Source organism: Panicum virgatum, chromosome 8K (assembly GCF_016808335.1).
Source record: "Panicum virgatum strain AP13 chromosome 8K, P.virgatum_v5, whole genome shotgun sequence".
Taxonomy (NCBI): Eukaryota; Viridiplantae; Streptophyta; class Magnoliopsida; order Poales; family Poaceae; genus Panicum; species Panicum virgatum.
In genome coordinates, this window is record NC_053143.1 from 800,239 (window position 1) to 937,622 (window position 137,384).

At 46.9% G+C, this 137,384-nt stretch overlaps 15 protein-coding genes, 1 long non-coding RNA gene, 1 other non-coding gene and 4 pseudogenes across 23 annotated transcripts; 9 read left to right on the forward strand and 12 right to left on the reverse strand.

Moving 5' to 3' along the window:
- The first annotated feature begins 9,911 nt into the window (after positions 1-9,911).
- Positions 9,912-13,214, forward strand: LOC120643393. Its single transcript, XM_039919750.1, has 3 exons — positions 9,912-10,792; positions 11,974-12,049; positions 12,869-13,214. The coding sequence occupies exons 1-2, from the start codon at positions 9,965-9,967 to the stop codon at positions 12,019-12,021; spliced, it is 876 nt and encodes a 291-aa protein (XP_039775684.1). The 5' UTR covers positions 9,912-9,964; the 3' UTR covers positions 12,022-12,049; positions 12,869-13,214.
- Positions 13,215-17,324: 4,110 nt separating this feature from the next.
- LOC120646448 lies at positions 17,325-18,312 on the forward strand. The gene is made up of 2 exons (XM_039923013.1): positions 17,325-17,940; positions 18,014-18,312. The coding sequence occupies exons 1-2, from the start codon at positions 17,697-17,699 to the stop codon at positions 18,310-18,312; spliced, it is 543 nt and encodes a 180-aa protein (XP_039778947.1). The 5' UTR covers positions 17,325-17,696.
- Positions 18,313-18,433: 121 nt separating this feature from the next.
- On the forward strand, positions 18,434-19,511 carry LOC120643394. Its single transcript, XM_039919751.1, has 2 exons — positions 18,434-18,937; positions 19,011-19,511. Exons 1-2 carry the CDS (start codon positions 18,511-18,513, stop codon positions 19,379-19,381), a joined length of 798 nt encoding a protein of 265 aa, XP_039775685.1. The 5' UTR covers positions 18,434-18,510; the 3' UTR covers positions 19,382-19,511.
- A 1,092-nt stretch (positions 19,512-20,603) lies between these two features.
- LOC120643395 (F-box/LRR-repeat protein 3-like) lies at positions 20,604-33,286 on the forward strand. Of its 2 annotated transcripts, none has more exons than XR_005662996.1 (8): positions 20,604-21,284; positions 21,774-21,902; positions 30,471-30,575; positions 30,664-31,057; positions 31,137-31,266; positions 31,345-31,639; positions 31,781-31,979; positions 32,900-33,286. XR_005662996.1 is itself a non-coding variant. In XM_039919752.1 (8 exons), the coding sequence occupies exons 1-8, from the start codon at positions 20,619-20,621 to the stop codon at positions 32,957-32,959; spliced, it is 2,031 nt and encodes a 676-aa protein (XP_039775686.1). In that variant the 5' UTR covers positions 20,604-20,618; the 3' UTR covers positions 32,960-33,286. The 2 variants fall into 2 exon arrangements, 1 of the variants encoding a protein (XP_039775686.1); XM_039919752.1 differs by having other exon boundaries at positions 31,728-31,979.
- An 858-nt stretch (positions 33,287-34,144) lies between these two features.
- LOC120643398 (probable protein phosphatase 2C 73) lies at positions 34,145-38,715 on the forward strand. The gene is made up of 5 exons (XM_039919754.1): positions 34,145-34,342; positions 36,485-36,868; positions 37,156-37,273; positions 37,372-37,595; positions 38,144-38,715. The coding sequence occupies exons 1-5, from the start codon at positions 34,163-34,165 to the stop codon at positions 38,537-38,539; spliced, it is 1,302 nt and encodes a 433-aa protein (XP_039775688.1). The 5' UTR covers positions 34,145-34,162; the 3' UTR covers positions 38,540-38,715.
- Positions 38,716-38,745: 30 nt separating this feature from the next.
- Positions 38,746-40,922, reverse strand: LOC120643396 (putative pentatricopeptide repeat-containing protein At3g08820). The gene has a single exon (XM_039919753.1). It carries the CDS (start codon positions 40,908-40,910, stop codon positions 38,979-38,981), a length of 1,932 nt encoding a protein of 643 aa, XP_039775687.1. The 5' UTR covers positions 40,911-40,922; the 3' UTR covers positions 38,746-38,978.
- A 1,313-nt stretch (positions 40,923-42,235) lies between these two features.
- LOC120646449 lies at positions 42,236-43,999 on the reverse strand (annotated as a pseudogene).
- A 767-nt stretch (positions 44,000-44,766) lies between these two features.
- Positions 44,767-48,094, reverse strand: LOC120646450 (double-stranded RNA-binding protein 8-like). The gene is made up of 6 exons (XM_039923014.1): positions 48,066-48,094; positions 47,840-47,897; positions 47,437-47,611; positions 46,859-47,124; positions 46,017-46,230; positions 44,767-45,911 (listed from the first exon to the last, which is right to left on the reverse strand). Exons 1-6 carry the CDS (start codon positions 48,092-48,094, stop codon positions 45,244-45,246), a joined length of 1,410 nt encoding a protein of 469 aa, XP_039778948.1. The 3' UTR covers positions 44,767-45,243.
- LOC120643400 lies at positions 48,017-49,182 on the reverse strand (annotated as a pseudogene).
- Positions 49,183-49,345: 163 nt separating this feature from the next.
- On the reverse strand, positions 49,346-59,437 carry LOC120643399 (regulatory-associated protein of TOR 1-like). 4 transcript variants are annotated; one of them, XM_039919757.1, is made up of 23 exons: positions 58,839-59,436; positions 57,387-57,489; positions 56,770-56,852; positions 56,525-56,683; positions 56,318-56,434; positions 56,035-56,192; positions 55,797-55,951; positions 55,534-55,678; positions 55,383-55,461; positions 55,160-55,261; positions 54,818-54,901; positions 54,615-54,725; positions 54,174-54,527; positions 53,915-54,095; positions 53,192-53,803; positions 52,751-53,077; positions 52,534-52,657; positions 52,329-52,453; positions 52,112-52,251; positions 51,913-52,014; positions 50,779-50,864; positions 50,546-50,630; positions 49,346-50,430 (listed from the first exon to the last, which is right to left on the reverse strand). In XM_039919757.1, the coding sequence occupies exons 1-23, from the start codon at positions 59,241-59,243 to the stop codon at positions 50,095-50,097; spliced, it is 4,173 nt and encodes a 1,390-aa protein (XP_039775691.1). In that variant the 5' UTR covers positions 59,244-59,436; the 3' UTR covers positions 49,346-50,094. The 4 variants fall into 4 exon arrangements, with proteins under 4 accessions (XP_039775691.1, XP_039775690.1, XP_039775689.1 ...); XM_039919759.1 differs by having other exon boundaries at positions 49,423-50,430; positions 52,534-52,654; positions 58,839-59,435; XM_039919756.1 differs by having other exon boundaries at positions 49,418-50,430; positions 52,534-52,654; positions 53,915-54,527; positions 58,839-59,437.
- A 9,855-nt stretch (positions 59,438-69,292) lies between these two features.
- LOC120643401 lies at positions 69,293-72,929 on the reverse strand. Its single transcript, XM_039919760.1, has 9 exons — positions 72,754-72,929; positions 72,075-72,152; positions 71,512-71,650; positions 71,185-71,389; positions 70,791-70,919; positions 70,631-70,680; positions 70,467-70,564; positions 70,100-70,387; positions 69,293-70,011 (listed from the first exon to the last, which is right to left on the reverse strand). The coding sequence occupies exons 2-9, from the start codon at positions 72,120-72,122 to the stop codon at positions 69,610-69,612; spliced, it is 1,359 nt and encodes a 452-aa protein (XP_039775694.1). The 5' UTR covers positions 72,123-72,152; positions 72,754-72,929; the 3' UTR covers positions 69,293-69,609.
- Positions 72,930-73,099: 170 nt separating this feature from the next.
- On the reverse strand, positions 73,100-77,536 carry LOC120643402 (RNA-directed DNA methylation 4-like). Of its 2 annotated transcripts, XM_039919761.1 has the most exons (11): positions 77,423-77,536; positions 76,433-76,639; positions 76,227-76,322; positions 75,950-76,047; positions 75,443-75,514; positions 75,188-75,229; positions 74,203-74,351; positions 74,001-74,128; positions 73,748-73,829; positions 73,603-73,673; positions 73,100-73,503 (listed from the first exon to the last, which is right to left on the reverse strand). In XM_039919761.1, exons 2-11 carry the CDS (start codon positions 76,551-76,553, stop codon positions 73,352-73,354), a joined length of 1,011 nt encoding a protein of 336 aa, XP_039775695.1. In that variant the 5' UTR covers positions 76,554-76,639; positions 77,423-77,536; the 3' UTR covers positions 73,100-73,351. The 2 variants fall into 2 exon arrangements, with proteins under 2 accessions (XP_039775695.1, XP_039775696.1); XM_039919762.1 differs by lacking the exon at positions 77,423-77,536 and having other exon boundaries at positions 74,001-74,119.
- Positions 77,537-80,559: 3,023 nt separating this feature from the next.
- Positions 80,560-84,403, forward strand: LOC120646451 (annotated as a pseudogene).
- Positions 84,404-84,506: 103 nt separating this feature from the next.
- On the reverse strand, positions 84,507-84,581 carry TRNAP-CGG. Its single transcript has one exon. It is a non-coding gene; the product is annotated as a tRNA-Pro (tRNA).
- A 1,567-nt stretch (positions 84,582-86,148) lies between these two features.
- Positions 86,149-87,671, forward strand: LOC120643404 (transcription factor SCREAM2-like). The gene is made up of 3 exons (XM_039919764.1): positions 86,149-86,270; positions 86,394-86,525; positions 87,226-87,671. Exons 1-3 carry the CDS (start codon positions 86,214-86,216, stop codon positions 87,535-87,537), a joined length of 501 nt encoding a protein of 166 aa, XP_039775698.1. The 5' UTR covers positions 86,149-86,213; the 3' UTR covers positions 87,538-87,671.
- A 51-nt stretch (positions 87,672-87,722) lies between these two features.
- Positions 87,723-89,542, reverse strand: LOC120643403 (BTB/POZ domain-containing protein At1g01640-like). Its single transcript, XM_039919763.1, has 3 exons — positions 89,182-89,542; positions 88,476-88,652; positions 87,723-88,323 (listed from the first exon to the last, which is right to left on the reverse strand). Exons 1-3 carry the CDS (start codon positions 89,365-89,367, stop codon positions 87,844-87,846), a joined length of 843 nt encoding a protein of 280 aa, XP_039775697.1. The 5' UTR covers positions 89,368-89,542; the 3' UTR covers positions 87,723-87,843.
- Positions 89,543-93,288: 3,746 nt separating this feature from the next.
- On the reverse strand, positions 93,289-94,380 carry LOC120643405. 2 transcript variants are annotated; one of them, XM_039919766.1, is made up of 2 exons: positions 94,113-94,380; positions 93,289-93,996 (listed from the first exon to the last, which is right to left on the reverse strand). In XM_039919766.1, exons 1-2 carry the CDS (start codon positions 94,183-94,185, stop codon positions 93,731-93,733), a joined length of 339 nt encoding a protein of 112 aa, XP_039775700.1. In that variant the 5' UTR covers positions 94,186-94,380; the 3' UTR covers positions 93,289-93,730. The 2 variants fall into 2 exon arrangements, with proteins under 2 accessions (XP_039775700.1, XP_039775699.1); XM_039919765.1 differs by having other exon boundaries at positions 93,289-93,993; positions 94,113-94,331.
- A 16,265-nt stretch (positions 94,381-110,645) lies between these two features.
- On the reverse strand, positions 110,646-111,671 carry LOC120643408. The gene is made up of 2 exons (XR_005662997.1): positions 111,556-111,671; positions 110,646-111,460 (listed from the first exon to the last, which is right to left on the reverse strand). It is a non-coding gene; the product is annotated as an uncharacterized LOC120643408 (long non-coding RNA).
- Positions 110,815-112,768, forward strand: LOC120643407 (peroxidase 4-like). Its single transcript, XM_039919767.1, has 4 exons — positions 110,815-111,113; positions 111,254-111,445; positions 111,542-111,707; positions 112,205-112,768. The coding sequence occupies exons 1-4, from the start codon at positions 110,895-110,897 to the stop codon at positions 112,594-112,596; spliced, it is 969 nt and encodes a 322-aa protein (XP_039775701.1). The 5' UTR covers positions 110,815-110,894; the 3' UTR covers positions 112,597-112,768.
- Positions 112,769-115,337: 2,569 nt separating this feature from the next.
- Positions 115,338-116,923, forward strand: LOC120643409 (annotated as a pseudogene).
- A 2,565-nt stretch (positions 116,924-119,488) lies between these two features.
- LOC120646452 (GDSL esterase/lipase At5g03610-like) lies at positions 119,489-120,894 on the reverse strand. The gene is made up of 3 exons (XM_039923015.1): positions 120,609-120,894; positions 119,775-120,317; positions 119,489-119,691 (listed from the first exon to the last, which is right to left on the reverse strand). The coding sequence occupies exons 1-3, from the start codon at positions 120,892-120,894 to the stop codon at positions 119,489-119,491; spliced, it is 1,032 nt and encodes a 343-aa protein (XP_039778949.1).
- Positions 120,895-137,384: the final 16,490 nt, after the last annotated feature.

A 137,384-nucleotide genomic window follows, 5' to 3' on the forward strand; every position in this document is an offset into this window, starting at 1 on the left:
GCACAAGTCGTCGTCGCCCAGCGTCTCTAACTGTTCATCTGTAACAGAAGGCAAAGAGGCAAGAGAAAAGCCAAGAGCAGAGTTAGCGTTAGAGCTCGATCCACCTGGGCCAGTCATAAGAGCGATGATCTTGGAAGGAGGGGCACCATTGAGCTTGGCTCGTGTCTGGTTATCCACCTCCGTGGCCTTGAGCTTCCTGAAAAGCTCATTCACGGTCAAAGTCTCATAGCCTGCAGACTCGATGATCGTGTTCACCTTGAGATCCCACACAGAGCGGTCAAGTACATAGAGCAACTTGAGGGCCTTCTCATGCTCTGTGTAGTCAAGGGCATCAGCAGATCTGTTCGCATTGACTTTGTTCACAATCGATTGAAATCGACTGAACATATCGCCAATGCTCTCACCCGGCCCCTGTGTTAAGTTCTCATATTCACGCCGGTGAGTCTCGAACAGTCTAGCCTTCACCTGAGGTGTGCCCTCGTGGTAGTTCTCAAGGCACGTCTAGACTTTGTGGGCTTCCTGAAAACCCTGGACGCGTGAGAACTCCGCACGAGAAACACCAGCGAACAAGGCATTTACAGCCTTGGCGTTCACCTCGTGCTCGGACACCTGAAGAGGAGTGGTCCGAACGGCAAGCACCTCGTACGCCTGGTTATTGGTGATATCCCAGACCTCGGTTCCCATGCTTTGCAAGAAGGCACGCATGCGAACCTTCCAATAAGCATGGTCCTCGTCAGAAAATACTGGGATCTTACCAAGACTCGCCATGGTCGCCAAGTGGTTTTCGAACCGGTTAAGGTACTGAAAACCTCAACCAAACTCTGATATCAATTGAGGGACCGAAACTGGCGACCAGAGGGGGGTGAATGGGAGCCGATCAAAATTTCTTTTGAAATCGATCCGTCGGCCTATATCCCGAAAATCACCACAAACCCTCAAATCCTAGATGAGGTGTGGAGTAGCTATAGAAGAGCTAAACCAACACAAATCACCCCTAGGAACGAGCGAGAGAAAGCATAGAAGCGATCGAGAAAAACTGCAGATCTAGCAGTCAGGGACCAGTCAGACCGCTTGCTCTGGGCGGTCAGACCGGTCGGGCTGGATTTGAAATTCTAGACCGGTCAGACCGGTTGCTCCGACCGGTCAGACCGCTTCTGCCCAGAACAGAATTCGAGCCCGCGAACTCAAGGTGATTTCAAGATTACTCGTTCAAATCATCACCAAATGGTCTCAAAATTTGCAAGGAGGTTCCTGGGATAGAGACGAACCTCTCCACAAAAGGCAACCCAAAACGCAAAAGATCACAAGAATTTCGTGGGGGAAAGAGGTAAAAGAGGGTTTTCCAAAAACTCTAAAAACCTCAATTCGAGGGACTCGTGATTCTCGAGGGTTTAGTTCTAGGCTAGATGGCCGAGAAGCAAATCACGGAGTCTCTAAACCCACCAAGAGAAAGCTTTAATCTCAAAAACCACCAAAAGAGAGGAAATCAATCCAAGAACAAAAGATGAACGGGAACACAAGAGAGCTGCTCAAAAGGGTCCTCTATTTCATTCAAATTCATCGTGATTTACAGAGGAATTCACCTATACAAGAGCTAGACCTCCACCCATTCATCCACCCTCTCAAATTTGTGGACCTAGCTATAATCTAGACCACTTTGCCATGGATACCTCGGCCTAACCCTAGAACAGAGAGAGGAGCAAGGAAAAACAGAAAAAGACTCGTGGCTTGGAGGCTCACCTATCCAAGGGGGCAGGTGAGAGGTATTTATACCATCTCGGGGCCGATCGGTCAGACCGGTCTCACAGACCGGTCAGACCGGTCCCTTCCCAGAAATGACCTCCACCCTGACTCGTACACTAAAACACCCGTAGGGGCAAAACCGGAAAGGGTACAAGATCTCATCCAACGGCGGAGTTTCTTTCTTCGACTCAAAGCCTTCTCCGCGATGCCGCCACGTCGATGCAGATCTGATCCGCGGTTTTGAGGGGTCCGCGAAATCCGGTGAGGTGGCCGGTTTTGAGAAAACCGCAAAAACTCCACGCGCGGGAAGATTCCCGCCTCCACGTCGTGGCCCTGGACGCCGTTCCCACCTCGGCCTTCTGATGGCCCTAGACGCCGCCCGACGCCCGTCACCTCCTCGCCCGCAGTGAGGCCCTAGACGCCGTCGACGCCCGTTCCTCCGCCAGTCCCGAGACCGACGCCCGTGCCTCCACGACTTGGCGTCTTCAACCGCCGTCCGCCAGCTTGGTTTTGTGGCGCAAACCAAGAAACCCGCCATCCACAGGTGCTTGCGCCCTCGATTTAGGAGTGGACGCCACAGCTGCCGCCCGGCCCGAGCTCCGGTCCCGGCTGCCCTTCACCGCCGTCCACCGCACGGTCCATTGGCCACAGCACCTCCACGGCAGCTCACCGTCGACACTCGACACCCATGTACCTGCAACCAAAGACCAAGCACATGATCACACCGCACGGTTGACAATTCACTCATCCATGCTAGGAGTGAGTACTGCTCATTCCTCACTTTGTTAGGCCATTCTCAGTGAGGGATTTCATATTGATGTTTTCAAAATGCCACATAAATAAGAGACCATTTAATTCATAGTTGAAATAGTTGAAAGGAAGGGATCACAGTAAATAGAATTTGGGTAGTGATGAGTGCAGTGGTGTATTTGTAGGTAAAATAAAGGAAACTACACGGATAAATTTGGGTAGTGATAGGTCGAAGCCAACGGTATCAATAAACTATCAAAATATACACACAGCTCTAGGTAAAATAAAGGAAACTACACGGATTAATTTCACATAGAGTTAAGGTCAATGTGACTCATCATTTGGCTGAGGTGACAAGAATAAAAGGTGAGAACCACCAAATTTTTTAAAAAAAAATTAAAAAGAGAGAAATTATTACAATGTCCGGCAACTAAAGCACATGTGTTTCTTAACAAAGAACTATCAAACCAAATAGAGATGACACATTTAGAAAACAACAACAACTAGTTAACTTGTACTATCTATTGCTAGAAGAAAGCTAACTAGTTACCTATGCTACCATATAATTATTTTGACAACACTACTTGAAGATGGACTAGAGTACGAGATGATGTCTTCAATTCTTGAGATAACTAATGTTTGCACAGAAGGCAAACACACACGGACTGGAATATGTTTCCTTCACATCTGTATCCCTTTACATAGGAACCATCATTGTATTTGCCCTGAATAAAACAATTTGCCTTGCAATATGCCTTAAAGCAGAATGGATGCACTTTAACAAATTGCCTGCAAGTTTCTGAAAGAAATATATCTACACATTAGTCGATAATCACACTTCACTTTGATGAAAACAATGTAGCAATTGAATAGATAGCAGCATTCAACACCAAGTTTTTTTTTAAAAAAAGAGAGAATAAATGACTAAGCACAAGTTAGATTAAAGAACCCAATCGATGGAAGTCTATCATGCATCAATGTATTATCAAATATACATGAATATGATGAAAAAGTAAATACAAAGATCCAAGGAACACAAACCTGCCAAAGTAGGATTTCCATGTAAGACAAGGACTAAGAAGAAGCACAGAGAAACATATCTTGCATCCATAATTGAACTTAGATAGCGTAGAATATACTTTGTAGCAAGTAAGTGACAAATGACTAGGAGTATTTGCATTTATAGAGGATGGAAGTGCTAATAATAGAATATAGAATGACTCAGCCGCACAAGTGCTTGGACTATTTCAACTTGAACTAACAGTTAGTTACTTGTAGATTGAAACTAGCAAAAAAATGATCTTGAATTAGCCACATGCACCTATGTATTCGGTGAAGGATCTAAGTCTTCCAAGATCTGAAGGTACATCTAGATCTAAAACGATTGGCATCCCTAACACCACCAGAACTAACATGCAAACTCCCACATATAGGGGAGACCATGGAATCTTTTGTGAACTTTTGCATTTGCAATATATCTTCTGAAAAAAAAAATCATGTTTGCATGCATGCGTGGTACACAGAAAAGGACTATATATATATTTTTTCTCTTATTTTCTTTGCATGCATGTGCAGTTCTAGACATAAGAATATTTTATCAGACTTTTTTTCGGGTTAAAAACAGGAATGCCCTTATCAATAGCAGGTATTAGCATGCTGTTATGGCGTTTGAGATATTTTTCCTTTGCTTCTTATCATCCTAGCTACACATGCACATACATACGTATTTCTAGGATATATACTTGAAGTCTTGAACCAACCCGTCCCTTCAAATTATGATTTCACTGCTATCATGTAGCCAAATTCATGAAAATATATAATATAAAATAAATAGTTATAATAATAGTAATAACTGATATTTAAATTGACGATCTAATATAATGCTTAAGAAATCCTTACGATTGTATCCATCAAGTTTACCAGTAGAAACTTTTCTTATCCAGCATGAGAATGGTTAAATAATAAACTAAAAACTAGTAGGTGTGTGTTTAAATCATCAAAAGTATCATTAAATTAACTTATGCAATTTTTCTTATCAATTACAATACAAGGCCATACATGCTAAAGGACAAAGTTAGGATATAAGCATAATGTGTGGTTCCAAAAGGATAAGACATACTGGTATTTTGGTTTGTTCTAAGTCAAATGGTTCAAACTTTGACCAACTTCATAGAAAAGTAATAATAGTTTGAATATCAAATGAGAACGGTTAGATTTATTACAAAATATATTTTTAAAATTTACTTGTTTGATGTGTGAGATGTTAGTATCCTTCTCTATAAATGTGGTCAAACATAGACTACTTTGACTTACGACAAATCAAAATATCTTATATTTCAGAACGGAGAGAGTAGATGAGCAGTTTAGAAAGAAATTTTCCAAGAGGTAATAATATCCTCTAATAGAAAAACACATTGCCGCACTCATGGTCGAACACTCGCCAAAAGATGACTAGGGCCTAGGGGGAGGGGGAGTCTCCGTCTGGAATTTCGGAGCCACTATTGAGGGACTCTGGAGCTATCCTTATCTCGAATATTTTTATTGAAAAACGACAAGTTATGCATCGACCGCACCATGTGAGGGGCATGGTAATGGTCTAGTCAGGACTCATTGTGTATGTACCAAGCTATCCATGTGTATGTCCCACTTATGTACTCCACCACGAAGCTAATGAAATGAACTTTAGTTTGACGGTTAGCTAATTTTTAGTTCATGTACAGCCCTCTTGTTTGGATCAACTATATCTAAATTTTAGCTAGCTGAAAAGATTAGCCCTGGATAAATATGTTACTATCACAGATCATATTGGCAGAACCAATGCATGTTTAGTGCCAGCAAAAGTACCATTGTGGGATTTATCTCTTGAAAAGGGAAAGCCAGAAAAATACCATGATGGTACCAAAATTATTTTTTTATTGTACGGGGAAAAATCATGTGCACTAATGAGGATATATCTAGCATAGGAGGGCTAGATTCCCATCAACCCCTTTCCCCTCTGTCACCCCTTGTTGCTCGAGCTAGTAGGGTAGGGATCATACCATCTTATTAAAGAAAGACCATCAAGAAGATCATCTCTCAAGCAGGGACAATGATGTGTAAGTTCTAGAGCATGAAGCGTCCTCCACACTGCTATGTTGAATTCGAAGACCGCACACACCGAAAACACACCCTCTGGGGATGCCGCTATCAACAAAGATGAGTGTGAACCCTAGTTGTTTTCTCTTTGCGAAACACAGTAGAAACGCAGACGCTTACAAAGATCCTCAAAATTGACAAAGTCACCACTGGTGGCTCGCTATCGACAGATATGTCACCTACCACTGAAAGAATAGCATTGATTAATCACAGAATGAATCAAAAATAAAAATGCAAGCACCAGCACTGAGTTGAGGACTTGAACCCTGGTGGGTAGGTTTCACCACATGGAACCTTACCAGCTAAGCTACACTCAGTTCTCCATAGTTGTCTTTTTTTTTTCATCCACTGATCATGCATCTTTCTTGATGGAATAATTACGGTACCAAGCTTGATATTCCATAGGCTAGAGAACAGCTCCATAACTGATCAAATTCATCGCTTGAGTTTATTGAAGAAAGAATCAAATTTCCTTACTTGCGTCAACACTCTTCAAATATCAAAGTAATATCAAGTGACAATATTCTTTATTTCTGTCCGAATGGATCAATGTTTATTTTATTTTTCAAGATCCCAATTTTACTAAGTTATCACCGTACCTTAAGAAATGCAATGGTAGCAATAGGTGGTACAGCTCACATTAATCCTCCTCTAACCATCATATCTTTTCTGTAGAATAATCCATCTGTCACACACATCACAGCAGTTTGTGCATCTGAGATTAGTTTCTCAACATTAAAATTTACCGTTGGTACTGTTTCTACACCTAGAAATCAAAGTAAGCACAAAAACCAGGATTGTTTCATTGAGAATCGAAACAAAAAATAATATATTTCCACTCAATCTGTGTGCACCTAAAACAATATATAGCCCTCACACCAAGCTGCCTACTTAAAACATCGAACAAAAACAAAAATGGTGATACAAACCAACAGTTTTCCAAATATAAATTAAAAATATAATGATCCAGAATAGAACTGGACCTACTCTTCTCTGTTTGAACTCCACAATAAATTTTCATAAACAGACTTGACCTGTGTCATGCAAAGCAAGAGTTGGTGCTGCCAACTCAACACAAGAGCTACGAGAAAATTGGAATTTTGCCCTTATGGGAAGCGGGTTTCACTGGAATGCCTTTATGAAGGTTGTCCTCCATGCTATAATGTCATTTCAGCTCATTTGACCATTTCACAAAATCTGCATCTCAATTTATTGATCTACATGGACGCTATTTGCCTCTGCCTCTATCTCTCTTATCCTCTCCTCTCGTTAACTCATGTTACTCCATTACCCCCATGGCCGACGGCGACGCAGCAAGACAGGGCAACAGGGACGGCGGCTCCTGGGGTGGCAGCCGCGGGTAGCAGGGGCAACACAATAGGGATGGCGGCGCAGCAGGGACGGAGGTCGCTGGCAGCAGGGGTGGCGGGTGGGGGGCACTGGCCAACTGCTCCATGAGGCGGCACGCGTCGAGGAAACAAGAAGAATAGCAGCTCCCGACGGATAAGTAGAGGATAAGAGAGATGAGGTAGGGGCAAAAGTGTACAGCTCAAAAAATGGTTAAATGAGCTGAAATGACATTATAGCATGAAGAACACAACGTTCGTAAAGATATTCCAGCTAAGTCCACAATTTTTATGGCACTATAGAAAAATCCGTTTCCCATATGGACAAAATTCCAATTTTCTTCTCTTTTTTTCGTTGCCCACCTCTCTCTCTCTCTGCTGCGGCAGTTGGCTGTACACTGCCATGGTTGACAGCCTTGGCCCACATCTGCATATCCATGTCTTCTAGCTAGCGGTACATGCTCAGCAAGCATTTGCATTACTAGTCTATCAACCCGTGCTCCCACACGGGCTAGTTAGATATATTTAATAATTATCTATCTCACGTTCTCTTTAATCAATTAAATATTCTAATCCAATACTACAAAAGATACAGATTTATCATTATATAATTGTAATAAATGTTATAGGTTTAGTTACTAACAATTTTTCTCACTTTGCATCACACCTCCATATATGTTTGAAGTTTGATATGTGTTTAATTGAACACTTTGTTTGAGCTATGTGAACAACATAAAAATTGGTATTCTTATCTCTTCTCTTGTACATGAATATATGGCGGCAAACACCTCATGATTAGTATATATGTTTATACAAATAATAACATAAATAATGTATTAATAATGATATGAATAGTAATTTAGAATTTTATATTGATGCGCTTTAAGATTTTATTATAATAACATAATTTTGTTTCAGATTTGGGGTTGATTTTAACTTTTATTATCTTATCATTGGATAATATATATGAAAATTTAGGGGTTATTTGATATTATTTTATAATGGCATAAGTGCGTAATTTATATAAACATTAGGGGGTTACTTTAGATTATTTTTATAATGGCAGAGGTGGGTAATTTAGATACATGTTTAGAGGGTTACTTTAGTCTATTTTCATAATGGCAAAGGTGGGTAATTTATGAAAAAAGATAATAGATCCGATGGCTATTATGATTAGAGTTGCCGAATTGATGGCCAGATGTTTCTGATTTTTGTGAGAATTTGTAGGATTTCTCTATTTTTTAGACTGTCCACCTAGGATCTTAGGTGGCTTCACCTGAAGGCTTCAAAACGAGCCTCCAATTAGTAATAGTAAAATTATTCTTCAAAAAAAATATAGTGAGCATGATAAAGAAAAGGTAAATCTGGTACGAACGATCATATAAGGCACTGTTCCTCTTTGACTAGTACAAGTACTAGCAACAGCAACAGCCAAAATTAGTACCACAATCCCTTCATACAACAAAAGTGTTGATTTAAACTCTTTATTAGTACATGAACAAGCTAGAGTTGAACTGCTCAAGTCCATGCATGGAGATGAAAAGATTGTGCACCATTTTGATCTAATAAATATGGCTGCTTTTGCTTTGAGGAACAAGAATAATCCATGCGTGTACTCCCTGCACCTGTTGAGCTTGAGCAGACCAATAAATATAGAGATGTATGGATGGATGTTCACTGAAGCAGAAGCAGCCTGATGATTTGTGCGGGTTGGCTTCTTTGTTTTGAGGAACTAGAAGAATTCATGCTCTCAAAGGTTGTTTTTCTTTGTTCTTCCCGAATCCAACGAGGAATTTCAATATTTGATATCGAATACGCAGGCTTCACCTCTTTTGACATTAAATTCGCAGGTTTTTCAAAATATGACACCGAGCATGCGAATTTTTTCAAAACCTATGATTTCATCTCATTTGTGTGATTTCACAAATTTCATTTATGTTCTCTCTTTTTTGGGCACATAAAGTTTCTGTTCTACCATCACCCTATCTTTTTGGACCGATTGGATCTGTTCCCCTTCTCTGTTCGGCTCTCTCCCATGTTCTCATCTCTCTCGTGTTCATCCTGCTCTCCCAAGCTCGCCCTACCGGTCTCGGCCCGGCTCCAGCTGACCGGCCGCCACCGGCCGCAGCCAGCCCCTCCCCCCCCCCCCGGCCGGAGCAGGACCCTGAGGGAGGAATCCCAGCGGAGGGCGGCGACATGGTCGTGGAGGGTCTTGAGGATGATGCGGGGGAGGCGGCGGCGGGTCCCTTTGCTGGGCTTGCGCTTGTCGAGGACGGCCTTGGTGGCCTCGCGCCGTAGGATGACGGAGAGCGCCTTTTGAGATGCGATCTACCGGTTCAACTCCTTCCACCGCCTCTCCGCCTCCTCGTCATCCGCCTCCTTCTAGTGTCGCGCCCTCTCCTCTGCGTCGACCGCTCCCCACGTGCGCGGCGGAGGCAGTCGCCGGCGGGAGCGCCCGGTGACAGCGCGCGGCCTGTAGGGGGTGGCGGCGGCGAGCGGCAAGCAGGGGCAGCGCTGAGGAGTGGCCTGCAGGGGGGCGTTGACAAGCGAGCAGCCTGCAGGGGACAGCACCGGCGAGCGGCCTGCAGGGGGTAGTGGCGGGAAGAACTCGCGAGACGGAGAGAGTGGAGAGCACGGGAGGAAAAGGCAGAAAACATTCGATCCAATCGATTGTCAAGGGATAGGATCAGGGGTAAAATGGGTACTTCATATGCTTAGAAAAAAGAAAACATCAACAAAATTCACAAAATTATGAAAATGAGCTGAAATCCCTATTTCGAAAGAATTCGCACGCTCGGTGTCATATTTTGAAAGGACTTCGAATTTAATGTAAAAAAAGTGACGTATTCGATGGCAAATATGGAAATTACTCGTATCCAACGCATGGCATTCCCTTTCCCTTCCCTTTTTGTTTGGTTTTTGGCAGGGCAGTAGTATCCCCTTCCTTCCATACCAGTAAGACTGTAGACCACGACAGATCGATCGTTCCGATGGCGCTCCGCGACGGGGACGCCGCGCTGCCCAACCTCTCCATCTCCGGCGCCGCCCTCGCCGCGCTCCTCCACCGCTGCGCCGCCGCCACTGGCGACTGCGACGGCCTCCTCTTCGGCCGCGCGTCCCACCTCCCGGCGCCGCCGGCCTCCCTCTCCGACTACGACGACCTCGCCGCCGCCGCCCCGCCCGCCCCCGCGCTCACCATCTCCGTCTCCAGCCACTGCTCGCTCTCCCACCCCTCCTCCCTCTCAGATCCCCTCGGCCGATTCCATCCCCCCTCCTCCTCGGATCCCTCCTCCGCGTCAGCGGGCGCCGCCGTCGGCTTCTTCTCCTCCCGCCGTCGCACCGCGCTCCGCCCCTCCATGCGCGAGCTCGCCCTCGCCCACTCCCTCTCCAAGACCCTCATCACCGCCCACCCCCTCCTCTTCATCCTCGTCTCCCCCTCCGCCTCCCCCAATTTCTCCACCCACTCCTACGACTACCGCGCCTTCCTCCTCCTCGCCTCCCGCCTCGTCCCGGCCTCGCTCACCGTCGTCAACGTCGGCCCCGGATTCAGGGACCAGTACCACGCCTTCTCCCCACAGTCTCCCATGCCCTGCCTGCCATCCTCGCCTGCGCCCGCAGGTCACGCTCACACGACCCTCGGAGAGAGCAAGGCGGTCGATGAAATGGTCGACGGGTTCGGGATCGGGAGGCTGCAAGGGATCCTGGGCTCTGCGGCAGGGCAGGCGGCGGAGATGGATGACATGTATGCAGGGATGCTCAGGAAGCTGGAGAAGCTCGCCAGGGAGGTGGAGAAGAGCAATATCCGTGTTCTCGAGCAGGTCTCTAAGTCTGTTTCTCAGATCCTGCAATTCCTATCTACTAGTATGCTGTTACTGCTCATCTCTAAATTGATTCTCCTGCAGAACTGCGGTTGTCGCATTGTGAATGGTTCAACAGAGAGACTGAGAATTTGTAGTAGTTTCTTTCCTGGTTCTCGCATTGTGGATTTTTGGTCGACGCAGGAAACCTATACACACCTTGATTAGTTGCTTGCATCTGCATTCAACAAATGATTTTGCTGGGATTGACCGTAACTATATCCATTACGGTTGCTTAAAGTGTTGTGTAACATCGGATGCTGACATCTAACAGAAGTCGGTTATGGATTCCCCTCAGCATTCTTGGGGGATTGGCTCAACTCTCCCATGCACTCCCTATTTCAAACTAGTTGTGTGTATTTGTATCGAACTATCCCTAGCAGGCTAAGGGGCACTATTTATTAGGCAGGTCTTGCATATTTTTACTTTTTCTTTCCATCCACGAGTGAGAACTCTTACAATCTTATATTTATTATCTCATTGATCGCACATGGAAACAAACATCAACAATCAATAACAAAAATTTGGAGCACAGAGGAGCAGGCTTTTCATTCCAGCATGTGCAATAAGAATGACCCAAAAATCCGATAATACGATAAGGTCATTGCATAGTTCTGTACTATCTTTGTCTTCCAATCTTGGAGCACCATAAACTAATTGTCTAGTGATAGCAGCCGGAGTTTGTAGTAAAACAATTATGTAGGCATGCAGCTTTTATTTTTCATGGCAAGCTAATGTAGTAGATTGTGACTTGGAGTTTCAGACTCTTAGCATGTAAATCTCTGTTTGGTTTGTTACATTGACGGACCCCTGTGTAACATTTGGCGCCTGTTAAATTACCCCATAAGCTAGGCTCCTTAGGACCTATTTAGCAGGAGTCAAATTCAGAGACTACAATAGGTGTTTCTCTCTACAGGTTTCTATTGGAACGACTTCCCATGAAAAGATGTACTCAGTTGCATCAAAAATTTCAGGCCCTTATCCTCTATATCAAACCTTTTTCCCCCACTGCTTCCTCAGTTGTTAATTAGCCGATAAAGGATATATGTTCATCAGTTATTGATAATATGTTTCTTTCGCTCTATCATTGAATTGCTTTCTGAAGTTGATTTTGTTAAATTTTGTTCATATTATTTTTGTAGGAAAATCGGAACCTGCTGCTGAGGTTCAAATGTGCAGGAATGGAATAGGACCATAGTGTTTCTTGGTCTTATTAAGGTATGTATCGCAAGTTGAGGGGTTCTTCTTATTATGTCATGCAGATTTGAAATGGCTTGAATTGTTCATTAATAGTTCCAAGTTTTACTCATATATTGTTTTTTATGTGACCTTACTTTGTGACTGACTGCTTTTGGTACAGTAATCAAATGATTCTGAAGATAACCATAACATTCTTTTTTTTTATATGGGAAATGGGAGGGGCACTGCCCTCATATTAATACTGTGGATAGGAATACATAGAAACATGGGCTAGTAAAGTAGCCTGTTGCTGATTTACATTATTCTAAAGCTAACTAGCTAAGAAACATGAAGCATCAGCTATGCTGTCTGAAAAAGCTTTAGGTCACCACTCTCTTGGTGTGCTAGCCTGTGAATGTTAATCCGTTTCATTGCACACCAAGCTACCTGGAGCTGATCAAGGTTCTCTCCTTGATCTTAACTGCACTGCCTATGAAGCTCCCATAGTTCAGTTGTGTGATGGTGTTTTGCTGTTCTGGAGTTAGTCCTCATGGTTGTAGCTGTTCCTGTATTCATCACTGCTATATGTGTTGTGTTAAGCCGTTAAGCTTAAGCATTGGAAACAGTGCATTGCGTGTTAAGATTCCAACTCATTTTGTTGTGTGGTAGCTGGGCATGGTGGTTAGTTTTTTTTTTTGTTGGATACCATCACTTGTGTATATGCTACATTGCACATGTTGTCATTGGCAGCACAGGTGGTCATTGGCAGCAGCAGTATTGATAGTTTTTGGATCCTGTTGTCATTATGATCATCATCATGCGCTGAATTGCTGATGGCTGTTTCCATCTGGTTTGCAGGGTTTCTAATGTTATGCCCTAAGGTGTATATGATGCCAGAGGATTGTCCCTCCAAGTTGGGAGCTGATAGTGTGCATTGGACCCGGCATGCACCGAGTAGCGAGTAGGGATGGTTGTGTGCCCGCGCGTGCGTGTGTTGGGTGTGTGGCGCCTGAGGATGGAGTCGGACAAAAACGGTTTTGTGTATGGCGGTGGTGGTGTCATTGATGGAGCAGGTTGGTGCCAGTAAGTTTGATGCATGAAGCATCTGTATTATATACTTATGAGTGTAGTGTAATGCAATCATTGTTGGAGCTTCCCTATCAGTCGTTGCTGAAGAAAAGAGGAAAAGAGCTTTGTTTGCTCACTCCATGCTGTGCTTTCATGTTAAGTACAGTATATTTTTTTTCATTTGATTTCTTTTTCTCGAACACGTAGGAGAGCTGCTTTTTCATTTGATTTTGTGCCGTACAGAAGCTTATTACAGTAAAGTAGAGAGTTGAATTATCCAGAATAAGATCCTGGTCGGACGGTGACTTTGTGTGAAGAATGAACTTATAAAGAGAAGGGAAGGGAAGGGAAGGTGGCCACTCTGAAAAGGACTTGTGAATTGTTGATGATTCAGGGAGGGAGGACGCTCCCAAGGACAGGTGGTACCTAGGGTGCTGCCGCTGCGGTGGAGACGATGCCTGCTGGAGTGCTGGTGGTAGGCGCAGGGAGGGAGGGAGCATCTATCATGGGCTGGATGGATGAGCATGACTCAATTGGGCAAATGGAAGGAAGGCCAACCATGTGTTGGATTGCTGTTGCCTACGAGTGAGAGTACCACCAGTGGTCGTCGTTATCTGACAAGTCAACGTACTTGGAGCCTTGCCTGGATTCTGGATTCGAACTCCCTCCGTAGCACCTTCGTACGGCACCATCCATTGACCATTGATTAATAAGTTCAAAGTCAGTGCAATACATGAGTCCAAACCATATTTCGGCTTCCTTACTTTTCTTTGATCACTGATTTTTTTTATCTAGCATTTACAAGTGGGTGAAGTGGACCGGATCATTCATCCATTCATTCCATAACAACTGTACGGCCGCCAAATGGTTGTGGACTGGATAGGATATATCAGAATGCTACACTATCTTCACGATACTTCATCCATCCTAAATTCTAAATTATTAGTCATTCATTTTTCTAGATGTATATATAGAAAAGTCAAAACGACTGACAATTTGGAATGGAGGAAGTAGCTGACATGTAGAAATGCAAGGAGCCTTCTTTGTTCTTTCTTTCTATGAAAAGTGAGGCTTCATTACCAACTTTGGTGTTTTGTACATAAGAAATTATGCAGCTCTTTTTTCTTCTTTTAATAATTAATACCCTCAAAGCACCTTTTTATTTATTTGTCCCCTTGAGTTTCATGGGGTTTTGCTATTCTACTACACTCGATTGAGAAAAAAAAAACTTGGAGAGGGGGACAAAGGCAGGCGGACAGCCGGACAGGCTGTGTGAAATGAGAGGTGAGGCTTGCCTTGGCACTTTGGCAACTAAAGCAGGAGAAGATATCTGGTGTACATGGGTGTTACCGTATTATAAAACACAATAGCATATGAACCGGTACAGGTAAAATTGTAACAAAAATATGAATTGACAGAGGACACAATTATCTGTGTAAATGTAAAATTTGAGTTTGAATAACGATTTGTGCAAGGAGGAAAAAAAATCAGCACTTGAATAGTTTCGGGTTGTGGATCAGACATGAACAGCTCCACCGTAACCATTTAGGTGTTGATTTCTCTTTTTTGTTTCACTTTGCACATATATATGATACTAGGCAAAACGCGCGCTACGCCGCGCCGGACTGGATCACGCCGCCCCCTCCTCTGCTCTCTCTCAGCTCCGGCCTCCCCTGCCTCGCCACATCTCGTGCCGCCTGTGCTCGTGGTCGAGGCGGCCCCAAGCTTTGGCGCAGAGCTCGACCTCCGGGACAAATCCGCTCACCGTGAGGTCCGCCGCCCCCTGCACGCGAGCCCGAGCGCCTTCTCCCTCCCTCCCACGCCGACGGCCCGCCTCTCCTCCAGCTCCTCCTCGACGGCGGAGAGCTGCGCAGCGTGGCAGCGGCGGCCGGATCCGCCCATCACCTGCGCAGATCCGCCCCTCCTCCCTCCTCCCTCCTTGCGTCTGGTGGCGCCTCCTCCTTCGAGCTCCGCGGGGGAGGGCGCTCCACCCGAGGGCAGAGGGTGCAGCGCGCGCCGGAGCAAGGGCCCCTCTTCCCTCTATTCGGGGCGGCGACCACCGCCTCGGCCCCTCCGCCGCCACCTCCTTCCCCAAATCCGGCGAGCGGGGGGCCTCCTTCTCCCTGCTCGCGCATTGAGCTCGCCGGAGGCGAGCGGGCGGGCCTCCTCCTCCCCCCTCGCCCCTCCTCGTGGCCCGCGCTCCGGCGGAGGCCCGATCAATCCAGGCCCCGCGGCGGAGGCCCGACCAATCCGACTCCCCGCTGGGCCCCACTGGAAGGCGAGTGGAGGCAGTGCGGCAAAACCACGGCTCGCGTCGCGCGTCTCTCCGCGGGGGGGGGGGGGGGGGGGCACGTGGCGTACTGTGGACATCCTGTGCCTCTCAGCGCCCCTTCTCCAGGGCCGATAGTATATAGAGTATGTTGTCGGCAAAGCAGATAGAGCCTTCCCAGGGAGATGAAGATGAGTGGTTTTGCTTATCAGGGTAAGGCGACTACTAGGCTGAGAGGATCATATCATGGTGGGGTCAGGCGTTGGTCCTTAATATTTTAGGTACGACGCCGCACACCACCAACGTCAGCCAACCAATGTTTCAAACTGTACATCCTAAAATAAAGGAACACAAAAGAAGGCCGAATAGACAGGGTTTAGGTATGTGCATGAAAAAGATGCATGCCTTTGCTAGATGCCCAACAGAGTGAACGGTGCAGAGCTTTCTCATTCTCATCCAGGGTTTTTTTTACCGACCGGTTGCCTGAAACCGCCGGCCTCCGGTTCCGATAAACCGAACCGGTTTGACCAGTTATCGGAAAAAAACCAGTCAAATTCAAATTCAAAAGCGCCAGTTCAATCGGTTTCCACCGGTTAGCCGACCGGTTTGGCCAGTAAACCGGTCCGGTTTGAGTGGAACCGAGGAGTTGAAAAAAACCCGACAGAAAACCCACTTTAGTTCAAAATTTGAATGTTTGTATAACATGTTTTAGCCTAAATGAACCCTCCAACTCTCTTTTGCACTACTTTTACATTAATACAATGTATAACATATTTTATATTGTATTTGTATACTTTTGTATACACGTTTTTTTTGTTTAAATTCAAATGCCCGCAAAGTATACTAAATGAACGAATATTTGAAAAAATTTGACACCATTAGATTCGTCGCAACTTGAAGTATTTTTAGAATTTTTTTCATTTTTTCAAATTCCAATTTGAATTTTAAATTTGAGACGATTTAAAACCGGCCGGTACCGGAACCGGTCCGGACCGGTTTGACCGGTTACCGCGGTTTCCGGACCGGTTCCGGTGGGTTAAAAAAAACCATGTTCTCATCTCCAAGTTAGGTCTGTTGTTGACAAATACCTAACATTCCTTTCCTCTGTCCAAATCGTCAGCTATTATCCTCCTAGTGGAACCAGGGTTAAAAAAACCGCTGGGAACCGGACCGGTTACCACGGTTACCGGTGTAACCGGTCCGGCCCGGTTCCGGTTCCGGGCGGTTCAAACCGGGGCCAAATTCAAATTTTAAATTTGAATTCCAGGAAATGAAAAAATCCCAAAAAATTCATAAAAATACTTCAAGTTGCGAGGAATGTAATGGTGTCAAATTTTTTGAAATATTCATTCATTTGATATATTTTGGGGGCATTTGAATTTAAAAAAAAAACAGGCGGCCCATTAAGGCCCACCGGCCCGTCACCGACACATAAGGCGCCCCCCCAGAACCTTCAGACCTGCGCCCCCCACCCCATTTCCGCCTCCCTCTCCCTCCAGGCGGCGCCAGGAGGCCCGACCGCCGGTGACCGCCGGCCAACCGCTCGGTTAGCGCGGCTAGCCGGCCGGCAGAACCGGTTAGCCGGCCTCGGCCCGGATCTAACCGGCCGCGCCGGTTAACCGGCCGGGCGCAGCGGTTAGCCGGCCGGAATAGGCGGTAAGCCGGCCTGGGAGGTAGGTAAGCCGTTTTTTTTTTCCTTTGAGTTTTTGCAAGTATTAGATGATTTGTTTTAGGATTTAGATGTATGATCTAGGTGTAGTTAGGATTTAGGTAAGATTTAAGTGTATGACGTAAGGATTTAGGTTCATTTAGGATTTAGGTAGAATTGAATATTAAGGTGCATATATGTTTTTAGGATTTAGGTTGATTTAGGATTTATGTGATTGATATGTCTTTGTTGTCCATTTATGCAGATAGACAATGTCAGGTAGAGATAAAGATATTGTATGGGAACATGGTAAAAAATTTTATCCCGGATGGCGGTGCAAGTATTGTAATACGCAGAAAGCAGGAGGTGGTGCGACTAGATTGAAACAACATTTGGCTCACCGCGGGGCGGAGGTGGTCCATTGCAGGAATGTGCCGCCAGATGTGCGGGAGTATTTTCAGCGTGACATTGAGAAGGCTAGGAAGGCAACTGCTGAACGGGCTCGAGAGAGGTTGAGACGGGAGAAGGCTGCAGCGGAGGGAAACTATCCCGGTGAAGAAGAAGATGAGGAGACTCAGCTGCAGCGTGCCTTGGACCAATCGAGAGCGGAAGCAGTGTACCGACGGGGGGTGGAACAGAGAGGAGGTGTATACGAGCATGGAGGGGATAGTGGTTCGACGAGGGGGAATCCTTTGCAGAGGATGTTGCGTAGGGCAACTTCGCAGAGGGAGAGTCCTGCGGTGGAGGATTATAACGTGGCATCCGGTGGGAGAAGAGGAATGACCCAACAAAGAATTGATACAGGCTCCTGGACGCAGAAGGGTAGAAATGCAAAGGAAGCTATTGGTAAAGCTTGGTCAAAGTTTTTCCATTTTGCGGGAGTACCTGGAAGACAGGCTGACAATCCTTACTTTGTCAGCGCGGTCAGGGAGACACAGAAGTGGGGTATGTTTTCTTTCATTCGTATGACACCTATGAGCTTACATTTCTGTATCTCATGATTTTCATATATTTGCAGGTGAAGGTATCGCATCACCAACTGGACGGGATATTGATGGCAAGTACCTTGATCAGAACGAGCAAGACTTGAAGACGAGGTACGTAAAGTTTCGGAAAGACTGGCCCTTATTTGGCGTCACGTTGATGTGTGATTCATGGACTGGGCCGACGAGGATGAGTGTCATCAACTTTTTGATATACTGCAATGGAGTCATGTGGTTCCACAAGTCTATTGATGCGAGTGGAAGAACTCAAGATAGCACATATTTGCTTAGGGTAGGCCCTAAACATGTCCCATTCACTTTGAGTATATTTTGAAGTACTTTTGCCTTGCTGCATACAAAAGTTCGCAATCGATTGTCGCACAAGAAACTTAACAAGCTGGTCTATGTCAACTACAACCTTCGTCTGCGACTAGAGGAGGTCTCCGGCCCACCGATACGTGAAGAAGGTGATTTTATCGACCAGCTGGCCCATCTTTCATTTTATGATGAGAATAATCCGGTGCGGGAATGGATGGAATATGGTCGATCTAACCGCGCTCCAGTTCTGGACGAGGATGATGATGACGGAGACGTCCCTCTCCCGTCTCATATTGTCAGGGATCAAATAAACCTCTCAGATCTACGTGACACTACGGGGGATGCTTGCATCAGCGATTGGGCACGTAGACATGTGGGTGACACTCACCTAGGGAAGAGGAAATTCCAGAGGGGGCATACGAAGGGTGACTCGAAGCGTCAAAAACAAAAAGGAAAAGCAACAGCAAAATCAGTGAACAGCGACACGTCCACAGATGATGGCGATGGTGAGCGTAGTCCACCGTATCAAGAGACTGGGGATAGCAGCTCCGCTGGTGATGGTGACGGTAGTGACGGTGCAGATGCTGCTGCTGGTGGTGGTGGTGGTGGTAGTGGTGGTGGTATTCCCATTCGTTTCACAGGTATACATTGCACCTATATATGCACACTTGTTTCTGATTATGAGTACTAATTATTATATATGGTTAATTGCAGGGGAGACTCAGTTCACACATGCTACACAGGACCCCGATCATGGAGCACCGGAATCGCCGAGGAGAACGGTTGGACCGACGGACAACGATACTCCACAGTACTCTTCTTCCTCCTATAGCGATTCTAGGCACTCTTTTCACTATCCCATACCTGACATCAGCATGGAGCCACAGACGAGATGGGTGTACGAATGGGAAGACCCCCATTTTTACACTATGTTAGTTCAGGAATGGGAGACAACATCGGCGTGGACAGGGCAATCTTGGCAAGACTACAAGGCTGAACTGCTTAGAGTGCGAGGTTTGAATGTGATGTCCATCGCCGAATACCAAATGGCGTCCAGAATGGGGGTCTTCCCATTCTTACGTTGAACTATTATTAATGTGTATCAGTGACTACTGTATTTGTAGGCACGATTAGGACTATGGTATTTGTATGCACGCGCATTAATATTGTATATCTCTGCATAATTATAAATTGTTACTTTGGTGTGGTATTTTACATTAATATGTGCATAGTTCATACCAAAATTTCCTTTTATTTCACACCACGGAACCAATTTAAAACTGTCGGTTTATTTTGTTAAAAGGCCGGTAACCGGTGCAACCGGTCCGGTTTTACCAACAAACCGGCCGGCTAACCGGTCCTAACCGTTAGAACGGCTACGTTTGAATTTGGTTTTGAATTTGGCCGGTCGGAACCGGTAACCGGTCCAACCGGTCCGGTTAACCGGAACCGGTGGCCGGCGGTTCGGGTGAACCGGTCGGATAAAAAAACCTTGAGTGGAACTGGCAGTAGCTACAAAAAGAAGCATATAATTTGTGTCCTACTTTTTTTTTCTCTATCAGACGACACCGGTATAAGCACTACAGAAATGTAAGCGTAGTACCAACATATCAAAACAATTATTATGGTCTCGAATAAAACATATTAAGGCTTCTTAAAGTAAAAAGAAAGAAAGCGAAGGAATACACAAATGAATTGAGAGTGAGTAATTTAATTATTACTGTGGGTAGCTAATGGTGTCCGTACTAGTAGTACCTGGTTAATTACGGTGGACCCGCAGAAGACGACGGACGGCGGTATGGGATTGCGTGTCGCTGACAAAGACACGACGAACGGAACGGAACGGAACGGAGAGCCGTCCCCGGGGATTTCAGCAGCCAAGGTGCGGGGCCCACGTGTTGGTGACCAGGTATGTATGTTTAGGCTTGGCGTTTCGTAGTACCAGGCTGTACGATGCCGTCCTCCCCCTCCCCCGGATCGTCCTTCCCCACTCCACTCTTCCTCCAGGAATTAAATTCCATTTCTGCCCCCGCAGGTACGCCCTCCGTACCGTACCTTCTCTCCAATCAGATTCCCATACCTTCTGTCAATTTCCCGTAATATCCCCGCTGGCGCTGATTGCCGACCAGCATGCAGGATCCTGGGGGCAAACATGGAAAACACACGAGCAACCCGCCGCGCCCAGAGAGCACCACGTTCCAGGGGCATTCTCGTCATCACTCCCCTGTCTTGTGGTTAGTTATTCTTGTTGCGTACTACTCGCCGGCCATCATTCACCGCCTCCATTCCTCACCTGATTCAGACCACAAAGATCCATAGCCCATGGCCGCCGCCGCAGCCCACTGCCACAACAAGCGCCGCCGCCTCTCCCTGCCCCCCACCACCACCGCGCCCCCTCTGGACTCGCTCGCCGACGAGCTCCTCTTCCTCGTCCTCGACTGCGTCGCCGCCGCCGACCCGCGTGCGCTCAAGTCCTTCGCCCTCGCCTCCCGCGCCTGCCACGCCGCCGAGTCCCACCACCGCCGCCTCCTCCGCTCGCTCCGCGCCCACCTCCTCCCGGCCGCGCTCGCCCGCTACCCCTCCACCTCCCGCCTCGACCTCTCCCTCTGCGCGCGCGTCCCCGACGCCGCCGTCCCCTCCGGATCATCCATCCGCGCCCTCGACCTCTCCCGCTCCAGGGGGTTCGGCACCGCGGGCCTCGCCGCGCTTGCCGGGGCATGCCCGGACCTCGCCGACCTCGACCTCTCCAATGGGGTCCATCTTGGGGACGCCGCCGCGGCCGAGGTGGCGCGGATGCGGAGCCTCCGGAGGCTGTCTCTCTCGCGCTGCAAGCCACTCACCGACATGGGGCTTGGCTGCGTCGCCATCGGCTGCCCCGACCTCAGGGAACTCTCGCTCAAGTGGTGCCTGGGGGTCACGGATATGGGGCTCCACCTCCTCGCCCTCAAGTGCAGGAAACTCACCACCCTGGATATCTCCTACACCATGGTGAGTGCCGCAGCTTTCTTCATTTCTTCACCCTTTCTACTTTGTGTGATTCCTCCTACAGTGATTTTCTTGATTTCAAGCCATGGGATCTGGGATCTCCCCTCTTAATCCATTGGACTAAAAGTACTTGTTTTGCTAAATCTACTGGCTTCAGTTAGCGCTTAGGGGATTGGACCACAGCACAGCAGTGTATGTATAGTTTCTTGATCTGCAACTGCTCTTATCGATACATAGCAATTGATCTATGCAACAAAAAGGATCACAAGTTTTGGTACCCAGTTTTATTTTGTCTTCCCATCTCTACATTTTGTGTGGCCATAGATCCATCCATTGCCGTGACTACCAGACGCACCTATCATACCGTGCTCAACTAATGGAAACATTTCGTGTGGCCATAGATTCAGTTTCTCTTCAACACCCGTGAGTACCAGACGCACCTATCATACCGTGCTCAACTCATGGAAACATATCTTGCATTCATTCTTGCAGATCACAAAAGAGAGCTTTCTTGCCATCATGAAGCTACCCAATCTCCAGGTGTTGACACTGGTTGGGTGTATTGGAATTGATGATGACGCTCTTGGCAGTCTTGACAAAGAGTGCAGTAAATCACTACAGGTGAGTAGTCATGTTGACAATATTAGGTTCTGAACTCTGTAGATGGCTAGATGCTTGATCTGAAGTTCTGAACTAATCATGCTGTACTAAAACATGTGAGGGACCGAAACCGGCGACCAGAGGGGGTGAATGGGAGCCGATCAAAATTTCTTCCGAAATCGATCCGTCGGCCTATATCTCAAAATCACCGCAAACCCTACACCTAGGGTATGTGAGAATAGCTATGAACAAGCTATCTCACAATAGCACACCCTAGAAAACTTCGCGGAAGCAAAACTGGAAAAACTCCACAAACTGCAGCACACTGAGTCAGACCGGTCTGACCGCTAGCACAGACCAGTCAGACCGGTCGGGCTGGAATTCAAAAATCCAGACCGGTTTCAGAGACCGGTCAGACCGGTCCCTTCTAGACAGCCCGAGACCAAAGCTTCAAAAGGCAAATCTTGAGCAAACGAAGTCCAAATTCGATGAAACTTGGAGGAAAACTTCGTAACTACCCCGTGAACATATCCCCAAAGGATCTCACCCAAAAGATTCACGGATCGAGAGAAATCGAGGAAAGATCAAAGAGGATTGGGGTTTTCTCAAGAACACAAAATCGCCAATTCGTGAGAACTCTCGATTCCAGTAGGTTTAGCACTCGGCTAGAAGGATTAGAATCGTCACAAAGAGTCCATCAAATCACGAATTCAAGGGTTGGTCTCCTCCAAACAAGAAACACACCAAAAGAGGAGAATTAAACCCAAAACGCAAGAAAGAAGGGTAGGACGAGATGCTCAGCACACACAAGTGAATCTCAAACAAATTTCATCCATTAAACTCAGAGGAATTCACCTATACAAAGGCTAGAGCCATCCGCCCATCATCCATCCACTAGATTGAAGAGAATAGCTATAATCTAAACTCTTTTTGCGTTGGAGTCCTTGGCCCTAACCTAGAGCAGAGGCTGGGAGAAGGAAAAACCCAGAGAAAACAAAAGACTCAAGAGACTCAACCAGCCACGGGCTGGTGGGGGTTTTTATACCCGGCTGCTGCGGCCAGACCAGTCCAGGGGACCGGTCAGACCGGTCGTGTCAGCAGCACCCTGCTGTACAGCTTCGATCGACGGCGGAGCTTCTTTCTTCGACTCGAAGTCTAGGTGATACAAGGATATGAGCAACATCTAGTCACAAGCACGTGTGCATCCACAAACAAGACCTGCATCTAGCTCAACAGGGTATATCAAATCAATCTAGAGCTAGGCAAGTTCAGTCTAGGAGAAATAAAAGCATCACCCATGATCTAGCACTAACAAGTAGGAAATGGAAAGCAGTGCTACTCAAACTCATACAGGTGAGCCAAACTCAGTCAAAACTAGTTGCCAACATTCATTTTTCAATCAAATTTATAGCAATCAATTCTTAATGTCAGGGGTTAAAAGCTTGTCATGCTTTACTTAGCAACGAGGCCAATCCTATGTCAAAGACAACCAGAAGCTTAAAGCACTCATTTCAGTCATGCACAGCCTTGCCCGGGTTCTCGCAAGTGCAAAGTGAGCCATCCCGAAAGCTCGATCAGTGCGACAAGCAATCCCACCTTGATCTTTTCACTCCATTTCAAGAACAGTTCAAACAATTTTATCAGATTTAGATCATTTCAAGTATGAATTGCTGAACGAAAAGGCACACTAGCATGAATAAGAAAGCAAAGCATATCAACACGCCCTAACATGCTAGTAGCCAAGACAGGATGATCATGTTTTCAGATTTTCAAATCAAAATAGCTTAACTCAGATGATGTCATATACACAATGGAGCAAGGTATACATGATCAAGTTTATCAACTCACACTAGCAGGCACTAGAAGATCATAGCAATGTATACAAGAATGCTAGTGTAAGTGAGACAATGCAAAATGCAGACATGTACAATGCATATGCACAATGCAACTACCAAACCTAGAAAACAAAGAGAAGCAAATAAAATATACAAAGCTAACCAAAGAAAAGTCAGCAATCAAAAGGGGTAACAAACCCAAGTTCCCCTCGCAAGCGAGCAAAGGTGTCCTGTTCAAGCGGTTTGGTGAGAATATCTGCGGTTTGCCTCTCTGAAGGGACATGGATCAGATCTATGTGTCCTCTCTCATGGTTATCTCGCAGGAAATGGAATCGGATATCTATGTGCTTAGTTCTGGAGTGTAGGATAGGGTTCTTTGCAATGCTAATGGCTGACATGTTGTTTACAAAGATGGGAACCTTACCGAAACTTAAGCCATAATCCTGCAAGGTTTGTTTCATCCAAAGTATCTGGGAGCAGCAGCTAGCAGCGGAAACATACTCAGCTTCTGTGGAAGAAAGCGCTACACTAGCCTGCTTGCGAGAGGACCAAGACACCAAAGATGTACCGAGAAATTGACAAGTGCCGGATGTTGACTTGCGATCCAAGCGGCACCCACCGAAATCGGCATCAGAAAAGCCCACCAAAATCAGAGAAGAATCCGCAGAATACCAAAGACCAAATTCAGGGGTGAATTTTAGATACCTGAAGATGCGTTTCACCACCTGCCTGTGGGAGGTGCGCGGCGAAGCCTGATACCGCGCGCAGAGGCAGACGCCGAACTAGATGTCAGGTCGCGTCGCCATCAGGTACAGGAGAGAGCCGATCATGCTCCTGTACTCATTCTGGTCCACCGCCTCGCCGTCCAAGTCCTCATCAAGCGCTGTAGATGTGCTGATCGGAGTCGGCTGAGGAGACAAGTCACTCATGTCGAACTTCCGCAGCAAGTCTCTAGTGTACTTGGCTTGATGGACAAAAGTGCCCTGAGGAGTTTGCTTGATCTGCAGCCCGAGGAAGAACTGCAACTCACCCATCATGCTCATCTCGAACTCCCTGGACATCTGCTCAGAAAACTTGGAGACAAGAGCGTGAGAAGAGCCACCAAAGATAATATCATCCACGTATATCTGAACTAAAAGAAAATCAGTGCCAGATCGCATGAGGAACAAAGTTTTATCAACACATCCCATTTTAAAGCCCTGAGCCAGCAAAAATGTTTTCAATCTATCATACCAAGCTCTAGGTACCTGTTTCAAACCGTAAAGAGCTTTCTGAAGTTTATAAAAACGGTTTGGAAACTTGGGATTTTCGAAACCAGGGGGTTGCTTCACATAAATCTCTTCTTCAATAAAGTCATTCAAGAAGGCAGATTTAACATCCATTTGGAAAACCTTAAAACCCTTGAAAGCAGCAAATGCAAGAAAGATTCGAATAGCTTCCAAACGAGCAACAGGGGCAAAAGTTTCCTCAAAATCAATACCCTCTTTTTGACAAAACCCCTGGGCAACAAAACGAGCCTTGTTCCGAACAACCAAACCATCCTCACCCTGCTTGTTTTTGAAAACCCACTTCGTTCCGATGGGATTACAAGCAGGTGGAGGCTCGACTATAACCCAAACTTGGTTTCTTTCAAAATTTTCATGTTTCTCATGCATGGCATTGACCCAATTAGAATCAGACAGAGCGTGTCCAATATCTTCGGGCTCAAAAGAGGCAACAAACGCTGAATGAGTAAAGCCAGCGATACTTGTTACCTTGGACCTGGTGACTCGCTCGTTGAGATCACCTAGCATCTGTTGAGGTGGATGACAACGCTGAATGTGTCGCGGTGCTTTCCGTGTCGAAGTCGCCTCCTCCTCAATCAAAGCTGGTGTCTCCTCAGGTGCAACTGGTGAAGCCTGAGTCACCTCCTCGAACAGCCCCCGTGAAGTAGACGTAGTCGGATCGGGGCCGTCATCATTGTCCGAGCTCGTAGCAAAGATAGCTGGGTCCACAGCACGCGTGGTAGCCTCAGCCTCGCCATCTGCAGCTTCTTCCTCCTCATCTTCAAAGATGGAGGTGCCGAGCTCATCATCTCCTGCAACTTCAAAGACAGAAGAATTGCACGGTGCAGTCTCGTCGAAAGTGACTTCACAAGTCTCTCTGACGATGTTAGTATCAATAATCAGCACACGGTACGCTCTAGAGTGAGAAGCATAACCGAGAAAGACACCGTCAGACGAGCGAGACTCAAACTTATCAAGATTTCCATCTTTCAGCACAAAATACCGGCAACCGAAAACTCTGAGATGGTCAACACGGGGCTGGCGTCCAAACTGCAACTCATAAGAAGTCCTGTGCATGAAAGCACGCAAGAAAATGCAGTTGGACACGTAACAAGCGGTGTTAACCGCCTCAGCCCAGTATTTGCGAGGAGTCCTATGCTCATCGAGCATCGTCCTCGCCATCTCAACCATCGTCCGATTCTTTCGCTCTACAACTCTATTCTGCTGTGGAGTGTAGGGAGAAGAATACTGGTGTTCAAGCCCTTGATCACTGCAAAAGGCGTCAAAATGAGCGTTTTTGAATTCTATGCCATTATCACTGCGAATCGCTCTCATGGCCTGGGGTAGCTCGTTTTTCAACCTCAAGATCAAGTCTCGAACAAACTCGAAAGCCTCCTCCTTGGTTCTCATGAAAAAGACCCAAGAATAGCGAGAAAAGTCATCCACGATCACAAGAACATACCACTTCCCACCAACAGACATTACCCGAGAAGGACCGATAGTGTCCATGTGTAGCAACTCTCTAGGGTGAGAGATCATCACCTGATTAACATGCGGATGTGAAGTGGCAATCATCTTCCCGTGGTGACACGGATGGCAAACAAGGTCCTTTTCAAACTTCAATTTGGGCAATCCTCGGATCAGGACAAGTGAGCTTAGTCTCGACAACAAATCGAAGCTCAAATGTCCAAGTCTCCTATGCCACTTCCACAAATCAGAAGAAGGACCAGCCATCAAGCAATGAGAAGGGCCCAAAGAAGTTCCAGAGAAGTCAACCAAGAACACTCGATCGCGAGGTGTAATCCGGCAAACCAAATCTCCCCTGGAATCCAAAACACGCGAGCAACCCTCCTTGAAGCGAACCTCAAACCCCTCATCAAGAAGTTGCGAAACAGAGAGCAAATTAAAACCAAGATTCGAAACCAAAGCAACTTCTCTTAGGGTAAAGCGATCAGAAACTCGAACAACGCCAAGTCCACGTACCTTTCCTCTTCCATTATCCCCGAACACAATGTACTCCTTTGAGCGCATCGGGGTGAGGCTGGAGAACCATTTGTCATTTCCGATCATGTGGCGCGAACAACCGGAGTCCATGATCCACCTGTTCTCCAAGCCTCTGACCTGCACATCAGTAGTGAGACAAAGGGTGAGCAAATGTCTCAACACTGGGGTTAGCAAAGTGAGAAGCAAACCAGTGTCGAGCCATTTGCTCTACAGAAGGGTTAGCAAAATCAGATAAAGCGTATCCCCCGTCCCGTCTACCGCGTGACTGACGAACACCACCGCGAGGAAAACGTGGAGCCTCAAGACCTCCTCCAAAGCCTCGGTCCCGTGATCCATAGCTGTACTGAAAACGACTAGGAGCACGACCGGCAAAGCGACCACCCGCTGGAGCACGGTAACCACCACCGTCTCCCTGACCTCCACCTACACGGCGCGCCCTAGCATCTCGCCTATCACCACGCCGAGAAGGACCATGCACCCGAGCAGAGTACATGTCCGCGTTCCGTCTCTCCTGCTCTCTCCTCACAGCCCGCTTCCTCCTGAAGCAAAACTCCTCCAGGTGACCTTCCCTGTCACAGAACTCGTAGTGGTACCTCACCTCACGCTTGGGAGGTAGAGGCCTAGCCTACGGATGGGGAGGAGCAGCCCTCTTCTTCTGGGCAACCTGGGCTGTGGCAGCAGGGAGCGTGTCGAGAGGGTTCCTCAGCGCATTGGGCTTTGGAACCCAAACCTGCTTCTGCGGAGGTGCTTTCGGTGGTTCTTTAAGCACACCATCCGCGGGGTCAACAAGCGAAGGCTGTGTGCCCGTGCTAGCAGTATTTCCAGTAGCCTTGCCAATCTTACCATACAACCTGTCAAAGTCTGACTTTGTGTATGTGTAACCGACCCCAAACCCATCACCACGCTTGAACTGCTTAATCATCATGCCCAACTGCGGCTCACTGCTAGAAACCCAACTTAGAATCGCCCTAAGGTATGTGTTCTCATTCTCCAAGTTGGCTTTCTCTACCGCAAGACTATCTAAATCAGCAATCAAACCAGGGCAAACAGAGCAGTCAATAGGTGGGCTAGACTCTACGACCTTAGTCTTTCCAAAAGACTTGATCAAAGCGTTCTTCTCCTCTAGCTCCGACCTAAGCGTGGGACAAAGCTTACAAGCACCAAGCAAAGCAGGCCTAGATCTAAGCTCCTCTAGTTCACAAACAACAGTAGCAAACTTGGACTGCAAAGAAGCTAGATCAGACTTGAAGATAGGACACTCATCGCATTCAAGCACATTACTAACAATGGGAGCGTCCTTGACAAGTTCAAGCTCATGCTTTGCCTTGGCTAGCTCGTGAGACACGTCAGAAAGCGAAGTCTTAGCAACATCTAAGTTTGCGACGTTCTCATCATGCTTGGCACGGAGAGCAACAAGATCATTCATGTGAGATATGCAACCAGTGCACTCATCCTCACTAGATTTCTCCCTAGCACAAGCCAGCTCAGCCCTAAGCTTTCTACGCTCTCTAGCTGCTTCCTTAAGCAGCCTCTTCTGGTTGTCGAGAGCGGCGTACAACTCCCTAACCTCTGTATCAAGCAGGTCGATCGTGGAGTTTACCTCTGAATCACTCTCGGATCCAGGAGAAGAGCCGGAGTGCGTCGGTGTAGCATGTCCACCCGAAGACGCACGAGCACCATCGGTTTCGCCCGCCATGGTGCAGAAGCTCTTGCGCCGACCGGCCGCCAAGCAAAGGCCGATGAAGCCGGTGGCTTCCTTGTCCCGCTTCTTCTTCTTCTTCTTGTCATCGTCGTCGGAGGTTGGTGAAGAAGAGCGGTCGGTGTCAGAGCTCTTGTCAAGGTCGCTGAGCTGCGCCAGGAAGGCCTTGTCCCACTTCTTGGCCTTGTACTGGAAGCTCTTCTTGAGCGACTCCTTGTCGAAGCGTCCTCCCCGGTCACGACTGCGGTGCTTGTGGCGCCGACGCTCCTTGTTGGAGCCTCCCTCGTCGCGGTCGCGGTGGCGATAGTAGTCGAAGGAGTTGTTCTGGCCACCGCCGGACTTCTTGGGACAATCGGCGATGAAGTGGTTTAGATCGCCGCAGTTGTAGCACCCAGGGTTCTTCTTCCTCTGCCTGTTGTGGTAGACGCGCTGGAACTTGCTGATGAGGAGGCACAAGTCGTCGTCGCCTAGCGTCTCTAGCTGCTCATCTGAAACAGAAGGCAAAGAGGCAAGAGAAAAGCCAAGAACAGAGTTAGCGTTAGAGCTCGATCCACCTGGGCCAGTCACAAGAGCGACGCTCTTGGAAGGAGGGGCACCATTGAGTTTGGCTCGTGTCTGGTTATCCACCTCCGTGGCCTTGAGCTTGCTGAAAAGCTCGTTCACGGTCAGAGTCTCATAACCTGCAGACTCAATGATCGTGTTCACCTTGAGATCCCACACAGAGCGGTCAAGTGCGTAGAGCAACTTGAGAGCCTTCTCATGCTCTGTGTACTCAAGGGCACCAGCAGATCTGTTCGCATTGACCTTGTTCACAATCGACTGAAAACAACTGAACATCAAGTCAATGCTCTCACCCGGCTCCTGTGTGAAGTTCTCGTACTCACGCCGATGAGTCTCGAACAGTCTGGCCTTCACCTGAGGTGTACACTCGTGGTAGTTCTCAAGGCACGTCCAAATTTTGTGGGCTTCCTGAAAACCCTGGACGCGTGAGAACTCCGCATGAGAAACGCCAGCGAAAAAGGCATTGACGGCCTTGGCGTTAGCCTCGTGCGGGGTCACCTGGAGAGGTGTGGTCCGAACAGCAAGCATCTCGTAAAGCTGGTTCTTGGTAATTTCCCAGACCTCGGCTCCCATGCTCTGCAAGAAGGCTCTCATGCGAACCTTCCAGATCCGGTCCGCGGTTTTGGAGGGTCCCGAAACCCGGGTAGGTGGCCGGTTTTGAGAAAACCGCCAAAACCTCACGCGCGGGAAGATTCCCGCCTCCACACCGTGGCCCTAGACGCCGTTCCCGCCTTGGCTTTCTGACGGCCCTAGACGCCGCCCGACGCCCATCACCTCCTCGCCCGCAGCGAGGCCCTAGACGCCGTCGACGCCCGTCGCCTCCGCCAGTCCCGAGACCGACGCCCGTCACCTCCACGACTTGGCGTCTTCAACCGCCGTCCGCCTCCTTGGTTTTGTGGCACAAACCAAGAAACCCGCCTTCTGTCGCCGCTTGCGCCCTCGATTCAGGAGTGGACGCCACAGCTGCCGCCCGGTCCGGGCTCCGGTCCCGGCTGCCCTTCACCACCGTCCACCGCACGGTCCATCGGTCACAGCACCTCCACGGCAGCTCACCGTCGACACTCGACGCCTGTGTAACTGCAATCCAAAGACCAAGCGCACGATCACACCGCACGGTTGACAATTCACTCATCACAAACAGAATAGAGTACTCTCGTTCCTCAACATGTGTTCGATAGTAGCACAAAACTCTGCTTACTGACCTTGCATGTTTGCACCGATGTAGGTTCTTGATATGTCTCATTGTCAGAATGTCACTGATGTGGGAGTTTCGTCGATGGTGAAGTCAATACCGAATCTATTGGAACTGAATCTTTCGTACTGCTGTCCTGTAAGTAGCTAATCATCTAGTCTTATTGTTGTATCATATGGGCATGACTTGAGCCCTTGCAGCTTAATTTACATCCCTCTTGTTGCAGGTTACTCCTTCTATGGGGAGAAGCCTCCAAAAGATTACTAAACTGCGGACGCTGAAGCTGGAAGGCTGCAAATTCATGGCTGATGGACTAAAAGCCATTGGAAGCTCTTGTGTTTCTATCAGGGAGCTAAGTCTGAGCAAGTGCTCTGGAGTAGCAGATACTGAACTCTCTTTTGCTGTGTCAAAACTAAAGAACCTGCTGAAGCTGGACATCACTTGTTGTCGCAATATCACTGATGTTTCAGTAGCTGCCATCACTAGTTCGTGCACTTCCCTCATCTCTCTGAGGATGGAGTCTTGTAGCCATGTTTCAAGTGGAGCACTCCAACTGATCGGGAAGCACTGTCCTCACTTGGAAGAGTTGGACCTTACTGACAGTGATTTGGATGATGCAGGTACTTACTGAACTGGCTATTGACATACTTTTTTTTGTCAAATCGACATAAAGTTGACTATGAATATTTTTTTGTGCAGGGTTGAAAGCTCTCGCCAGATGCAGCAACCTCTCGAGCCTAAAAATTGGTATTTGCTTGAGGATAAGTGATGAAGGTCTGACCCACATTGGAAAATCTTGCCCAAAACTCCGAGACATTGATTTGTACAGGTCATTACTAGACGTGACTTGTGGTTTTCTTTCTTTGGTTTGTTTTCTCACTAAGCTGACTTGTAGTTTCTGTTTCAGGTGTGGAGGCATTAGTGATGATGGGGTTATTCAGATTGCTCAAGGCAGTCCAATGCTAGAATCTATGAATCTATCCTACTGTACAGAAATAACAGACCGTTCACTAATGTCCATCTCAAAATGCACAAAGTTAAATACATTGGAGATTCGTGGCTGCCCCAGGGTTTCATCCGCTGGTCTCTCAGAAATAGCAATGGGTTGCAGGCTGCTTTCCAAGCTTGATATTAAGAAATGCTTTGAGATTAATGATGTGGGCATGCTCTACCTTTCCCAGTTCTCTCATTGCCTCCGTCAGGTATTAGATCTTTCTCCTGTAAACTGAAATCTGGAGTACCATGTCTTTTACTTTCAGTTGCGCTGATAGCATGTATGTCTCATTGCAGATAAACTTGTCATACTGTTCGGTCACCGACATTGGACTCCTTTCCCTTTCTAGCATATGTGGCTTGCAGAACATGACCATTGTACATTTAGCGGGTATTACACCTAATGGCTTGACAGCTGCTCTCATGGTCTGTGGTGGTTTGACAAAAGTGAAGCTTCATGAAGCATTCAAATCCATGATGCCTCCTCATATGCTAAAAAATGTTGAGGCGCGGGGTTGTATGTTCCAGTGGATCAATAAACCATTTAAGGTATTGTACACAAGGTTAACCTAACCGGTGGGAACCGGTCCGATTCCGGTTCCGGCCGGTACCCAACTGGCCAAAATTCAAATTTTAAATTTGAATTCAAAAAATGAAAAATTCTCAAAAAATTCTTAAAAATACTTCAAGGTGTGATGAATCTAATGGTGTCAAATTTTCTCAAAAATTCATTCATTTAGTATAGTTTGTGGGAATTTAAAGTTAAATCAAAAAAGAAAAAGAAAAAAAATGGGCCAGCCCATGAAGGCCCACCGATCAAACCGGTCAAACCGGCCGGTAAACCGGTCAAACCGGTCGGTAAACCGGTAAAACCGGCCGGTAAACCGGTTGCACGGGAGCTTTTGAATTTCAAACCGGTAAAACCGGCCGGTAAACCGGTCAAACCGGCCGGTAAACCGGTCGGAACCGGTTGCACGGGAAAATTTGAATTTGGATTTGAATTCAACCGGTTTCCACCGGTTACCGGCCTAACCGGTCCGGTAAACCGGTACCGGAGGGCGGCGGTAACCGGTTTCCGGTTGGGAAATAAAACCCTGATTGTACATTGTGCTTTTACCTTGACTGTTTGCCTCTGCATTATCTTGAATCCTCCATCACACTGGCTTTCCTACTTTGGATAATTGTATTCGAACACACACCAAACTTGGGTAAAACTCTAGTTCTATGAAACCATTCTGTGTAGTTATGTTCAACTGTCTCGCAGGTTTTGTCCCCTTTATTGGTGGTGCCTTTGCTTCCCCCCCCCCCCCCCCCCCCCCCCCCCCCCCCCCGCGTTATAGATGGTATTGAAAAATAAATGAACATAGCACGGCCCTCTTATAAGCGTTCGTGTTGAATGGAATTGTGTTTAGTGAAATTACAAACCTGTGAACGCCAAAGTTTCTAATAATAGGTGTTGTCTTGTGCAGGTTGAGGTGGAACCTTGTGATGTATGGAAGCAACAGTCACAAGATGTGCTTGTACGATGAGAAGGCCTGAAGTGTAGCGATTGTGGGAAGGAAGGGCATTCGTCGTGGCAATGGATGCATTCTTTATTGGCTTCTTGATTGGCGTCGTTATGGGAAGCAACAGTCACAAGCTTAAAATTTTGTAGTGTAATTGGTGTGGTACTGTGGAAATACTTTAGTTTGAGCGGAGGTATGCTGATGCTGTACACTAGATGAGTATATCCAATCCCACCTTTGTTTGGTAAATTTTGGACGAAATTTACCAAACAAAGATTACATAATATAGATGAATGGAAGCGATTGATATTGAAGGGGGTGATTTTGGGTGATAAGATACTTGTGTGATGATATGGCTTGCACTACTTTTGTTGATGGTCATGGCCGGTGCATGATGTTTGGAGTGCTGGAATTAAGTGGCTTGTGTGTGTTCGGAATCGAAACTGAAACATATGCTTGTGGACATATCTGCCTGACTGCCTGCCTTATTTGTAGTGAAGTGATGTCTTGTCTCTGCTTACTAGTTGCAGTAACCAGAAGAGGTTTGCGTAGTCCAGATGTATGAATGAGTCTTGATACAGAGATTGGCAGGGTATTGTGGTTTGTGCGGAATTATTAAAAATGAAATCGTAGTAGGAGTAGGGACATGACTTGATGCTTCAAGTTTGGAGGTGTTAGAAATTGGTTGCCATTCATGGAACTCAGGCACACAAACTGAAGCGAGAGCAGGCTTCTCGCCGCAGTTAGGCAAAGCAGGTCGAGAGAGCTAGGTAGGTAGGCGGCCATGGATAGCATTGAACAAGATGAAGGTGCCAACCAATGCTAGCATGGTGTACAGGCATCATGTGACAGCTGCCTGCCACCATGGCTGGAGCCTGCTTTGCTGACTGCCGGCAGGGCAGGGTTGCTTTGCCTGAAGCGTTGTTGTTCAAACGAGCCTCTCAACATCGTACCCACCGGCCAATGGCAGCAGCTGCACCTGCACAGCATCGTCCTTCTTCCTTGCCCTTGCCCCCATCCCATCCGTAGTAGGATGCATGTCCGTTCCGTCGTCCGTGATGCCTTGCCACCATTCCGTTGCATGACATGATCTCACTACTCCCTACCCGTCCTCATTAATGCGGGACCCCACCCACATTAATCCCTCCCTCCCCTCCATTAAACAACCAAGGCTCGCTCCTTAGCTTGGACAGGATCAGGGAGAGGACGGAGAGCCAACCAGCAGCAATGGGGATCTGCTGCAGCAAGGCCAAGGCGCCAGCAGGGGACCTCGACGACGGCGAGCAAGGCTTCCCATGGATGCACGGCGACCTGTTCCACCACCACCTCTGGACCAGCGCCGCCGTCTCCATGCACACCAAGCAAGGATGGAAGGGTGCCAACCAGGATGCCATGACCGTCTCCCAGGTGAACACCCATCACCTACTTCTCTCTAGCTAGCGCTCCCTTGCTTACAAAGATCCTTGGCCTCCTTGTAAGTATCGTCTCATTTCCTTTTGGCATCCATCACACAAGCTGCCGCAAGGCATGGTGCTGCCACTGTTACCATGCCAACTTTAATTTGCTTATCCACTGCAACTTGCATCCACAAACTCTTCCCCTCTTTTTCCCCCCACACCGTTGCATCTGCAACTTTGTTTTATTGTTTAACAACAATGCACCGGATCCATCTCGACTTACTGCAACCTGAAATGCACCTAATGTTCCAACCACCTGTGTTTCTGGGTGTTGTTGCAAGCTTCTCTGCCCAGTACTGTTAGCACTAATCTTGACATGGCTGTGTGCGTTGTGTGAGCCGTGTACGTGCGTGTGTGCGTGTGTGCGTTGAGTTAGCTCGTGTGTGCTTAGGTAGGCTAGCTGCTGAGAGAGAATGACGGAGGCAGTTGGTGACCGTGGTGTTGATCTGCATGAGACTGGCCGAGTCGTGCGGTGGAGCGAGTGGCTCATCATGATGTGCGCGGCGTCATGCAGATCGTGCGAGTGAAGTCCGGCGTGGAGTCACACGTACGTGCGCGTGAGAGTCGCCGGGCTCGGCATGCTCGGCCACTGGGTCGCCTGGGGCTATAAAATGCCATGTAATCTGGTTTGTTTGGGTTGAGCCGAGTGGAATAAGAGAAGCCAACATACAGGCCGTTCGGCGGCCGGGGCGTTCGTCGCCATGTCTCGTGTTCCTGTGATCGTCCGTCGATCCTCGGTTCCAACAATTGGTATCAAAGCATAGGTTCGTCATGGGATTCGTTCCCGTCACCGGAGGCGCGCTGGTGGTGGCCGGCGACGTGAGGGCGTTGGCGGAGGTGCGGCGAGGTCGTCAGGCTGTGTGTCGGCCTGTGCGTGCTCGCCGGTGGTGGCGCTGCGGCAGGGGATCGTGTGTCGATCCTGCCCGGCGTGATGCGTTCAGCGGTGTGTGTCGCCGGTGCCGTAGATGACGGCGTGTGTCGCCGGCGGAGAAGGAGCTCAGCGTGTGTCGCTGAGGAAGATGATGAAGGCCGTCAGGTGCGTGCGGAGGCGATGCATGTGCTGCGTCAGGTCGAGCGTGGAGGTCGTGGTGGCGACCGTGGCGACAACGACGATGAGAGCAACATCATCAGCTCCAGTGACGGCAAGCGTGTGGTGTTCGCATGGAGATGAGGCATGCAGTGGTGGCCGTGTCATGGCGGGAGGCCGTAGCGGCGGCCCTAAAGACGAAGATGATGGCAGCTGCGGCAACTCCGGCATCGCCATGTCAAGCTTAGGGGGGTGATTGTTAGCACTAATCTTGACATGGCTGTGTGCGTTGTGTGAGCCGTGTACGTGCGTGTGTGCGTGTGTGCGTTGAGTTAGCTCGTGTGTGCTTAGGTAGGCTAGCTGCTGAGAGAGAATGACGGAGGCAGTTGGTGACCGTGGTGTTGATCTGCATGAGACTGGCCGAGTCGTGCGGTGGAGCGAGTGGCTCATCATGATGTGCGCGGCGTCATGCAGATCGTGCGAGTGAAGTCCGGCGTGGAGTCACACGTACGTGCGCGTGAGAGTCGCCGGGCTCGGCATGCTCGGCCACTGGGTCGCCTGGGGCTATAAAATGCCATGTAATCTGGTTTGTTTGGGTTGAGCCGAGTGGAATAAGAGAAGCCAACATACAGGCCGTTCGGCGGCCGGGGCGTTCGTCGCCATGTCTCGTGTTCCTGTGATCGTCCGTCGATCCTCGGTTCCAACAAGTACAGTTGCATTTAGAAGGTAAAGTTACATCCATCTCAGCATTGCTGAACACTGAAATGTTACAGCCTAGTGAAATGTGTAGGGGGGAAAAAGAAGGAAAACTGATTTTTTTACAAACTAAAATTTGCCTAAAGTTATGTACTTCACTATGTTTATTGCCCCCACCAATGTCCTGAATGTTTGAATTGTACACCAACATAAGGAAAACTATGTGGGGGGGGGGGGGGCACCTCCATATCTCGTAGTACATTATCAGCATCTGCAATGCAAGTACATTAGCTAGTCTTTCTCTTTTATATGCACAATAAATATAATTCGATTAATCTTGATGTGTCACAATTGTGTCAAGATGCTTAGGACTTTGCTGGCCACAAAGGCCACATCTTCTGCGGGGTATTTGATGGGCATGGCCCTCTTGGCCGAGAAGTCGCTCGCCATGTCCGCGACACCCTTCCCTTGAAACTATCCTCTGCTTTGAAGCCCAAAACTGAAGAAGATCCCTCAACCCATACTTCCAAGCTCACAACTGAAGAAGACCACTCAAGCAATACAGATTTGCATTCCTGTGACAAGTCAGACTCCACCTCGTTTAGTGATGATACAACCGATGAGAAGCTCCTGTTGTCCACTTGGAAGAACATATTTGTCAAGGCATTTGACCAGGTGGATGAGGAGCTCAGGCAACACTCAGGAATTGACTGCATTTGCAGTGGCACCACAGCAGTCACTGTTGTTAGGCAGGTACTAATGCTACTATCATTCCAAGCTTGCAAGCTGTAACTTATTGTACTGGTAATAATAAATCCTGAAAACATATATATTCTCTTGTGTTTTATTTTTTTTCTGAGTAAACCTTTACTACTTTTGGTGCACAGTAAAACTAGAATTATGAAAGAGCATGAACTGAACTAGCTGAGATGGAAGCCCTGTTTTATTTACTGTATTCCCAATTATCTATAGAGCAGAGCAACATAACCAAAGTATTAATCTTATGTATTCTGTTCCCCAATTATCCTTCTCATGCATAGGGTGATCACTTGATTATAGCCAATTTGGGTGACTCGCGTGCTGTTCTTTGTACCCGGGACAGCAAGGACCGTTTGATTCCAGTCCAACTCACCACTGACTTGAAGCCAGATCTTCCAAGTGAGGAGTAGCATCCAAACTTTCTCAGTTCTCAGTTCTTGAAATGTATGTGTATCCTTCTTGATTGCATTTTGTACATTGTCTTTTTACTGTGGTAGGTGAACTCGCAAGGATTCTGAATTGCAAGGGGCGAGTTTTCGCCATGGATGACGAACCAGACGTGCCCAGAATGTGGTTGCCAGACCAGGATGCACCAGGCCTTGCCATGGCAAGGGCCTTTGGGGACTTCTGCCTGAAGAACCATGGCCTTATTTGTACACCTGAAGTTTACTACAGGAAGTTATCTGAGAAGGATGAGTTATTGGTGCTTGCAACTGATGGGGTAATAAATTCATTTATTTGATTGGCAGTTTCAGATTGACGTCACTTCCATTTTTTGCAGTCCTATTCCAAATGATCTGGGTACAAAATAGCATAACTCCCTTTTTATGATTAGACAGACAACAGAAACTGTTAATTGAAAGTGACATTTCTCTGTCATCGATTTATTTCATGATAGTTTTAGGTGATAACGACAATATGTTTTTACGCTAGCATGGACAAGAAAAGTTATATTTTTCGCTTGCTGGAAAATCATTTTTGTTCCGATTTCCAGTAGTGGCCCGCCTTGCTTAAAAAAGAAAGATTCCATTTTGCACGTTTTCAGGACTAGTACAAATTGAGTGTGATTAAGCAGAAGTAGGATAAATAAATCCTTTATGATAATTGATAAAGGAAAAGCGACTGCTAACTGAATGTTTGAAACCGATACATCCATCACTGTCACCTATTTTATTTAATCGTTAAATTTGAGTTGTCTAGAGAATAGTACAGAACAGCAGCAGCTTGATGAAAAAAAAATGCTTGCTTGTGAAAACAAATGTGGTGCAGATTTGGGACGTGCTGTCGAACAAGGAGGTGGTGAAGACGGTGTCTTCAGGCAGCGACCCATCCAACGCGGCGAGGCAGCTGATCGACCGTGCTGTCCGAGCATGGCGGCGCAAGTACCCGACGTCCATGGTGGACGACTGCGCGGTGGTGTGCCTCTTCTTGAAGCAGCCGGCGGCCGACGAGAAGGCGCCTCAGGCGGTGTCGTCGTTGAGCAATAGCAAGGTTGTTGTGAGCGGCGAGGCGTCAGAGGAGGGGACGACGACAGTGTGGAGAGCACTGGAGGGTGTGGCGCGGGCGAACTCGGTGATGAGGCTGCCGCGGATGGGGCGCGTGCTCAGCTGGCGGAGGCGGTCATCGAGTTCGCTCATGGATGAAGACCAAGACGACCGGGAATAATGATGATTTGTAAGTCGTTTTTATTTAATTTGATGGTGGGAGCATGCAATGCAATGGTCGCGAGCTTTTCTTAATTGGCAGCAGAAATGATGTTAGGATTGGATTGACACCAACATGATGCCGCGTCGCATTAATTCAATCAGCATTCAGCAGCAGCACAAAGCTGTTGGCAATTGCATGAATCTGCAGCATCCCTTCTTTCAGACTTGAAAAATTCAGTGCCTCTATTCTTTAAAAAATTCAGTGTCTCTGCTCCAATAAGAATTAGGCAGGCGGTGTTGGATTGCTATTGCTAAGCCTGTGTCGGGATCCGGACTATTATCCTCTCGTCCACAGCTAAAAATAGCCTCCTATTCAGTCTCTCGCAGGCAGAGGCAGCCGGTCAAGATGACAAGAACACCACCGCCTGTTACAAATTCAATAGGTTGTATGCTGTATACTACCAATAGTCATTGCAAGAACAATAACCATCTCTAAAGCAATGAAATCGATTGTTATCTCGAACAATAATTTCACGATTGGTTATCCTAGATATGAGCCTGATGGCGGTGTGGCAGTCACTGCAAACTCGGAGGTTTTTTGTGACCCTTATAGTTTCGCCTGGTTCAGTGGTGACAAGGCTAAATGCAATGGCAATCTTCTCACTGTGATGCACTAGAGTGTGCTCCTTCTCCTCGTCTTCAATGTCAAACATCACCACCTCAGTAGTCGGTTTATAACCCATGATCTTCATTTCCATGCCTAATTCATCAAGCTTTTCATAAATTTTATCTGAGAGGGGATGTGACTTGTCTCCGACATGGAACTCGTGGACCTTACCATCGAGTTCAACCCAGCTAGATGCAGGGACCTTCTCAACCCCCCTTGCCTTCATTTCCAACCTGAGCTTTGCCGCATCTTCCCATCTTCCACTGTTAGAATATATGTTAGAGAGCATGACATAGTTTCCAGAATTCCATGGCTCGAGCAGGATGAGCTTCTTCAATGCATGTTCAGCAAGGGCAGCATCACGGTGGATCTTGCAACCACCAAGGAGTGCCCCCCATATAACTGCATTTGGCTGCATTGGCATGTCCTGAATCAGCTGATGAGCCTCCTCCAGCAACCCCGCACGACTGAGCAGGTCGACCATACAACCATAGTGCTCAACCCTAGGGCTTATACGGTATGACTGAGTCATGTTGTGAAAATACCGCCGCCCATCCTTCACAAGGCCAGTATGCGTACAGCTGCAGAGCAGTCCAATGAAGGTATTATCATTCAGTGTCATACCTGACTTCTCCATCTGACAAACAAGGGCAAACGCAATCTTCTCATGGCCAGTCATGCCAAGCCCCAAGATCATTGCGTTCCAAACAATGATGTCCCTCTTCGTCATCTGCTGGAACACCATCCACGCCTCAGCTGTGCTCCCACACTTGGCATACATATCGATCAGTGCAGTCCCCAGGACTGGGTTGTCAAGAACCTCATCCCAGTGCACCATTCTGGCTGCTCGCCGTCCCAAATCCAAAGCACCTAACCTTGTGCATGCAGAGAGTGCCCCGGCCACTGTGTAACATTCTGGCGTCATTCCCTCTGCCTGCATGGTAAAGAACAGTTCCAGAGCCTCCCGCGGATGCCCACTAGAGGCGTATCCACCAACCATAGCGCCCCAGGCCACCGCATCCTTGTTCCGCATGTTGTCAAACACCGCCCTTGCCTTGTGCATCTCCCCGCATTTGACATACAGGTCCAATGCCGCAGTTGCCACGAACACATTCCCCGCGATCCCCTCCTGGCCCACCGCCCTCCACACTGCCTCCCCAGTTACCAAATCGGTGACGCGAGCGCAGGCAGTCAGGACACGGACGGCCGTGAAGCTGTCAGGACGCATGCCACTCAAGAACGCCTTCCTTGCGACTCCAACGGCTTCCTGTACGCGCCCGGCGTCCATGTAGGCGGTGATGAGCGCGGTCCATGAAACGGTGCTGGGGTGGGGCATTTCGTCGAACGCCTTGTGGGCGTCGCGCAGGAGGCCGCATCTTGCGTAGAAGCTGAGGAGGGAGGTGAGGACGTGGGGGTTGGAGTGGCAGGGGAGCTTGAGGGAGCGGCCATGGAGCTGGAGGCCGGCGGAGTGCTGGTCGGGGAGGCGGGAGGCGGCCTTGAGCGCGAAGGGGAAGGTGAGGTGGGATGGGTTGGGGAGGAGGGAGTGGAGGCGGAGGGCGTGGAGGTGCAGGCCGGTGGAAGAGAGAGCGCGGAGGAGGAGCGGGGAGAGGTCGGCGAGGAGGTGGAGTCGGAGGAGGCGGGCGTGGAGGAGCTTGACCGTGAGCGGTGGGTGGTGGGTGTTGCCGGTGAGGAGGCGGCCAACTGCGGCGGCAGCGTCCGACATGAACCCTTCCCTTCGCTGCTAGCATTGCTAATATTTAGAAAATTACTTTTCAAAAAAAAAGAAATTTGGTCAAAATTTGAGAAGTTTGATTTTTTTTTTTTTTGTGGCGGTTCTCCTGGACTGTGTGTGTGGGTGAGACCCCTCCAGCTTCAAGGTATGATGATCTGAAGCTACTAGTTGTTCCAGGTAGTTATAGGCTTGGTGCTTGAATTAATTTGGTAAGGAAAGGGTTTAGCTCGGTGCCCATTCTTTCAAGTACAAGAGTGAACAAGTCACAAATTTGGCAGCAGGTAGCTGCTGAAATAGACGGAAATCCTGGTCTTGATGTTGATGCTTGAAACAGTCACAAGATTTCAGCACTGGAAAAGTCTTGTCAAGGCGGGCGGGCACAGTAGTGAGTGAATGGACCACCAGCTCAATTCCAGTCCTGCATTGTTCATGTGCGATCATCCAGGAAGATGACGCATCAGCAGCGAATCAACTTTGGCATGCTCACAAGGTTCCGTTCAGGCTGCACACACAGGACGGCCATTCAGTTTCAGACTGGACTAAGCTCCGTCCTCCCTGATAGATGGGAGAAAGGCAATTCTTCTTGTAGTTTTCACATGATTAGTGTTCATGCTATCAGCAATACTTGAATCTGCTCAGTACGCCAAAAAGGACTTTGACAACATGTACTACTAAGGACGGCCAAAAAAAATAACAAGGAAGCATACAAGGTGCAGTTTACTTCGATGTTCTTCAGATTTCCTTCCTTTTTCTTTCGAAGATGGTCTGCAGATTTAGATACAAACAACAACGTAACCATGGTAATAAGATTCCACGGGTTCATATAAATAGGCGCCTAACTGGGATCTGGAAAACTGGTGTTTTTTGCAGCTTTTTTCTTCAAAGATTTATGAATAGGCACAGAAGAATTCAGGTTGACTATTAGGTTCCCTGCCATTTCTTTTTCTCTTTTATCTAGTTAATACAATATGGTAATTCCATAGGTTTTACAAAGACAGAAGAGGATTGTCGCGCCATCTTAAAATTAGTTTCTGAAACATAATACACAATTACACATTCACTGACAAAACGAAACAGACAGAAGAAGATGTAAAATATGTCTTTAATTTTTACTTGTTCCTTTTTGCAGTTGGGGTTTATACTATCATACATTACAAAAGTATGTGTTTTAGTATATATACACAGCAATGAACTCCATAACAAACTGAATTCCTTTAATCCTGTTTTCACCAAGATAAAAAAGAGTGGAGAAAGAGTTTACATGTAATCTATAGCATGCAAATCCAAATCCAACATGTCCGATATCTTCTGCTTCTCTAGAGAATAATTCCCCTTGTGTACAAAATAATGAGCAGCGACAGCAGAGTCACCATATTGATGAGCTTCTTCACCTTCTCCAGCCTCCAATTTCCAGCAGATGATAATCTACGATCATAATCATTCAACATTGCTCGGCTCGACTCTGACAAAGATTCATACTCCTTCCTCAGCATCACCGATGTTGGAATCGAAGAATTGACCGTCTCACTGTGAAGAACGCTGCTGCATTCGTCAGGTTTTTCATCCTCGACTTGAACCACTACAACCTGATGAACCACCGGTGGAGCCATCGTCGTGGTTTCGTCATGATCATCACTGCAGGGAACTAGGAGCAACGGCTGCCTCTCCTCGTGGCCACCGTCATCCACCTTGGAGTAGAGGATCTCGCCGTCGACGTGATAGAGGTTGGCCGTGCGCACCTCCTGTAACCTGATGAACCACCGGTGGAGCCATCGTCGTGGTTTCGTCATGATCATCACTGCAGGGAACTAGGAGCAACGGCTGCCTCTCCTCGTGGCCACCGTCATCCACCTTGGAGTAGAGGATCTCGCCGTCGACGTGATAGAGGTTGGCCGTGCGCACCTCCTGTGCCAGCGCGCACGGCCAGCACAAGAGCCACCGCACGTAGTCCGTCAGCGACTTGGAGCCGCAGCACGCCCTGCTCCCCGGAAGGCCAAATCTCTTCCGCATCTGGATCCTCCAGTAGCCGCCGTAGAGCAGCCCGCAGGCGCAGAGAACCACGCCGGCGCCGCCGACCATGTCACCGATGACGCGGTCGCGGATGTGCAGCGCCGAGACGCCCAGCACCCAGAGCGGCGCCAAGCACAGCAGCGCGAACGTGACGGCGTGCACGTACGCGTTGCCGAAACCCAGCCTCTCCAAGTTCCACCCGAACACGCAGAAGAAGGTGCACGGCAGGGAGAGGCACCAGGCCGACGACGTGTCGCCGCCGCCGAAATCGAACATGCCGCCGGCCCACTCGGGCTCGATCACGACGACGTGCCCATGCCCACTGGAGGTGGGCTGCATTTGTGACTGTGTCTTCGAGACTGAATTGGAGCAGCCGAGCTCGTGGCCGTCTTTGCCCAAGGGACTGCACATGGTGTACACGGCAGCGGCGACCGGCGCGACGACGCCGAGCACGAGGAAGCCGTCCTCGCCGAGCTCGGGCCTGGTGGTCTTGGTGTACCCCCAGTAGAAGCCGCAGAGCACGTACTGGCACGCGACGGTGAGATGCAGCAGCGCCACGACGACGGCCATGTGCGCGCGCTCGCCGGCGCGCGGCGCGGCGCTCTTGCAGTAGGCGGCGCGGAGGTCGGCGGCGTCGTGGGGGCGCCAGCGGCAGAGGAGGAAGAGATGGTGGCAGAGCGCGGGGTGCTGGTAGATGCTCATCAGCGTGAAGAGCGCGTTGAGGACCTGGTTGTTGATCTCGACCCAGCGCTTCCTTTCCGCCGGCGCCGGGACGCCCCGTCGAGCAGGCCCAGGAGGAGGAGCACCAGCATGCCGCCGGAGACGCCGACGCAGAGCAGCCAGAGCAGCAGCGCAATGCTCATGGGATTCTTGAGCCACTCCTTGGTGCACGTCCGGCGGGCAGAGGTCCAGTCGACGGCGGCCAGAACGACGCGGGCAGCGAATGGTTCGTTGCCGGATTTCCGGCAGCAAAAGGAGGGGAGTTCCCCGAGGCAGTGCTGCGGCGTGTTGGGGAGGTGGTGGTCGGCGTCGGCGAGTGGCGGCGTGGAAGGTCGGTAGTTGAGGAGCATCGCAGCGGCGCCGGTGGTTGGAGCATAGTCATTAGAGCTGGCAACGGCAAGGGCCACTATGGCGTAACGCTAGCATCTAGTAACGACAACTTTTGTGGTGGTTTTGTGGCGAGGGAGATGGAGATGGTCCTGGGATGGAATGGAATGGAAGACGTCCTCAATCTTGGGCGTCTCCTTGGTCAAACTTGGGTGCTGTGCTGACTGCTGACTTGAAAATCCGGGTGGAGCAAATTTTGTAGAAACACCCCTCAATTGGATCACGATCCAAATATTTGCAGAAACCTCTCTAATTTGGATCATCATTAATGATATCAATCTGTTTATTTGTAGAAAACCCCCTTATTATTTTCACAATACACCGATATCGATTTATCCGAATTTTTACCGGGCATGTCATAACTAACAGCCACACATAAACATTCTAGTCTAAAAACTTGTTAGATCAGCTGTTGTTTAGGCATTTGCTGCATCATGCATGCTAATGCAGAATGGAAAATGTTCTGTTTCTTTTGCGTGCAATCATATTTTGGGATGCAAAAAAATTCATATAATGAGTGACAACATTTAAGCAACCATCGGTTCATGCAATAAACCGCTCAAGTATGACAGGGAAAAACAGACCATTAACTAACTACCTCGGTTCACATAGTTCAGGGGTACAATCAGCTAATGATGGCAAACATAAACTGCCTCGGTTCCCATACTCCCATCGATTTTTTTTTCCCGGAGTTCTCTGAAACGCTAGCCCGTGGTTGGAGCGGCCTGCGGGCCCAACCAAAAAAGAGATTACATTTAAGGAAAGGCAAACCATCTGGTAACCAGATCATGCAATTCAACCGTTCAAATATGACAGGGAAAAACTACTGATGAGTAGCTTGGTTTATATAGTTCATCAGGAATGCAATCGCCCAATGATGCCAACCATAAATTAACTCAGTTTTTTCACACGCTCCCATCTCTCTCTTTTTCACGTGTCGATACACTATTATCATTGGAGGAAGGCCCTTACAATTGGAGTCAACCACCATAATTTATTTTATCTCCCGCGGACTTATTTGCCTCCAGCAATGAATTCATCCCTTATATTTTGCTCTTCTTGTTCAGAAGATTTGTTCTTCTCTAGAAATACATCGCTAGTTAGATTGCACCAATTCGCCTCTTTGAGGTGCTTCTTGCTTAGGAGTTTCTGTTTCCTCACGCTGCATCACTGCAGTATTGCTTGGTGGCTCCTCCTTCACGCTGCATCATTTTGCTTGGTCCCTATCAAATTGCAATGCTACATAGGTGCTCACTGACTCCTGCTCTACAGCTCTAGCTTCCATGTTATGCTTCACCACTTCAGCGCTACCGAGTGGCTCCTGTTCTACACATCTAGCTGCCTCCTTAGGTTCGGCCATTGCAGGATCTCTAGGTGGCTCCGGTTCTATTATCCTAGCTTCCTCATCAGATTGTAGCATTACAACTTCCTTACTAAATTGAACCATTGCAGCGTCTCTAGATAAGTCAGGTTCTACTCTTCTAGCTTCCTCATGGTGTTGAAGCATTGGAAGCCCCTGCTTTACACTTCTAGCTTCCTTATCAGCTTGCAGCATTGTCATATCTCTAAGAAGCTCCTGTTCCACTATTCTAGCTTCCTCTTCAGGATGCAGCATTATACTGTCTCTGGATGCCTGCATTGGGACATCACAATCATGAACATCCCCAGCCTCCCTAGCTCCATCCTTTTCATCATCAACAATCTGGTCGGTCTTCCTCAAGAATTTCCGCTTGTTCCATTTCTTTTTTCCACCACTTTTCTTGACTTTAAGTGATTTGAGGGTTTCAAGTGGCTTTTTATCTGTCTCCTTAACCTGCCTTTGTCCAGGAACAACAATGTACTTCGTGGCACCATTTGCACAACCTTCTGATTGACCTGCACCAAACATTGCCCATTTATGACCCAATCCAAGCAAGATCCAGAAAGGAGGGATAATGTTTGCATACCGAATGGCCCTGGATTGAATACAAAGAAAATTACCCTGGATTGCAAGAAGAGCTGTTCGGGCAGCTTTTATCTCTGCATCCTTCTTTGTTCTAGCTGCAGCACCTATGTATTGTATGCCACCAATCTCAACAGTGCATACGAAAGGAGCTACGCCTGAAGCTTGCTTAGAGCAAATGTAAGATGGAATGGCGTAATTCATCTTCTGAGCATACTCCTGAAGAAGATTCTTGCACAGGCCAGTCTCTTGCTGCAAAACATGGTAGGATGTATCGAAGCAAAACGTCAGTCAAGAAGAGGTACTGCCCTGCTATGCTAATTTAGTCATCCTAATTTCTAAGAACTATAGGATATCTTCAGATTATCTAGTATGCATGGCTCACAAACTGGGCAGAACAAATTTGCAAACATTTTCATGACTAATCCCCTACTATATTTAGAGGATATCTTAGCATAATCGAGAGCTTCAATAGTTACAATCAGACAGAAGAATGTATTGAATTTGGGGAAATGCCATGAAACCTAAAACAGACCTTCGTGATTGTACTTGGGTCCTGTTAGAAGATCATGGTTGAACTAATTAACATTACTTGAAAAAACTAACAACAGCAACGAACATACAATTTATTAGCAGTCTTCCAACACATTCCCCGAAGGCTTCACCATGGCAAGTTAAGTAGGGATAAACATATGTAATTTAAAGAAGCACGTAAATGTTCTAGGCAACATATAACAGTGAATGAGTTAGTTCGTTTTTGCCCAAGCACAAGAGGACATATAACTTGAAGTTGATGCTTTTGTTTTTGGAGGCTGATTTTGTATAGAACTTAGAATCTTTACTTGTTTAGCACAAATATCTGCGTAAACGAGTAACTTACTACTGCTGGGATGCTTCTGGTTTCGGTTGCTGGAACAGACTTGACTATCTCCAGAAGCGCAACTTCAGCGGCCGACTGTTCTGCAGCCTTTCGGCTGAAGAATCCAGGCAGCGAATCATACTTGGTGTTGTTAACGACCACTGTGGACTTGAATATTGGTTCGTGGGACGGGCCCTCTTTGAGGGTATGATACTCAGGGGTTGGGAGACCAGCTTTCTGCGCGTACTCTTGCAGGCGGCTCTTGAATACGTAGCAATTCTCAACCCCTGTGCGAAATCAAGCATGTAACAACTAAGAAAACGGCAGTATTGCAATGCTGTTGAAAAAAGAAGAGAAATTTGGAATGAGCTATCCTGGAAGCCTCCGGTAGGATGGCCAAACAAGCTTCTGGTAACAAATAAAAAGACGCTAATGTCGTAAATTACTTTAAAAAATAGCTAGGGTGGGTTCCGGATGGACAGGTAATAACTGTATAAAGTGACGAGGTACTAGCAGAGATCATCCAAGAAATCGAGCAAGAAATTGAGCGAAATCGGCAAGAATCAGATGGGATTGGTTAGAGGGTTGGGGAAGCTTACTGATCCCGGCGGGAGTGACCACGACGATGGGCCAAGGGGAGAAGTTCGTGGTGGCATCGGGCGGCGCCGCGCGTCCGCCGTCTATAGCCCTCCGCGCCGCCGCCTGGAGGAGTAGGGGTGAGGAAGGAGGGTTCTGTGCGGCGGCGTTTCTAGGGGTGGTTGTGCGTGGGTGGCTCTAGCATTTTCATGGATAGGGATTCGTGTGTTCCTCTCAATGGCAATCTGGTCCACCGAACGGTGGTGCCCAGGTGTCAGTCAGTTACAGTGCCTGTTTCTTCAGAGTTGAGAGATTGTGTGCGTAGGCACAAGAGAAGGAAGCAGCCTTTCCAAAAAAAAACAGAGGGACTTTGTTCTAGAGGCTGCGGCTGGTGGCTAGTGCTGGTTTGTTGTGAGAAAAAATTACTGCTGAATGGCTGGTGGTTGGTGTTGATTTGATGTGAGAGAAAAATATTGTTGACTGGCTGGTGAAACAGCCAGCAGAACAGAGTCTCATGAAGCAGCCAAGCAGGGGGAGTGGAGTGGTTTGCCTCTCCAGCTACGGCCAAGGCGCACGCACAGGCTTACTGACTGACACTGTAAATGCACAACAACAGGCCTGCTAATTGCCAGGGATTATTGCTAATTGCTACAAGGACGTCGGTGTCTCGCCGCCGGGCATGGACCCTCCCTCGTCTCCAATGAGGGGAGAAACGCCGACGCATCCAAGCCGGCCGCGCAGCCGTCACGCAGGATGTCCAGCAGCACCCCCCCGCGCCCGCGCGAGATGGCCGCTGCCACGCAGACGCAGGGCGCCCACCAGCTCCGACAGCGCCGGCGCATCCCACCGCAGGCCCCGCCTGATGGCCTCCCGCGCCATCTCCCTCGCGGCGTCCATGTCCCCAGCGGCCACGCACCCGGCCACCACGACGCCGAACGTCGCGACGTCCGGCGGGCACCTCGCGCGCTCCATGCACCCCAGCATCCGGCGCGCGCCGGCCAGATCGCCCTTGTCGCACAGCGCGCCCACGTAGACGCGCGCGCCCGGCACGAGACCCCGCAGGAGCATTTCGTCGAACGCCTCCTCGACGGCGTCCCACGACCCGCTCTCGCGGAAGGCGCGGAGCACCCGCTCGAACTCCGGGAGACCCGGGCGCGCCCCGTCGGCGTCCATCTGCTTCGCCGCGACCTCGTATGCCTCGGCCGCCATCCCCTCCCGGAGGAGCGCGTCGAGGACGGCGCGGTGGTCCGACCGGATGGGCGAGACGCCCCACCGGCGCATGTCGTCCAGGAAGGCTAGCGCTTCCCGAGCGGGGGCGCAGCGGCAGAGGGAGGCGAGGACCGAGCGGCAGTGGCGCTGGTCCGGGTCGAGCAGGAGGCCGGGCATGCATCGCAGGAGGTCGGCGTCGGCGGCGGCGGCGGGGCGCGGCACAGCGCGGAGGTGAGGATGCGGAAGGTGGTGGCGTGCGGCGCGCAGGAGGACGGAGGGGGCGACGCGGAGGAACGCCGGGGAAGAGCAGAGCGCGGCGAGGAGGGAGTTGAGGGCGCGGGTCGTGCAGCGGGCGGTGGAGAAGAGGGTGGTGGCGGCGGCGAAGCGGCCATGGCGAGCGAGGGTCAGCAGCAGGCGGTGGTGCTGGCCCGTGGCTTCCGGCGGCGCTACGACGTGGCTGCTCGCGCTCATCATCCCTTCCCTTCCCTTCCCTTGTGCAGCACAGCAGCAGCTACAACACAAACCAATAGCAGCGGATGGGGCTGAGCTCGTGTTTAACTGCAATCATCAACCAACCACATGATTCTCAATTACTACATTATTATAGTACCTTCGTTTACCCCCATTCCAAATCCAATGCTCTGGTTACAAGCATTCAACACACCTAGACATCCCCATCCCTCAATTGCTGACTTTAATTAAACACAAAGATGACGCTCATGCTTCCTTTCACTTGAGGATTCAATAAAACTACACCCAAGGAAAACACATCTTCGCACACATTACACTGGCACAAGACCTGACAACTGTACAAACACGATTCGTATTTACAAATGGGCAATCTGTCCATTGCTTACAATGCAGGTGGCTCAAGGGCATGGATCCATTCATTCAAGCCATGCTAAACCCCATCTAGTGCTATATTAGCTGGACAAATGCATCTATCTATTCAACAACATCCATCTGTGAATACACGAGACATGGGCATGCATTCTATTTCTTCCACTTGGGCCCCTATGCACAACCCCACTAGCCCAGGCAGCAGCAGCAGCAGCAGCCCCTACCACACCTGATTTATGGTGTCAACCATATCTCCAAACCTTTTTACAGTTGGTAAAAGCAAAGGTACAACCCGAATGAGGTGACTATTTACATTTCGGTTAACCTAGGTATGATTAATTTATTTGGGGGGAGCCTCCAAGTTCAATGACAGGACCAGGGTAGGGGTTCACAAACCTTCTGCAAGGAGGCTAATGAATCTTGGCTTTGCTGTATCTTACAAACTGCACATGTCGCCCGACAGGCAATATGAACCGAGAGCCCCGGTCATATACCCACCATGTTGCCGGTGAACAGGCTTCACATCATCTTGGATCTTGTAGCTGGACCTTGGTGTGGACACATCGCCTTAGCCAAAATGATAAGGCCTTCGGTTGCATTGTTGATGCATGTCAAGGGATGTAGATCTCATCTTACTTGTAATTTTCCTCGGCATAGATAGAGACAAGAGCATTATCACCAGCACCAGCGGCCAAGAGTGATTTGTACGGGTGGAAAGAAAGGCAGTTTACACTGCCTATTCTTTGGCCCATAAATGATGGCTGGTAGCGAATTATCGTCAACTGCTCTCCTTCAAGACTGAACACTTTAATCATCTGCTTGGCTGAGCCACTAGCAACAACTGGGGCATGCCGATGAACAGCTAAAGCGGTAAGTGAACCCCTGTGTGCCTCAATAGTCAGGTAGGGTTCTGCTGCTCTTCTAACATCCAGAAACTGAATGTCTCCAGCTTGAGATGCACTTACAATCTGTGATACCATAGATGATAGAAAAGGGGGCCTTATAAAGCTTTGAGCAAGCCCACAGTTGCTTCAACAGCTGAGAATAAAAAACATAGCAATGCAAAGAAGTGGTAGAACATACCTTGTATGGATCAAACCCAGGCTGAAACCCTATGCCCACAACCTTTTCCGTTCTTGGGGCATGTGGCCTTGCCATATAGATCAGTCTACAGTATAGGAAAAGAATATTCAGAATAAAAAAATGATATAGGTTGACAGAAAAGAAAGAGGAAGGATGACATTGGATAGGGCACATATAACATTTGCATGGTATGCTGGCAAGAGGACAGAGGATGTAGATACTACTGTACTCACCTATCAGGAGAGCGAACATCAAATATCCTGACAGAACCATCAGCAAAACCAGCAGCAAAGTGTCCAGAGCGGACCTGAGATGCAGACTGAAACAGAAGCAACAAGCTAAGGTCATGCTCAAGAACAGACGATAGAAACAAGATTTAACATAAAACTTGCTGCAATAGCAAGAACTAAATAATTAAAGCAATCAAACAGCAAATTTCATGTCTATGGAATGAAAATACATGTGTTCTTGAGAACTTTCAATCAGTGGCGGACCCAGGGATCGAAAGGAGCCTGGGCCAAGCTTAAGACAATTCTATTACCGTCTCCAGTAGAAGAAGATTGCGACCACAGCCAAACATATTTGAATCGCTAGCTATTCAAACTGATTCTAGTTATTGGCCCTCCTCTTTTAATTTTCTGGTCTCTAGTGTTGACTTGAATACATGCATGCTGACTACTACTTGCCTTGCTTCTCTCTAGTAGTGGCCAGCATTGTGATGCGCTAGCATTAGCTTGTTGCACGTATAGCAAGGGAGCCCGGGCGAGTGCCCAAGATCGCCCGGCCCTGGGCCCACCAGTGCTTTCACCATGTTATAGGAGAACAACAAGATGAGCTGATAAACCATTACACTGGAGCACAGTACTTATTTTTGCTAGTAAAAAGACATAGTTTTAGACACAACAGGAGAAAATCCTTTGGGAAATTCCTATATTTGCCTCTTCTCACATTGTTCAGCCTACTTGAGACAAGTTCACAATCATACAGAAAGCAACACCAAAAGCTACTTCCACTCATAAAACCTCGCAATTTCAACTGCACACAATTAGTAGGAGTCTAGGAGGGTGCATGTGCATTAATATAGTGTGCCTCAACTCTTTTCTACTACATGTATTTTGTTGTCAATATAACTATCAAATACAAACCCTGAATTATATGATACTGTGACTAGCAGTCAAATACAGGTGCACAGTAACATTGCAAGTTATTGATTAATTTAAAACATGAATATCAAGTAAACACAGAATCACATATCTATGGTTATTTCCTCAGTAAGGAAGTGCAAGATAGCCTACTCGAATAACAAAAGGAAGTTGCTTGAACTAATATTTGAATGGCTCATATAGCACATGGTAACAAGAACTTACGAGGGCAGAAATCGCACTGTCACCAGATGACTGAATGGTGCTGAGAAGTTGTTCCTTGTCAAGATCCCATACCAAGATGGAAGACATGTCACCAGATGCATACTATTGAACAACAGAATGAAGCAAGTTCCTGTATTAGAACAGCCTACTGCACATGAAATAAAATTACAGAACCAATGGGAAAATAGTAGAATATTACCAGGCAACCAGATTGCTGCTGCCAATCGATCACAATACTGCGACCAGCAGCTCGATGACCCTGAACTGATGAGAAAGCAGTTACAAGTTTTTGTCCTCCCTTTTGAGTAAAATTTTTCCATATACGTACATTTCCATCACCTGCAACATGAAAATTAGATAATGCAGCGATAGAAGATATAAGTATACAAGGAAAAGCATAGAGAAGAGAGGCATACTTGAGGCAGCTAAAAGCAAGCTCTCATCAAGCTCGTTGATAAGCAAGAGTTTCGATAGCCCTCTGTCGGACAATTTATGGTTTTGAAAAGAGTTCACGGGTAGTGCATCATCGTAGTTCCAAACTCTGACATGAGACAGAACTTTAGCACAACTGCACTAGTGCATTTCAAGCACCAGGATTGTTAATTGAAATAACAATTTCACCTTATTTGTTCATTTTCATCAGCTGCAATGACGATTGGAGAAAATGGCAACAACAATGCTGCTTTTGTACCTGAATCAAACCTTGTATCCCAACTAGCAATTTGGCTTGTCATCTTGCAAGCTGCTATTCCCAGGCCCCACAATAATAATAAAAAAAGATAAATAAGCAAGAATATCAACAAAAATAATGTAATGCGGACTAATGTAGGCCACGTACATGATCTCTGGCACTTAGCAATGCAATCTAGTGTAATTTGTCCTCTCTCTTCTCTTCTAGCATGGGCTTCTTCATTATCGTCAGAACCAGTTAAAAGTGGCCTAGAGAAGTATCCACAACTCCAGTTGTAAATTGTTGATTTGGGAAGTATGCTTAGATCAGCATTACTGGGAGCCGCAGCAGAGCTCAAAAGGGGATCAGCTAAGCCCTCAGGAGAATTCATAGGATGTGGTTTGAACTCCATAGAACACACTCGGCGTAATCCTGTAAGATAATCATGTTGAGGGGGGCTAACAGGAGGCGTCCTAAATGTAATTGAGAAGTTTCCTGCAAAATATTCAAAGACTCAATTCAATAATTATTGTCTTTCCCTGAACATGCACAATATTGAGGTATTCCGACCTCCAAGCACAGCAAGGAAAGTGAGGCAGTAAAACTTACCAGAATTCATATCAAACCAGGAAGAAGAGCGTGCCATTCCAAAGTTTGATGGAGGTGCAGATGTCTCCCCTTGATGTGCACCTCCACTGTTAAATCTACTGTTTTTCATGACCACTTGCTTGACACCTATAAGGGACAGTGCTCTCCGACCAATAGTTGCAATTCTTGGGTAAGGATCTTTAGCAACAGAACACATAGTTGATATATATTGAGAATAAACGACACTGTCAGCAGGCCTCGATCTAGTGTAGCTGAGGCCACCATTACTTGCATTGTCTCTCAGTAATATGCCTGAATCAGAGTGTTGGGAAGAATCATCTGACTGGGGAGAGCCATGCAGGATGCTACTTGCTGCAATCGGGCTGCTCGTAGAAACCCTTCCATCACGACCAGTGGCACTGCTATCACTGCCAACCCTTAGCACAGGACCAATATGAGAAGCAAGACCACTGCTGCCTTGTCGAATGTTGTTGGGACTGTAGACATTGTTTGGACTACTTATATTGGCCAGTGATGGAGGTGACTTCAGCAATGAATTGGTTTGAGGTTTCCAATACTCAGCAGCAACAGATTTGAGATGCTTATTGTGACCCAATGCAAAACGAGTAAGCGCTGGAAAAACATCAGATCAACTCAAAAAGGTTAAAAAGAATTTTCTTTCTATAGTTCCAACACAATAAAAGGGTGCCCTACAAAAAATATTCATTTTTCTAATGCACATACCTATAGCAACCTCACATCTAACAAGGGGGCTACCATCTGAAGAAACCTGCAGAAGGCTTCGAACGACATTTATTTCAGCTTTTACTTTTTCATCATCATCAGAATCATCATCGGCGCCATTTGATGATGTTGATCCCATATCCAGAAGATTCCCAAGTGCAAAAACAGCAGAAGCTCTGACCTGGCAAGACCAAATATTTAATAAATATATTGTGAAGGAAGCAAAGGAAAGAACAGATGAAATATGAAGGCATTGTACCTCAGGTTGGGGCTCCGATAACAAATAAATTAAAATTTCTGGTGCATTTGATTGCAGACCAAGTAACTGAGCCTCAGCAAAATCTTCCCAGAGTTTGCCAAGGCATAAACAAAGCCACTGCAAAAGCAAAGGCTCTGTCTGTGCATCATGGGGATTTTCAGGTTGCAGATGTCTCAGACAAACATCTATAAGACATGCATGAATACAGGCCTCTTGACCCGTCCTATGCCCATCCACAATAACTGCTAAAACGAAAGCGGCCATTGCACGCTGATCTGGGTAAGCATCCAAACTGTCAAGAAACCTGATAAAATATGCATGTCCTCCGTCTTTAACCAAGTCCACCTGGCACGACTGCCATTTGGGGAAAAGTATACAGGTTAAACTCCTGATCCTTACAATACAAAGGAGTTTCACAAGACTAAAAACAAGAGTGCATACCTTATCAAGAGATAGAATTTTCGTCCATATGAACACAAGAATTTGACGCAACTCCATTGCACTTGTTTGAAGCAGTTTGAGCACATAAGGAAAGATTCCAACAGACAGGGCCTAAAACAATGAGGCGAAACGGATTAAGCGCATCTGAAAATAAATAACAAGCACTTGTCAAAAGGTACATGCAGAAGAGCTCAAGTACAAACCAAATCAACTGCCCATGGTCCCATGTCAAGAAATCTTCCAAGCAAAACAAGCGCTCTGAATCTATGTGATTGACTAAGCAGGACCTGCACAAAACTGATGTAAGAAAGAATGGAAGAAAAGAAACATAGTAGATAGGATAATTTAAGAGAAAGCATGCGAAAGAAGAAAAGAAACATAGTAGATAGGATAATTTAAGGGAAAGCATGCGAAACATTTTACTAAATTAAACTTATAGAAGCGAAGAGAAGGGAAATGAGGTACTTCTAAAGAGCTAACATATTTAAAGTGGGTTTTGCAAATGATATTGACCTTTACAGAACTGTAACATAAAAATGTATTACCTGAAGAACTATAGGTAATTGTTCAGGGGGCTTCTTGTCCTCAGAACCATGATCAAGCCACACTTCAAAAGCCGTCAGTTGTTCCGTGAAAAAAGGGCTTTGCTGGTTTGAATTAGGAGACAAATGAATTGGGTATACTGAAGTGATTATAGATTCAAAAGGCAAAATAATACTAAACAACTGATGTATTTGTTAATAAAGGGCTAAGCAACAAGTAGAAAACCTGAAACTCTGCATTTGGATCAGCAATTAACTGAGGAAGCTTGGAAAGGCAAATCTCAGCAGCCATGTCCCATGCGTCCCTGGGATTTCACAAGTTACAAAATGCACAAAATAGCTAATGCAAAAACATAAGGACTAATCAGGTTAGCTACCACATATGGTGTTGATGTGTCGGTGGTAACAACGGATAAGAAATTGGAGAACAATTTGCAGATCGCATGATTCTCTCAGCAAGCAGGAAGTTACGGAAGAGACTAGCAACCAGAAGATCTTGCCTGAAAAGCCTTTGGAATAGATCTGCACAGTGAAACTTTATCATAAACCCAATACAGCCAGACATTTACTTTAACTCAAATGATCTTCTCTGATTTTCTTTTTTCTCAAAAATATTATATCTATCTCCTAGATGCCGTACCATGAGGAAGAACATTCCATGCAATAGTGTCTGTAATGGCAGTGAAAATCCAATTCAGTTCTCCAAGAAGAGTTTTACGGTCATTTTGCCTTCCAGGAATTTGGTCAATAAGAGAATGATCCATAGAACCACGGAGTAATGATCTCTTACAAAACCTGCTTAGTTTATAGGCATGGCCCCATGTAAGCACAAAATGCAGGCAGGCAGGGAGGGAGGGAGGGAGGGATGGAGAACAAACCAGTGCAATGCCATCTTGATGGGTGTTGTAAGGCAAGCCGTAAACACATCAGCAGGAAATTCTGCACTCTGGGGAAGTGTTTGATGTGCTTCGCAGGCAGCAAGAAGAATGCAATCCTTCTGCGAAGACGAAGAGGAGCTGGAACTCCAGTCTAGGCGCTGAAGTAAACAAAAGTCACTATGTAAATTAGACGATTCAGAAATAAGAACAAAACAGACACATAAATCAAGATTAGCTTCAACTTCAAGAATAAGATATATAAATTAATTAGCATACAGCATACCTCTAGAAAAGCTTTCACAATAATTCCAGCTGCTGAGCAGTCAAAAACATAAATGGAAGGTGTTTTTAGCCAAGAATCAAGATCAGTAATCGGAAGTGGAATATACTGCGTGTAACTCTGCAACAAATTACAAAAAAGACATTTTATGAAAGACGCCTCTATGATAAGTATATGCAGCAATCAGTACAGTGTCTTAGTAACATTTACCTTGTTAAACACCCAAATCTCACCATTAGTTGTAGGCTTTGGTACACCATGGCCATTGTAATGGAAAAGGACTCTCTCTGATCTGGCATATCTGCGGCAAGTATTACAAAGCTTCTTAACTTCCTCCACAGTTGGATCTAGCTGAAGCTTGTAACGAGCCTGCAAGCGATGGACATGAAGAGCCAAACAATCAACATCAAAATTCAAAATACCACAGAAGTTAAACAGGAAAGCAAATTCTTCACCTTAGGTTGCCAGCGCTCATACTGTGAGTGCAAAGTTTTTCCAATATTTTCAAGGGCTTTAGGAGGTGCCATAGAAAATGGATCTGAAAAGAAAGAAACAAAAATCTATGAGCAGATCTCAAAGCAATTCATGAGGGAAATAACAGTATTTAAGTACAAAATTATCAACCAATATGAATTCCCATGTCTACAATCTAGTAGATAAATTTTCCAGTTTCTTGACAAATAATTTTTCAAGCACTACAAAGTTGTAATTCATCGACAACGAAACACCAGTTATACAATTTTCATCTCTGGGATTGGTACATAAAATGATTTAAAAACTATGAAGCAAAATAATGTCATATGGGAAACAGTAGGTACCAGACATTTCATTGCTACGGTTATTTGGCATTGAGAAATGCAAAAGGTTACAAAAAAAAACACAGTTTCAATCAATCAAATGGTGAAAAGCAGATCATTTTTTAGTGGATCCTAACTTGCAAGGCATATTCACATGGGGATGAGCTAAATTCCACACACATCATAGGCGAAACAGATTTATCAGATGCAGATAACTGTACTTTTTCCCTCAGCTAATAAGAAATTTGGAAATATACACTCAAATAAACATTTACCTATCCAGCACTCCATTCTTGCGCAAGGGGAGATTTTAATTACATCTGGTGGATCAACACTAATGTTCAAACATAATACAAGGGCAACACATCCAGTCTTCATCTGCACAACCAAATTCATCATTAGTGAATGTCATGTAAACATGCAAACAACATACAAAAAGCACGGAGAATGATCTGATGGGCAGACAAAACAAAACATTAAATAGCTATAAATTCCATAATGACATAGTAATTTATGTTGCGGACCAACACTCAAACCATTGCATGCCAGCTATAAACACCCGATGCCCCATCTGGTCTGGTGCTTCATGCAATTGCAATATGCACAATGTGGCATCCCTGAGACTACTGTGTGCTTACACGCCAGCTTTGTTACAGTGTAATCACATAAGCATTCTTTAAGCCTCCAGTGGCACTAATAACTTGGGCAGCAAACTTTGCTTCAGCCAATGGCTATACCAAACAACATGATCCATGTTTTAACTTATAGTTTCACCAATAGTAAACAAGTGACTAAGTATTTCTTTAACAATAAGATGCCAGTCACTGATAACTTGTGTCACTTGGAAGGGAGACTAGCCATTCATTTTGAATGCAACAGCTACTATTGGATCCCAAAAACACTCTTGAGGGCAATTTCCATTTTGTTGTATATATAGGTATGTGCAGGGAGGTTACCATAATCATCACAGCATTGACAGGACATGTTAAGCAAGTCCAGAGTAACACTGTTTACTTGGTATCCAAAAAAAAAGACTGGTTAAAACACTGGTAATCAGGGGCAGAGCTAGAAAGCCCCTCTAGCCCACAGGCTAAGACAGTAAACAATACCAGGTTAATTAAAATTATGCTAAAATAATACTACTTTAGTCTAAATACTATACAAGGCTTATGTGGGATGAACTGAGCTGGATCCGTGCTGCAGCACGCCCGGCACGGGTCCTGGCTCCGCCCCTGCTGGTAATCACCGTGCAATGCTTAACTGGTCGCTAAAAATAAGAATGGGCCCGAGTTACGAGTTTGATGTCATAGCAGGCTACAATAATTTCCATTTTGTATTAATTGTTATTAAAGCCAATCAGTGCGATACACCCAGAGGCGGAAGATACTCAGCTGTGGCAAACAATAACTCACTCCACCACATCCAATTGTCCAGCTTGCAAGACTAGTGAACTTGTCATTTACTTATTCTGTGACTTCCGGAGTCTCATTACATCTGGCAGCGCCGCAGTTAAAATCTTTTTGGTAATGGAAATTTTGATTAACGATGTTGAGTTTGCAGGTACTATATAACCACTTCAACCGACTAATTTATCATTTTTAAGCTCAATCAGTTAATTGCAACCCTATGAATCCCCCCAAGCCGAAACGCACCCAATCCAGCAAACAGTCAGGTATAATAGCAGAATCGGTAGAAAGCGCATCTGCATACTGGATCGCATCCATTACCCGGTCCTTTGGGCGCCACTTTGAGACGAGGCCGCTGGTGGAGGGCCCGGCGGCGGCAGCAGCCTCGTCGATCCTCTCGTGGCGCTGCTCGCACAGCACCACCACCTGGGGCAGGTACACCACGGGCGCCGGTTTCTCCACCTCGGCGACCTCCAGCCCATTCCTGGGCTCCGGACCGTTGGCGACGGGGAGGTCATCCGTGACGTGGTTGTGGTGGTGATTCGGCAGCGGCGGCGTGGGCGCGGCCATCGATGGCGACGGCGATGGGGACGGCGAGGACGAGGAGTGGACGAGCCTGGACGCCATGAGATCTCCCAATGCCATGGACGCTGGGTGTGTCTCCTGCTTATCCCCCTCAGCCGGCAGCCATGACGAGGTGAGGTCGGGGAGCTTGGTCACATACATGGATCGAATCCGGCCAGCGTGGCGAATCGGGAGGGGGCAGCCAGGTGGTGAGTGGGGTGGGGAAGATTGGGCGGAGGTTGTTGGGGTGGGGAGGGGTTTAGGGTTAGGGTTTGGACGCGTTTCGAGTCCAGGGAGGAGGAGATGGGAAGCGGCGTCCCGGTGCGGGGCGGGAGGAAGCAGAGGCACAGGCAAGGCAAGGCAAGGCAGGCAGACAACGCGAGCGAGAGAGATTGACGGGGCCGGAAAAGAAAATCACTAGACTACTCTCTTCTTCCCATGTTTTTTTCTTTTTTACTAGTTTGGGCATGCTTTGCAGAGTACCCGTCTTCTTTCCACTCTTCCTCCCCATTTTTCTCATTATCTAGTACGATGAGAAGCACTATCTTATCTGAGTATTTTATTAATAATATATATTTTAAATAGAATTTATCTTGAGAGATGGACCCGTCGGTAGGGGTGGTAAAGGGTCCAAAATTTTGAATTAGAAAATCTAAGGGCCGGGTCCTAAAAGGGCCAGACTCTAATCTTATACAATTTTGAACTAAATAATTTAAGAGTCTTGTTGAGCTGTGAAGGGACCACTAGGGCCATGGCCCATTACCACTCCTACCCGTTGGATGTATGTTGTCGGAGGATTTCTCCAGCCGAGTAGCGGATTGCACCCGCCTAATCCTAAGTGCAGGATGAGCTTGGGGACAGCCAATGAATGCTCGATCTAGAGACGTATGAACACGAAAAGCACACAAGTATTTAGAGTGGTTCGGGCCGCCGGAGCGTAATACCCTATGCCCACTGTGAGTTGTATTGCCAGAGCTTAGAGAGTACTGTATGAGAGCATGCTAGAGCCCTGGGCTTGAGCAAGAGTGTGGAGGAGGAGAGAGACCTGGAAGAAGTCCCGAGAACTTGTGTCTGTGTGAATTGTCATCCTACCGTGCGTGCTCTCCCTTTTATATGACCAAGGGGAGCACGTACACTGAGCGGGGGCCCGACATGTAGACCCGGCGATATATTATCTTACAACGTACGAATCTTCTGACCAGGCGTGGTCTTGAGCTATCCTGTCGGAGTAGAGTCTAGCCTCTGCAGCCGCGCGTCGAGGTCATGATGAAGCGCCGAAATACTGACTCAGTCCACTGTAGCAGCGTGTGTAAGGATCGATGGACCAAGAGGGGGTGAATTGGGCCTTTTTCAAATTTCTAAATCAAGATAAAGCAACCTTAACCTATGCAATACTAGTAAGGCTCAATTCACCAACCGGCTAACTAAGTAACCTACACAAGCTACAAAGGATACAATAAAATATAAAGCTAAGCAAGGTAGAGCTAAATTATCATTTCTATAGTCAAGCATATGAATAAATTGCATGAAAATAAGTGCTTGAATGTAAAGAGTGGGCAAGAGACGACCGGATTTTTTCCCGTGGTGTCGATGTGTTGGCACATACCCCTAATCCACGTTGTGACACTCACTAAGAGTCTTGTCACCTTCCAAGTCACCGAGACGAGGGTGCTCACTAAGAGTCTCCGTTCACCATCCCGCGCGTGGTGGAGCTCAAGCCACGTACAATCTTCTTCGGGCTCCCACAATCAACTTGGCAAGCTCCGCAAGAAACACCTCAATCACCAAAATCGCCTAGGTGATGCCAATCACCAAGAGTAACAAGTTAGGGCCTTCACTTGAGCAATAACCGATCACCAAGAACGGATGCACACAAGATTCTCTCTACTCAAGTCCTTAGCCTTACTTCTTGGATGATTGAAAGATCAAATGAGTGGAATGTGAAGCTCAAGGTGGCTCTCAACAATAGAATGAGTGTATGAGTGTTGCCTGGTCTCAAGAGACTTCAAAATGACCCATTGGAGGGGTATATATAGGCAGCTCACGCGGATAGAGCCGTTGGAGAAAAGCTGCCAGAAAAGTACGCAACATCAATTAATCCGACGGCCCTCCAAAAGTCATCATCGGTTTAACCGATGAATGTAAACTGCCCATTTGAAAAACTAGCCGTTACAGCTCGGGCAATTTAACCGATGTATCATCGGTTTAACCGGTGAGTGTAGTTGTCCACTGATCAACTGAAAAATCAACTCTCTGGACAACTGCACCGACGCTAACTCAAATCCATCGTCGGTTTAACCGGTGAGTATAAGCTTAGAAATCCCTGGAAAACCAACGTTCTGGACAACTGCACCGACGTTAATTTCAAATATCGTCGGTTTAACCGGTGTACTCAGTGTCCATGCTTCAGTGACATCGTTTAACCGACGTATAAAAAATTGATGTCGTCGGTTAAACCGGTGATAAGACTTTTTCCTGATTTTGTCTGTTTTGATTTGAGTCTTGAATGAAATCCAAATATTCTTGAGATATGAGTTGAATAGCACTTGTTTGAGCTTCCAAGAACCTGAGTGACCAATGTGTGCATCTATTTTTTTGATTGACCATGTCCATGCTCAAGTTACTTGGCCTTAACCCCTCTTAATAGTGCGATCTCTACAAAACTATAAAACCTATACTAACATAAGTGTCCTTCTCAACCTTGCGACACTTAAGACTAGAAAGATCCTTAGTCTTATTATATACTTGAGTTGAATACCAAGATCGCCTTTTTGAATGATGAAATTTAGGGGCCTCTTTAACATATGATCCAATGAGCGATAAGATTTCATTATGCTGCACAAACTCATTAGTCACAATAATGGTTGTCATTAATCACCGAAACATACCTAGAGGGCCTAGATGCTTTCAGCGTGCACGGTTGCTCCAGACAGTAGCTGATCATCATGACTCGTCGCCCATGCGCGCGGCACTGAGTTTTTAATGCTTGCCTTGGTAACTGACGAGCCGCCTCGGTAACTGGCGGGCTTACCGTGTTGTCATTTGTGCCTGTCCAACCCGTCAGAGGGCGGCCCATGCTCTGCTCTGACAGTGCACGCCTCCTCCGCCCGCATTTAATGCGGCAGGCGGGTTGGCCTCCGGCGGAAGGCTTGAAACCTGTTCTAGGGGGTCAAGGGGGAGCCGCCCCTCGCGGGTCTCAGGGCAGCGCCCTGAAACCTCTTCAGTCCAATGGATTCGAAGATTGAAGAGACCATGAAGAAACCAAGTCAAAACAATCAAGACAGAGATATTTTAGTATCACCGGTTAAACCGACGCTAAGAAAATTACATACGTCGGTGCATTGACTTGGAGCACGTCTGGGAATTTTGGTAACACCGGTTGAACCGACGCCAGGAAAGTTGAATACGTCGGTGCAATGAACTCAGCAGCTGAGGCAAAATCTATACACCGGATGAACCGACGCTAGATATTGGTGAACGTCAGTGCAGTTGTCCAGAGAGTTAATTTTTCAGCAACTACACTCACCGGTTAAACCGACGCTGCATCGGTTGATTACGTCGGTCGATTGAGGTAGCCGTTGAAGTATAACGGCTAGTTGGAAAATGCACTCACCGGTTAAACCGGTGATGACAAAAACGGGAGCATCGGTTTAACCGGTGATAGCGCTTTTTTGTCAGCCTTTTTCCAACGGCTAGTTTGGGGTGTGTGGGCTATATATATGCCACCCCACGGCTCATTTGAGGTTGCTGGAGACCAAGGAAGTATACAAGAGCCAAAGATCATCTCCAACCACCATAGAGCTTCATTGTACATCATATAGGTTTAAGCACACTTGTGAGAGTGCTTAGTGCTTGTAATAGGGATTAGTTCTTGCGAGAGCTCCCTTGAGAGAAGTCTTGCTGCAGCAAGCAATCCTTGTGATCCGTCGTGTGACCCTCTGACTTGGTGTGGAGTGGCAACGACACTTTGTGCGGGGGAAAAGGAGACCCCCTCCTTGGTGGAGAAGCTCCGTAGTGGATTTCGGCTGGGTGACCGAGCGAGACGGTGGCGGTGCACGAGACTCGGTGTCTTGTGGGCACTAGCCTTTGCTTGCCGGCATCGCCTTGGTGGCGTAGTGCAAGACGGTGATCGGAAGAGCCTCGGTGTCCCGTGGACGTAGGCGTTTGTGCCGAACCACGTTACATGACCGTGTCTACTCGAGAGTTTGCATCCCTCTTGCACTTACCTCTTTACTTACCTTATTACGTTTCCGCATTTACTTTATCTTGTGTGCCTTTATTTTCCTGGTTAGTTTGTTTAGGATTGGCTATAGGTTGCAAGCTTTTTGGAGTAAGTAGAGAGTAGCATAGATAAACCTTAGTCATAACTAGCATATATAGGACGTGTTAGGTTTATCTTATGCAAGTAGTTTGAGCCCTAGGTTAAAAAGCGATTAGCGACCCTATTCACCCCTCCCCCTCTAGGGTCGGACACCCCGGTGATCCTTACACCCGGGCGCTCGCCACCTGAAACATGGTGATGCCGAGCCGATGATCAAGCGAAAGCCAAGCAGTCCCCTACCTGGTGCGCCAAATGTTGGAGGATTTCTCCAGCCGGGTGGCGGAATGCACCCGCCTAATCCTAAGTGCAGGATGAGCTTGGGGACAGCCAATGAATGCTCGATCTAGAGACGTATGAACACGAAAAGCACACAAGTATTTAGAGTGGTTCGGGCCGCCGGAGCGTAATACCCTACGCCCACTGTGAGTTGTATTGTGAAGTGCCCTGATCCGAAGATCAAGGCTAAACCATGTATTAATTACCGAATAAGGTCTCCGGCATAATACATGTTACATCAAGTGGAGTCCAGAGTCATACAGAGCTTTATTTAACACGTACATGAGGAGTAAAGTGACAACACAAAGCTACACAGAACAACCATAGGATAACAACTAGCATAGCAACATGCAGGACTAGCTCTTCATCCATCACGACTCCACTCGATCAGCTTGGGTGCGGACACGATCTACTCGTAGTCTTCTGGCACAAAGTCAGGATCCTCTGGAGAAAAATCAACAGGGGTGAGTACAAAAGTACTCAGCAAGCTCCACCTCACCCTACGGGAGGGGAAACGACATGCACGACACATAATAAGCACATTCTACTAACAATGCAACTAATGGTATACAACCCTTCCAGACACAACCCACAATAGGTAGCTCACTAGTTGTCAGGACCACACCGTAGCCTGCCCATACCGTGGACACGGACCATTCGAATGGATTATACACTCTACAGAGGTCGTACACTGTACCCACACGTTCGGCTGCCCTAACGGACAACCGACATAGCCGACACCCAGCCGTGGTCACGCCCCAGCCCGGCCGCACAACCCTCGGGCCCTGACTCCAATGGTCTATGTCCGTAAACCATCCTTGCGACCGTCAGGCTAACCAGTGGGATTAGGCTAAGTCCGGCCCATACCGGAACCTGTGGTCGTACTAAAGTAAGCTAGGTGAGATGTCAAAACAACTCGGTCCTTATGGTTCACCAGGGCAGCAACCATCCCTCAACATGTCAACTCGAGCCTACCACCACGGTAGCACTCACCTGCCAGTCTACCACCACGGTAGCGCCGGCTCCAGCATACCCAGCTGCCCTGGTCTCAGCCAGATCCCTTTGTATCTTATTCTCAGTTCTGGATATGCATGACTACTCAGATGCATGCATGAGCACACTCAATCACTCAAGTACTGGTATATGTAATCGATCCTAGACCCAGGCTACAGCTAAACGTCCTCACATGGATGCAACCGCTCACGTAGGGGTCGATGAAACTTGCCTTCGCTTTCGTACGCGTCGGCGGCGGCGGCTTCCTGCTCGCGGTACGGGTCTTCTGGCTCCTTGGCAGGCTCCTCCTCGGTCACTCCGTGATCTACGGGCGAGAACAGCACAACCGGCAAACAAACACAAGCAAGCAATAAAATAAGCTCAAATGGAGATGAAAATAGGAGGAAAAAGAGTTACGTGAAAAGGAGTTGATATGAAGGAGATATTGAGTTTACAGTATTGATTGTTAGAATGATTTGGATAAGTGCTCATTGCCTGGGGGTGTTTTGGGCCTTTATTAGTGGAGTTAATGGTCGGGGGAGCTGCCTGCCATCTCACCTTGGCGCGGAACAGCTCGAGGAAGAGGATCAATTGTTGGAGCTTCGTTTCGTGAGTGAGCTGGGCTCGGGAGGAGTGGTTCAGCTGGTGGAGCGAAGCGGCTCAGCGTGCTTGGGCTGGTGACGGGGCTCGTCACGGCCTTGCTCCTTTTATAGGCGAGGAGAGCAGCAGCGGCGTCGCGCAAGGACGGGCGACGGCGTGGGCTGCGGCAGCTCGTCGTCAATGCGAACAGTGGCAGCACTGAAGGCGCGAGCGCCGAGGCGGCAAAGCCGACGAGGGCGCTGCAGCGGCGTGGGTGAGGTGGGGACGCGGGAGTGGGCGGCACGGCATGATGCCGGCGGCAGTGCGCGGTCCCGTCGTGGGGCCGGCGTGTCACGCGTGCGCGAGCGAGAGCGAGCGGGTGAGGCGGCTCGGCAGAAAATATCTCGGCCGGCACTGTGCGTGGCGACCCTGATTTATGGCGAGGTGGGTGCTGCCATGACGAGTCTTTTCAAGGTCAATGGCATGGGTACTTTGTGGCTTCTAGGGAACGATGAAGTTATGGCAAAGGAGGTAGGCGCTGTCATGATTGTCTGGGGATTATGGCATGGTACGGTGACTTGAGAGACTTTTATGGAAACGAGATGATTTTTGTCGTAGGTGTAAGCATGCGTATGCTGGTTACTGGAGGGAACGAATGTACTAATGCAAGGCAAGAGTATTAAATAGTTTACCTAATAGTTATGTAATGCCTCGTATAACGTTACTATTATTTTACGTTGCTAATTTAACATAAGTTTTAGTGATTGTTGGAAATCGAGGTGGTCCTACTAAATTGAGGATCTACACCAACTCACTTCAGAGTCGGTCAGCTTCTAGTTACTTAGTGTACCGGGTCCTTTTGACGGCAGAGCCGCTTTTTGCTTCCGGAAGGCAGAGCCTACCAACAGATGAAACTGACTTCCGGGTGGCAGAGCCAACCTTCGATGAAGCCCAGACCCTTTTGTGATCCCGGGTGGCAGAGCCAACCTTCGATGGATCACAACTTATACACTAAGTATTTAAATTTAACCGGGAGACTAACACTTATAAAGACGCTTACCTTATTGGAGCAACAAAGGAACACACCTAGCACACTCTACCTATGCTCACTTCTACCATGCGTTTGGATGGGTGTGAGATGGAGTGGAGTAGTATGGCATGGCAAGGGGGTGGCACCCTCCTTATATAGGCACCCATACCCTCTTGGATGAGTGACACATGTCACAATCTAGGAGGTTCCATACAAATATCTAAGTTCCCTACAAATATCTAATTCTAGAAAATTCTAAATTTTTGCCATGACAAGAAAATATCCAAGCTTCTTGTCTTCTTATGATTCTTGTGGAACATTCTAGAACCTTGTCATGGTGAACAAAATTACGCCATGGTTTTTTCATATTTTTATAGAACCTTCTAGAAGTTTGCATTATAAATTTCAACACTCCCCCTTAATCGTGATGAAAACTGGGATGTTACATATTGCCAGAGCTTAGAGAGTACTGTATGAGAGCATGCTAGAGCCCTGGGCTTAAGCAAGAGTGTGGAGGAGGAGAGAGACCTGGAAAAAGTCCCGAGAACTTGTGTCTGTGTGAATTGTCATCCTACTGTGCGTGCTCTCCCTTTTATATGACCAATGGGAGCACGTACACTGAGCGGGGCCCCGACCTGTGAACCCGGCGATATATTATCTTACAACATACGAATCTTCTGACCAGGCGTGGTCTTGAGCTGTCCTGTCGGAGTAGAGTCTAGCCTTTGCAGCCGCGCGTCGAGGTCATGATGAAGCGCCGAACTACTGACTCAGTCCACTGTAGCAGCGTGCACGGTGGCTCCAGTCAGTAGCTGATCATCATGACTCGTCGCCCATGCGCGTGGCGCTGGGTATTTAATGCTTGCCTTGATAACTAACGAGCCGCCTCGGTAACTGGCGGACTTACCGTGTTGTCATTCGTGCCTGTCCAACCCGTCAGAGGGCGGCCCATGTCCTGCTCTGACAGCGCACGCCTCCTCCGCCCGCATTTAATGCGGCAGGCGGGTTGGCTTCCAGCGGAAGGCTTGCGTCTGTGGGATACGTGTCGGCACCGGACCCGGAGGTCAGCGGTCGCGCCCATAGGGACACGTGGCGGCGCCGGACCCGGGGGTCTGGCGGCCGCGCCTACAGGGGCACGTGGCGGCTCCGGATCCCTTCCCGAGCGGGGAGCGGGGTCCGGGCGCCCTGACTAGCTCGAAGGCTCAGGCCTCCTGGAGGTCCGGCTTCCACATGTGGGGTTCCAGGACCAGCCCACGGGGGTTCGGGACCTGTCGGCAGGAGTCCGGACCCGTGGAAGCCGGCCCTGAGCACTTCGTCCAGGTGGACACGTGGCAGCGCCGGACCTGCCACCTCGTGTGGAGCGGATCCGGAGGTCGTTGTCCCCAACTGTCAGGTCCGGGCTTTTGTGCCCAGCTGCCCAGAGGCTTAGTGCGAGGTTACGGATAACCTCACGCCTCTTTGGGCTTGTTGCTGTGGGAGAAGGTACCCCTGTCTAAGTGTACCGACATATGTAAACATATAGTTCTGTAGTTGTTCTCAATCTTCGACGAGACAATGGGCTAGCAACAAATTCTTCTCAACCCGCGATGTCCTCCGCTTGCTAGTATCCCTCCTTCAATTTTCGGTCGCTTCGCTATAGCCGGATTTGTGGCCGCATTAGATTAAATTGATCACATTGATCCTCTTCCTTTTGCTCCATCTTTCCCATACTCACCACTATTTGACGCTGCCACATGGCAAGAGCCACCCAAAAGGTCGAGTCTCATGCCGCAATTAAATTTATCATATGGTTTTTCTTAATCAAAACGGTGAAAAGCCACCCTTCATGATTCATATCTCACAGCACATGGTGCATCATGTGTTAATGTGTGTACCTAGTAGGCGTGTTTATTTATTATTAATTAAAATTTGTGTTTAGAATTCGGAACAATCGAAACTATATATATTTAATATTCATTATTTATTAACCACAGCGAAAATGTACTCTTTCTTCTAAAGCATATTAGGCTTTTGACAAAGTCTTTAAGATTTTACTTTGAATATCGGTATATGTTCTAATACAACACCATTAAATATTACAAATCTTTGAGTATCAATTAACCTTACAGTATCATGTCAAAACATTTGCAAAATATAATCTGTTTATATAAATTTCATATCCTAAGCACTCATATAATTTGACTAAATAATAGTTGAAACAAAAAACATTCTGTGCACCCAGCGACATGTGTGCCCACCCTCAACGTCGTTATCATCCGTTAGAGCACGTGGGTCCTAGGGACTCAAAAGTTTTCCCATTCGCATTCATCTCCATGTCAACATGTTACATCCAATGAGAAAGGTGATTCCTGACCTCCAATACATTTTGGAATCAGATGGAAAATATTTCAAATTGAAACAACATCCATCTAGAGCGATTAAAAGCTTCTTTCTATCCATTGCAAGATGTCTATTGTGCTGAGGAACCAACTTAACAGTATGACACTCCGAAAGTAAACAAGATGCGATTTGGAATTTGGAACGAAACAAATAATCCGACGAAAGGCAGCAACTTTAGTGGCATAATCTCAATCCAAACAAAATTTGTCAGAAAGTGTAGAATGTATTTGAGGTAACAAATGTCATCGTCATTGGCCAACGCTGTGAAACTTGCCTTTTCATTACACCTGACTAATAAGTATGCACTTACAGAGAAGGAAATAGTATAGTATGCACTTACAGAGAAGGAAATAGTATCTGAAAGAACCTTTTTTTTACGCCGAAAGAACCTTATAATTCTTTTTTAAAAGAAAAGGATCTTATATTAAACAAGAATGAACCACGAGGCGCCAACAGCTCAACACCTCACGCTTTCTTCCGAGTGGATCGTTCACTAGCAGGGCATGCCAATTCGATGACGAATGTTTTGTCAACCTGACTGATGGATTTAGTTAAAACAATGTGCAGATCCTTTGCCTATGTACGCGGCACAGGCAATCTGATTGATCGATTTGATTTATTATACTCAAAGAATTAGCTCAAACAATCTGATATATTGGGGGCAACATGCCAACCGTTTCTAACAGCCTTTTCTATCCACCTTCAAAGTTCCACATGATAGGCAAGGGCATTCATAAGCTTCTGCTAACCAACCAAAAAACAGGTCCAGAAGCACTTTGAGCCCAACTCTGTACAGCCAACATAACCAAATTCCACGATTACAGGATACATCATGCATCTCAGGGCAACACTAACAAGTAGTAATACTCTCACTCATCTTTCATGGCCGTCTCGTGCCTCCTTTTCTGTGCAACCTCTACAAGCAGGGTCAGCAGTGCTTTGCATACCTGCTATGTGTCCGCCTGATCGCCAGGCTCTTCTTTTAGAGAGGAATACACCATCCATGCGTGGTCTAGCTTCCTCTCTGGCCGGACCACGACCGATCCAGGAACCTCAGCATCCTTTCTCGTCACAAGACCATCACTTTTCTCACCATACCTTGCCACCAGAAGTTGAGAGCATGCTGCCATTGCAGCTGAAAGTGGCATTACAACCGGTATCCTGGTGAAATTGCCATCGGCAGCAATCGGGAGCTCCAAGTGCGCAACATGAGAAAGCGCGGTGAGCACACTAGGAGTGACGCTTGCCTCGGTGTGGAATGATACGATGGGAACCTCCTGAGGCAATGGATGCTGTCGCAGGAATTCTTTCCTCCTTTCATAGGTCAGATCTTCTAGAGCCTGCAAATCACCCTGAAGATAACAAAACGAATAGAATCAAGAACATTATCACTCTCTATCAGGCAGGCTGGTTAGTGGCTGGAATGGTCAAGGCAAATACCTTAAGGACTTTGGATACCAAAATCTCCATGATTTTACGCAATCTGACATAGTCACCAAGCTGCCCCTCTCGCAGGACATCTGAAGCAACTGGGCTTCCTCCATATGGACTTTGAGCTAATACCAAACCTGCAACTTTGTCTTTCAGCTGTGGCCAGTAGAGGGAGAGGGCTGCAGCCGAATCTACACCGCCCTTACTATGACCGAGAAGTAGCACTCGTTTCCTTGATCCCCAGTATATTTCTTCTATGTATTCCTTTATCTCTCGCGCGTTTTTACTTACTGAAGACTGCAAGGTGTTTTTTCATGTATTTCTTAATTAAAACCAATATCGAGAAGCAAATTACAGGCTAATGTATGGGCAGTACCTCACTATGAATTTTGGCAATATGGCAAGCTAGACCCATCTTGGAGAAGTATGCCTTTGTCTTGACAAAGTAAAGTGGTCCATGGTTACTAAACAGACCTATAAAAATGTTAGCATAAAAAGTTGAAAATTGACAGCTCACAATCGGAGTGGTAACCGACTAACCTGGAACCAACAAGTAAACAACTGAATCAGGTAGCTTGTGCTCGTTTTTTCTGAAGAGGAGTGAGATGGCCCACATGAGATATAATTCAGATTACATCTTTCATTAAAAGCATTTTTACAAATCATCTGCATTGATGTTCAGTTTGGTGCTTTTGCTGACCTCACAGAGTCCAAGATCTCCAAGAATCTGGCTGTCCCATCCTCAGTTGTAGGTAAGCTTTGATCCCTCTGGAGCCAGCCGATATCATCTGCCGAACCACGAACAGTTTTCCGTGCACGCTCTACAAGGCTGCACAAAATATCAAAGGAACATATTATTTTGTGAAAGACTATTATATCCACTAAAATTGATCCCCCCCCCAAAAAAAAGAATGCATCTTAATGGCGTCTGTTTTCTACTCTCAGGTGCCGAGTTTAATCTTCAGTATGGGCAAGACACCCCAGCATAGCAAATTCTATGAGAAGTGCAGCTCTACATGTGTTGAGTCCTTAATGCATAGATTAGAACTTGCATATGAAGGAACAAAGCATAAAGATTCAAGAACAAACTGTACCCTTGAAACAGCGAAGCCCCGTTCTGAAAAACATGTGAAGGCACCATTTGACCTGTGTTTTCTTGAGAGGGGCTTCCACTGCAATCTGTCTGACCAAGGGATGAATTGGTGCCAGTAGACACTACGGAAGAGGTCTGAACAGAAAGCCTGTCTACTGCCGATGCAGGTGGCAGTGTTACTAACTCTTGATCCTCCTCAGATAGACCTGCATTAAGATAATAAACACAATCAATTTGTTAAAATGGAATTACCATAAGAGCCTAGGTTGCTTATGCAATTGACATAGAGAATCTGAATCATTTTTCTGAAGAAAGAAAAAGAACTAACCCACATAACCAGGTACAGGGAGGCACTGGGTTAGAAATGAAGCTGTCTGGGCAAGATAAGATGCAGCTTGATTTAAAGCGGGTACAGAGAGGAATAATTGTGAATCTTCAACCCTGTCAGCTGAGCAACTATCATCAACCTGTATTAATCAAGTAACTGTTAAAGAAAGAAATAACCAAAGAGATTAAGTACAACTACAGAACTTTTGCCTAATATGAAACTTTACATATAAAATCAGTGGGATTAGTTATTCTGTTAATGGTGGTCATGTTTGAAGCATTTATGAAATCACCAATTTAGGTGGGGTGCAATATTATAACATTGATAAATCTTTACACTTAAATATTTAAAAACTTGGTATTCGAATAACAGGGGTGCCAACGATAGTGAGTAGACATGATCAGTCACTATAATCACTTTAAGGTTTACATCATGAGCAACTGAAAAAAGAGGGTCATGGTTAGTTGGTTCATAGAGTGACAGAAAAAGGATAAGAGTTGAACAAAGTTATGGCAATACAGTGCATGTGATAACAGCAGGAAAAATTTGGAAATTCAACAAACCGTAGCAGACGTAGATGGCTCCCCCTGTGTTGAAGGTGATTCCCTCATGTTTGGTATGGTTATCCAGAGAAGAGAAATCTGCTAGCAATGCTCCCATTTGTCAGGACATTCAATGTGCAACCAAGCAATGAAGCTGCATAAGTAGAGTAACAGGAAAAATATGGTGGAGCTAGCGACAGATCAGAATGCTATGACGAAAAAGAACTGAGAAGGAAACACAACTGAAGAGCAAGTGATGAGGTCCTTTTAGAGCAAAGGAATCACAAGTGCACAAGTAAGAAAAAGGTGATGCTTTATCGTGAAGAAGGAAAGGATTAAACGCATCTCCAATCAGCAAAGGCATCGGAGCTTCCAGCAGGTGCATACGTCAGAAGCCAATTTCTTTATTTTCTTTCTTGTGTTAAGATAACATAAAATAAAATAAAACGTCAGGGCGAAGCCTGTGCTGCAACCTAAGAAGAAGCAGGTTTCTCTGGATAAAGGAAAGCTGCAAATTCTTGCACGGATAGAATCAGACGACCTTATGGTGATGCGAGATGCTAAGTGCACTCGGAAACGAAACGAATCAGGAGATGAAGTATTGAAGGGAATCGGTAGGTGAGAGATCCAACAATCTCAACCAAATTGAATACGACTGGAAAACGAAAGAATAAAAGGCAACATCTATCTATATATTTACCGGAATTCAGAGCGGTGGATGCCGCCAGGACACTATGGTGGATGGGAGGGGAGTCTTCGTCTTCCGAGTTCCGGCAGCCGCGTCTCGGCTTTCATCTCCCACGCCACGCCACGCCGCCCTTCTTTACTCTGCAGTTTTTCTTCCCCGTTCGTTATCTTCTTCTTTGATGTGGCTCGCTCTCAGTCTAGTCATCTGATGGGCCATGGACCATCACTGTATCGCTGGGCTGAAAATATTAGCCCTGCGGCCGGCAGTCCCACGGGCTTTCTTTTTCTCACGTCAGTAGAGATGCACATACGAGTAATATCATTACACAGTATAATAAAACAAAGCAACACGCATGGCATTTTCAAACCCCAAAGGATTCCTAGCGAGATTCTTCTCCTGTCCTCTGGTAATGCAGGGAACACCTTATCATACACAAAGATACAATGTATACTAAGTGATGTGATACACAGTGGTCAGTGCTGAGCACGCCCATTCCTTTCCCAGCATGAGCAACACAAAGATTCAGTAATCATCCCTTCATCACATCAAATTCTGCTCACACACTAGCATCCCTGCATTTACAACTGCACCTTTCCTCCGCAGTTTCATATCACCATTGCTTGTCGGCTTCCACCTCTACTTCTTCCTTTTCGTACTCAGAGCCAGAACCTTCCATGTCTCCAAAAGGATCCTCATCGTTGCTACCATCATCCTCATCCTCTGACAATTCTTCAGGATAATCAAAAAGTGGATTGTCTTCCGCTGCATGTTATGAGATGGAAAAGTTAAGCTAACTAGAATAACCAAGGACCTCAATTCTCTCACTGATCAAATATATCAGCAAAATGATTGTACGATTACCATTTGAATCATCTGTTTCATAGGGGTAGTCATCATCATAGCATTCATCTTCGTCATCATCCACTTGTAACCTAACACTCAAAGATTGTTTAGAAGACACTCCCAGGGGAATGGAAAAGAGGTGCCCCTTGCGATTCGTATTTACCGTGGATATGAAGCTGCTGACATATCCTCCATGTTTGTATCATCCACCTCCTTGACAGTATAGATGTCATAAACTTCTGAATCTGCTCATCAGAAAATTTATACTCATCAAAACCAGCGCTGGAGCTAAACTGTTCACCTTTACTATTTCAGCGTCAGCACTATTACAGGTTGAAATTCTTTTGTTACTAATGAAAGCAGCAAGAAAGTATCCACTACTGTTGAGATCATCTCAAGGCAAGAAGCTGGCATACCTTCTGATTGCGCCAATGAAATAATATCTGACTCGATTTCCACAGCAGCTGATGGCAAGTACTCCCGTATAAGTGGAAGAAAGTTGCATAGAACAGCACCCTCTTCGAAAGAAGTGATCCTGCAGGGACTACAGTGAGACAAATTACAATAGTACAACTCCAAATTAAAAGAACTGGTAAATGGTTAGAAAGCAACACTTGCCGTGGTTCTGCTGGATTCTTCTCTTCATCCGGATCTACTTGGACAGCATCATAAAGATGGCATATTTCTCTCAGTGATTCATCAGCTTCATCCTTTTCTCCTTTCCGACTCTTCCATATTTGTGCAAAGCGGGCATTTCTTCCCAGATCCTGTATGGTCAATGAACAAAACCATGCATAAGAATGCCCAAAGCAGAGCACCATGCAGTTTAAGAAAATAAAGTACTTGATCGCAGTTTTCTAGTTTCAGGAAAACTAAGGAATAGCACGGCTTCATGAAACTGACACATATAAAGAAACACGCAAAGGCCCATGCTACAGCAACTCCAGGGACTAGCCCTACTTAGCTAAAAGAGAACAAATTAGTACAAATAGGTCCTTGAGAATTATATACTTGTAACATACAACTATCAAATATTACTCAACACAACTAGTCAATCGCACATTTGCGTATATCCCTATTGGTCTAAGCCTGTGCACTTGGAACTATCAAATATGCCACTCTCAAAGAACCAAATGATCTTGTCGAAATAAGAAAGGAACCAAATGACCACATTGCTCAACACAAGTAGTGTCCAGAAACAGGGTTTGGCAGTGTACACCATAGAATCATTTATTTAGTCCACAAGCTTTGTAGCTGTAAGTCTGCATAGCTAGCTTGCCATGTGCTTGTGGCAAGGGTGTCCAGAGTCTAACTCCCAACCGATAAGCACATCTGATGTGCACAGTGTAATTACATGAACCACTAGATTCCTCCTGTAGTTAATTCTGTGCTTGATTCGCCATTGTAACTTGGACCGATCTTTCTATCTTTTAATACAACGACGCGCAGTTCTCCTGCGTGTTCGAGAAAAAAATATTCTGTGCTTGATTTCTGGCACATTTCATGATCTACACCATGCATCAAACTCATTGCCTCATTAGTATTCATACACACTTGAGAATCAAGAACTGACTGCAGTGAGAAGGATGTGCGTACGGCGTACCTCATGCCTTTGCCTGGCTGCTGACCGCAGCTGGTCTGGTTTCTGTTGGCACAAGAAGGGTCCTTTTTAGAATTCCACCAACTAAAATTCATATAGACAGCTATAGATATGGAAACGCTATTTCCCAGATTGTAAATGCGGACTGACAGCCATGTTCAAGGGAAATACTAAACGCTTCGATTAACTCATGGCCCTTGTGAGATCCAGCGGAAACAAAAATTAACGCGGTAGACAGTAGCACAAAGTTTCTCTTACTTTGTCTTGCTTGATTCTGTCATTCCACTCCTTCGTCTTGCTCTTTATCTCTTTGGTATCTGAGTCAGCAAGCTACAAAAACAAATAGAACTGTTTACCAAAAAAAAAACCTCACATGCGTGTATAGAACAAGTATTGTCAATCCATCATGTAGCCATGTTTTAATCTGCAACTGAAACTGAGACCTCTTTTCCATGCAAGCGACCATTTTAAGTACAAATGTCAACATTTCTTTTATTTCAAAGAAGCTGTTCATTCACAGTAGTTGAACATCAAAACGGCATTCGAGATGTGATGAAGATTCAAAGCCATCTCTATACAACCCTCAGCAAAGAAAAATACCAAGAGGTCATATGAAGGAGTAGTTGAATACTAACGACAAATGAAACATCAAGCAAAATTTAAACATGAGCCAAGAAAGAGCTATGCCATCCAGAGATGCCAAATCTGGATGCCAAACCAGTTTAACAAGAACATAAAATAAATGGAAAAGGATAGGAATATTACCAAAAGAGAGTGCAAAACATCTTCAACGGCTTGAGAATGATGCACTGTCTCTATGTGTTGAACAAGAAGCTTCTTAACCCGTGGTTGTTCCTCTGAAGCTGTGGGCATACGGCAAGACAGTAAGACTAGTACTACTACTATAATTCTTCGTCTAGGCGAGGAGGATTTGGTATTATATTATGTAGGACCCTATTATGTATACAGTATCGACGTAGGGCGACAAAGTTGTTTTGGCAAAGCACCATGGCGTCAAGGTTCCATTCTGTTTGGTCCGTACCTTTAGCACTGGATGAGGAAGAGGATGGTTCGGAGATGGAGAGGCTGGAGAAATCGAGCATCGCCTTCTTGGATGGCCTTTCATTAATATCTAGCCCTGATAGAGCAAACATTTTTTTTTTTGTGAAAACCTCTCCTTTTATCGAGTAGAAATTCAAGAACGAAGGGGACGGGGCAATGAGAAAGGAAGATAGAAGGGGAGCTCACAGAAAGCGTCCGGGCGGGTTTGCGAGGGCTTGCGCTTGACCCGGACGACGATGGGTTTCTCCCTCGCCGCCGCAGGCTCCGAGGTGGAGGCTTCGCCGGCGGGCGCCGCCGCAGCCGCCATGACCAGCGGTTGGGTAGTAGGGTTAACAAGGCGGCGCCCCGGAAGGACGAGTGGTCTGGTGGTCCCTCCTGTATTGTGTAGCGGTGCTTAGGGCCTGTTTGCCACGGCTCGGACTCTTAAAAAAACAGCTCCGGCTCCAACTTCAGAGGTGGAGTGGTTTTTTAGTGGAGCTAGAGCCGTTTTAGAAAATATTTGACAAAACAGCTTCACTTGTTAGATTGATATTGTAAAAAGTCTAAATTACCCTTTTCTTTTTTTTCTTTTTTCCTTTTCTTTCTTTTTCTCTCTTCTTTTCTTTTCGTTTCCCTTTTTTTCTTCCCTCCCTTTATCCAGTCGTCCGTCTCCTTCCCAATCGCCCAAACCCGCCGCCTCCTCCATCGCTTCATATCCCCACAGGCCGCACAGACCGGGCCGCCGCCGGCCACCTCCTTCGTGCAGCCGCCGCCGGCCACATCTTCCGTCCGATGCGGCCGGTGCCTCGCGTCGGCATGGGCGTCACTGCGTCCTCCGCCTCCTCGTCCTGCTCCGGCGGCGGCGGGGGATCTCCGGGGCCGCACCCGCGCTGCGGCTCCGGCTGTCGGGGCCGGCCACCTCCTCCCCGCAGATCGCGCCGCCGAGGACCCCCTCCTACCCGCGACCACCACCGGCATGTGTCAAGGGGCGGAGCTCGGCCACCACGGTGCTGTGTGCGGGGCAAAAGAGGCAGCGGCTCCACGGAGCCGGACGAAGCCACGGTTCTGGGGCTTCTCCTCTCTAGTGTAGGCCGCGAGGTGCTCCAACCGCGGCTCCAAACTTCGAAGCCGGTGCCGAAACCACCGTTTGGCAGGGCTCTGCCCGGAGCCGCCCGTGGAGCCCCTGACAAACAGCGCCTTAGCATTCGTGCGCACGGTATCTGACGGACGAGGAGAGCAGGAGCATGGTCGGTCGCCGCTCGCCGGAGTCCAGTCCGTCTCCAGTCCTATGGCTACTGGCCGGCCGGCCCCGGCGCGCGGCGGCTCCGCCCCGACCGAATCCGGGTGGCCTCGCCGCAACGGCCCCGGCGCGCGGCTGCACCGACGCGCGGCGCCCAGCCCAGCCCGTCCCTGCCCCGACGCGCGGCGGCCACGGCGCGCAGCGCACAGCCCAGCCCGCTCCTGCTCGGCGCGCGGCGACCACGGCGCGCGGCCGCCCCTGCCCCCTGGCGTGCGGCGGCCCCGGCGCACGGCCACACGCCTGGCCGGGCGGCTCCAGGCGGGGACGGGGCCAGGCGGTGCCCTCCAGTCGGCTCCAGGTGGGGATGGGGCCAGGCGGCGCCGCCGGTCTCGCTGCTCGGAGGGGGATGGGGCGGTGGCGCAGGAGGTGCTGGGCGGCGGCGCACGGGATGGGGAGGAGGCGGGAATGGAAGCGGGGCAGGGCGCAACAGGCTGGAAAAAAAAAATAAAGGGCCACTCCCACTTGTGATATTGTCTTTTCCGCACCTCAATCCCACCTGTCAGATCTTCTTTACCATTAACTTCTAACAGATGGCCATATGGATCACAGAAAAAAAACACGAGGATATACAAATACGATCAAATTTTTTAGAGATATAAAAGTCGGTACTACGTAAAAAAAACTCCCAACACCAACACCGATCCTTTCAAAAAAAAACACCAACACTGATGGATGGAAGGATTGTTTGGAGAGATTCCCTCGACGCCAACGTCCTCGGCAGTCCGGCGGCCTCCTCTTGCGCCCCCAACCCAAAATCCTAAATAAAGAGGAGCGGAAGATTGAATTCTTATCCACGCAGCATCTTATTCTTATCTAAGCTATCTATCATGGATCTGCCGCTCACGTACGTGTCTATGCAGCGGTGGCAAGCCCAAACCACCAGTAAGCCTTCTCCTTCGCCTCCCCTGCCTTCCTTGGCATCCTCTCCGATGTGATTCACTCGTTAAGTTACTTGAACACCGCCCTTCTGTTCTCCTCTTGTTGTGTTGCGATGTGAATTTGTTCATAAAAAAAACACTAGGAGGAGATTTCGATCCCACGGTATATTGATCTCAATGGTGGATGGTTTCCACCGTCTTACTCCTCCTGGCTTGAACTAGATTAAAGAGAGTCGGTGTAGATTGGAATGCGCTTGAAAAATAGTATGATCAATTGTAGCTTCCACCTTGAACTGAAAAAAACTTGGTTTTTTCTTCTTTTTTTTGGAAAACAAAATGGTACTGTAGCATCGTTGCATACAATTGGCAAAAGAAAATTTGGTTTTATATATCCGTGTGTTGGTGTGCTTGGCTTCGTTCTTCTGTTCCCCTTTATTTTTGTTATTCGTAGTAACTCAAGAATGCATGACGTGTTGCAGATGGATTGATCACTTCACCTTGAAAAGGAAAGGACTCACCTTGCCAACAAGACAATGATTCTCAGGGTGATGAAATAGAGACATACTCAGGACCCAGCCTTCCAGAGGTACAAAATAATAATGCAAGACTTACTTGAAGTAAAGTATCACAATTGCTGCTTAAATTGTACTGATAGATGGGCCCGTGCTTGCTAAATACAAGTTTATGAACATAAACTTTTAAATATACATATATATGTAGTCTCCTATAGACCTAATATGCAGATAAGCTTTACTTTTTCATCCCCAGTTATAAAACATCAAGATCGTCCCATATAGAGCTTGCTCTTAAATATAGTAATGTTGCAACAATTTCCAGATCTCCGATTTAATCATTTGTTTGAATCGGGAGGCTCTAAAGTTACGACCAATGACAAGCACTTGCTGTGAATCTTCATTTTTCCTTCACCTTCCTTTAAACACAGTTCAGAAAAATGGTTGTTTTCTGTATCGGTCAGAATCTGTGAGCCTTAGACGGAATCAATATTTTCTACTTTCCACACAGACCAACAAATGTTATATGTTATGTGCGTCTCAATTCTCACCATTGCAGACAATACAATGTGACAATTCATGATGTACGATTGCACTCTTTTATCTGGTATGCTCAATCTATTATCTAGTCATTTCGTTACTGTGGTTTATGCACGTGTGTTGCACTGTACATGTCCAACTGACTCTATTGCATCCAAATTCAGAGAAACCAATATATTTAGGTACTGCATGGCTAATTCAGGTTGTAACATAATTATTTAGTTAAAAATTGAAATTCGTAGTGTCTAATCAGCTCTGCCTACTGAAAGTGTTCTTTAACTATCCACCCAACAACATTTTGTGCAATCATATATAGCACCTGAGTTACAGTTTTTCTCCATGGTAATAATTTGCCTTTTTTACAGTTCTTAAATTGAACTTCTCTCCCATGGTTTGCGTGCAGGACATCTGGCATCATATACATTCTCTGATGCCAATGAGAGATGCTGCCCGAGCTGCTCGTGTGTCTCGTTCCTTAGGAGCGTGAGTATCACAGGGCTCAGCAATGCGAAGAGCTTGGTTGAGTTGACATGCCACGTTCTCAAGAGTATAATCTCACTCGAGTGCTTGACATTGGAGGCCCTCAGAGTTGTTTCAGGTGCTCTGTGTTTCAGGTGCTCTGATCCTGCCAACAAATCTGGTAGGTAATAGCTGAGGATATTCTCATGGAAGGTCACAGAGCAGTCATGGCTATCAGAAAGTATATCGAACCTAGGGTCCCCGCCACAGTGAAGCTACATGTTTTGGAGCCATGCAGCTGCCATGCTGTATGAACTTTGAATTTTGATTGATGCCATGTCTATATCATAACTAGTAGGCGTTCAGTTGTGTATGTTTATAAAATTAAACCAGCCATGCAGCGCTTGCACTTGTGGTTTTTTTTTTTGGAGTCACGCTTGCACTTGTGGTGTGATGCTCTCCTGGGCTGGCTTTGGGGGAAATAGTTGAGGAGGCGAATGAATAGATAGTTCTGTTGTTGGGCTCGGGCAGTAGGAAGGAAATGGCGACCACCACTCCATCTCCACCTGCACTCCTCGTCTCCTCCCGCCCCTATCCACACCGCCGCCGCCACTTCCCCGCCGACCCCAAGCCTAACGCGCTGCCCCTCTCGTCTCCTCCCTGCGCACCAGCCCGGCTGCCCCCCTCGTCCCCCTGCCGCGCCGCAGCCGCAATGTCACCGCGGCCTACGGCGGCGACGACGACATCGACAACGAGCAGGACTACGACCGCCTCCTCGCCCCCGTCAAGCCGCCGCCGCCAACTTCGACTTCGCTGCACGGGGAGGAGGGGGACATCGCCATGGCCGCCGCCGACAGCTTCGTCTCCACGCAGGACTCCGCCTCCGACACCGTCGACGAGGACGAGTTCCACAAGATCAGCCTGCTCCACTGCAACTTCCTTATCCGGAAGGTGCCCGACCCCGACGACGACGTCTTCGACTTCAGAGAGGTAATAAGGATCTTCTGTGCGTTCTGTGACAATTGCCTGCAGCATTTCATCAATTTTCCCCTGATGCATGCATTTCATCGAATTTCCAACACGTGCCTGGCGATGCTATCCAAATTTACATGATCATACTAGAAACGAGTCTCTTGAGTCAATTAATTACCCGGAGCTCATTTTTCTGAACATGGCATTTTCCGTGCAACAGATGTATGTCACGCCGCCAGACACTGATATCTACTCCATTCCGAGGGTTCTTGCCCCGATGCAGCAGAAGGTGCCCACTCAATGTTTCAGTCATTTGGTATTTCTGCTCAATCTGAACTGGCCTCACGTGTAACTAAATGTTGGTTTCCTTGTTGCATCTAGTACGTGAGGTGCACGAAGAAGGATTTCGGCCGTTACAACGTGACTGAGCCACCAGTTGAGCATTTGCGTGACCCCCTCTACAAGACTGAGAGGGAAATCATGAAGGTATGCTGACTATTTCATCTGCTCTCTTTAGTATTTTTGCTCCCTGCCACCCCTATTGTGCTTCTTTCTGCTAAAAGGCAAGGTGAACTTGGTAAATGTGCTTTGCAAGTTACTACCTATATTTAGCGCTTATGTTTAAGCTGCTACCCATATTTAGCAATTAGCACCTTCTGAAGCATTCTGCAGTGTTTTTTTTTAATCTTTAGCTTGTTTGTTATCCTAGTGGTCCAAATATTGAATATCCTAAAAATAAAATTGTTGTGGGCTTTTGGGGTACCCACAGCCGGGTGGCGGAATGCACCCGCCTATTCCCCGAGGGGGAGTACTCGGGGAAGTGCTAAGCTATTAGGCCGATCTAGCTTGGGGGCAAGAGCGCAAGAGCACACGGATTTAGAGTGGTTCGGGCCGTCGGAGCGTAATACCCTACATCCACTGTGTGGTGAATTGCTCTTAGTATGAATGAGCCTATCCTCTGCCCAGCTGGGGCTTGAGTTCTTTCCTAACGGGCGTCTCCCTTTTATAGAGCAAGGGGACGCATACACAGTCGTTAGACCCCGACAGGCGGGTCTAACGTGGACGTATAGTATACTGCACAGGAAGCTTCAATGGAGCTACAACGGGTGAGGATCTCTTCTCGGATATGCTTCATCGCCCTGTAGACTCTCTGACCAAGGGGAGTCCTTATTTGTCCCATCGGCGAGGCGCCCGTTGGGGCAATGTAGCTTGCGGCGTAGACTGACATACGCGGCGTGGACGGTGCCAGCGACTATACTATGCGCCTTGATAACACGCGACCAACAGTGCAACCTGGCAAAAGCCGCCTCGGGCTCTGCTGTGGCAAGGCGCACTTCCGTCTACCGCATTGAATGCGGTAGGTAGGCGAGTCTTCCAGTGGAAGCCAAGTGGTACCGCGCGCGTGCCCGGACCTGTGGACACGTGGCGGCTTTAGACCCAGGCGGGGTGTCGGTTCCACCCGCTGAGGGGTCCGGATAGTATATGGGGGTCCGGGACCCGGCGGGGGTCCGGGGCCCCCAGCGGTTTCGGCGGAGGGCTACCTCCTTCCCGGACACGTGGCGTCACCGGACCCTCCCCGAGCGGGGAGCGGGTCCGGGGCCATTTGCCGGGAGAGTAGGGCTCCAGACCACAGGGGTCCGGCTGCTCGGCCGTCAGGGCGTAGCTAAGGATAACTACGAGACCCTTGCCTAGACACAGCAAGAGGGGGTACCCCAGTCCTGGGGTACCGACAAAAATAGGAATAGATGAACAGTAAAGTGCATGGGTTTCTGTTTTTTACTTCTACAAAAGGCAGTCGTGGTCTTTTATGTGTTATAATTAGCAAGATTGGTAGAAAGTATAGATGGGTGACCTCTCACAACAGAAAATTTTCAATCAGAGTGCTATGAGGGACTAACATGCTGTTGCAGCAGAGAAACAAGATGTATTAGACCGTCCACAGCGATAGGAGGAAATGGAGGAGTAAATCTACTGTTTGGCACTGTAGATACACTGTTTGACACTGTAGACAGAGAGGGCGTGGGAAACGAGGCAAGAGCAAATTTACTCTTGCTCTTGCCATTGTGGACAGCCTTACAGTCTAAGATTAGAGGATAGCAGCATATGGTTGGGTGGCCCAGCTTTGAACCATACTGAGAACGCACTTCTCCCAGAATATCCTTGTTTCTGAAGAGCCTGAATCTTTTTCATTCCAGTCTTCCAGGTTGTCCAGATCAGTTGAATTAGAGATGTCTGCCTACGATCCTGTATTATCCTGCTTTGCTTACCCTTAATCAGTGAGCTTCTATTTTGGTCAGCTTTAACTTCTAACTCGATTCCACCCTGGAAGTGAAGTGTGGCTGTTGTTAATACATAGCACGTATTAAAGGTTTATTCGTATTGTTTATGTACAACATAGTTTGACACTGGTACATTGCTTCTCCATGTTATGATACAGTAAGAATTTGTGCTTGTGGCCTTGTGATTTTCATATTCAGAATATATGTCTCATGTTGTTTCGTATTGCAGGTTTTCCTAACGAAACACTACAGAAACAGGCGCGCTGATGGCCCAGACTTTTTCCTTGATTTTGAGGAGATATATTGACTCGAAAACAAGGTCAATCACAAGAGCGAAAGTTGTGGTAAGATATTCTGCGTCTAGTTCTATATATACGATTCAAACAATACTTCTTTTGACATATTTGGGTTTCACGAGGTGTGTTCTGAAGAATTTTGGAGTTTCTCTCCCTCTGTTTAATGATGTTTGAGATACTTGCACATGACACCAAGTATCAAAAATAAACAAATAAATAAAGGAAGTATATACTTAGGTGAGGTCACTGATATCCATCCATGTTTAACAGGTTAGCGTTCCTGAAGGAAAGAAAAGAGATAGGCGAAACGACCTGCTACTGATACGTGATGGAGGGGAGTCTTTTAGAATAATCGATAAGGTAGTCTGCTTGCTTCTGATATCTATCATTCTGTTTCGTTGAAGCGGGCTCCAATAGTAATTTTGGGTGGCTAATGATATCATCACTGTATGTCTGTATCAGACTAAACGGGACGATGCCACCACTATCATCCAAAGAGAAGAGTGGGCAAAGTCGAGACAAGATGTGGAGAAGCATTTCAGGAAGCTCAGAGATTTCGACTACTCAAATTGGTTCTAAAGAAACAGCTGTTGGATTTGTTGCAGAGAAGAATGGAACTCAGCGATTTTGCTGACTCTCCTGCTGAATGAATAGAGCAGGCTACTGGTGTGATCGAGTGAGAGATGCCATCTTGGAGTAGATAGGTTGTTGTAACATTAGTTGTAGCAAGTAGAATGTGTGCCATATAGGGATCGCTGTATGTAGGCACAAAGATTGAGATCCTGGTGAATGCACTACATGTTGAGTAGCCAAGCGAATGAATATGTAGCAGTTTAGGCTTTTCTTCTGCAGATTTGCACTCCTTTGATAGACCTCAGTTGATCAGGAGTGTGTTTTCAGATCTTCCAATCTTGCTGGAAAACAAAAGGAAATTCTGTGGCTCTTGCCCTTATTGTTTTTTTTCTGTTGCAGCAGAGGAGAAAACATGTTAAAACGTGAAAGAAATTCTGCTTATAGAAAAAAAACAAGTAAAAAGTAGACGCGTGGGGTGTTGCGAGAATCGAACTCTTCGCGACCTCTCGCACCCGAAGCGAGAATCATACCACTAGACCAAACACCCTGTTTGTTTTGTTGTGGATAATTCTGGATATTAAACCCTATAACCCAAATATGTTTGGAAATTTCTCATACCGCGCAAAATCCTTGCACTATAATAATAATAACTATAACTAATATCTAAAACACGACAAAAAATATAAGAGAAAAATTGAGTCATAATCTTTTAGGGTTACAATGCGATACGAAACAAGGGGGAGTGATGATACTGATATATGGAAGAGGGAGACAGCCATGCTGATACTGATACACAATAGAAGGAGGGCAGGGCAGGGCAGAGCAGTAGGGAGGTCGGAGAAGTGGAGAGATGCCCGTGAGAGGCAGGGATCGGAGTTTGGAGGCACCTACAGCTCACGCCCCCCACGAGAGCTTGTTGTATGCTTACCATGTATAGCCAACAAAGCACACAAGAACACAATGCAAGCGATCGAATATTAATAATCAATCTTTCTTTTCTTTTCTCCATCCTGCACGCATGCACGCTCTTGGAACTTATCAATCACGACACAAGTAGTGCATATATACGCGCTTGTTTGCGTCACCACGCAATGCAAGCATCTAAAAAAAAGTCTATCTATCTCTACGTGTCTCTCTTCCATCTTATTATTAAACCTTCCCCTCCCCAATGATGATCAGCTACCTAGCTAGTTACTCTCTCCATTTTATACATTTTATTTATTTGTAGCATGCATATATGTATCCCTGTAATTGTTTTTCTCTTCTTATTATTATGTGCATTTTTCTTGATGGCTTACTAGCTACTACTTGATAGCAATACATATATATATTTAGCAAGATATATAATGTATGTAGCTGTTTGATGTCAATTCCTTGATTACCTTTTTGGGTGCCTGAAAGCTACTCCTCCGCCATATTCAAAGCTCCATATATATATATATATATATATATATATATATATATATATATATATATATATATATATATATCCATGGTTTAGTGTCTCGGATGATTGTGATTGAAACCGTGTTGACGCAACCTTTGGTCCACACAAAAAGAAATAAAACGACTGCTGTAAAACATTGTACAAATATATTGCTAGGCTGCTAGCTACTTCCCTTAATTTGACCCATCTAATTGAAAATAGCATCGTTGCATCAATTGCTACTAACAAAAAAGAAGGGGAAACAAAAAAATGATCCAGAGGTTCAACAGCTGCAGGTAAATTTTCTTCCGATGCATACTAACAATCAGCAAGCAAGTCAGTAATATATAAGTTTCAGTATGTAATTCAGTAGTAGAGGCTCAGACCCTTTACTAGTTGCGAAAATACAACAAATTAGGCACTACAACTTAAACCCGGCCGATTGATGAGCACACCAAAATAGTACTTAGTAATAACTAAATTGTACAAATCATATCGAACCTTTGTCTTAGGATACTCCAGCACCCACTGTGCATGTCATGTGCGTGCACCCCAATGATGGATCAGTACAAAGTACAGTACCGTCTACTGATTTTCGAGAAAGGGAAAAATAAGGGAGATCATATTTGTCTGCTACTCAGTCGTCCGTGTATATATATAACTATCCTGAGGAGCTCCTTCCTGACTTCCTCATTATAGACCTGTATTACTTTGGGGAGGTTATTAATAGAGAGAGAGCGAGGGGAGTGTGTCATGTCAGGAAAGAAGAAGAAACTGCAGCTTCTCCGCTCCGTTACCAAGTCGGATGCGGTAATTTCTACTGAACACTGTATTTCTGGTTTATATATATGCGCAGAAGTGGAGAAAGATGTAGGGAAAAAAAAATTCAGTTTCAGTTTGCTGAAAACTCATGTTTCTCTGTGAGCAATGCAGGCAAACAAGACGTCAATCCTGGTAGACGCGTCGAAATACATCAAGGAGCTCAAGGACAAGGTTGAAGAAGCAACCGCTGCTTCAGCACCTGACAGTAGCAGCTCCGGTTCTGGCAGCGCCGTGGCAGCAACAGTACGCAAATACGTTAATTATGTTGTTGCTTGTCGTACGTTGCAGAGGCTATTGCATACAATTTGTAATCATCTCGCGGTTGATCCATGCACATTATTGTTGACAACCAAAATTGGCATCAACCGATCGGTCTGACCGGTCTGGCCAAACGGTCTGACCGGTCTGGTGCTATAGCTGATCCGGCAGGAGCCCGACCGGTCTGTCCGACCGGTCTGACCGGTCTAGGAGGAGTCCGACTGTAATTAGAGTTCTTGATAGATTTACATCTGTAAACAGGATTTTTTGCGAGGTAAGTCTTCCCCACCCTATAAATATAAATGATCACGGCTGATTGAGGATACAATCCAATCGAACCAATCAAATATATTTATCTTTTATTGTCTTTACCTTTTCTCTTTATCCTACTTTCCAACCTCGACATGCTGTTCTTTTCTTGTCTCCATGGCGTTTGAGGACGCCCTAGCTGGCCTGCCGAGCCTAGGACAACCCTACGTGCGTTTGCCCCGACAGGATCCCTCCTGGGTGAGCGTTCGTCGGATCGTCGTCGTTCTGCACGGCGACCGGTCTGACCGGTCTGACCGCTACATGCAGGAGGGGCTGTAAGGAGCTTCTCCTCGCACCGCGCGACCTAGCGCGATCGTGTGTTGGCCCGTAAAAAAGTCAACAATTATGTACATGTATTATTGTGTTTAATAAACAGGTGAGCGTCTCATCAGTGGATCTGGATAACATCAACAACAGTAGCAGTAGCAGGAGAGGATTCAGGATCAACGTGTCAATGGAAAGGAGCCGCCCTGGGCTGCTGGTGTCCGTGCTGGAGGCCTTGGAGGACCTCGGCATCGACGTCCTGGACGCCGACGTCTCCTGCGGCGAAGACACCGCCTTCCGCCTCGAGGCGCTCGGATCAGGTGACGGCCAGCAGCAGGCTGGAAGTGGAAGCGTGGATGAGCAAAAGGTTCGCCAAACGGTGTTGCAGGCCATCGGCAAATGCATCAACGATGGCGATGCATGAGTAACAGAAGACTCTGAAAGAAACCTGAACATTGCCATTGGTCCTTGAAGCGCAAGCGCAAGCTTGGCCAAGGAATTCCTCAAGTTAAAGCTAGTTTTCTGTCGTTCCTCAGAGCATGGTTAATTTCAAAATGAAACACTCTGTCTCTGTGTGTGTGGAAAGTTTCGATCATCAGTTATGTGGCCACCTGTGTGTTGCAAATTGCAATGGATGTTTCAGAGTTTCAGACATATGCATGTACACGTATCAGTCACACGATCAAAAGTCAAAACTAATTAAGCAAGAGCTGCTCTACACATCCTCGATCTATGCATGATGGGGATCCGATTTACTAGTTGTCGTCGTCGACATCTTGGCCAGCAGCACCCGGGTGATCTCCACGCACAGCGCCGCGTTCCTGACGGCGAAGCCTTCGTACTCCGGCGAGAACACCACCTGCTCGGCGTGCTCCAGCACGGTGTCCATGGCGCGCTCCCTGAGCACCGCGCTTGAGCTGAGATCGGCCACCTCCAGCGTCCGCAGCGCGTTCCGGGGCTCCACGCTCGCCGCCAGCCTCGCCTCGCAGGCCCGCCGAAGGAACGGGACGTCGTACTTGTCGGCGGCGACGAGAAGCGCGTGCAGGTGGCGCTCCGGCAGGTCCTTGTCGAGGGCGCCGGTGTAGAGGAAGGCGAGGAGGAGGGAGAGCTCGGCGTGGGAGAGCTCAGGGAGGGAGAAGGAGTCGCCGGCAGGGGCCTTGCAGTGGTCGTCGGCGGACAGCATGTGCCGGAACACCTCCGACCTGGCGGCCTGCATTGCATTCCATTTCCATTTCCACCAGATGGGAAATTATTTTGATGAGTTGGGCTCCACTGGAACTTTATTATTATTATTATTATTATTATTATTATATTTATTATAATTATTATAATAATTATTATTATTATTAGTAGTAGTAGTACCAGGATGGCTTTGTGGGCTGGAATTGGGGGCCCAGTTCCAGGTTTCACGACGATGTCGGTGTGGATTCCCTCCTTCCACGCCAGCGCGAAGCCGTGCTCAAGGAAGACGGCTCGCTGGTTGGTCTCCTCCGCCCTGTCTCTCATCTCCTTCACCTGCTCCCATGCATCTCTCATTCCCTGCATTCAATCACCACAAAATGAATTGTGCCAGGGCTGAAAACATGGATGGGGCAGAAATAGCACAAGCTGAAAAACAGAGCTGTTCTTTCAACTTTCAAGGATCGACGCTGTTCCAAACTCAACAAAAGTAAAGAATGAAAATCAAGGAGAATCTACTCTGCATGGCAGAGCAGCAGAGGCTAAACTGTTACTGAAGCAAACTTGTGAAGCATCCATTGACATCCGCGTCAATTTAGAAGAAAAACTTTGAAATGAAGCATATGTCGTCCTGCGATTGCGACACGCGGCTAACTAGTAGGAGGCAAACGATGCTATCAAACCGAACGTCAGTGAACCATCACATCTTACAACGAACAAATGGTGGAACCCAATACTAAAATTCAGATTTGCAACAATTCTAGCCTTTAATTACCTTATCAATTGAGCTTCCAAGTCAATCGAGATTCGTCTAAAGTGGAAGCGCATGTACAGTTGAGATAAGAAACATCTGAAACCATAAGGAACAAATTAAGTTAGGAGCTCTTACCTTGTTTGAGCTGTTAAGCTTCGATGGCGCGTGGGAGATGGCAGAACCATGGCCGCCATCTTCTTGCTCCTCATCCTTGTTCAGGAAGCTGATGATGGCCTTGGCACCTTCATGGCAAGGAGCACAGATAGCGTTCCTCGGAAGCCTGTACATGGTGGCCATGGGGCTGCAGATGCAGCAATCCATGATTCTGCTACCTCCACTGATTCCTCCTTAATTGCCTTCCTTTGCTTTGCTTCGTCCTCCTCCTCCTCCCTCTGGTTCTGCAACTGCAATGATGCTAACAACAAGCTGTTCTCCATTGCTTTTACGTTGGGCGAGGGTATAAGAATGAAAGGAGGAAGAGGCAGCAGGATGGTGTGCTGCTACTCCCTCCTTCCCTGTTTATAAGGCATACACGTATATCAAGATTCAAACCTTGTCATCTTTGACCAATAATTTGACTATTAAATTTTTATTTTTATAATGCAAATTTCATATGATTGGATTCATAATCAAATATATTTTACAATGATTATAAGTTTATAATCAAAAGTGATATAATATATGATAAATAAATGGTCAAAATGTTGTTTAGAAGACCGTGTCATGTTCCATCATGCCTTATAAACAGGGAAGGAGGGAGTATTTCTTTTTCCAGAACTGGTATGCGGTGGTTGCTGACTGAGACAATCAGGGGAATAAAAACCCTCCTGATTTTCTTAAATGTGCAAGTCATGAATGTAGTCGGTGCATTGACACTCTTTTCGTGTCAGGTACATTGACTAAACTGACCTTTATGTTGTAAAACCTTTAAACAATCTGCTGGGCCACTTCGGGGCTAATGAATGAAATTCAGGTGGGGGATTCTCTCCCCTCCCGGTGACCTTCAAAAAAAAAAAACTGACCTTGGCCGGGTTTTCTCCATTTTTTTAGCAATACCCCTCCATTTTCAAAAGGAATGATTGTTAGAATAGCAGTACAACAACCAATCATGCAAAGATGTTAGTAGTATTGCAGTTAGACACAGCACAAAGATTTCAATCCCATACCAGAAAGAAGGAAGGTATGGTGCTTAAAGCAAGAGCAGACATTGTCTTTGTGGATTTTCGTTTTATTTAGTGCAAGGTTTGGTACAATTGTCTAATGCTAGAACAGCCTGTGCTAGAACACCGTGTACCTAGAACAGCCTGTTCATTGCACTCTACCGTAGAGGTTAGTCATTGTTCTAACTATGGGGTTTACGGCATAATTAGTGCAAACGAAGATCTTAGCTGGCCCCCCAAAAGTACTCAGCACCGCTAGTAGATTACTGATACCAAAGTTCTAAAATTCATTAGTGTATTTTTAGTGGTACGGTTCCTGTGAGGTTGAAGACTCTGGCTACTCTATAGTATTACTCCAATTAAGTAATGTTTTGCCATAAATTTCTTTATGTAAACGTTTACTCGCAAAATGGAAGTTGAGTTAATGAAGACGGAAGGTCATGGCCGTCTTTTCCTCTCAAGGTATAAGTAGGTATGAGACTTAAATTCAGACAAAAGGATGATTACATGATTATAAGATGAATGGAGAGAATCATGCACCAGATGGTTGAGAGGGACTTTGTAACCTGCTAATTAAAAGAGACTTGTTTGGGGTAACTGAAAGGGAAGATGCGGACGTTTGGAGACTTGCAGGGTGGCACGCTTAGGCTATGCTGCGTTAACAAGCTAACCACTAGCCTCCCACTCACCCGACATCATGTAGGGCCCCAGCTAGCTCTTTTTAAGTCATGCTAGCATACCCACAAGAAAATATATGAATATACTAGTGTCATAGGGAAAAAAGGTATGTTTTTTAAATTAATCCCAAGTATCATTGCAGAAAAAACATGTCATCACGACTAGCTTGGCATGCCAGTTAGTGTAACAATTAGTGTCCCAGGAAAGGGATACATGTAGTATAAAGGGGGATGCCAGTCATAAAGTTATACCTGTTTGATAAAGGGCTAAAGTCCAATATATATAAAATATAATTCCAACAATTTTAGGATTTTACGTGTCAATACAATTAGCTGATTTTTTTTATTGTAGTCTTGCTGGTGTGAAAAACTCTGATTGATGGATGATGTTGCAGAGTTTGCATGCAGTCCTGGATGGGATGACCCCATATGATCTACTACTGTACAAGCTTTTGTGATGATCGTGTATGTCTGCATCAGATTAATGCAATACATACAGTGTGAGTGTATTTTTCCTTTGTATATAATCCCTACGATTTGAGGATTTGTTGGGTTGGTTATTAGCACATAATAGTCGTATCATACGTTGCGTGGCAATACAATTAGCTGATTGTTCTATTTGCAGTCTTGCTGACAGGGTGTGAAAAACTAGTGTGACGGATATGGTGTTGCAGAGTTTGCATGCATGCCTGGAAGGGATGGCTCCATATTATATGACCTACTACTGTACATACTTTTTGTGCGGCTTGTGTATGTCTGCATCAGATTAATGCAATACATACATACATACAGTGTATTTTCCTTTGTGATTCGGTCACGTTGAGTCAGTACTCTGCTTCAGGAGCAATAAAAAAAAAACTCTGCTTCAGGTCCATAACTGGGTCATCAGAGCAGAGCAGAGCACAACAGGCCTTAGCTCACGCGGGCTGACTCACGTGCAGTGCTTATGGACCATGGACCAATATTTTTTTTTGAAGTAAAGCATGGCCCAATGTTGTGTGTGCGTGTATCGGGCCATATCATAGGCTTTGGGCCAGCCACCAGATGAAGAGAAGAGGAGTGTCAGAATTCAAGATGGCAACGGGTATGCAGTGGCCACCCGTATCCGTACCCGTACCCGCTTGGGTTAAATTTTACCCATCAGGTTACCCGCACCCGCACACGGGTAGAAAAATACTTCATACCCGTACCCAGCGGGTTGTACCCAACGGATAATCCACACCCGAAAACATACCGACATTCACATGAAAATTTAAGCCATTCCAAACTTCATTCACATGGTTACAAGTCACTAATCCACCATGAATTAAAGAAAGACCACACATGTTACAAGTTTCCAAATGCAATTAATAGATAAGACATCAAAAAGCTTCACTAGGCTTGAGCTTGGACTATGTCGGACCAGTTGGTCACGGCAGTCCGGCGGCACCCCGCAGGTCGTGGGTTCGATCCCTGGTCGGGAAGAATTTCCGCCTGCGGGTAAAAAAACCCCCTCGTCTGCCTCATGTTCAAAGCACTGTGGAGCCCGGCCTAACTCACAAGGCGACGAGCCCCCGTGTACGGGTGGGACAGGGGTTCGGGGGTTTTCTTGGCCTGCTGTGAGAAGGTCATTCTACCTCTCAAACAATGTCGTGGGGGCAGTCTTACCCCCCGCAGGTCAAGTTTTTGACTATGATGTGCGGGGCGCCGGGGACGGAAGCTCCAAATCCAGCCTAGGGCGCTGTGGTGGGGCCGTGGGGGCATGCGGCCTGCGGCGGCTGGGATAGGCGGCTGTGGGGCTGTAGGGGGAACCTCGTGCTAGTGGATCTCGGCCTGCGCTCTGAGGGGCTGGGCGAGCGCTCGCTCAGTCGCTCGACCGCGCGACGGCCACGACGCGACCCCGCGATGGGAGGGGAGGGGCGCCGGAGTTTGGGATGGGAGGGGCTAAGGGGGCGCCGGAGTTGGGAGGGGAGAAGGACGACAGCGGAGGCGGCGACCCGGGACGCGAGGCGAGGGGCGTGGGCCGAGGGGGCGTCGCGGTTTGAATCGCAGCCTCGCTGCCTCCAGGTTGAGGTGCGGCGGCGGCTAGGAAGTGGAGTGGGGTGAGGGAGAGGAATATGGTTAGGGTTTAGAAGGGTTCACAATATATAACTAGGCTGATTTAATTGGATTAGGCCAAATTTATGGGCCATATGGGCTAAAATATATTAGAGATTTAGGCTAGTTTAGTTTCTTTCTGCGGGTATTTTTTACCCGCACGTAGGCGGGTATGGGTAGTATGCATCCGTACCCGTACCCACGTACCCGATGGGTAAGAAATTTTGCCCAATAACGTACCCACGGATAGAAAACTTATTCCATACCCGCCTTCTTATCAAGTAAAACCCGTCGGGTAATTGAGTTTCGAGTACCCATTGCCATCTTGAGTCAGAATGTCGCCATATCGCCATATACATCAAATGGTTCTAGCTGGTAGTACAGGGGAAGAACCGAAGAAGGCAGCAGCTTGTTGCATTGCTTCAGCTTCAAACCATGGAAAGAGAAGTGCTAACCTGCCTACATACATAACCAGCTGCCCATACATACAAGTATCTCTGCTCGATGGAGTCGTCTTGTCGTCTCCGGCTCCGGCAGCTCCGGCGAAACAGAAGAAAACCGTGGGCCAGCCAGCCGGGCATGATGTGGATGGATAATGTTAAGTAAACGAAACCATGGGCGAGGCTTCTTAGCTGGATGGATTAGGACAAATAATTAACTCGCCACGTCATGGATGCCCAATTATTGCTGCAACTAGTACTAGTTTATTCCCCCCATTCCTTGTCTTGTTCATCGATCGGCTGCCTTGCAACAGATCGAGGAAAGGCAAGTTTACCAGCTCCAGCGCTCGTTCTCGTTGCCGTCGGCGTCGGTGGCCGGCGGCAGGTGCGCGTAGAAGTCGAGGTCCATCTTGTCGGCGTTGGCGCTGCTCTTGGTCTTGGTGTAGTAGTGCATGGCGGCGGCTCCCCCGAGCACGGCGAGGGTGAGAGCCTGAGCGTGCATCCTGGCGTGGATGAGGCGGAGGCTCGTCGCCCGCTGCGGCGCCCTCCGGCGGCTGTACGCCACCGAGGCGCCCACCGCCGCAGCCCACACGCCTCCTGCACGCATCGACCGATAGATAGATCAGTGTATGAAGGGAGAGGATCATATGCATATCGGAGAAGATTAACTGATTAATTAAGCAAGCAAAGCAAGAGGGGATGGCTGAGCGTACCGATTGTTGCGAGCTTGTGTTCCTCCACCCAGGACTGCACCGACGAGCTCATCCTCTCCATCTTTGATTCCATGGATGATCTGCTGCCTGCTGCCGATGGCAAGGAGTTGTGTTTTGGATTTGGTGATGAAGGAACGAAAGGGAGTGCTGGATCTGGATGGAATTGGTGAGAGTGTGTTTGGTCAGATACGATACTTATAGGAAGGGAGGAGGTCACGAGTGGAGTGCTTGTGCCCACTGGTTTGTGTTGTGCTCACCTCACATAAAGCAAATCAGAAACCAGGGACAGCCTTCAGTTTCTCTGCTGCTGCTGGTTTACTTGGCTTCTCCTTGTGGGCGGCCACCCAAGGTTTGAGGCCAAAAAATAAAAATAAAAAGAGTTGCCTTGGCCAGACACAGACACAGACATCTGGGCCATGCTCCTCTGTCCCTTACTTCATGACACATCACCAACCATGTTAGCCACATGGGCCTGGCTACAGCCGTGGGTTAATGGCCCATCCAAAATATCAACGGTAAGTCAAATGCCCGCGCTTTTTTTATTTTTATATTAAAAAAACAAAATTTCAAAAATATATGCCGAATAGAGAAATTTTCAAAAATAGGTGCCTGTCGCCCACGGGATGGGCGACAGGACCTAAATGTAATTTTTTTTTACATTTAGGTCCTGGCGCCCAGGGCGCATTAAACAGTAAATTTGTAAAATCGATATAAAATCGTAGAAAAATAGGAAAAATACAAACTCAACTGTTATGGATTCTATGAAACAAGATCTACAACTTTTGTTACATAAATGTTTTCATTTGATCAACGTATCTTTCTATATTTTAAATATCAGTTTAATGCACTTTTATTTAAATCTCAAGATCCATCCTTTGGATGCATGTCATCTTTGGCCAGAGTGTTGCATATGGTGAGCATAGACTTGTACAAAATTGGTAGGTCCAGAAAACATTTCTAGAATAAGTTTTTAAATTAGATTTTGCAATATGTCTAGTTTAAATGATTTATTTATCCATGCTGCTATACTGAGTATTAGAAGCCATAACTTTTACAGTACCATTATTTTATTTCCTAAAAGCTATAAAAAAAGTTTGGTAAATTTTAGATAAGCAAAACTAGACCAAATGAATTATTTCAGATTTTTCTAGGTACAAGAACTATTTTTCTTGATTTAGATACATTGATAAAATGAAAAACTTTATGTAACAAAAGTTGTAGATCTTGTTTCATAGAATCCATAACAGTTGAGTTTGTATTTTTTCGATTTTTCTACGATTTTATATCGATTTTACAAGTTCACTATTTAATGCGCCCTGGGCGCCAGGACCTAAATGTAATTTTTTTTTACATTTAGGTCCTGTCGCCCATCCAGTGGGCGACAGGCACCCTGTCACCCATTAGGGGGGCGACATGCACCCATTTTTGAAAATTTCACTATTCGACATATATTTTTGAAATTTTGGTTTTTTTAAATATAAAAATGAAAAAGGTCCCAAATGCCCAATCAGACACAAAAGTAGGCCCACCACAATCTGCAAAGTGAAGCCCGGTCCGTCTACCTCCAATCTTTCTTCCCTAAGGAGAAAGCTAGAAGAGACCTTCCTTTCCCTCCCGACCTCCTCCGCTTCACTCACCACCATCGGAATCAATCCCAATGAGGCACCCCACCACCACCACCACCAGCACCGCCACGCCACAGGGCTTGCCGGCCCTGGTGCCGCTCTCCAGCCCCAAGTTCAAGCGGCAGTGGAAGGCGGCAGTGCCGCTCAGCGACGTCACCAACCTCCTCCTCCCCAAGACCCCGACCCCCATCAAACCCACAAGGACAAGGACTGGACTCTTCCCCCTCCCCATGCCCTCCGACGCCTCCTCCACCTACTCCTCCACCGCATCGGTCACGCCCGCGCCCAACCCTTCGCTCGCTGCCAGTGAGTCAGCCTCCTCCCATTTGTGCTCGACCTCGCTGCTACTGCTGCTTCTGTTGGCGGCGTCTTCCATCCCCATTGGGGCTGGGAATTTCTGATACTGCTCCTGATTCTTGCGCAGTCATCGAGGAGGAGCGCAGTGCTGCAGTTAAGATTAAATCCCCCATCTCCATGGTTTACGCGAGGCGCGGGGCCACCACTGAGACTCAAGGGAGGAGGACGACGAGGAACACACCACCCCCAATCGCGGCATCTTGGCTCCGTCCATCCCGTCCCAATCGCCGTTGGTCGCCGGAGGGATTCATACCCTTTCTTTCTTTTCTCAACTTAGAGGATTTCTGCGTAGTTAATGGGCCACGGCCCAGATAATCTTAGAAGGCCCAACAACACCCAAAGATGACTAGAGTGTTTTCTCCGCATTTCTGCATATGGATTCGATTCAATTTGATTGCACTCTATGGTGCTTGCTTGAGTAGCTTACTTAATATGAGAGCCTCTACTTTGGTTTCGAAACTGTTTGGCTGCATGGTTGGAGATTGTGTTGCGGCTGCTGCATTCAGCATGCAACTAGCCAATCGGCAGCTGCAGCCAGCTGGTTTGCTGAGCAGCCGAACGGTGTCATCATTTTTTACGGCTTACTTTATTAATAAAAGTTTTTCAAAAACAATTTAAATTTGAAGATATTTGTATAAACTTTTTGAATAAGATGATTAGTCAAATTTGAAGTAAAAAAAATCAAATGGATTATAATTTGAAATGGAGGGAGTAGAAGCTATCTTTTTGAAAGCGTCTCTGTTGTCAACTGTTGATTGTCCCGTGATTGTCGCTGAGTTTTGGCTTTGACAAGTTTGCTTAATTATTGACTACACATGAGAGTGTAGTCGATCAGCAAATAAATTAAAGGCTGGTCGGTTGGCGTCAAAAATGTGTCAAAAGTCACACTATACGTACAGCTGCATGCCATATACATAAACTAAAGGGTTAATTGGATTCATGCCATTATAATTTTCCGAGTTCACTGATCTACCATTACAATTCACCTATTTCGAACCGTGACATTACAATTTCCTATCTCTTCCAAATATACCACTACATACCCCTTCGACCTGTTTTTTAAAATTTGTGGACCAAAATACCCTTGACCTTCTTCTTCCTCTCATCCCTTCTCTCTCTTTCCTCTCTCTCCATGGTAGGATGTGCCGGCACCGCCCCTGCCCCCCGGGCTCATGCCCCTCGCCGACCGGCTGCTGCTGCTGCTAGACCGGGCAGCGGGCGCGCAGAGCAGCTCGGCGTGGGACAGATGACGTGGGAAGGCCGTGCAGCAGCGTCGCACTATTTTCCCTGTTCGGCTGGGCCAATCAGCCAGCTCCAGCTGCAGCTGCTGCTGGGCGCTCCCCTCACAAAAGTACTGTTGCTACAGTACGTAACAGCCAACTCCAGCCGGCTGATTGGCCCAGCCGAACAGGGTGATTATTCTTGGTTGGCGTCGAGGACGGGCACGGCCGGGCGTCGTGCGGAGCGAGGCCGCGATGCTGCTGCGGCAGCGGAATCAGGCGGATCGGCTTCCTGTCCGGCGGAATCGACGAAATTATCAGAGCATCTCATAAATGGATTGGTGACCGCGCCAAGCTCGATTTGATGTCCAAATCGACAATAATGCCTGACAGCTTTATCGATTTGAGGTTGCTATGGTGCAGGGCTTCACGAGCACCTGGTCCCGTAGGCGTAGGCAAGGAATCCCAGCTCGCCGCGAGCCCCCTGTGCCGACCGGCTGATGCTGTTGCTGTGCGGCGGCTGCTGCTGGACCGGGCAGCGGGCGCACAGAGCAGCTCGGCGTCGCCGGCGACGGCGCGGACCTTGCCTACCTCCACGCCCGCGGCATCATCCAGCGGAGGATGGAAGGGCGGCGGCAGCGATGCATGAGCATGATCAGGGCGGCGGCGGTGGCCATCGGAAGAAGTGGATTGGGGAAGAAGAAGCTGGCGGCCGGCCGGACTGTCTCCTCGGGCCCCGCCCCAGGCCCCTAGCAGCCGTCGCCGCCGCACAGCAGTAGCAGCAGCAGTCGGTCGGCGAGGGGCATAGGCCTAGGGGCGGGAGCGCTGGCCAGGGGCGCGGAGCAGCGGATGCTGGTGGCGGCCCCGACATCGTCTGCCGAGGGGGGGATCTGCTTGGGCCATGGAGAAGGAGGCAGGAAGGAGAAGAGAGAGGAGTGAGAGGAGGAAGAAGACGAGGGTATTTTGGTCCACAAATTTTCAGAAACACGTCGAAGGGATACGTAGTGGTATGTTTGGAAGAAATGTGAAATTGTAATGACACGGTTCGAAATAGGTGAATTGTAATGACAGATCAATGAACTTGGAAAATTGTAATGGCATGAATCCAATTAACCCTAAACTAAACTAGTCCGCACTCACAGAGGTTAGGGGACTTTTGTATATACACCCTCCTAACCTCTTTGAGTGCGGGCTAGCTTAGCGTGACTTTGAAGCCAAATTACCTGCTCAGACTGGGACTGTTGACCCCTGGCCACGTACATTATTGCTGCGACTGAACAAAAAAATGGAGATTACTAACGCATTGCATGACGACTTTAGAGAAACAGAGCATGCAGGTAAAGTTGAAGGGAGAGAATCTGTAGCTGACTAGTCACTGCCCCACATGTTTCACCAAGGTCCATATGACCATATGCAAGGCTGCTAGAGCAGGGCAGCAGGAGAAAATTTTTGTCTGAAAATAATCGGGTGCTCTAGTTTAAGAGGAAGAGGGGGTGAATTAGACAACTTAAAAACCTTAACATATGGCTCTAACTAATTTGTACAATATTTAAACTAAAACAAACTATTTAGATGTGCAACTATGGTTCACCTTAGTGTGAAACCCTCATCCCAAAAGAATTTAGCAATATATAGCCAATCCTATCAAGAGAGTACTCTATAAAAGTAAAGGCACAAAGATTGCAATATGAAATACGGAAATTTAAAGGAGGGATCAGAGGAAGCAAACTCTTGACGCAAGGATTTATCCTGTGGTTCGGATTGCCACGAAGGCGTCCCTACATCCACGTTGTTGAAGCACTCACGAAGAGTATCGCTTCCCGACAATCAAGTCTCTTCCGTGAACACAATCACGGTCACCTTGATCTCGATCTTCAATAAGGGAGATTGCCCACGAAGGAGGGGTCTCCGTCCCCCGCACAAGATTGTCGACGCCGCTCCACACCAAGCCGGAGGGTCGTTGACGTGCCGGCGAGCCATCAATGCTCCAATGAGGCCGGCGCACCGAGATACAAGTTTGGTTCACTCTAAAACCACAACACAAGGATTTAAACCTTACTTGATCACTCACTCAAGAGCTAACCTAGCACTAACACTCATAAAGCTTGTGCTAAGGACTAAGGATTTAATCTCTATGCTCTTGGATGGCTTGGAGATGTTCTTGGATGTGTGTGTGATGTCTTGGGACTCCAGCAAACTCAAAATGGCCGGGGTGAGGCATATATATAGGCCACCAACTCAAGGGAGCTGTTACTAGCCGTTGGCCAGTTTTCTGCGTAGGCATCGGAACTTCCGGTGCTAAAGACATCGGTTCTTCCGGTCACTCACAGACTGAAACTAGCCGTTGCTTCACTGATACAGCTGCAGCAACTCTAGGGACCGTCGGTTAAACCGATGCTTAGGTGTCAGTTCTTCCGGTGACACTTGATCTTCACGTAGCCATTGCACTCTTCCTTTCTTGCTGACGTCATTGCACCGACGCTATGCTCCGATGCACCGTCGGTTCAACCAGTGCTGAAGACTTGACTTCTGCGCGCTTGACATCGTATCTGGACAATAGTACATTGAATGCACCGATGTCTCTGAGTGACCCGTCGGTTCAACCGGTGCTATTGAGTTTTCCTAAGCACGTCCAATTACACCGATGCCTGGGGCATCGGTTCTTCCGACAACCATCGGATGTTCCGATGGTGTGGTATCAGTTAAACCGATGCGGCTGAAACTGCATCTTCTCGTCCCATTCGTCGTGGCAATCATTTAGATCCTTGAAATATATTCTATCTCTGGATTTCCACTATACTTTGGCATCTCTACGACTGATTAGATTTGTCATCTTGATGGTGGATTGGACTTGACATCTCGACGATAGATTGGACATTGTGTCTTGACGATGAATTAGACGTGTTAACTCATATCCATAGGACCTAATAACTCCTACAAGTGTGATCTCACAAACTCATTAGTCCCATTGATTATGTTGTCACTCAATCACCAAAATCATAAACGATAGCCTAGGTGGGGCCATGTTCCTTACATTGTCCCCATCAAGCTTCTTCCAGTTCCAGAGCAGGGCAGCATCAAGCTTGACCGTGCGTTTGAAAATTGCCAGAACGCTAATCCAAGGTGATGACAGAAACTAATAGGATACATGCATAATGGTGCGTGTTGTCTCATGCATAACAGAGGGCCGCGCGTCATCAGTTTACCAAAAAATTAAAAAAAATTACATCCAGATGGACTACTGACGATAGCACGGTATAACAGAACCTTGTCGACCAGCATCAGTTTGGTTTGTTGATCCTTCCAAAAGGTCCAAGTATTCCCATTCATACCAGAAACCCAAAGTCGCAGGCGGCCTGCCGGCTGGCAATCAGCGACCATTTAATTTGGAGCCTTCGCATCCTTCGAATTCCCTTGAATTAGAAGCAAGAAGAAGACAGAGACATCATCAAGTCTAGAATAATGCCCAAACGAAAAGGACCATGCACGATTCCAAGATCAGACGGGGGTTATTGGTCTGGTGAACAGCGAAACCTTCGTACCTAGTTACTTTATTATCATATATATTTTTTTGACCAACAATGACAAGCAAATACTATTTCAATGACATACAGTAGCAGATAGTTCTGGTACAGGGTTAGGTATGCATGCATCCTACAAACTTCACAGGGTTGAACTGCTCTGAAAATGCGGATCTATATGCTTTTCCTAGCTATTCCAAACAACTTAACCTTTTTTTTTGAAGAAAAAAACAACTTAACTTTGAAGCAAGTCATTCTGAGGATGGAGACTGTTGAGTCTGTGGCGAACATAGGGAGATAACTACACTGCATGACGACTTTAGAGAAAGCAGAGCATGCATATGCATGGGACATAGCATATTTTATCGTACAAAACGCGGTAGACACATGCAGGGTACCATATTTGTAAAGTTGAAAGGGGACTTTATAGTTGAATGAATAGTGGGTCAGTGCCACACAAAATTGACCATGGCCGATGCATGTCTGCAGCATGAATGAATTGTATGATGTGGATGCCCAGAACCATTCCATTTGCAGCAGTCAGATTAACTTTATTGCAGGATCTATCGGTGAAACTAACCTTTACTATCAGAGATGTTGTCACCAACCAAGTAGGCGTGGATTCAGAACATATTACATAGTAGACAGTGTTGACACAGAATTGCGCCAACGCACTCGAATGCGCTAGAACGCGCGACGATCGTCAAAACGATCAACACAGCGGGAACCCTGGGCGGACCGGTCTGACCGGTTTCGCCGACCGGTCTGACCGGTGCAGACAGAGAACTCGCGAAGACCTAGAACAGCGAGCTCGGGAGGGACCCCGTCGGAGCTCGTGATCGTAGGGTTGCTCTGAGGTCGGCAGGCCACTCAGAACGTCTTCAAACGCCGCCGGGACGAAGGAAGAAAGCAATCTAGGGTTGAAAAAGGCTAGGGTTTGAGAGATAAAAGTAATGCGATTTTTTGTATTGATTCGATTGGGAATAACCTCAATCGGCCTTAGCCTTTATATTTATAGGCCGGGGAAGACGTACCCCTTCACGAGTAGGATTACATGAGGACTCTTTACAAAAACCCTAATTCTACTCGGACTGTACAGAGTACAGACCAGACCGGTCTGACCGGTCGGCCCGACCGATCAGACCGGTCGACCTCAGTAGGTGCCAAATTTGGTGTCAACATATGCCCCCCCTGCTTTTTGGTGAGTTTCACAAGCCAAAAAGCAAGAACTATCTTGATGTACATGTTTTACACAGAGCATACAACTCTAAAAATAAAACTAAGGGCGATATCCAATACCGGTCGTCTTCGTCTTCACGCACTTTACCAAACGCTAGGATAGAATTTCTTCAAGTATCTCCCATTGATAGCCCTGGGTAGACGTTCACCTTGCACCGTCTCCACCATATACGAATTTCCGGAGATAACTTTGACAATCTTATATGGACCCTCCCAACTTGGCGACCATTTGCCAAACTTTTCGCTTTTCATCCCAAGAGGCAAAATTGTCTTCCAAACTAGATCTCCAACCTGAAAATACTTAAGTTTTACCTTCTTGTTGTAGGCTCTAGCCACCCGAAGCTTGTCCTTCTCAATTTCCTTCAAGGCCTTCAAACGCTTGTCAGTCACCTCATCAATATTTTCCATCATCATATCATGATAATCAACAGCAGAGAGGTCATTTTGTTTTGCTAATCTATATGCGTCCAGATTCACCTCAACGGGTAAAATGGCCTCTTGACCATACACAAGCTCAAAAGGAGTAACCTTAGTAGCACCATGTCTAGATATACGATGAGCCCATAATGCTTCGGATAACACTTCATGCCACCTCCTAGGATTTTCTTCTATCTTCTTCTTGATAAGTTTGACCAAAATCTTATTACTAGACTCGGCCTGCCCATTGGCCTGAGCATAATATGGAGATGAATTGAGCAATTTAATCTTGTAAGATTCGGCAAAGGCACGCACCTCTTTTGATATAAATGAAGTACCTTGATCCGTTGTCAAAGTTTGTGGAATGCCGAATCTATGAATAATATGATCAGTAATAAACTCAATTACCTCTTTATGCGTCATATTCTTCAAAGGAACTGCTTCGGTCCATTTAGTGAAATAATCCGTAGCAACCAACACGAAGCGATGCCCCTTTGAAGATGGAGGATTAATTTGTCCAATGAAATCCAACCCCCAACCTCGGAACGGCCATGGTTTAATAATAGGATGCATCGACGCAGCAGGCACCGATTGCAAATCACCAAACCGTTGACATTCTTCACATCCTTTATATTACTTGAAACAATCGGATAGCATAGTGGGCCAATAAAAACCAGCTCTTCTAAATAACCACTTCATCTTAGGAGCCGATTGATGAGTATCACAAATACCTTCATGAACCTCACCCATAGCAACCCGAGTCTGATCCGAGTCTAAACATTTGAGGAGCAAATCTTCGGCAGTTTGACGATAAAGTTCATCGTCGATTAAAACATACTTTAAAGCCAAACGCCGAATATTTCTCTCTGCACCACGACCAGGATCTCTCAAATATGATATAAAAGGGACCCTCCAATCCTGAGCTTCGGCCGAAACAATTGAATCAACTTTTTTGGCCGAATCAGAATCAGCAGATGCATCACCGGTCAGACCGGTCTCTGGACCGGTCAGACCGGTATCGCCGACCGGTCGGACCGGTGTGTCCAGAACCAGAAATTCGGCTTTCGTTTGCATCGGCTTGCGAATGTTGAAATATTTTTTTGTAACATTATAACCAGATGCTTGCTGAGCCAGAGTATTTGCCTTTCCATTCTCCTCCCTCGGAATATGTTTGATAATAAATTCATCGAAAGAGGAAATAATATCGAGGCATTTATCAAGATATGCATTTAGAGAACCATTATAACAATGGCATACCTTAGATACTTGCTGCACCACCAGAATAGAGTCTCCAAAGGGTTCAACATGCTTCACGCCCATAGATTGCAAGAATTCCAAGCCAAATAGAAGAGCCTCATATTCAACTTGGTTATTTGTGCACTCTTCTTCCAATCGGTTTGAAAATTCAAAAACAGCACCATTCGGAGAAATAAGAACAGCACCAATCCCTTGACCATCATCACAAACCGATCCATCAAAGTACAACTTCCATGATATGCAAGTAATATAGCCGACTTCTAAATCATACTTATCATTAATCCGATGCTCAACAATAAAATCCGCTACAATTTGGCCTCTCATATATTTTAAAGGTTCACAAGCCAAATCATACTCAACCAAAGCATAAGCCCACTTATCAATTCTACCACTCAAAATTGGTTTCTGTAACATATGTTTGATCACATTGGTTTGACATACTATTATGCAAGTACTAGATAATAGATAATGTCTCAATTTGGTACAAGCATAATAAAGAGATAAACATAACTTCTCAATAAATGTATACCCCGTCTCCGCATCAATAAGTCGTTGGCTTAAATATGTAATAATTTATTCCTTCTCTTCGGTCTCTTGAGTCAAAACAGCCCCAATAACCTTGTCTTCAGCAGCCACATAAAGTCTGAAAGGTACTCCTCTCCTAGGTGCTTTGAGTACGGGTGGTGAAGACAAATAAATCTTGATCTTCTCAAATGCTTCTTGCTGTTTTGCCCCCCAAGTAAATTCGGTTTCATCTTTTAACCGAAGAATAGGAGTAAAAGCATCGATCTTCCCGGACAAGTTAGATATAAATCTTCTCAAGAAATTTACCTTGCCCAAGAACTTTTGTAAATCCTTCTTGCATGTAGGGGCTTCAACCTTCTTCATGGCTTCAATTCTCTTAGGATCAATCTCTATTCCCTTTTCATGAATAATGAAGCCAAGAAACTTTCCAGCCGATACACCAAAAGCACATTTGAGTGGATTCATCTTTAAACCATACCGGTGCATCCTTTCAAGAGCAATTCTTAAATCAGCTAAATGATGATCTAAACCGGCCGATTTAATGATAATATCATCAATGTAAACTTCCAAGATGACACCAATCAAATCATGAAAGATTAAATTCATAGCTCTTTGATAAGTAGCACCCTCATTTTTCAAACCAAAAGTCATAACTACCCACTCAAATAAGCCGACAAATCCCGGACATCTAAAGGCCGTTTTAGATATATCTTCTTCGGCCATGAATATTTGATTGTAACCGGCGTTACCATCAAGAAAACTAATGACACGATGTCCGGAAGCCTCATTAATCAACATATAGGCTATAGGCATAGGATATTCATCCTTGGGAGTAGCTTTATTAAGATCTCTAAAATCAATGCACACTCTAATTTTCCCCGAATCCTTTTTCTCAACGGGCACAATATTAGAGATCCAATCAGCATAACGACAAGACCGAATAAATCCAGCATCAAGTAAACGATTAATTTCAGTTTTAATTCGGTCATAAATAATGGGATTGAAACGCCTAACCGGTTGTTTATAAGGTCTAAAACCGGCTTTAATTGGTAAACGATGCTCAACAAAATCACGACTCAAACCAGGCATTTCATGATATTCCCAAGCAAAACAATCAACATATTCCTTCAATAAATTAACCAAATCGGCTTTATATTCAGCCGATAAATTTTTGTTTACAAAAGTCGGCCTAGGAATAGTTCCATCACCAATATCTACCTTCTCTAAAGGATCAGCCGATGTAAACCCCTGGCCCAACTTATCTAGATCACCAGAATCTTCAATGGCTTCACACATATCGTTCGTACGCGCCTGATATTGATCTAGCCTCTGCTGCAGCCATTCTGTGTTGGACCGGTCTGACCGGTCGGGGTGTCCGGTCTGACCGGTAGGCCCTGTGCGCCGAACGGGACAGGACCGGTCTGACCGGTCGGCACTGGCTGTCTGACCGGTCTCTTCTGGAGTGTCTGTTGTACTCATCTGATTTACATTAAATGATTTAGCCGATTATCCATCGGCTTTAGTACAGCAGAAACAAAACCATCCTTAGTGCAACTGATCAAATCATAATCGGACAGATCTACGCCCGATGAACACTTGACGTTGTCGTGTGCACTAATGGAATCCGAATCGGCTAAAGCAACAAAGGATGAAGTGTCCCCATGACAATCTCAACCTCATCATCGATCCACTGAACAAGAAACTGATGCAAGGTAGAAGGAACACACTAATTTGCATGAATCCAATCCCTCCCAAGAATCAAATTGTAGTTACCTTGCACTTCTGCGACGAAGAAAGCTGTAGCAAGCGTCTTACTTCCAATGGTGAGCTCCATGGAAGCAACTCCTTTGGCGCTAAGGGGCTCGCTCCCTCCAACACCACTAACAGTCATGTTCGTCTTGATCAAGTCTTCGTCTTGGCCACCGAGCTTCTTGTACAGCGAGTAGGGCATAAGATTTACAATGGCCCCACCATCTATTAGCATGCGAGTCACCAGCTTCCCGTTGATGTGTCCCCTCACATAAAGAGCCTTCAGATGATTGTCTTTCTCGCTTGGCTTCTGGAACACAGCTTCACAGGGCCCGAACTGAAGATGAGCCAAATCCTCCTCCGGAACCACGAAGTAATCCGAAGATAAGTGCACCACATTGATCTCCATATTGGTGCGCTCTGGAGACGCTTCGTAGTCTACCAACTCTTCGTCTTCTGATGTCGGAGAAATTGCTGGGGCTTCATCAACAGAAGAAACCGAAACGGGCGGCACCGATTCGACTGTTGCCTCTGTATTGGGCTCGACCGGTCTGACCGATTGGTCAGAGCGGTCTGACCGGTCTGTCTAACCGGTCTGACCGGTCGGTTGTGGTGGCCCGACCGGTCTGTCTGGCTGGTCAGCTGTCTTAGCCTTCCACACCCTGCCTTGAGGGAACATAGGCATGTATCTGTTGAATTCCTCATCCCTCATCTTCTCCTTCTCCTGTTCCTTCTTTTCTTTGTTGCGGAGGCGCTGCAATTTCCTTTTTTGCGTATGAGTTAAACCCGAAGGGCACCATCTAGGCTGATGGTACTTATCCGCTGCACCCCTGCTGCTACCGGCCTCATGATCATTGGCCATGACCGGCTTTTGTGAAGGAACATCAACCGATGTATCTATATCCATCGGTTTCTTGCCCGTATCCTTTATGGACACCTTGATTTCACCGATTTGAACCACAACATCGGCTTTAAACTTCTCTGAATCAGCCACAGTCTTCTGCTCCTCCCTCTTTTCTTTGACGCGATATTCAAACCTCGGAACAGGAGCTTGACCCGGCCTCTGATGAGACCGGTCTGACCGGTGCAACCTGCTGCACAGGACCAGATTGACGCGGTCCCATTCGGTCATGTACTGGCACTCTGGAGCTTTCCCCCTGATAATGTGGAGGATAAGGCATCGGAAAACACTGCATCCATATCCCTTCATGTTCCCACACCGGATTTGTTGCATTTGACGCCGGTGGCATCCATGGCATGGTAGCATACATCTTCTGAGGAGGATACAATGTGACAACATCACCTCTGCGCCTGCTGAATTCCCTCCTCGGGGACGCTGGACGATCTTGGTGCAGTGGTGATCGCGGTCTCTTTTTTAGCAGCCGATCGTTTTGAACGGCCTTTGTGTACTTGTTCCGCAACTGGTTGAAGGTGGGCTTCTGATTAGTAGCTCTTCCCTGCACCTTCACCTCATTGGTCTTCCAAGTACCCACTTCCGGACGTTTTGGCTTGAAAGTCTGGGGACGGTCACTAGGGCGGTCTGACCGGTTGGAGGAACCGGTCTGACCGGTCGGACCGGTCTGACCGGTCGGAGACACAGGTCTGACCGGTCGTGCCTGATCAGCAGATCGATTTTCTGGTAGAGAGCTCCCTTGCCCCTCGAGTCTGGGATTCTTGACAATGATCTTCAGAGTACTCTTTCCATCATCAGTTTTCTCTTTGATAACTTCTCGGGCAAGGATCTTGTCACTTGTGTTCATCGGTCTTGGATCACCGATGACAACATGCTTTCCCTTGGCTCCTTCGGCTTATTCCGGCCGAATGATCACCTTTGGATTGTTTAATTCCAGCGTATGAACAGGGAAAGGAGCTTTGTCAATCTGCATCTCAGAAAGTACTAATCGTCCTTCATTAATGGCCGATTGTACCTGTCGACGAAAAACATTACAATCATCAGTAGCATGAGATGTAGAGTTATGCCACTTACAATATGCATGTCGTTTAAGCTCGTCGGGAGATGGAATAGCATGCGATAATCAGATGTTACCATTCTTAAGCAATTCATCAAAAATCCGATCACACTTAGAAACATCAAAAGTAAACTTCGGCTCCTCCTGCCGATTCTTTTGAATCGGCTTAAGAGACGGAACCGAACCGGGTTTGGCCTTTGATGGCCAAACAAATTCAGCGGCATATACTTCCTTACTATCATCGTCCGAACCATCCGAATCATGATCAAGAATGTGTGTGTTGGACCGATGAGGGTTGAAAGTATCTTTGGCATTTTTAAGTTTAAATTCTAAACCCATGACTTTGACTTGCAAGAAATTCACGGTATGATATTCAAAGCCCTCAAATTTCTCTTTCAAATAAGAACGTAAACCATTAAATGCCAAATCCGCCAAATCTTTTTCGGAAATTGTCAAACTAAAACACCGATTTTTAATTTCTTTAAATCTTTTGAAATAATCCGAGGAAGATTCATCACGTCCTTGCCTAATCATTGTTAAATCCAACAATTTCGCTTCGGTTTCCCCACTAAAGAAGTGATCATGAAATTTACGCTCCAATTGAGCCCAATTGCGAACAGAGTTAGGTGCAAGTGAAGAAAACCAAGAGAAAGCCGTTCCAGTCAAAGATAAAGAAAATAAACGCACACGTAAAGCATCATTAAAACCAGCTTCCCCTAACTGCAATACATATTGACTAATGTGTTCCCAAGTTGTATGAGAATCATCACCATTAAATTTAGTAAACTCAGGAATACGCCAACCAGCAGGAAAAGGAGTGAAATCAAACTCAGCGGGATAAGGTTTTTGATATAAACGTGTAGTACCCATATCCACCCCAAGCTTACTCTTAATCGCATTTGCCAGATCCTCTTTGAACTTAAGAAGATCGGCTTGATAGTGCTGGCTGGTATAGAACTCAGAAAACCGATGTGCATTAGGATTTCCATGCACCATCTTCTGTAACGAAGTTGGGATCGGTCCTTGATTAGGTCCAGATCCCTGTGATCCTCCCGCTACAGCAGTAGTGCGGGGCGGTGTATAAAGTGACAATTCATTAGTTCTGCTAGGGGCAGCCGAACCTGGAATTGTCTCGAGAGGCGTTGGCGACAGCACTGAGTAACCGATCTGACCGGTCGGACCGATCTGTGGGACCGGTCTGACCGGTGCTGTGTGCACGGTCGACGGTGGTGGGGTTTGGCCTGGGAACGAGTTCGGCGGCATACCATAAAGTGGTTCAGATGTGAACTCAGGGGTAGCCGAACTCGGATCTGATGAGTTAGGATTTGACATAGGTTGTTTACCTTTAAGCACATCAACATCACTACTCAATTTAACTAAAATGTCACCTGTAGCAGCTTGTGCAGCAATAATCTTCTGATCCATTAAAGATGACATCCTATCAAACATATCAGATGGAGAAAGGCTTACATTGGGGATCTCTTCAATCTTACCCTGGTTAAGCTTGAGAGACGGCAGCACGAACTCATCCACCCTTTTGACGAGGCCACCACGATCCTTCTTGAAGCCCTTCAAGAATTGTGCCTTGACGTGCTCCTCCACAAGAAGGTAGGCCTTGCGTTCCTCCTCGGTGAGCTCCTCCATGGTAGCCGTGATGATGTTCTCTTTGTTAATTTCTGAAGAGCCCATCTTCTTCAGGGAGCAGATCAGATCGGTTTTAAAACCAGATTAATCTTTCCCCAGTGGAGTCGCCAAAAAGTGTGTTGACACAGAATTGCGCCAACGCACTCGAATGCGCTAGAACGCGCGACGATCGTCAAAACGATCAACACAGCGGGAACCCTGGGCGGACCGGTCTGACCGGTTTCGCCGACCGGTCTGACCGGTGCAGACAGAGAACTCGCGAAGACCTAGAACAGCGAGCTCGGGAGGGACCCCGTCGGAGCTCGTGATCGTAGGGTTGCTCTGAGGTCGGCAGGCCACTCAGAACATCTTCAAACGCCGCCGGGACGAAGGAAGAAAGCAATCTAGGGTTGGAAAAGGCTAGGGTTTGAGAGATAAAAGTAATGCGATTTTTTGTATTGATTCGATTGGGAATAACCTCAATCGGCCTTAGCCTTTATATTTATAGGCCGGGGAAGACGTACCCCTTCACGAGTAGGATTACATGAGGACTCTTTACAAAAACCCTAATTCTACTCGGACTGTACAGAGTACAGACCAGACCGGTCTGACCGGTCGGCCCGACCGATCAGACCGGTCAGATCGGTCGAACTCAGCAGATGTCAAATTTGGCTGTCAACAGACAGCAAGTAGCTGCAGAGCGTGTCGGCCGGCCTGCAGCTTGATTGTATACTACTAGTACTAGTACTAGAGAGGTCCAAGTGTTCCCACTCAGCAAGCAGTCAGTGGTGTTCAGGGGATGCATGGGATAGTGCCCAAAGTCGCACAGAGCAGGCGGCGGCCGGCCTACTGGCAAGGCAATCAGGCCTTGCCTTGCCTCGACTCCACAACAACAGTGGCCATGGTCTGAAACGCGTGATTCCTGCGCGACCAACACGCTTGCCTTGCCTGGCCTGCCTTTGTAATTGGTCCACTGCTTTCTTTTTTCAACTCAAAGTCCAACTTCATTTAAATAATCATGCACGCATGATTTAAATAATCGAATCAATCAATCATATATTATATATATGCTTTAGTCGTAGTACGATACTGTTGTAGTCTAAACATGCAAACCGACTCCAGGTGTTATATTAGTTTATTTTCTCTACTATAAATATCCGTCAGTGTCGTCCAGGCTATCCAGCTCCAGGCAGCAGCTACCACTCTGCTAGCTCTTCCTGCATCTTGTTAATTAGCAGCTAATCTCACCCTCAAGCAAGAGGCTTAGACGAAGATCGCCATGGCTGCTCGTGCATCAGCAGCAGCTGCAAGATGCATCGCTCTCCTCCTGATACTGCTCGCCGGCACCTCGTCGGCGCAGCTCTCCAGCAGCTTCTACTCCAGCTCCTGCCCCGGCTTGTACAGCGCCGTCAAGTCGGTGGTGCAGTCCGCCATCGCCAGGGAGAAGCGCATGGCCGCCTCCATCGTGCGCCTCTTCTTCCACGACTGCTTCGTCCAAGTACTTACTAATACTACTAATAAATATATGATCAATATTTACTCACTCAAAAGTCAAAACTACTTGCTGATCATCATGAACTTGATCAGATCACCTATTTATCCTTAATTATTGTCTGCAATTTTCATTATTCTCTGCAGGGCTGCGACGCGTCGTTGCTACTGGACGACACGGCCAGCTTCCAAGGCGAGAAGATGGCCAAGCCCAACAACGGCTCCGTGAGAGGCTTCGAGGTGATCGACGCCATCAAGTCCGCCGTCGAGAAGGCCTGCCCTGGCGTCGTCTCCTGCGCCGACATCCTCGCCATCGCCGCCAGGGACAGCGTCGTAATCGTAAGCTAGTCGCCCCTGCAGTCAAGAACTGATGCGGATCAGCAATTTAATTAACACTACTGATCGATCGATCGATAAATATATATATACATGCAGCTTGGGGGGCCGACCTGGAACGTCAAGCTTGGGAGGAGGGACTCGACGACGGCGAGCTTCAGCGGCGCCAACAACAACATCCCGCCGCCGTCGTCGGGCCTGGCCAACCTCACCTCCCTCTTCGCCGCGCAGGGCCTCTCCCAGAAGGACATGGTCGCGCTCTCCGGTGTGTGTGCTATAATATACTAGTTCCCTACTCCGTCCTCTCCATAATATGCAGCATGCATGTTCACCAAAATATATCACCAAGGTCCAAGGGGAAGGGAACCATTGACATTTCCTTGTCGTTTTGACTAGATAGGAGGATCAATTATAAGTCATCTCCATCACAAACCAAACTATCACACGATCCTTTTATTTTATTATACTTTAAAACTTTTAAAAATGGACCACTAACAAACATAGACAACTGTTAATGGCTGAAAGATCAGTCTTCAACCAGGTATTTATAGAGTCAAATACCTTTATATATCTTTGTTACACACTGAGAGAGAACCTTGAACAGCCTGTACCTTTTTTTTTTAAAAAAAGATGCTTAAAAACTTTATCTGGTAAATTAAGTTTGTAATTCTATATTCTGGATCATCATCAATGCTTAAAAAGATGCTAAAATTCTAAACACAGAATATTATTTCTTATGTGTTTCTTTGCCTAATTTGTCAGGAGCTCACACCATTGGCCTAGCACGTTGTACCAACTTTAGGGCCCACGTCTACAACGACACCAACATCGATGGTGCCTTCGCAACAACAAGGCAATCAGCTTGTCCTCGAACCTCAGGATCAGGCGACAGCAATTTGGCGCCCTTGGACTTTGAAACCCCAACCGTATTTGAGAACAACTACTACAAGAATCTTGTTTGCAAGAAGGGGCTTCTGCACTCTGACCAGGAGCTCTTCAACGGCGGATCCACCGATGCTCAAGTCCAATCATACGTTAGTAGCCAGAGCACATTTTTCGCCGACTTTGTGACCGGCATGATCAAGATGGGTGACATCACGCCATTGACGGGCTCCAATGGGGAGATAAGGATGAACTGCAGAAGGATCAACTAGTGAAGATGGGATGTGCATTAGCTTTGAGGTGGCTTTTTATTTCTTCAGTCACATTCAACTACTTTGTGCCGTTTCTAAATTTTCGTACAACAATTGTTAAATCATCATGTTGTGTCAATGTGTTCACATGTTGGTTCATTTAAATAAGAATGCATGTATCAATTGTTTCCTACATCATCTCTTTTATTGTGTCTAATATAACTTGCATGAGATAATATAATGTATCACTTGTGATGTCAAGGTAAGCACGCCTCCTTCCATGCATGTTTGTCCTCCCTCTCAACACATGATCTATCGATCCGACTTAATTTGACCAAAGCCAACTATGAGCCTATTTATCTACCTAATTTTTTGTTGGGAACAAACTGAATAAGCAACGCGGCTATACATATTGGGTTGATACTAGAACTGGTTAGGTCAGCGTGCTATATTCAGATGCGCACAAATGGTGGAGCATGAAGCAAAACATGTGTGTGTGTGTGTGGGGGGGGGGGGGGGGCAGGGGTGAAGCTAGAGCTGAATCGAGAGGGGTGCCCTATCTATGATTTTGCTACTAGCTCTCTGATTTATGAAGTGAAAATTTGATGATTAGCATTGAGCTTTCGTTTCGGCGTGGGTGCCCGGGCACCCCCGCCCCCCCCGAGACAATGTAGCTCGGCCCCTGGGTGGGGGTTGGGGGGGGGGGTGGAGGAGGAGGAGGATGTTCCAGTGCTCCAGTGCACTAGGGCAGTTGCATCCCTTCGATGCATCTTGGATGATTTAGATGGAATGAATTATTATTGGACTGTGCTCAATTCATTGAAAATATAGAGGTTAAAATGCAAAATGTGCATCAGGTTACAGTATTGCATCTGCACCCTGACTGGGATCGGAGCAAGCTATGCTGGAAGTACATACCCTTTTGTAGCTCATCATGTGGCTAACGTGCTTGTAGCTTATGGGCTAATGTGTTTGTGGTGGCTACTGGCCTGAATTAACTGGACTTCAGCATGAGGTTTAAGAAATTTTTGCGAGGCGCAAGGGGGGGGGGGGGGGGGGGATCGAAGCCCAGTATGATCCATATAGGGTTCTGCCACTGGATATGTGGTCACAACATCATCTCCACGTGTTGTTTGTACTAAGGTTTGATGTATTGGCTTATGTGTGACCACCAGCTAGATCAAATAGTAGTGTAATATATTGAAATGATTGGTTTCATATATATGGCTAGTTCATCGAACACATTGTTTTAAATTTTATTTGGCTAGGTTCATATATGCAGACATCTCAAAATTGAAATCATCATGCACTGTTGCCTGGTTTGGAAGGATAACCAAACCACACCAGCAACCTACACAAGTATTATGATATACTATACATATGGGTTCGCCATAGTACAGAATTACGAACACTGAGATATAATTGATGATGTTCTTTGTAAGAGGAATTAATTAACACAGAAACACCAGGACTCTTTCCAACAATAACGATCTTAGACCGGCCGGTGACTATAGCTTGCTGGAAGTACATACCCTTTTGATTAGCTTCGAGCATAGTTTTTTTTATATACTCTATGAGCATAGGTTATTTCCAGTCTGCCAAACACCCAACAATTGAGGTGGAATAAAGTCGCCAAATTCGGCACGTAGCATTAAACTCATTTTGACTTCGTGACCTTACTATATGTATAGAGGTCTGTCTAGCTAACTATTTCAGTCATCATCAGTCACAAGGTTATCAGGCGAACTGTTCTCCGTCTACCTTCTCCCATCGTTGTCGCGTTGAAAAATTTCGCTTGTTGGCCTGCTTGCTTGTTTCATTCATGTGATGATTTGTGTTTTTTTTTTGGCAAATTTGTTCCTGTTTGGATGGAGCCGAATTATTAGTCCGAATTGGACTGTGATTTGTGGTGAGCAGAGCAAGGGTAGGGGTAACATGAGCAGAGCAAGGGTAAGGGGGCAGGGGTAATATGGCCTTTGTGCAGCTAGCTGTATTAATAATATTTAGTCCCTCCATCCAAACAGGGTAAACAGGGTAGGGATTAAACTTTAATCCAGGGACTAAAGGTATGCAAAGGTGTTGGCACGCAACTCTCAGCAAAGGATCGGTAGCCCATATACTACAGGCTGCAGCTAGCAGAAACAGGTAACTAATAAGACTTAAAAAGGGCAGGCAAGGCTTTACCAAACCGTGTTGTGTTTTTTTTTTTGAGATAACCAAACCGTGTTGTGTGGTCTTGCTCTTTTTTGCCTTGACACGAACTGCAGGCAGGCCCAAGCGTTCCCATTAACCAAACTAAAGCAGATCGAGAGCTGATGAGCTCCATGCATGCTGTCCTAAACTTTCCTAATAAATTAAACTAAGTATAGACTTCATAGAGAGATGCTGCTGGCCGGGGAACCCCGTCAATCAAGCAGGCCTCAACTAACTCTTTCGTAGCTCCTTCAATGCAGTCATGTACCATTGACTCTCTAGTAGCTAGACACTACATACCAAACTCTCGAATTCAATATTATTACACACATCTTGTGTGAAAACGTGGCTGTGATTCTGGCCGGCCTGTTGCATAATGCTGTTGGGCAATAATTATTTATGCAAGCACGCCGTACCCTTGATTGGCGGATGATCGGTCGATTGATTGCTTTATTTTCAACTCAAAGTCCAACAGAGGAGGTGATCGAGTACAATACTATGTTTTTTATGCATGCATGGAGTGCTTCTATTCTACTCCTATGTAGCGCTAGCTAGCTAGCTAGCTTCATTCTGCTGCAAACAAAGACCAGGGCTCTCGATCGGCTGGCTATAAATATCAATGCATGTTCCCCAGATTATCTGACAAGAAGCACACTGCCCTGCTGCACGCAGACAGCACTTGCACACAAAGACCGATCACCAGATCGAGATCGAATAGCTAGCTAGGAATACATATATCATCCATTACATTATTGATCGATCGATCATGGCTACTCGAGCCGCATCATCAGCTGCAAGATGCGGCAGCGGCGCCGTCGCTGTCCTGATCTTGATGCTGCTGGCCGGCGGCGTGCCCAGCCCCGGCGTGTACGACGCCGTCAAGTCGGTGATGCAGGCCGCCATCGCCAGGGAGCAGCGCATGGGCGCCTCCATCCTCCGCCTCTTCTTCCACGACTGCTTCGTCCAACACGGCCAGCTTCCAGGGCGAGAAGATGGCCAAGCCCAACAACGCCTCCGTGAGAGGCTTCGAGGTGATCGACGCCATCAAGTCCGCTGTCGAGAAGGTGTGCCCCGGCGTCGTCTCCTGCGCCGACATCCTCGCCATTGCAGCCAGGGACAGCGTAGTCATCGTAAGCTAGTCCGATCCTCCACTTGAAGAAATAACATAATTAAAATGGAACTGAATTATATTAATTGAACCAGCAAGCTAGGCTTGTAATTAATTAATATATATGCAGCTGGGCGGGCCGAGCTGGGACGTCAAGGTTGGGAGGAGGGACTCGACGACGGCGAGCTTCAGCGGCGCCAACAACAACATCCCGCCGCCGCCGTCGGGCCTGGCGAACCTCACCTCACTCTTCGCCGCGCAGGGGCTCTCCCAGAAGGACATGGTCGCGCTCTCCGGTGTGTGTTATTATATACGTATATATAAGTCCCTAGTCCTCCATTCATGTTCACCAAAAAAATGCTTAAAACTTTATGTGATAAATTAAGTTTGTAATTCTATATTCTGGATCATCATCAATGCTTAAAAAGAATGCTAAAATTCTAAACACAGAATATTATTTCTTATGTGTTTCTTTGCCTAATTTGTCAGGAGCTCACACCATTGGCCTAGCACGTTGTACCAACTTTAGGGCCCACGTCTACAATGACACCAACATCGATGGTGCCTTTGCAAGAACAAGGCAATCAGGTTGTCCTCCAACCTCAGGTTCAAGTGACAACAATTTGGCGTCCTTGGACCTTCAAACCCCAACCGTATTTGAGAACAACTACTACAAGAATCTTGTTTGCAAGAAGGGGCTTGTACACTCTGACCAGGAGCTCTTCAATGGTGGATCCACCGATGCTCAAGTCCAATCATATGTTAGTAACCAGAGCGCATTTTTCGCTGACTTTTTGACTGGCATGATCAAGATGGGTGACGCCACACCGTTGACGGGCTCCAACAGATAAATCAGGAAGAACTGTAGAAGGATTAACTAAGAGGCAGGGCACTAATACACACTCTGTTGAGACTTCTCAACAACGACACTATATATCTTGCAAGTTTGTTATCTCTCCGTTTTTATCTGGCACACAACTGTGAAATAATTGTGGGTACCAATGTGTTCATATATATATATGAGGTTTGTTGGTTTCAATGTTTAAATGCATTTTTGTGCACTACAGTTTTTATTTTTTCACTTCAACACACACGCGCGCGCACTTTAGATTGCGCAATTGAATCATTTTTATGCTTTGCGACCAATGCGTTCATAACTTCCGATATGATGTCTGTTCATTTAAATAATGTTTAGTCGATTATATTCTTTTCTGGCATGCATGGATTTATCCCGTACGTGATGATATATAGGTGTATGTACGATGATTACATGGTGAACTGTCATACCCGAAGCCACGGGATACCTGACATGGCACAATTCGGTCCCAGATAGTATAAAAGAAAATCACCAGACTAGTACTCGGGGTAGACTCCTAGACTTATACCGATCTAGGGTTTCATGTAACCTTGCCCCCGCCCGGCCTATACAAGGGCGGGTAAGGACCCCTCCAAAGGATAGACTTATCACCTACAACCCTCAGGCAATACAAACCACCCAACACGACGTAGGGTATTACGCAATTCGTGGCCCGAATCTGTCTAAACCCTCGTGTTGCTTGTACCATCGTGTTTTTTATCTCGGCGATCCCCCACGATCCTTCTTCTACCTTAAGGTATCCTTCGGTAGGCGTGACAGTAAAAAACGGACAGCTGGCGCCCACACTGTGGAGCAGATCTCTGACGACCCTCAGACGAACGCGATGGCCAACTTCAACTTCTCCGACACCATGCCCGAAGGAGGTGCCACTTTCATCTTGGGATCATGGATCTGCGTAACCAATGACCATGGAGGCTTTTACAGCCACCTAGCCGAATCATCTGAACCGGAAGCAAACCAATACAATGCATCCAACGACACTACGGGACTTGCCGACGATCTCAGCAAAGTCCAACTTTCTGATCTACTCGAGGAACAAACTTACAGTGATCAGAAAGACATCCAATCATCAAGGACAAGGCAACCAGGTTGTCCTCGAACCTCAGGTTCAGGTGACAACAATTTGGCGCCCTTGGACCTTCAAACCCCAACCGTATTCTAGTACTACAAGAATCTTGTTTGCAAGAAGGGGCTTGTACACTACTCTGCCCAGGAGCTTTTCAACGGTGGATCTAGCGATGCTTAAGTCCAATCATATATACGTTAGTATATATCCAGAACACACAAACGAGAACGATACCGAGGCACGATGTTTTTTTAACAAGGTTCGGCGATGTGCCTACATCCTCGGGGCACGACTACTGGCACTCCTCCCCATAAACAGCAGCTACACCGGCATCCAGGCACACCGGCATCGAGTCCAATATTCCTGCCAAACAAGAAGGAGATCTCACGCCAAAGTAAGGAGGACACACAACTCTCAAAAAACAAATGGTTAATGGATTCTGGTTCAGTACAAAAGAGACAAGATTTATCAAGTCCAATCATATATACGTTAGTATATATCCAGAACCCATATTTCGCTGATTTTGTGACCGGCATGATGGGTGACATCTCGCTGCTAACAGGCTCCAACGGGGAGATCAGGAAGAAGTGCAGAAAGGATTAATAACCAATTAAGAGGCAGTGCACTTGAACACTAATATGTTGAGCCACTTCATTAATAATAATATTATCTTGCAAAAGTTTGTAACCTCTTAACTTTATTAGATCGTCAAGAAATTATGAAATCATTTGTATAGGTGCTGTGCTGTACTACCAATGCAATGTGTTGAGAACTTGAGACATACATGATGTCTGTTCGTTTAAATAATGTTCAATCTACTATATATTTTTGTGCTCTATGTTATTTAATTGTTTCCCACTTCAATATATTTAATATGAGAAAAATAAAATGAATGTTTAGAATAAATACTCTAGGGATTGTGTGTGCATCTTATTTTTTTGAGATTACATAGTACAACGTAGACACTCACAACGCACGCATACTCAGACCCCTATGAACACACGCACGTACGCAAATCCTTATGTTTATATAATCTCTGAAGGCCGGCTGGTAGGCATTTGCATATATACCCAAGAGTGATGACCTCCTTGGCAAACATTTGACCAGTCAGCGCCTTACTACCCCTTTGGGCCAATCTATCTGAACATCTCCCTATATATTATAGTTGCCTCTGACATAATATACGATTGGTTATATTCTTTTAATTTGTGGCATGCATGCATGGGTTTATCGTCTGTGATGATAGGCGTGTAGTCCGCATGTATATTATATATGATGCTTACATGGTGAACTATAAAATGTATGTACTTATGATAGGGTGGCTTTATTATTATGATCATTGCAAGAGATCAATGGACTATTGAGAATTATTATTTGCAAACTTAAAGGTGATCATGCATCATCAAGCACGCAGGCTGATAATAATAATAATATAATCCCCACAATTGATTAATCTGATGCATGATGATATACATATGCATGGTCTGTGATACAATCATATCGAAGCTGGCATGCCCAGATTGAAGAACAAAATAGCTAACTTAACTAATCCAAATGAAACCTAGCTACTATCTATCTCGAAAGGACACGAACTGTACTTGCTAGCTAATAATTATAATAATAATAATAGTAGGAAGGTAACTAATATATATAATCCCTAGCTAGCTAGCTAGCTAGAGATGGCCAAGAAATCCTGGATGGGTCCTCGCAGCTGATCCATGACGGCCTCCCATCCGGCCTGCGTCGGGTGCATGTAATCCCAGTAAAAGTAGCTGTCCGGGTTGGCGCACAAGCTGTACTGAGCTCTGCCGCTGCCGTCCTCCTGTCCACAATACCCATTGGGGTCCGAGGTATCACAGCACGGCGTCGAGCCTACGTACGTAGGACGCACAGATCGTTGAGATGCAATAATGGATCGAAAAATTTAAATTAAATTAATTAAGACGAACAAATACCGGATTTGGATCGGGCGACGCTGTCGAAGGTGCTGTAGAGGTCGAGTAGCAGGACGTCCTCAAATCCAGACAGCTTCTGTGCGAGGAGCATGTTGTGCGTGTTGGCGATGTTGTTGCCGCTGCTGTCACACCGAGCGTAGCTGCTGAGCCTGGAGCGCCACGGCGTGCAGCCGAGAGGCGGCAGCGAGTTCACCAGGACCTTGGAGACACCAAGGTCCTGCAACCGCTTCACGGCGTCCACGATTCCATCCGTCACGTCCCTGATGTAGGCGTTCATCTGCTCGGAGCTGGTGGTGTCGCTGACGTGCGAGTAGTCGTGGCCGTTGGAGACGGAGACGAGCGCGACGGAGTAATCGTCGTCCAGGTCCACGTCCCGGCGGTTCACCATCCTTGTCAACTGGTCGATCTGGGTGCCCAGGGCCGTCTCCTCCTGTGGGCCGTTCAACACGCCGGAGAAGGGTAGGGCGAAGTTGACGCCGTCCGACCCATCCTCGCCCGGACTGTAGGGAGGAGGGGACTCATCATTGTTCCCAAGCATCCTCGCTGCATTGCATTGCATTGCATTGCATTGCATGCAAATTTAAATAAAATTAATTAAACCAATGCATTATTGCGTGCATGCGATCAACAAAAGCTACTGCTACTACTTTATTCATCAATTCATTCAGCAAAAAGCTGGTACTACATCATAGTCATGCATGCATGCAGTTAACTTGCAGATGGCCAGACGATCCATCTAGTTCTAGCTAGCTAGCTAGCTCATCAGATCGATCGACCATCGACGATTGATATGCAGAGATACAGCAGTATATATACACACACGTACGTACGTACCGAGGAAATCTGATTGCACCAGGCCGTCGGAAAGGCGGCCGGTTGCTCTGTTGCGGTGAGCTGAGTCAGAGCTGCCGTAGGGGTAGTACCACCCACGCGACGCCCTGCTCTTTGCTGATGATCTCATCAGACGGTTGCCGGCGTCGGCGAACGAGTCGCCGAAGACCAACAGCATGTAGTCCTTGCGACGCTCGCGGTGGCGACGGGCCTCCACGTGATGAGCGCCATTGAGAAGCAGCAGGAGGAGGAAGCAGCAGGCGGCCGTCAACACAAGCTTCGTCGACATCGTCGTCACAAGATCGCCAGACGAAGCTTATTTGTCAATGCCGCCGCACCCACGGCGATCGACCTCTGATCTGTCGTCGTTGCCTTGCGTGCTCTCAACCTAAGGCGTCCAGGGCTGAATTTATAGCACCGGAGGAGGAGGAATTTGCAAACGCGAGGATGCATGAGAACGGCCGGACAAGCAAAAGATTCTTTTCTATCTCTACGTAGTACGATCGATCGACTTATTAATGATAGAGTCCCTGCAACTTTTTTCTTAAAAAAATAAAGCACCGGTTATATAGATTCCAGAGTTATCATGACAAATAAATCTTCTTTCGCGCGCATTATTAATTATTGTTTCATGCATGCGTCCTTCCTTATTCAATTCAAATGCAACCCGGCCGGCCTCTATCTCCAACTAAGCAGGGCATGCAGTTGGACGTCAATACGTGTCGTGCATGTACTAACAAGCAAACTACTCTCTACTACTCCACGCTGAGGTTTTTATTATAGATAATTGCTATTTATCTGTCAACAGTTTTTTTCCTCAAAAGAATCGGTCGAATTTCTGGGAATAGGATCATGCTTTAAGATTTGTGCTGTGTATTTTGCTGCTCTCAAACCTATCTTGGCGCAGAGTTCTCATTGGCAACAAGTTCGCGATGTGGAACAATCTTGCCTCATGTCTAGCAACAGTGGTACTAATCCAAGAGAGAGATGATTTCAAATGGAACTGAGATCAGACAGGTGTTTTTACAGTAAAATCACATTATCTGGAACTAATTCATCAAGATATTCCTAACCTAAAGAAGAGAATTTGGAAACTGCAAACCCCACTCAAGATAAAATTTTTCTTTGATATCTTAGGTGAGGTGTGAAAGGACCTTAAGATGCCTAGAAGGGGGGGTGAATAGGCAATCCGCAACTCAAAAAACACTTAAAAATATGTCAGTTACAGAGTTAGCCCGGAGACTCCGGGTATAAGCCCGGAAACTCCGGGTTTTGGGTCCGGAGTATCCGGAGCTCTTTCACAGAGACTCCCGGTATGAAACTACTGAATGTAAACAGCTAGAATCTGAGCAAGAAAAGTAGATCGAGCAAAAACCACAGGTTAGTTCTCACTAGAAAATCGTATACTAGTAGATCGAGCCTAAACCCTAGAAACAAGGTCTCACAAGCAAATAGCAATGAATTCTAGTAAAATAGCACAAGAGAGACAAAGATTTGTTTCTCGAAGTTCACACCAGAAGGTGCTACGTCTCCGTTGAGAAAGGATTCAAAAGACGGTGCTCAAGATGCTCCTCTCCCAAGGGCGAGATCACCTCTCAAGGCTAATGTCACTTACTACAGATTCCGCGGCGAGGAATGAAGCTTACAAACTTCTTGTGCAGCTCACAATTGAGGTAGAGCAATCACAAACACGCCTAGCCGTTTAGGAGCACAAGGGTCCAAGAGTAACAAACTTGTATCCGCGGGCTTGACCAAAACCAAGTGCTCAAGAGGTGGGAATGTAGCTCACTAGCATGAATCCTTGCTCTTGCTTGCTTCTCACTCAAATCCCTCAAAGGAATCACTCAATAATGGAGAGAGGGGAGTGAGAGAGCTCTTTCTAAGCTTGTGAAGGTGTTTAGCTCGTCAAATGGGCAAGAGAGGTAGCTGAAGGGGTGTGGAGGGGTATTTATACCCCTTAGCCCAGAATATAGCCGTTGGGCCAAGGGTTACCCGGAGACTCCAGGTATAAGCCCAGAAACTCCGAGCCAGAAGCATTTTCCTCACTGGATCAGACATCCGGAGACTCTGGGTAGCAGGGTCCGGAGTATCCGGCCCTATACCCGGAGTATCCGGGTTAGGCAAGAGAAATTCTCACGTTTTGCTCTCTTGAGTGGTTTTTGTGGCTCACAATTGTTTGTCTAGGTTTTTTTGAGCACAAGTTCTAAATCAAAACCCTTGAGCCAAGTCCCTCTTGATTGTACGGTGTTCCTATACTTAAATTTCAAATATAAAATCTAATATCTTCAGTACGCTTGAACAACGCCTTTTCATTTCCTTTTGAGGGGTCGCACGTCGTCACTTGATTCACCTGTTTAAACTCATCACCTGCACACATGCTTAATTACACGATTAAATGTACATGTGTTTTGTCATTAATCACCAAAACCCACTTAGGAGGCTAGATCACTTTCAAGGTGTCACTTTTACAAAAGATAATCTAGCTAAATGGAACCGGCAAGGAAACCAGTGTTGCGACAGTTGGACATAGTGGGAGGAATGTGGGATGAGTCTCAACAAAGGAAATATGGGGAGCACTCATTGGCGCAAAGTCGACCTCGTCCGCTTTGCGGTCCGACTACCCGACAATGACCCAGACGATTCTGGGCGCTTCCCGAGAACGCTCGTGGCTGGCGGCGCGGCGACCTCCGTCCTGACCGACTAGCTGGAGCTCCCCGCCTGAGCTTGAGGGATGGCGGGGTCCGGCACCCCAACTACTTGCGAAGATGATGGCTCGCCCTTGTTGTCGTCCTCGTACATCAGGCTCTCCCAGGTGTCATTGCCGAGGTCGTCGTCGGCATCATCGTTGCCATCATCGATGGTGTCACTCATGATCTCGTCATCACTGGGCACATCCTCGCCTGCCTTACGGCGCCTCGCCTCCTCTCGCTCGATGTTCTTTTTTTTCTTGTCATCCTTCTTCTTCTTTGCCTCGGCAGCGAGACAACATGCCTCCTATGCGGTCGCATCCTCCGGTAACGGAGCATGGGACACACGGAAGGTCAAAATTTTAAAACCCGTCCAGTGCGGTTTTAAAACATGTCCTGCGGGGAGAAAACACAAGAAATGAAAGTCACGATGACGGAAGATGGACTGGGATCAAGAAGGCGAGGTCAGAACAAGGAAGATACTAACCAATTCGACGAATCCATCCTCTAGGGGCATCATCGGGTGCCCAAGGACCAGATAATCCGGATGCATGGGATCGAAGGCCTCACAAACCCGATGCGCGATCTCCGTTTGGTGGATCACCTCCGGCGACATCATGCTCCCGCGCAGATCGACACCGGGCCCCATCTGGTACAAGGGCAGGGTTCGCGCCATGATCGGCGCGACCCTCCTCGTGTGGTAGGCCCCGACGACTCTGATGCCGTGGAGGCCGAGAGCCTTTAAGCGCCGGATGGCTCCCAGCAGGCCGGCAAGTCTCTCCCTCTCCTTCTTCACCGTGCCGTCTCCCCACTCACGCGGGACCGCCGTTATGGGTTGGCCAGTGAAGCTCGGGAGGTGGTCCTAGTCGTCATTCTTGAGGTAGAATGAGGTGATATGCCAACCCTTGTTGGACTTTGTGAGATGAATGTCCATGTATTCGGCTGCCCGGTTGGCCGCCGTGGAGGTGGATGCTGGGTAGCCGATGGGAGGAACCACGCGCCGTTGTGCCTCACTGACTGAAGTGAGATGCCAAAGAAGTACTTCCAGAGTAGAAAAGTACAGAGGGATTCCCAGGAACCCCTCGCACAATGCGATGAAGGCCGCGGTCTGCTGAACCCCATTGGGATTCAGATGTTGTAGCTCAACTTTGTAGTGGTGGAGCAGCCCGCTGAAGAACTCGTGCACCGGTGGCTGTTGCGCCCTCTCGTCACCTGGCACGATCCACTCCTGCGCATTGGTGAGGGAGCGCAGGGGTCCTTTCGCCACAAGCCTGTTCAATCGCAAGCGGGTTGCATCCCAGGGCTCACCATGGCGAGAATAAAGCGGGAGGTGGAATGCGTGCGGACGGGGATCTCTGCGGCGGTGGAGTGAGTTGTAGCGACGGAATCGGCAAGGCATGCAATGTGAGCATTTCCTCTGGTGCGAACAAAGGTGGTGGAACGGTCTCAGCACAAGCATAGAAGAAGGAGGAGAGGGGGAGACGAACCGACGTCACGATCCCCACAGGTGTCATCATTGCTGCGGCCGCCCAGAACGCACCGCAGTTTGTCAAACTCGAGGCCCATGACACAAACAGTCTCGGCCGGTTAGGGAATTGCACCTGGGGAGAAATGACCACGGTGCCCTTGGGGGAGAAGGGACATGAGCCCTGAAACATCTCAACCGCTCACTGCCATCCTTGGGTTTGAAGGCCGGCCTGACGAAGGGCTCATGGCTGCCTGAGGACGCCACCGAACGAAAGGCGGGCCGGACAAATCAAGGCCATTTTTTTCAGAAAAGAAGCCAAACATATGAACAAACGAGGGTCGACTCAACAATACAACGCGACAAATCCTTTAGCTTTATTCCCGAAAAAGAAACGCTACAAAGTGCAGTCAACCCAAGGCAGTTATAGGACACAAAATGTGTTGCCACAATGAAGGGGACAATTTTGTCCGTCTTGGAGGGGAGTAGAAGCTAGAATACAGAGGTTCGGAGTTATGCTTCCTCGCAAGCCTTCTTCTAGCATCCTCCCCACTAGGGGCATTACGGGGGGTCACACTGGCGGACAGCTTAGCCGCCACCGTCGTTGGTGGAGCAACCTCGTCGCCGAAGAGGACAACGGGGAATGCATCTTTAGCACGCTCCAACGCCGGGATTTTCGGTCCCCGACGAGGAGTCCCAAAGCCGGAGAGCGAGGGATACCGGGCGCGTTTGTAAACCAAGCAATCCTTATGATTCGCTCTGGTTGCCAAGCGACCTGGAAGCCTTCTCCAGCGATCTTCAACCGCTCGCAAGCCTTCTTCTATCACCAAGATCTATAGGACTGGTGAGTCCCCTCAGGGGACGAACACAAGCAAGAAGAAGCACCATTATTATGAGGAAGAAAGACATAGAAGCAAGAAGAGCTGACTGGAAGCAAAACTCCAGTTAGATCGATTTATTGCCAAAAACCGGAGGGGGGCCAGTCTCATGCGAAGAGTCTTGGCTCACCCTCAAAAGGCTCGACGCCTTCACGAGAAAGACAGGAGACACCCTCGATCGGGGCACCGCAATGAGACAGAGCTACCTGGCACAAGAGGGGGCAGCTTCTGACCCAGCATCGAACTGTGCAGGCCCTTGCAGTCGCCCACCTCAGAAAAACCGCCTGGAAGGACACACGCGCAGAAGCGACTGCCAGACGGAAGGGGGACACACACGCTAAACCCTCTGAATGAATCTCTGACTCATTTAGAGGCACAGGGGCTACACCCAGCGGAGCTAATGGCGACAACGTCGCGTCCCATCACAACAGCAAGCCCACACCAACAAGCAACTGAGTTTAAACCACGAGGCTCGAGGGCTACACCTAGTGGGTGCACTCGCACGCATCCCCTGAAAACCACGAGGGAACAACGGCAAGCGGTTCATTTGAACCAACAAGACGCTCCTCTGAAATGAGCCCTCCACCCCCCTCCCCCGCGCGGATGCTACACAGCTACGGTAGGGGCCGGGGGCTACTGATGAGGATAAAAGTTACCAGTGCTACTAGACTGTTACAGACTGAACCACTGACTAGAGATTCAAAGCAAAGGCCAAGACAGTGAATGTCAGCCCAAAACACAAGTGGCCCAACTCCAGTAGAGGGTCCACACCCGTCGAGGAGCAGGTTCGCCCGACCTCTACAAGAGTAGTCCGCCTCGCTCGACTCTCATGAGGGAGCTCCTCCTTGCCGGACCCTCGCGGGAGCCGCCTCGCTCCACCCGGCTTGGGAGGGGCCCGCACCACCACATGGCAGCTAGCCGACCCCTAGACAAAGGGGGACACCCCCAGTCAACGAGGAGTCCGCCACCGAGCAGTCACATCGGACAACGAAGGGCGTGACCGCCCACGACGGCACCCACTCCTCAGTACGAACCGTGACGACAGCGGAGGCGACGGGGCGCTGCCCAGTGGCGTGCAACGGAAGGAGGCATCATCAACAGTCAACCCCCATCCCGGGCTTCCACGACCCAACCTAAGGGGAGACTCTCTCGACTCTACGCAACCCGAACAGACCCATTCAAACCACACTCACACGCACAACCAGAGACTTGGGAGCTCGCCCCTCTCTCGCCCGTTTGTTATCCCCTACTGTAAATTGAGTGCAAGAACATGAGCAACTCGAACTGGACGTAGGGATATTTAGCCCGAACCTGTATAATCCTTGTGTCTCCCCTTGCATTACCATCCGGGCCCGTGACGCGCATACGTTAATCTACTCGTCTGTGATACGGAACACCCACAAATATATTTTAATTTTATATTCTATGATTGGATCGAACAAAACAAGCCATATGTAAAAGAACAAAAAAAAAATAGAAATTAGAGTAAAGTCCACCCGCGGTCCTTAAACTTGCACGGGTGTGTCACTCTGGTCCCCGAACTCGCAAAACGGCCGTTTAGGTGCCTAAACACTGTTCCAGTTTCACTATAGACCAACCGTGCGCCAACGCGCGTAGGATTTTGCAGTTAACCCCCCTTTTAACCCCACGCATGTTTTCTTCCGACGGCGCCATTTGCTCCCTCCCGCGACTGTTCCGTTCCTTCCACCGCCATTTTCTCTCTCCCCCGAACCGCGACTGTTCCTGTTCTTCTCTCGGTGGCGGAGGCGAGCTCGGCGGAGGCGATTGGCAGCGTTGGATGTGGGCGGAGGCGATTGGCACCGAATCGGGCCGCGGGTTGAACGCATCCGCGTTGGAGGTGTCCGCGGCGGCTGATTGCGACGATGTCTCCACGATTGCGAGGGAAAGCGGAAGGGCCACTGCTATACGGTGAGTAGATCATCCCTTCCCCTCCTGTTGTTTGCAACTTTTGTGGATTAGTCGTCGTAGTTGTAGGGCTTCAATTTGATGAGAGATGGATTTCGTATTTCTAGGGCGTGAATTGTTGTTTCTGATGAGATTTGTTAGGGTTGTCCCTCTTCTGATAAACTGTGTTCTTTTGTTTCAATAATGTAGGTCCTGCTAGTGATGCATTCACCATTGAGTTACACCATGTAGTATTTTTTGTTGGGTCAGGTCATCTCAGGTCTTATGTTGATGAGAAAATTGACTGGTTTGACTGGATTGATTGTGATACATGGTCTGCCTTGTGGTTTGAGGATTTCGTTGAGCTACTGGGCTACCGTAGTGTGACAGGCATCAAATTCTATCAGTTGTCACTAGGTAAAGATCTCAGTGATGGGTCGAGGGTAATTGCAACAGATCAAGACACTAATGTGATGGTCAGTGTAGTTCACAAGGTCAGAAATTTGTTGGTGTATGCTGATCTTCATGGCAGTATGGATAGTGTTGACTGGGATGACATTGTTGTTAATCCTGTGAATCAGTTGCCTAAGGTTTTGAGTCCACAGAAAGTTGTGTATGAGAAAAACTCAGCAGTGAAATTACCTGTATTCTATACTGATGTAAACAAAGGCAGAGTAGACCAAGGTGGACAAAACAAAGACAGAGTAGGCCAAGCTGGACCTAGCCAAGAACCTGATGGAGATGAAGAGGAGGAATTTGTTGACAGTGACTATGACATTGGTGATGGAGATGATGACTTGTTAAAGGATGCTATTGACTTGGAGGTGCCAGAGGTTAAAGGCAATAAGAAGGCCAAGGGCAACCAGTTGAAGGGTATCGAGGTCACAGGGGCTATTGTATTACATGATAATGCAGATACAGATGATGACGATGTCCTGGAGCTTCCTGAGTCAGATGGTGAAGGAGAAGAAAGGTTGAGGTTCAATTCTTGGAATGAAGAGGACTTGAGGAATCCAACATTCTGTTGGGCTTGTCTTTCCTTCAGTTCAGAGTCTCAGACAAGCAATTACAGAATATAGTGTAAGGAATAGAGTAGAAATCAAGCTTCCTAGGAATGACCAGAAAAGAGTGAGGGCTCATTGTGCAGATGGATGCCTTTGGAATTTGTATGCATCATGGGATAGCAGAGTGAACTCTTTTGTTGTCAAGACATACTATGGAACCTATAACTGTCAGAAAGAGTGGATCTTAAGGAGATGCACCTCTAAATGGCTTGCAGACAAGTACATAGATTCTTTCAGAGCCAATGAGAAGATGAGTATTGCCAGCTTTGGTAGAACAATCCAAAAGGACTGGAATTTGACCCCATCAAGGAGTAAGGTAGCTAGAGCAAGAAGGCTAATTATGAAGGTCATTCATGGTGATGAGATCAAATAGTATGACAGCCTGTGGGACTATGCAGAAGAGGTGAGGAGAAGCAACCCTGGTAGCTCACTTTATCTGAACCTGGCAGGAAACCTTTTCAATACTTGCTTCATGGCTTTGGATGCTTGTAAGAGGGTTTTTTTGGCAGGGTGTAGACCCATTATCTGTCTTGATGGGTGTCATATCAAGACAAAATTCGGAGGTCAATTGTTGACAGTCGTGGGGATGGATCCAAATGACTGTATTTTTCCAATAGCAATGGCTGTTGTTGAGGTGTGAAAAAGGTCTTTCCTAACTCAGAACATAGGTTCTGTGTCAGACACCTTTACTCCAACTTTCAGGAAAAGTTCAAGGGGGAGATACTAAAGAACCAACTCTGGGCTTGTGCAAGGTCATCTTCAGTTCAACAGAAATATGGATAGGATGAAAGCTTTGGATGCAGATGCTCACAAATAGCTAAAGAAAATGGATCCCAAAACATGGGTAAGGGCATATTTCTCTGAATTTCCAAAGTGTGACATACTACTTAATAATAATTGTGAGGTTTTCAACAAGTACATATTAGAAGCCAGAGAACTCCCTATACTCAGAATGTTTGAGAGAATAAAGACTCAACTCATGACCAGACACTACGCAAAGCAAAAGGAGGCTGATGGGTTTGCAAGTAACTTTTGTCCTAAGATTAGAGCAAAAGTGAGTTCTAATGCAGAATTTGCCAATATGTGCTATGCTATGCCATCTGGACATGGAGTGTTTCAAGTACAAATTAGAGAGTACAGTCACATTGTGGACATATTTGCCAAGACTTGTAACTGCAGAAGGTGGCAGCTAACTGGAGTGCCCTGTTGTCATGCAATTGCTTGTTTGAGGCATGAGAGGATCCAACCTGAAAGTGTGCTGCCAGACTGCTATGCTGTTGACACTTTCAAGAAAGCATATGCATTTAGTATATGGCCTTGCAGGGACAAAAGTGAATGGGCACATGTCAATAGCCCAACCATTTCACCTCCCGTGTATGAAAAGAAGGTAGGCAGGCCACCCAAGTCAAGAAAGAAGCAACCACATGAGGTACAAGGGAAAAATGGCCCAAAATTTTCCAAACATGGGGTAACAATACATTGCAGGCACTGCTCTGAGGCTAATCACAATAGTGGAGGTTGCAAACTCAAAAAGAATGGCTTCACTTCTATAGAGGCTAAAAAACTGGTTGCAAATACACAAGCACAACTACAAAGAGAGGCCGAGGAGGCTGCTCAACATGCTGCTTCTGTTAGATAACTAGGCAATTTTTGGTATATTTTAATTCCAAATATTACTAGCAAATTCATGGTATAAATGAGTGATAATGTGTGAATAAGATATGTGCATGTGTTCATGTTATTCTTACTAATAAGCATGAATAAAAAGTTAAACCAGAATAGGTTTAGAGTGTACCCCAAGGCGGGACCAGTGCCGGAGGCACCGGTTGCACCGTTACCAGCTGGAATAGACATGCTATTCGACTGGCCTTGCCTGAAGTAGCCGAACGATGTCGATGCAGGAAGAGGTTCGCAGTGCAGTCCCATGAACGGTCACCAGGAAGCAGAAGAAGTAGTCGTTCGTTCACGCCGGGAAGTAGAAGAAGTAGTCGATCAGGGAGCGAGCAGTTGCGTCAAGACGCTCCCAAAAACCTGATTGCCCACGTCCCGTGCAGGACCTTCAGCGAGCAGAGGTTCCGGAGGCCTGCTCTCGCTAGAGCTGTGCGTGCAGCACTAGCGATGGGAACGGCAGAAAGCAGCAGAGGGAGAAGGGAGATGTCTCCTAAGCAGGAGTACCTGGATCAAGTGCTGAAGTGTGTATCGATGAGAGGAGGAAGGGGTGGTTTATATAGGCGTGGAGGTGCCTCAGGTTCAACGAACCTGGACGTCGTAAAGAGCTTTGATGAGCGGCAGTTACTGGTGTGATTCTCCAGTCATTACTGTCAACGTTTATTCTCTGTTTTAATGTTCTTAATAGCAAAACGTTCTTCTCATCTTCCTCGCCACGCCCACGGCCTCGGCCTCGGCCCGGCTCGGCGAGGCGAGTGAGCGCGCGCGCACGTGTGGTTCACCGACCTCCTCTTACCGGTTTCACAAGTGGTGTACACAAAGTCCACCCTTTAAGTCGGTTGAGATCCTCCTCAAATCTCGGTACGGAATTAAGCAATTGATTCCCTAGCATTTAATAGTGAGCTTTAAATTCTTTTATTGTATTGATTAGAATAAATTGGCCAAGCCCATAATTCCAACAGCTTCACTAAATCCACATGTAGACCAGGTGCCAGTTACCCCCAGGTGAGTTGCAGCACCTTTGACTTACACTTTGATCAGTAACAAACACCTTACAATGCATGAGCTGTCTTGTGTAGGTGCTCCAACCAAGCACCCAAGAAAATGCATATGTGCCACACACACAAGGTAGCTCTATCACCATGCTGGATGACATTCTGTCACAGGTAACATCAAAATATACTTCTTCAGTACGTGCTATGCAAATACTCATAGACAATTCATTATGTAGGAACCCACACCTACAATGCAGTCACAGGCAATGGGACCTTTGCCTGACAGTCAGCTCATACTGACCAACCAGCCACTACAGAGGCCACAGCCTCTAACTACAAGCACTAAAGCTGGCAAGGCAGCAATAGCTAGGAAGAGGAAACCAGCAACTCAAAAAAATGATGGGGAAGGTGCTAAAAAGAAGTCAAGGGCTACAAAGAAATCAGCAAACAATCAAAGTGAAGGTGCAAGCACTTGAAATGCCCATTGCTGTAGTTAAATCAGCAGTTACCAAGCACATTGCTCTGTTTTGGCATGTGCAATTTTGTAAGCATCAAACTGTTAAGATGCACAATTACTTATGTCAGGAGCCATGGCTGTTATAAACATGTAGCCATCAAATTATTAAGGTCTGTTACTTGTCGTGGCTGTTATGCCAGCTATTCTATTAACGGTTCAAAATTGTTCAGTCAAATGGTGCTGCAAAACTGAAGCGTCCCATGTCAATTTCACAATTCAGTCAAGTGTGCTGAAAAACTGAAGTTTCCCATGGCTGCGGCATGTGCGCATCATGCCAATGCTGGCCGTGCGCGCGAGCGCCGGCGAACAGCAGCAAGCCTCGGCGCCGCCGTGCCCATGGTGGAACAGCAGCCGACCTTGGCGCCGCCGTGCCCGTGGCGGAACAGCAGCCGACCTTGGCGCCGCCGTGCCTGTGGCAGAACAGCAGCCGGCCTCGGCGGCGACGAGATAGACGACGACGGCAAGGACTTGCACTCAGATGAGGACGGACGGCGGACAGAAGCGCCAGGGAGGGAGCAAACGGAGGCCGCACGGAACCGTCGGAAGAAAACGTGCGTGGGGTGGTGGGGGGGTGGGGGGGGGGGTTAACTGCAAAATACTACGCGTGTTGGTGCACGGTTGGTCTACGGTGAAACTGGAACAGTGTTTAGGCACTTAAACGGCCGTTTTGTGCGAGTTCGGTTACCGGAGTGACACACCCGTGCAAGTTTAAGGACCACGGTGGACTTTACTCTAGAAATTAATATATAAATAAGTGCCACTAAATGAAGGATCATGATTTTAGAAAAAAAATAAAAAAAAGAAACATCAAATTTGGAGTTCATACGAGGAAGAAATATCAATTACAAATTTTAATTCCATTTTAAAAAGAGAAAATGAACCATACACGTGTTCTTCAAATATTACCAATTACAAATTTTAATTCAAAAAAATGAATGCTTGCCGCAGCTAAATCTTGTCATTTTGAGTTTTAGGAGATCACGTTTTGAGATTTTAAGATAGACGTTTGTGCTACATCATGAGTTCCACTTGAAATTGATAGTCAATTACTTTGTGATTCAATTTCATTATGAGTTGTACCTAAACCGACAAGGAAATTGGTATTTCGCTGTGAGTTCCAGAAAAACAACAAGGAAAAATTGCATTTTTCTTGTGATTTTAATAAACCGACAAGGAAATTAGCATTTTCCTGTGAGCCTTAATTCGTGGTACGTAGAAAAAATTTAGTTTCCAGTAGTGCTTTAATTGTGATGCTTTATCCAATGTATGGTTCTGTACATGTTGACTGTTGATTCTAGGATTATTATCACAAGAGTTGATGGAGTTAGACTCGCGTCTCGAAAATCCGGTTCGTTACACACTATCTCCTTCGAACCTTCTGCTAATCAAATCTGCCCCTTTGAAAGTATCCCGTTTCTGCCTTCAAAAAAAAAAGTATCCCGTTTCTTATTTATTAGCCTGAATGCTTCTTCGGACACAGCCTCGGCCTGGTTTTCGCGCTCCACTGCACCGGATCAAAAACAAGGATTGAACCAAGTCGCGACAAGTTTATTAGGTCGAAACTAAAAGTTGGCATTGATACAGAGCTTTATTTTTTCTTCGTGACCATGCCTAAGCACATTTTTTATTAAGAGAGTATATACAAAGCTTTATTTATAGAGCTTTATTATTCTTGCTCTAAAATGAGACTGTGTGATGACGTTTATTATTGCATAATCATTGTCATCATCGCGTTTGTTGACGCCTACCAACGTCACCACTAGAAACCAGCGATGTCGCCCGTAGACATCAATGGGGTGGTAGGTATTTCATGGGCCACGAATAAATCCGCAAGCGCACGGAGTACCGCCGTAGCATTTTATCCTAGAGTAACCCGGGGTGTCATTTATATTTCCGCAGGGAAGGCGGCAGTGTATAGAATTTAGTTAAGTTAGGAGGAACCACCATGAATTAATGTCAATGATCTGAACAGGGTGACAATATTCATGGTAAAAAGGGGTAGTGAACACACAAGCACAACTAGATAATATGCATAGGACATCGGAGAGGAAAGAGCAAGATCAAGGATAACTAGAGCCATAATCTATTGTACTCTCATGAGCAAACCGAACTGAGTCGTTCATACACAAAGGAAAAGCCTGATCAATGGACTAGAGAGACCGCATCCAGATGAACAGGAGGAGCCTGAACATCCAACGGCTTTATGTACCTCCTACCCCTCTATCCGAACGTGGAGGATTACTCGGGCTCGGACAGGGCTGTCACCACCTGCGGCTACCTCTACAAACCGTGGGATAGAGTTGCATTTAAACGTGGTCATCAACCCAGGCACCACACTTGCGCTAACGAGCACTACTCTAGCCTTGCGCAAGGACACCCTTGTCTATCCGGGGCCTTAGTTCTAGAGCGCCCAATTAAGAAAGATGAAACAAAGCCATGATATACGAACTAGTCTATGCATATAAATCACTCAAGACAATCATAACTCACAAGAAGGATCACATACATAACAGAGCATATGAACCAAAGTACTGAATAGAATAAATAAGCATCTAGTACAAACTCAGAGAATTACATAAAGAGAAGGTAAAAGACATATCGGACTCTCCACGAAGACTCTAAGACCTCGAACTACGACTCGAACCTGAACTCCTCTAGTCCTAAGACCTCTACAAGTGGAGATGAACTACATGTTGAGGGAGTAGCTCTTCAACAATTTCTCCATGCCATGAAATGGAGCCCCTCCCCTCATATTTATAGAAGGGAGCCACCCTTTGCTTGGCCGTGAATTCAGCATAGAACCACTTGAACCGACGTTGTGAGCCAATGGGAGGTTGCCACATCACAAACTTAAGGCGGTGGGGCCCATGGGCAGGTCGGCCGACCTGTAGATCGGCCGGCCTCCCAGTGGGCCCACCGACCTTCTCCTTTGTCCTATGGGCTGTTCTCAGGGCACACTTGTCAATAGTGTGTGGCCTGGCTTCGTTCCTGATGGATTTCTTCTCTGGTAGCCTTTTGATCCATGTGTGCCGATGTCTGATTGGTCGGTGTTTGCTCTTTTGCCGAAAGGGTATGATTGCCCTATATTTTCAGCTAAAACCTGCACTCATAGAAAGGTAGAGGAACATGTGGAATTCGGTGATTTATTAGTGGAATGAGTGTAAGAAATGCAAGTCCATCCATTTATTATGGCAATATTGACGCTCAGAAATGGTCGTTAGTGAGCATCAATGAGACCCCCCCCCCCAAGCTGAACTTTGCTCGTCCCTGAGCAAAGCTAAACTTTAGGTTGTTGATCAGGAGTTGCTGCAATGCTTCATTTCTTCATCATGCACAAGTTACAACAAAATATTCTATCTTGAACTGAATAAGTTGGTCAAACTTTTGCTCACCCGTTTTACCTTAATCTCCATGGGGCTTTTGGCCTTCTCCTTATCTTGGGCAGTTGAGAGATAGAACGATTCATAAAGCACCACTTACCCATTCCTTGCTCAAGATTACGTCCGGAGGTTTTCAAAAGTTTTTCAAAAAACAAGTTCCTCGAATGACACTCTTATTCGCTCAAAGGTGTTTGTATCCTCACCAAGGCCTTTTGTGTGCCTTCTTTCTCCTACTTCTAAAGGCTTTCGTGGAGCTCAAGGTAGGGAGAAAACTAAGGCATACTTATTTCAAATATTTTGCAAAGTCAAAGATCGGACCAAAAAAGTAAGCAAGTCATACAACCATGATCGAGAAGTGCATGTGTGTGGATATGTGGTGGATGGAGTGAAAAACAAAAAGGATAAGTTGTTTCATGATTTTGTCTCTCTCTTCTTATATTTTGGGCATGGCTAATTTTCTTATTTTTGCATGGACCTTCATGTGCCCGCCTTCCTTTCTTTTTTTTTCTTTTTTTTCATGGGCCTTCATGTGCCCTCTTTCTTTCTTTTTCAATACATAGCTCATGCCCTTATTGGAGAGAGTTTTGGGAGGGACTTTATGGAGTATAGAATATGAGAGAGGATATGAATGAGTGGATGGTATGGAAATGCTATCCTTCCGGTGTGTACGTGATTCTCGATCATGAGAGTATAAAAAGAAACTCAAAAAGGTCACAAAATTTGACAAAGCTCAAGATGATACAAGCAGCATGTAAAAGGGGTTGTTTCTTTGTAGGCTTCATGCATATGGCTCTGGTGGGTATTTCTCATCATCGAGGAACTTTTTATTTTGTAGTTTTCAAAGATAAAAGTTTCGGACGTAAGATTTTGCTCAGAACAGGTTTGTAGCAACTCTAATCCATCATATCATATTTCTCAACAGCTTAGACTCAGATCATGCACTCGCAACCCACAAAATTTCAGGTTCAGGATAAACTTTCTGAGACCAACAAACTCAGTTCTCGGAGAATATGAGCTGTAAACTATGCATGACAAGAAAATTAAAACAGAGCAACTATTCATCATTTCAACTGGAGAACTTAGGCATTCTTACCGCTCATGAGAAAACAAACAAATGACACTTAAAGGAAAATAAAGATAAGCGACTCGACTTCTTCTTCTACTTTTTTTTAGCATGCAATGTAAGATGATGGAAAGGGAAATATGCAAATGCAAGATACATGTTACCTTCGGGAACTCCTTCCCCCCAAGCTAGCTCACTGACCGGGTGGAGGGTAGTACCCATAGTGCTAATAGAATGCTTGAGCGTCCTGATACTGCTTTCGAAGCAGTTCCATGGTGGCTTCATGATTTGTTTGTTGTTGTGCGTGATATCTTGCGGTGTCTTGAATGTGTTGGGTGAGAGCTCCTTGGGTCTGCTGTGTCCTATCATCGATGTCGCCGACTCGGATGTTGATGTTGTGTATCCCCTGAGAGAGGTCACGATATCCTCAGGCTGAAAATGAGCGTCGAGCAGCAAAGAGTGGAGGTGCTCCGCTCGAACTAGAACCACTAATATACGCCCAATTCGTTCGTGCGGATTGATCCCACTCAGAGCTGCCTGCACTCTGCCATGATGAACCTCCAGCTTCGGGTTGCGGGATATATCGGTCCCAACTAGACTGCTGTCCGGACGAGGGTCCGGCTGCTCCAGCAGCGGGTGCATATCCTGCATAACCATGAAAAGCTTGTGGTTGTGGTGGCGGCATATCCATCGCAGCATTCCGGGACCTGCTTCTGGTCATCCTTCCCGACACACTACTCCTGCGAGGTGCTTCGGCGGGCTGCAACTCAAAAGTGTAACCATGGCTTTTATATAAACGAAGTCCCGTGTTAGGAAGCGGGGTCTCGTTTACATAGCCGGGAAAGAAGAATATAATAGAACCGTCTGGAGCACTTTTCAGAGTGTGTCCTTGAATCAAATAAGCCAAATCAATCGATGGGCGTGGTGTAGTGATAAAAGTAAATCGAGCCCAATTCAACACACCCAAACTTGTGGCAATTCTTGTGACCAAAGAAGTGCACTCAACTGGTCCAGTCATTCAAAAATTTTCAAGCCATTGGCGAATCATTTCTTGCATAGGGGCAATTTTTTTTTGTTCACCATGGCATAAAGAATATGAAGTTCGTCCATACGAACGGTTCGGACATCATCTCTGGGAAAACACGTGAGAGCAACCC

What these genes read in the sequence shown, in the direction of transcription:
- LOC120643393 (XM_039919750.1), top strand. Translation starts at nt 9,965, where the DNA reads ATGGCGCTCCGCGACGGGGACGCCGCGCTGCCCAACCTCTCCATCTCC. An exon ending in ATATCCGTGTTCTCGAGCAG is followed by an intron (nt 10,793 to 11,973) that starts GTCTCTAAGTCT and finishes TTATTTTTGTAG; the next exon opens with GAAAATCGGAACCTGCTGCT.
- LOC120646448 (XM_039923013.1), top strand. Translation starts at nt 17,697, where the DNA reads ATGTTGCGTAGGGCAACTTCGCAGAGGGAGAGTCCTGCGGTGGAGGAT. An exon ending in CAGGGAGACACAGAAGTGGG is followed by an intron (nt 17,941 to 18,013) that starts GTATGTTTTCTT and finishes ATATATTTGCAG; the next exon opens with GTGAAGGTATCGCATCACCA.
- LOC120643394 (XM_039919751.1), top strand. Translation starts at nt 18,511, where the DNA reads ATGGAATATGGTCGATCTAACCGCGCTCCAGTTCTGGACGAGGATGAT. An exon ending in TATTCCCATTCGTTTCACAG is followed by an intron (nt 18,938 to 19,010) that starts GTATACATTGCA and finishes GGTTAATTGCAG; the next exon opens with GGGAGACTCAGTTCACACAT.
- LOC120643395 (XM_039919752.1), top strand. Translation starts at nt 20,619, where the DNA reads ATGGCCGCCGCCGCAGCCCACTGCCACAACAAGCGCCGCCGCCTCTCC. An exon ending in AGTGCAGTAAATCACTACAG is followed by an intron (nt 21,903 to 30,470) that starts GTGAGTAGTCAT and finishes GCACCGATGTAG; the next exon opens with GTTCTTGATATGTCTCATTG. An exon ending in GGATCAATAAACCATTTAAG is followed by an intron (nt 31,980 to 32,899) that starts GTATTGTACACA and finishes TGTCTTGTGCAG; the next exon opens with GTTGAGGTGGAACCTTGTGA.
- LOC120643398 (XM_039919754.1), top strand. Translation starts at nt 34,163, where the DNA reads ATGGGGATCTGCTGCAGCAAGGCCAAGGCGCCAGCAGGGGACCTCGAC. An exon ending in CAGTCACTGTTGTTAGGCAG is followed by an intron (nt 36,869 to 37,155) that starts GTACTAATGCTA and finishes TCTCATGCATAG; the next exon opens with GGTGATCACTTGATTATAGC. An exon ending in CTTGAAGCCAGATCTTCCAA is followed by an intron (nt 37,274 to 37,371) that starts GTGAGGAGTAGC and finishes TTACTGTGGTAG; the next exon opens with GTGAACTCGCAAGGATTCTG.
- LOC120643396 (XM_039919753.1), bottom strand. Translation starts at nt 40,910, where the DNA reads ATGTCGGACGCTGCCGCCGCAGTTGGCCGCCTCCTCACCGGCAACACC.
- LOC120646450 (XM_039923014.1), bottom strand. Translation starts at nt 48,094, where the DNA reads ATGCCCGGCGGCGAGACACCGACGTCCTT. An exon ending in GGTCACTCCCGCCGGGATCA is followed by an intron (nt 47,125 to 47,436) that starts GTAAGCTTCCCC and finishes GATTTCGCACAG; the next exon opens with GGGTTGAGAATTGCTACGTA. An exon ending in CCAGAAGCATCCCAGCAGTA is followed by an intron (nt 46,231 to 46,858) that starts GTAAGTTACTCG and finishes CATGTTTTGCAG; the next exon opens with CAAGAGACTGGCCTGTGCAA.
- LOC120643399 (XM_039919755.1), bottom strand. Translation starts at nt 59,243, where the DNA reads ATGTATGTGACCAAGCTCCCCGACCTCACCTCGTCATGGCTGCCGGCT. An exon ending in AAGAATGGAGTGCTGGATAG is followed by an intron (nt 56,853 to 57,386) that starts GTAAATGTTTAT and finishes CTTTCTTTTCAG; the next exon opens with ATCCATTTTCTATGGCACCT. An exon ending in GATGTTCGCTCTCCTGATAG is followed by an intron (nt 50,631 to 50,778) that starts GTGAGTACAGTA and finishes CCTATACTGTAG; the next exon opens with ACTGATCTATATGGCAAGGC.
- LOC120643401 (XM_039919760.1), bottom strand. Translation starts at nt 72,122, where the DNA reads ATGAGGGAATCACCTTCAACACAGGGGGAGCCATCTACGTCTGCTACG. An exon ending in AGCCATCTACGTCTGCTACG is followed by an intron (nt 71,651 to 72,074) that starts GTTTGTTGAATT and finishes TGATTAATACAG; the next exon opens with GTTGATGATAGTTGCTCAGC. An exon ending in TGGTATCCAAAGTCCTTAAG is followed by an intron (nt 70,012 to 70,099) that starts GTATTTGCCTTG and finishes TGTTATCTTCAG; the next exon opens with GGTGATTTGCAGGCTCTAGA.
- LOC120643402 (XM_039919761.1), bottom strand. Translation starts at nt 76,553, where the DNA reads ATGGCGGCTGCGGCGGCGCCCGCCGGCGAAGCCTCCACCTCGGAGCCT. An exon ending in ATGTTTTGCACTCTCTTTTG is followed by an intron (nt 75,515 to 75,949) that starts GTAATATTCCTA and finishes TTGTTTTTGTAG; the next exon opens with CTTGCTGACTCAGATACCAA. An exon ending in AAGAATCCAGCAGAACCACG is followed by an intron (nt 74,129 to 74,202) that starts GCAAGTGTTGCT and finishes GTCTCACTGTAG; the next exon opens with TCCCTGCAGGATCACTTCTT.
- LOC120643404 (XM_039919764.1), top strand. Translation starts at nt 86,214, where the DNA reads ATGTCAGGAAAGAAGAAGAAACTGCAGCTTCTCCGCTCCGTTACCAAG. An exon ending in CCGTTACCAAGTCGGATGCG is followed by an intron (nt 86,271 to 86,393) that starts GTAATTTCTACT and finishes TGAGCAATGCAG; the next exon opens with GCAAACAAGACGTCAATCCT. An exon ending in GCAGCGCCGTGGCAGCAACA is followed by an intron (nt 86,526 to 87,225) that starts GTACGCAAATAC and finishes TTTAATAAACAG; the next exon opens with GTGAGCGTCTCATCAGTGGA.
- LOC120643403 (XM_039919763.1), bottom strand. Translation starts at nt 89,367, where the DNA reads ATGGATTGCTGCATCTGCAGCCCCATGGCCACCATGTACAGGCTTCCG. An exon ending in AGCTTAACAGCTCAAACAAG is followed by an intron (nt 88,653 to 89,181) that starts GTAAGAGCTCCT and finishes GATTGAATGCAG; the next exon opens with GGAATGAGAGATGCATGGGA. An exon ending in CAGCCCACAAAGCCATCCTG is followed by an intron (nt 88,324 to 88,475) that starts GTACTACTACTA and finishes AATGCAATGCAG; the next exon opens with GCCGCCAGGTCGGAGGTGTT.
- LOC120643405 (XM_039919766.1), bottom strand. Translation starts at nt 94,185, where the DNA reads ATGGAATCAAAGATGGAGAGGATGAGCTCGTCGGTGCAGTCCTGGGTG. An exon ending in ACACAAGCTCGCAACAATCG is followed by an intron (nt 93,997 to 94,112) that starts GTACGCTCAGCC and finishes CGATGCGTGCAG; the next exon opens with GAGGCGTGTGGGCTGCGGCG.
- LOC120643407 (XM_039919767.1), top strand. Translation starts at nt 110,895, where the DNA reads ATGGCTGCTCGTGCATCAGCAGCAGCTGCAAGATGCATCGCTCTCCTC. An exon ending in TCCACGACTGCTTCGTCCAA is followed by an intron (nt 111,114 to 111,253) that starts GTACTTACTAAT and finishes TATTCTCTGCAG; the next exon opens with GGCTGCGACGCGTCGTTGCT. An exon ending in CCAGGGACAGCGTCGTAATC is followed by an intron (nt 111,446 to 111,541) that starts GTAAGCTAGTCG and finishes ATATACATGCAG; the next exon opens with CTTGGGGGGCCGACCTGGAA.
- LOC120646452 (XM_039923015.1), bottom strand. Translation starts at nt 120,894, where the DNA reads ATGTCGACGAAGCTTGTGTTGACGGCCGCCTGCTGCTTCCTCCTCCTG. An exon ending in GGTGCAATCAGATTTCCTCG is followed by an intron (nt 120,318 to 120,608) that starts GTACGTACGTAC and finishes AATGCAATGCAG; the next exon opens with CGAGGATGCTTGGGAACAAT. An exon ending in CGTCGCCCGATCCAAATCCG is followed by an intron (nt 119,692 to 119,774) that starts GTATTTGTTCGT and finishes CTACGTACGTAG; the next exon opens with GCTCGACGCCGTGCTGTGAT.